The 121,896-nt window shown below is 35.7% G+C and overlaps 4 protein-coding genes across 5 annotated transcripts; 3 read left to right on the forward strand and 1 right to left on the reverse strand.

Annotated features, from left to right (window-relative positions):
• The first annotated feature begins 24,298 nt into the window (after nucleotides 1–24,298).
• LOC117931368 (probable DNA helicase MCM9) lies at nucleotides 24,299–92,083 on the forward strand. Of its 2 annotated transcripts, XM_034852340.1 has the most exons (20): nucleotides 24,301–24,584; nucleotides 24,697–24,799; nucleotides 24,932–25,028; nucleotides 25,955–26,093; nucleotides 28,652–28,718; nucleotides 29,108–29,273; nucleotides 33,519–33,618; nucleotides 48,804–48,901; nucleotides 49,096–49,161; nucleotides 49,371–49,463; nucleotides 62,999–63,115; nucleotides 68,991–69,063; nucleotides 69,825–69,891; nucleotides 78,486–78,567; nucleotides 85,243–85,364; nucleotides 85,504–85,574; nucleotides 91,051–91,160; nucleotides 91,260–91,307; nucleotides 91,385–91,537; nucleotides 91,666–92,083. In XM_034852340.1, the coding sequence occupies exons 1-20, from the start codon at nucleotides 24,451–24,453 to the stop codon at nucleotides 91,755–91,757; spliced, it is 1,998 nt and encodes a 665-aa protein (XP_034708231.1). In that variant the 5' UTR covers nucleotides 24,301–24,450; the 3' UTR covers nucleotides 91,758–92,083. The 2 variants fall into 2 exon arrangements, with proteins under 2 accessions (XP_034708239.1, XP_034708231.1); XM_034852348.1 differs by lacking the exons at nucleotides 91,051–91,160; nucleotides 91,260–91,307; nucleotides 91,385–91,537; nucleotides 91,666–92,083 and adding an exon at nucleotides 87,912–88,150 and having other exon boundaries at nucleotides 24,299–24,584.
• A 1,973-nt stretch (nucleotides 92,084–94,056) lies between these two features.
• LOC117906801 (scopoletin glucosyltransferase-like) lies at nucleotides 94,057–95,885 on the reverse strand. Its single transcript, XM_034820008.1, has one exon. The coding sequence runs from the start codon at nucleotides 95,712–95,714 to the stop codon at nucleotides 94,185–94,187; it is 1,530 nt and encodes a 509-aa protein (XP_034675899.1). The 5' UTR covers nucleotides 95,715–95,885; the 3' UTR covers nucleotides 94,057–94,184.
• A 5,166-nt stretch (nucleotides 95,886–101,051) lies between these two features.
• On the forward strand, nucleotides 101,052–102,278 carry LOC117905959 (protein PIN-LIKES 3-like). Its single transcript, XM_034818859.1, has 4 exons — nucleotides 101,052–101,391; nucleotides 101,601–101,680; nucleotides 101,789–101,913; nucleotides 102,100–102,278. Exons 1-4 carry the CDS (start codon nucleotides 101,365–101,367, stop codon nucleotides 102,261–102,263), a joined length of 396 nt encoding a protein of 131 aa, XP_034674750.1. The 5' UTR covers nucleotides 101,052–101,364; the 3' UTR covers nucleotides 102,264–102,278.
• Nucleotides 102,279–102,426: 148 nt separating this feature from the next.
• LOC117929756 (peroxidase 55-like) lies at nucleotides 102,427–102,875 on the forward strand. The gene is made up of 2 exons (XM_034850156.1): nucleotides 102,427–102,608; nucleotides 102,659–102,875. The coding sequence occupies exons 1-2, from the start codon at nucleotides 102,427–102,429 to the stop codon at nucleotides 102,873–102,875; spliced, it is 399 nt and encodes a 132-aa protein (XP_034706047.1).
• The last annotated feature ends 19,021 nt before the right edge of the window (nucleotides 102,876–121,896 follow it).

The following is a 121,896-nucleotide window of genomic DNA, read 5'->3' on the forward strand; positions in this document are numbered from 1 at the left end:
TAATAAATAGAATGAGAGATTTAGCAATATATATATATAGAATTTTATAATGAAATAAAATTGTAATTTAATTAAATTAGTAATGTGTTAATAGAAACAAATTGGGAATTTATTAATTATAATTGAATAAGGAATAGAGTAATTAAATTATTACTTTGTTAATCAGAAATATTAATCTTAACATTTAGAAATTTTAGGATTATCAGATTTATATTTTGAGGTAAATAGTAATAGTTGTCTTTTTATTGTGTTAGGTGAGGAGTAGACTTTTCAGGGTTATTTTTCCTTCAAGGTCTTTGCATATTTTGAGGTAAGGGAAGTTAATGCAATATTTATAAAATTAAATTATTTTATATGTTATTTTGAATTGTGGAAAAGAAAGTGATATTTTGTTACCATGCATGGATCAAACTGTTTTGCACTAAATATTATGTTGGAATATTTTGTTTTATTTATGACACAAAATATGGAGATATTATGTTGTGTAAATTTGAATACTTGAACAAAAACATCACTCTGGTTTATTTGGCCCTTGTCAACGGGATATAATAGTTGACTATTCGGCCCTGTCAACGGGATATAATAGTTGACCTTTACATTTCATGGTGGGAATGTAATTGATTTAGACCCCAGCCTCTAGGGGTTTGGTTAGAGGTTACTAGTACTAGTAGTGTTTGGTTCCTTCCACCAGGAACAATTTGAGGCTAGCCACCCATTTGAAAAGTCCCACCTAATTGGGCATTTGATATTTGATAACCAGAGTAATGAAAATTGAATGGATTTGATTGAATCTTATGTGAAAGTGTTTGAATTTGATATGAAAATGGTTGGTTGAATTTTGAATATATAGTATTTTTGAAACTCTGATATTTGATGAGAAAAAAAAATGATGTCTCCTATTTGAAATGAAAATATTTGATCCATGAACTGCATTAATATTCCTTATTGGGCTGTGAGCTCATTCCCAATTATTGAAAATTTTTCAGGTACTCTTAGTTCGGGTGAGGAGTGATGGCTAAGCTGAGGAATGGTCATCATTAGGATTTGACTTAGGATTTTATGTTGGATTTTGTTTAACTGTTAGTTATGTTCATTTGGATCCTTTGGTATTTAGAAGTTATTTGGATATTGATCCTTCAAATTTTATGTTAGATCAAAGTTAAGTTTTAGAGATTTTGAAATTTGTTCTAGTACTTGAATTGTTTAAGTTTGCAAATATTTGGACAATGAATTTTGGATAGTGGATGTTTTAGTCTCAAAATTGAATTTTGAGGATTTTAGATTTTGTTCCGCTACTCTGAACAGGTATTTGGTAATTGGTAACTTCCAATTACAAGATAATTGTTTTGGTCAGATTACACTGTAAGCCTTCGCGTTTAAAGTGTGAATTGACCGTCACGCCCTTGGAGTGGGTCCTGGGGCGTGACAAAAAATATAGATATGATATAGAAGTTAGAAATTGTGAAAATAAAAAATAAAAATTGAGAACTGTGATGTTTAGTCTTCTAGTACTAGATATTTATGCTATGTCTGACCTTAACAATGTTCAAAAGTATACTATCGGATACACTTAAAGTGTTCAAAAGTATACAATCGAACACCCTTAAGAGGATCTAAAGGTTTATGACCAAACACCCTTAATAGTGTCCGAAGAACCATAAAATGTTCAACCCTAAAACTCCAAATGATATTCACAACTCTTTCTCTCAACCCAAAAAATATGATAAAAAAAAAAAAAAATTGTATAAAAGTAGACTTACAACGTCATTGGATATGATTATTTGATTATCCTTGATGAGACGAACAAATTTCTTGCTAAATGTATGAGGATTACGAGGAGATTAGAAGAGTAAAAATGGGGAAAGGGGAGGGAAATTTTGTGTCGAAGGGTACTTTGGAGATTTCATCAACGGGCTATTATATTTTAAAAATTTTCATTAAAATGGTGAATGCAAAAAGAGTTGTGGATGCATTTGTAAACTCCCGACAAAAAAACTATTGTGTTTGTTAAAGGGGTGAAATCTAAACAAAACTGAACTTATAAAAAACCCTAAATTCTATTGAAAGCATCCTTTTTTTTCTTTTTTCTTTTTTTCCTTTGTTTTCGTTTGGATACTGAATTGAAGCCCTAAATTCAATTGTGTTCCCTATTGAAGCCGCAAACACACCATGATGGTATATTCGTATATTACTTGGATAAAATCTAATACTTGGTTAGTTGTTGATCAAAAAGTAGGAAATAAGACGTTTTTTTTTTTTTTAATTTTTTAATTATTTTTAGTCGTTTTTACTTAATTTTTAAGGCTATTTTAAAAATTAATGAATGACAAATATAAAAAATAATTGAAAATAAAGGATTATATATAAAATTTTTATTTTTAGAAAATATTTGAAAAAGATAAAAAAATAATTTGAAAATCCAATAGTTGGTTATTTGGTAAAAACAAAAATTAAGGTATTTTGTACGAATTTTTAATTGTTTTTACTTCTTTCACTTATTTAAAGGTTGTTTTAAAAAATATCGAATTATAAATACAAACAATGATTGAAAATAAAAGACTAAATATTAAATTTATTATTAAAATAATATTTGAAAAACATAGAAAATAAGTTGAAAATATTTTAAATTCCTAATTAAACAAATTTTTATTCCAGAATATAATACCTAGTACTAATAAATTAAATAGGCAATAATGATTATCTTAGTACTTAACTTTAAATGTATTTAATTAGATGTTAAAATTAGTTTAGTGTTAATCTTGTTTAATTATGAATTAAACCTTGATTAAGGTTAAGTAGGATTAGTTAATGACTTAAGCATGCTTATTAAGTTCTTAAGGGCTTATTAGAGTTATGAAAATCTAAAGGACTAATGGGCAGTTGTAGGTTTAATATTAGATAACTTGAAGGACTAAACAACAATTTTGGAAAGTTGAGATTGGTGGTAGCCTTATGGCCTGCCACCACTTGTTTGGCTGCTTGGGGACCCTTTATAAGGGCCTGCAGCCTCGTTTTGGAGCCTTGTCTCTGCAATAGCCTGGGTTAGAGAGAGAAAGTGAAGATTTGAGGTAAGGAAGTAGATTAGTTTAGTAATTTTGGTATATTTGAGTTCCTAATGATATTTTGAAACAAATTAACAATAAAGTTTGTGTAAAAGTTGAGTGTAATTAGTTATAAACATGTTTTAGTTATAAATCATAATTAATTAAAGTTTAAAGTGTTTTAACTTAAGCATTTTATTGATAGAAATATCACCATACATCTTTGTTTAATTTGGTTTGACTGAAAAATAGATTAGTAAAGCATGTGATTAATTAGCTTATTTGGACACTTGGGACTTGTTAATGGGTTAGGATTTTTAAGAAAATAAAAACAATTAGTGTTTGGTAATTAATTGGGAAATATTAATATGCATTGTAAAGATTGTTTAATTCAATTCAAATTTAATTTGAAAACTTGTGGGCATGTAGATTAGAGAATATGAGAATTAAAAAAATTAACAACAATAAGTTGTTAAAAATTAGTAAGAAAGGAAAATGTCATAAGTTTTAATTGTATAAATTTTCATGGTTAGGAAATCAAAATTACGTTATTTCATTTCAGTTCCTTGTAATAGGTAAAGATCGCCTACATAGAAGAATCACAAATGGGAAGTCGGTGCAAGGTAGGGAATTTTATGTCATTCCATGGTGTATCTAGGTTTTTTTCCTTGAAACATTTATTGAAATTTCATGTCATTTCTACGATTTTATGAAATGTTTTAATGTGTCATTGCATCTCAATTTATTGTGTTGAAATGTTACAATGATATTGGAACGTATATTCGTATGAAGATTCATGGTTCATGGTGTGGTTGCATGGCTAGAAGGATATGGAATAATGACAGATGATATCCAAAGAATTGATTGATATGTGTGAAGTGTTTATTCGAAGCTACAGGCACTATCCTTTGATAAATTGTTTATGTGGGACAGTGGATCCTTGGATGAAAGTCCCTAAATCCCTCGAGGAAGACACTATGATGAAGGTGTATGGGGTTGGTCCCGCCCATGGGATTTGGTCCCTAAAGACACAGGGTTGGTCCTGCCTTTGGATATGAGTCCCAAAAGACATGGGGTATGACTTAACCTTAGGTGATAGTCCCAAAATAGTCATTATTATATTGACCGAGTATCTTGTGGAGCATTGATATCTGATGTGTACATTGGTGGGGGTTACCGGTTTATTAGTTGTGAAAGGCTGGATGAGGAAAAGTAGAGATGAAACCAACAAACAAATGCATACATGTTTGACATATTGCATATTTTTTAATGGTTATAAAATGTTTATCATGCATGCTATAATACGTTTAATTCAAGGTTTTTAAAGGTATGCTTAGGATGGTTATAAACTTTCCTATTGAGTTGTGAACTTACCTTATCCCTTCCATTAGATGCAGGTCAAAAGACCTATGCTAGAAATAATGCTTGAGCATTGCTTTTCTGTCAATTGGATGATGTTTGCTCGCATTGAAAGTGTTTTAAGGCTTTACCTTTGTATCATACAAAGACTAAATCTTTTTGAAGGAATGATGTAATGTATATTTTTCATGTACACTTGAAGTATGGGCTACTTGTAGTGAACCATGGGGTTTTGGTATATGTAAAGTAACATAGTATAAGTTCTTTTTATGAAACATATCATATTTTGTTAACTAATAATTACAAAGTTTAATACAGGATGTATACCTCTTTATGATAGGTTTCCATATTCTCTTTTTGCACAAAATCAAGTAGGAACTCAACATTTAAATTTTTGTATCCCTAATTTTTTGAAAGCATTTATGTTGCATTTGAGTATCAATTGTTAAGTATGAAACCTAGGGTGTGACATAGAATTTGCTTAAATTTTAAGAATAATTTAAAATTTGTTTTTGAGAAAAAAAAAATTCAAAAACGTTTCAGAGAACCCTAAGTTATTGATCTTGATAGGTATTGCATATTTGATCTATTTAATGATGCATTAAAAATTACTTTAAAGCAATGAGTTGCACAAGGGTAATTGTGGACCATACCACATTATGGCGTTGGTTACACTAATTTATTTTGGTAAAAAATTATTTCCTTTATTTAAAAATAATAATTATTTATTTTTGAAAATTAACTTTTATTTTTTCTTTCCACCAAGAATTTTTATGTTTATTTAAAAAAAAAAAAGAAATAAAATCCTAAATCATAGCGAGTTGGCAAGATCTCAAATAACTCCCCACAAAAAGCCAATAGGTTGCAAGGTGAGGATGAATTTGAGGTTCATATTATTTAGTGAGGAAGGTATGAGGCATCCTAATGAGCTCAAAATACTTGACTTTTACTCATAAGATGTTTGGTAAATCAATTTAATGACTTAATAATTTAATTTAAATCATTGAGTAGACTAAACATTCTTGGTAATATAACTTAATATTACAACTTAAAATTACTTTTAACTTAAGTATTAAATTAAAATGGTTAACTTACTTTTAATCTCAAATCTTTTTACTTTATTTACCTATACTACTGAGAGTATGTTTTAGAATTATGATTTCATATCTATGATTCATTTTTATATTAAATATTTTATCATCGCCTTATGTATTTTTAATACTTTAAATATAGATATTTTATAAATAAATATATTATTTAAAATTAATATGAGTTAAATTTAATGAAATAAATATTAGTTAAATTAACAACGGTAAATGTGTCAATTCAATGATTTATAGTAAGGAAGACCTCTGAACTTGATCATCCTTTTCTTTTCCTCTTTATCTCTTTCTCATCTCACCATTGTTGGAGCTGAAAATTTCTTGAGTAGTTATCTTCTTCTCACTATGTGTTATTTTTTACCTGCCACACAAGGTTCACCCGGTGTTACCTCGGGATAACCTTCTCTGATGGTTAAGTTAGTTGGGGTTTTTCTAAAAAAAATATTAATTTTTTTTTTTGGTACCGTTGTTTCTTACCCCCTATGGCCTAGCCAATTGCATTCATACATCCTTCACCTAGTAATAGGCGTGGGATTGTGGGGGCACTTTCTTTGTCATTTCAAGCAATTACAACTGCGAGTGCTAACCGCCTCCACTACTTCTCGTGGATAGTTTTTCCACGTTTTTACTTTGCCACTTTTCTTGTTGGGCCATTCAAGCTCTTTGGGCTTTAATCCTAGCCCAAGTTGGCCCAATCAAAGGATAGTCTTAGATAGGCCCATTACCCTTATTTATAGAGGCACCCCCAATAGCCCCCAATTTTCTGTTGACCTTAGCATCAGGTCAAATAGAAAATTTCCTTTCACTTTAGGTGGGAACAGATTTTCCCTTATTTTTTGGACTTTCCAATTTTTTGCACTGGATGCATATATCGATGTACCCATTAGCCGCCTTTAGGGGTTTCTCTTGCCCCCTTGTGGTGATAAGCATTCTATGCTTTTTCAAATTCCAAAAGTTAAGATATACTTCCCTTTGGTGTCTCAACAACACCGTTACTGTACTACGATATTTTTGTTTTTGTTTTTCCATTTGTTCTTTCTTCTTTCATTTGCATCAAGCTGCTAATCCCACATTATTGACGTTCAAGTGAGGAAAACCCATCTTTTTTTATCATCCTTATATGCAAGTTTTGGTTTTTGTTCTACTTTTCTCGTTCACATTTTCATTTCCCTGGATAAGGGGTTTCTTTCTTTACTTGGCCCTCAATTTTTACACGAAAGTGCACTCAGAAACCCCTCTCTAGGGTTCCCTTATCCCTTTCTTTTCCTACTAGCTTTGTAAGTCCTTATAAAATGTTGAAGCAATTTGAAGGTTCTACGAAAAGGAAAATACCCTAAAAGGGCTCCTTTTCAGATACCACAACTCGCACTTCAGTTTGTATTGTGGATGATTTTTGCCATTGATGAATTCAAAAGGGATTTCAATATCCCTGCTAATATTGATATCCAACTACTATTCAACACAACACCTTTACCCATTGATACACATAGAAAACATGCCTTGTGTTTTACTAGGAAGCAGTTCCATGTCGAGTTACGTATACCTTTGCCTTTGTTAGTAAGACAATACTCAAATTTCGTCATCTTTTGTCCATCCGAACTTAATTCACATTCTCATGGGTTGCTCTATTTTAAACCAGTTGTTCAACCTCGAGTTATTTTTGCCTGAGATTCTATTCATTTACACCATTAAGTTGAACAAGTAGGGGAAATTCCTCTTTTCTACTTGCAGACGGTAGTTACAACTGGTCACAAACTTATTGGATTCTGGAAAAGGTTGTGTAGTCAGACATGTGATTGTTTCAAGGGAATATGAATTTTCAACTCCAGATCCCCGTAGTCCTTACCCTCCGAATCATACATTAAAACTCCCCAATAAGTGCTTCAATATAATTTATTCAAAACATGGCCTTGACTTCCTCTTATATATATATATATATATATATATCACTAGTCTTACTTTCGGACATGTGAAAATTGTCGAGGATGCCTAGTAGAGTTGGTGGAAAAACCTTCTCAGGAGTGGCTCACTAAGTTGTTCAATATTGACTTTAAGCAAAAAAGTTTTTCTCTTCTGCTAACTAAAAACAATCTTCAAAGTGTGCTCTCGAATTCAAACCCTTTTATTCCTCAAAATTTTCAAGGATTGCTCCTAGTGATTTAATCCTCGGAGTGCATTTTGTTTCGAAGGACTTTACAATAGACAAACCTTCTTACTCAATTGACACTAGCACGGAAGCTGTGGGTGAGAGTGAGCAATTTGTCTCACAAACAACTACTCGGCACACTACTGGCCTGGTCCTTTTGCCACAATCCCCCACTTTTTGCCCGAGCACACTCCTTCTACTTGGGGTTTAGCTTTTAACACTCCAACAGGTTTTCCACTATTAATATCGGATAGTGATTATGTTGAACAAATCGAGCCAACACCTTTAATTGTAGAAGAAATGGATGACGTAGAAGGCGAGGTCGCTGACATCTTTAGTCATGTTAAGGAAAGAAAAAAGATGAAGCGACTTGAAATCAACTCTAAGACCACACAACCACCTTCTGGCACACCTCAAGAGGCGCTCGCTACACACAGCGCTTTGCTGGCTACTAATCCATAAGTGACCTCTCACAGTAAGATAACAATTCTAGGCCTTCGTTTAGGGGGGAATTTGCAACCTCATAAGGCTTGATTCATTTCAATTGAGGAAGTAGGGGAAATCCTAAACCAATATCCCTCATTTACCAATGTTGATCCTCCTGTATCAGATATAGGTGTTCTTTTCCCTCATACTGAGCAGATCATTGTGGAGGTTACTGGTCGGCCAAATCTAAACTTTATTACCAATGTTCCAATCGGGGTTCTTGTCCAGGTTGCTAAGACGATTGTTGTCATATGAGGTTTGGATGAAAATCAAATCACCGAAATGGTACTATGGCAAACCAAGCACACTTTTAATACTCTTCTTTAAAGTTTTCCAATGCATTAAACACTACCATATTTATGTGCCAAGAGATTTGAAGTGTCGGCTTTAATCTGCTAATAAAAAGTTGGAGGCTACCAATAAGCTTAGGTAGTACGTTGTTGAATCCGTGGCTAAGCAGGGGAACCTTAAGGTTGAGTTGGCTTCAACTAAGTCGCGCATGGCTGAACTTGAGAATTCCAATAAAGTCCTCTAGGCTTCAATCCAAACTCTTCAAACTAAGTGCGAGGACTTGAAGAAGGATTAGAAAAGGAAGGTGAAGGAGATAGAACAACTCCATCTTCAAATTAACTAGTCTCAGTCCGCACTAAAAACTCAGCATGCAAAACTAACTGTCGAGTATACCTAGCAGGTGGAAAAGATGTATTGGTATGCATACAAGCACTGTAAACAGAAGCATGCTATCACTGAAGACTTCGATACTGATAAAGACTTTGTCATTGAAGACAAAGATATTGTCCTTGAAACTTCATCTCTAGGCACTAGTAAGGCTGACAAGAGAGTGAAGACGGTTGATACAGACAGAGGCGAATTCAATCCTACTAGTGTGTCAACTCTCTCGGACGTTTTTTTGCGAGAAGAAATTAGCCCCTATTTAGATGAGTTTTCTCCTTTATGTCATGTTGGTGATGCGCCTTTCAATGCTGTAGTGACAGGTGCTTAGGACAATCCAGAGAACACTCTAGGAATAACTGAAGAACTAGAGCCTTTGTTGGCTAACTTGGACCCCATTGCACATATTGATAATCTAGGAGAATGATTGAAGTCATAGTTTTTTTCTCTTTTTTGTAAAAAACTTAATAGTTACATTGATTCTTGACCTAGGCAGGTTTTATCGCATTTTTTTTGGTATTTTTTTTAAGTGTTTGTAGGATCTTTCCCTGACAATAGGCCCTTGAGCCCTATTTCTTTCACCCCTACTTTGTTCGAGGATTTCTTTGGAACTCTTTGCTTTCAACAATTACTTTTACCCTTACTTTGTTGGGGTTTTTATGATATTGCCTATCCTTTAATGCATTTTGTTAGTGCGTTGACATCCGTTACTTAGTCAGAGGATTTTTATTCATGGAAAATACCTTTTCATGTTTGAAATATTCCAAAGAGGAGGTAAATGTTCCCCGGTCAATTTTTCTAGGTGGTAGGCTCTCCCATGGCCTACTTTTATTACACAGTAGGGTCTTTTCTAGTTGGCTTGTAATTTGCTAGGTCCAGGGTCTGTTATATTTTCAAAATATTTCCTCAAGACTAAGTTCCCAATTTGTAGTTGTCGTAGTGTTGACCGCTTATTATAATATGCCATAGCTTGATGGTGATAAGCTTCCATTCGAATCAGAGTTGCTTCCCTTAACTCATCTGCCTAATCCAGATTAGCTTCGATCACTTGATTGCTTGCTGGTTCCTGGGTTGTTCGTAATGTTGGCATTCCTACTTCTGTTGGAATGAAATCCTCTAAGTTGTAAGCTAAAGAGAAAAAAAGTCTTCCTAGTTGGACGTTGTCGCGTGGTTCGATGTGCTCACAATACTTCAGGTAACTCTTCCACCCAGCATTCTCGGGCTCCTTGAAGCCTTCTTTGAGCGCATCAAGCAGGGACTTATTTGTTACTTCTGCTTACCTGTTAGCCTGTGGGTAACAAGGTGATGAGCACAGATTCCTAATTCCCAACTTAGCACAATTTTTTTTTTTTTTAATTTGAGCTATCAAATTATGGCCCATTATTAGAGATTATTATCCATGGTATCACAAAACGAAAAATGATGCTCTTCCATAAGAATCTTGATACGTTTTTATCTTTTATCATCGCAAAAGCCTCTGCCTCGACCCCTTTTTTAAAATAATCAATTGCTACCAAAAAGAATTTATTTTGGACAAGGGCTACTGGAAAAGGCCCCATTATATCTATTCCCCATTGGGCAAAGGACTAAGGGCTGACTAATTAGAGCCAAAATATGTGCTCTAGTGGCACATATTCAATATGATTTGTGCATCAAAGGACATTCAAATCACCCAACTTGACCTAAATAAATGCTAAGGCCCTAGCCATGAGTTTAATTTGTACTTTGGAGACTTTTCTTAGGTTCAAGGGAAGAAAATGGTGCAAGTTGAATCACTTTAGATTTTGAAAGATCAAGAAAGGGTTAAATGAGGAAATAAGTGAGTCAAGACTCATGGACTATGACAAAAGGTAAGACGAGGATATCATGAGTTTGAAAGATAAGAAATGACCATTATGGAGTAAGAAAAAAGGAAAGAAAACATGGGAAATGAGGCATGAAGCAAGATTCAGCTGCATGAAAATTTAGAACTCAAAAATCTTATGGTAATATACACTCTAATTTTGTGGACAAATTTGGAGCACTTCTTGAAGTCCATTTTTATACATATTATATATGGTTTCGAATCTCGGGAAGTCAGGATTCCAATGCTTCAAATGGTGTGCAAATTGGAGTTGAAATGAAGAAGTTTTGGCCATTTGAAAACAACTACACAAAGTTGAAGGGTCATTTCAAAATGATTTCAAAATTCAATTTATGAATTCGAAATCCACTTCGAAATTACACCAATTTCGAATTCACCCATTGCCACTTTGATGTTTTGCCTCCTCTACCTTGGGAATTGCATCCAGGACACTCCATCCGCCCTAAGTGGACCCCACACGATTAGAAATCACCATTTTATTATTTTTTTTAATCATTTTTAGGTAATTATTTTGTAATAATTGGCCAATGAGAGTATGCCACATGTTAGGTAATTGATGATATTATATAAACTCTCTTAGTTCTAGGTTTTAGGGATCTTGGATCCTTTTCCGGAGAGTTTGACATTGAAGGTGGAAAAAGACGAGAACTTTGGTTTGTTTTCTTATTTCTTCTTTATTAAATATATTGTTTTAGGTTATTTTGATTCAAATTATGGATTTTTACCCTATTATGGATTGTGAATGTGACATCACCCCCATGAGAGGCTAAAAGCCAACTTGGGGCTTGAAGCATGAAAACCTAAGGGCTAGGAAACCTATAAGGACAATGGGTAAATTATTATAACAATGAGATTAATTATTGGTTAGGTGACAATTTATCATTTTTTTTATCCTATCCTTGTGAGTTAGTTTAGGGAATGATACAATAGGTCATTACCATATACTAATGATTCTTGGTAATTCTTAATCATTAGTTATCCTCATTTTCTCTATCGTTATTTGCCCCAAAACAAAGCTATAAGGAGTAGGAATGGTTAAAAGGCCAAATCTTAAACTAGTAATCAATCTCATTCATTTGATGGTTTTAGGAATCTGTTTAAAAAAGGAAAAATTAGGTTTCAGATGCAATTTTGAGTTATAGAACTCAACTTGATCATGAGCGGCAAAGGATCCCAAAACCCTAAGATCATATTACTTAAAAGACCCTTGTTTTCTCTAATTTCAATAGCCTAGGTTGGATTGTGGAAAACCCCAAACTTGAATAAATCGAATTTAAAATTAATATTCATTTTGATATTAATTTAATTTCTTTTACTTTGTTTTACATTATTCACATATTGTTTTTCACTTAAGGATTTAAACAAAAGCAATTCATTTATTTTAGTATTGACAATTTTCATAAGCTAGTCCTTGAGGACGATACCCGAAGTACAACAAAAGTCGTAGTGACTTTTTCTCTAATTTTTCTTAATTAGAGTTGCTACGTAAAAAAGGCTAAGTATTTTGGTATAATAGAGAAGTTCGATCATTGACCAAGGGAGTAAGAGACTCCGAAGGTAGCGGGGGAATGTATGCATAGCGTTAACAATTGTCACACGTTCGCACTAACTCCTGGGCGTCCTTATGCATGGTGGGCTAGTAGTACCCTTGTGTGCGGGCGTGATGAGCAAGTGTCCAACTGCCCGGGTGGTTCCCGCACACTCTTTCGTGCAATTTTAGGATGACATATTTTGCTTCCTTTGGGTATAAACACCTTAAATATGGCCCACTATAAGATCTTCTGTATTATTAATTTTCGATCATGTTATACATTGTAGACTTAATCCTGATTCAATGCGCTTAAAGCTCATCCTCTAGGAGTTCCCCTATTTCCAGGTACTTAATGATTGGTTCCATCCAACTTCCATAGACATCATACACTTGACTCACTTATTCCTTTTCCAAAATGGATGGGTTGTCTTGATAATAAATAGGCAAATTTATTGTTTGCGTAACAACTAAGGAAGCTGCTACCCCGGCTAATGCATATGCTTTGACATTCTCCTCTTTAGTGATTTGAGTCATCTTCCACTCATTGAATTTCTGAAGTTGATTTTTCACTTTCTAAAGGTGCCTTACCATTCTTACATCCCTTGCTTCATACTCATCTTGCAATTGGTTTACCACTAGTTGTGAGTCACTTCGTATATAGGGATGGCTAGCCTAGACTAACAATGCCAGGCTTATACCATAGCAAGGTATATCAAACTAGCAATTTAATAACTTAGAATAGGTCTAGATTTTAACTAAAACAAAAATTTTAAATAACTTAATAATTATGGATTTTTGGCAAAAATTAAAATTATAGACAACCTTAACAATTGACAAGAATCAATCAAACTAATAAATTAATCCTAAAGACATCACCTGAATTTAAAAAATAAGACCATAAGATATTAAAGACATGAGACCAATTAAGAACATTAACAACTAAGGCAATTGTGAGGATTAAATTCAGAACAAAATAATATGAAACTCGGAGATTGAATAAAATTATCCAAACTAACAAAAAAAAAAAAAAACAATTGAGAATGGCATGGATTTTTATCTAAAACCAATAATTATAATTTAGTAATTAATAGGAACCAATCAGATCAACAATTCATCAATTTAATGACATGACAAGGATTTTACAAAAATGAAAATTTAAAATTCCAAAAATCTTAAGAATTAAATGGAAGCACCCAAAATAAAATTTATCAACATTCTAAAGAACACATGTACAAGAATAAGGCCAAAACTGAAACTAAACTAGACCCAAACTTTTTCGATTTAAACTCAAACCTCTCTAATTTAATCTAACAAATTCGAAATTGAAACTAAGTAAGCCAAACTCTATCAAATTGACACAATAAATCAAAGCCTCAACCCAATGACGATCAACACATTTTTTTAAGTAATAAATCAAGATTTAAATAAAACTCAATTCCAACTTACTTTTCCGAGCAATGGTGTGGATTGTGTCTTTCTCAAAGTGGAAGTTGTGCGGATGAAGACTGGATAAGTGGCAATCTAGGTGGACTGTTTGTGGTTGTGTAACATGGAGAATGAGAAACCTAGCAGCCTGAATTTCTTCCAAAACACGGATTGATTTCACCCTAAACACTAGCCTGAATCTCTTCCAAAACACAGACTGATTTCACCCCAAACAGCAGCCCGAATCTCTTTCAAAACATGGATTGATTTCACCCCAAACAGTAGCCTGAATCTCTTCCAAAACACGGACTGATTGCACCCCAAACACTAGCCTGAATCTCTTCTAAAACACAAACTAATTTCACCCCGAACAACAACCCGAATCTCTTACAAAACATGGACTGATTTCACTCCGAACAGCAACCCGAATCTCTTCCAAAACCTGGACTAATTTCATCCCGAACAACCTAAATCTCTTCCAAAACACGGATTGATTTCACCCATAACAGCAACCTGAATCTCTTCCAAAACACGGATTGATTTCACCCAGAATAGCAGCCTGAATCTCTTTCAAAACATAGACTAATTTCACCTTGAACACCAGCCTGAATCTCTTTCAAAACGCGGACTGATTTCACCCCGAACAACAGCCTGAATCTCTTCTAAAACACATACCAATCCCCTATTTGAAAATCATAGTCTAACCTCTTCCAAAACATGGATTGATTTCACCCCGAACAGCAGCCCGAATCTCTTCCAAAATATGAATTGATTTCACCTTGAACACTAGCCTGAATCTCTTCCAAAATATGGACTGATTTCACCTCAAAACAGCAGCCTGAATTCTTTCCAAAACTGGGATTGATTTTACCCTGAATAGCAACATGAATCTCTTTGAAACCTGGACCGATTCCTTCTGAAACAGCAACCCCAAAATGCCCTTTCAAACACCCGGACTAATCACCCTTACAGCAACCCTAAAATGCTTCTTCAAAAACCTGGACTAATCACCCTTACAACAACCCCAAAATGCTCTTTCAAAAACTTGGACTGATCACCCTTACAGCAGCCCCAAAATGCTCCTTTAAAAACCCGGACTAATTACCCTTACAGTAGCCCCAAAATGCTCTTTCAAAAACCCGGACTAATCACCCTTACAGCAACCCCAAAATGATCTTTCAGCACACGAACTAATTTCTCAAATTCTCACAAATGACAGTCTCACTTCTTCTCTGAAACGTGGATTGATTTCCTCCAAATAGCAGCCTAAAAAAAAAATCATTTCGAAACCTGGACTGATCACCTCCAATTCTATAGAAAAATCAATCTCACTTCTTCTCTAAAACGTGGACTCATATCCTCCAAACAACAGCCCTAAAAAAAATCCTTTCAAAACCCGGACTGATTCATCCAATTCTCCAGAAAAATTCATCTCACTTCTTCTCTAAAATGTGGACTCCTTTCCTCCAAACAACAACCTAAAAAAATCCTTTCAAAACCCGAACTGATTCCCCAAATTCTCAAAAAAAAAAAAAAAAAAAAAAAAAAAAATCAGCCTCACTTCTTCTCTAAAATGTGGACTCATTTCCTCCAAACAACAACCTAAAAAAAATCCTTTCAAAACCCGGAATAATTCCTCCAATTCTCCAGAAAAATCAACCTCACTTTTTCTCTAAAGTGTGGATTAATTTCCTCCAAACAGCAGCCTAAAAAAAATCATTTCAAAACCCGGACTGATTCCTCCAATTCTCCAAAAAAATCAGTCTCACTTCTTCTTTGAAACGTAGACTGATTTCCTCTAAATAGTAGCGTCAAAAAAATCCTTTCAAAACCCAGACTAATTCTTCCAATTCTCCAAAAAAATCAGCATCACTTCTTCTCTAAAATATCGACTGATTTCCTCCAAACAGCAGCCTAAAAAAAATTCTTTCAAAACCCAGATTGATTCCTCCCATTCTCTAGAAAAAATCAGCCTTACTATTTCTTTCTCCTCTGTACCTTCTCTCATCGTGCACCCTCACTTCCTAGAATTATGAGGTTGTCGCTCCCTCAATGGTACCTTTGTCATGCCAAGACTAGTGTAGTTGTTCTCATTTTCTGTCAATGGTGCAACTGTCTTTCTTTCACCCTCTCCCTATGGTGTAACTGCCATTTTTCTTCTTTCCTGAATCGTGTCTCTTCCTCTCTTCTATCACATTGAAAAATCCTTTTTCTTTTTTTCGTTTTGGTGTTCTTCCTTTTCAGACCACCTTCTTCCTTTTTTTTTTTTCTTGAACAAACCTCACTTCCTATCCACATACACGTTACACCATTTCCTTTCACTTGCTAAAACCCAACCTTCTTAATCTTCTTCCCATAATCATCCTGTTGACTCCACCAACCACTTTATCATGCTAATCTTCTTCCCATAATCATCCTTCCCATAATCATCATTTTCAATAATCTTTTTTTCCAATATGGAGTATGTAAAATCCCGGGCAACAAAACAAAAAATAAAAAAATAAAAGAAAAAGAAAAAATAAAGGTTGGAATAATAAATAAAAAAACATGTAACTAATAATTAAAAATCCAAATTACGTCATTTTAAAAGAAATTAAAAATTTAGATCACATGCATAACTAAAATGAATTATCGACTCAAGCAATTCCTTATCAAGAATTAGGGAAAATATCATAAACCTATCCATGATCTCACTATGTCCATGCAAGTTTGATAATTTCTTTCCACCTTTCCATTTTGCAATAGAGACCCTGATGCACATAACTGGGAAATAATCTCATACTCCAATGAAAAGAATCAAACTTACTAGATATATCACCTTGATCTAATCGAAGTGACTTGGTATGTATACCCAATAAGTTATCCAATCTCACCTTAAATTAAATGATTAATTAACCACTTGAGGTCATGTAATTAATCAATTAGCCCAATCTAGAGAACTTGTTCACTATCCCTTATGCATCCTTGTATAATTATTAAAACGCTCTTATGCATAAGAGTGAACATAGAGTTAATCCAATCCTCATAAACCGTGTCATCATGGTAAATGAGCTTAGAGCGGGGAGCACTAGAGTCCATAGGAGTACTAGCTCCCTCATAATTCAATTCCGAAAATGATTCAACATTCCACTAAAAAGAATCAACTGCACTCTAGTACCCTATGTAAATAACAACGAGACGAAGTTAGGGTCCATGACCTGCTATCTATTGCATGCAAACTTCACATGAATTGGTGTTCATAATATAACAAGATAGTGTTATCACCTATTAAAATTGTGTCTCCAATCCTTGAGTTATAAATCCTACTTATTATATAATCAATTGATATCTCGAATCCAAGGACCATATGTGAAATTCCCACTAAAGGAAATCTTATGATCATAGTCTTCTAAATCACATGTCTTTTGAATCACCTAAGGAAACACTCGATCTCAATCCCATGAGATATCATGGTGCCTCTATTGAGAATACCTATTGCCACCAATCTCCATCAATAATGAGCTAATTCATAGGGATATATGACGAGTACCTTAAGGTCTTACCCATAAGTCAAAGCCTTTTGTTGACTTTGACATAAGTTCAATATCCTCTCAAGATCGAGAGTCCATGTAGTATAGTAGCTTTATAAGTCATGACAATTGACAACCTTACGTCATGATCCACCCTAGGTTCTGCATCACATACACTAGTGCACTCACCATGGGAAAACCATCTCGATGGCTAAGATAAGTCATCCCTCTAATTAAAAGGCATTTAACTACACTTTTAGATGGATTGTCAAAATCTATGAACCAATTGTAAACTACTCATTAATTTGAAAGGAACCTATGACTTAGATCTTCTATGCAACTCCTAATGTACCCAAGTCATGTATAATGCAAGTGATTTGGGGCATGTATGGTCAAATAACCAATTAATGCAAATGAGAGATAAAGGGAAATCAAGAAACATAAGTAAATAAATTTATAAATGAATCTCTATAGGCTATATTATGTCATGCTTTCTATGGCTCAATCCCAACAACAATCACTATGATCGTATGTCCACTACTACATATCTTGTCTATCTTAGTGGCAATCCCATCTCTTGGTCCTCTCACAAGTAAAAATTGTGGTTTACTCTTCTATTGAAGCAGAATATAGGGTTGTTGCTTCCACTATAACTTAATTAGCTTGAATCTCCTCCATCATCTGTGAACTTAGTGTCCACCACTTATTTCCAACCATATATTGTGACAACATGAGCGCCACTTATCTATATGCATGCCACTCCTATTTTCCACTCTCATATGAAGCATGTTGTTATCTACTTCCACTTTGTAAGGGATAAGGTTGCAGCTAGTGATCTCAAAGTCTCTCATGCTTCAACCCATGACCCGCTAGTAGACTTTGTCACAAAACCTTTGCTTAAGCAACAATTTTACTTACTACAGTCTAAGATTGGTATCTCCAATGGGAGTACCATCTTGTAAGGGCATACAAAGGATAATATCAATCAATAATTCTTGACATACACCATGCCTACAATCATGGACCAAATTCTTTGACTGTAAAACTTCTAATTTGATTTTGTAAATAACTCCATTTATTTGGTCCTAATTATTTAACCTTCTTGTATCTATATCATTTGATTGTGTATATAAAGGAATTCTTTATTGTCAATAAAAATACATAGAAAAATTCTCCTCATTTCCAATACTTCATTACTTCCTTTCATTTCAATTTTTAATAAAAGTTATTTTAGGCATATTGAAAATTTTTATGTGAATGTATTAATAGGATTAATACTTTAAATTGAAAGTGTAAATAGGGTGGATATGTGGAGTCACTAGGTGAATAAAAAATATAATTTTGTTGGTTTTTTTTTTTTTTAAATTACTATAATAGGTGTAATATACCACCTTGATTTTAGAAATACCCATGATATCCCTCTCAAATGTCGATATTTTTTGGCACGTCAGATACCTATATAATTTTTCTTTCATTTTCATTATTTTCTCTTAAGCAATATTTTAAAAATTGGACCACATCGATCAATTCAACCATCGTATGGAACCTAATTCAATTCACTACCTTAGGGTGGAAATAAGTTGAATTGGCACTAAACTGGTATACCCAATGATTTAATCACTAATCATTAAGTCAACTCAATTGATTGATGAGTTATCATTTTTCAAATAGGCCAAAGTCCTTTTTTTTTCCACATTTTATCCCAAACTTGGCTATTCGTCCAAGTCAAATAGTCCAAGCTCTTTAACCAAGAGCATGATTATATTCACTACTAATTTATAGTAGATGATTAATTTATAGGGCACTTTGACTAATTTGTAGGGTACTTTGCTTCCTTTATTTCCAATGCAGGTGAGTGGCTTTTTTTTTTTTTTTTTTTTTTTCCCCAAGGCAAAGTGTCATTCAGTCCATGGGATTTGAACTAGGTCTTTGGTAGGCAAAATGAAGAGATGAGCCACCACACTATGCATATGTATTTGCAAAGAAAAACATTTAAACACTATATATACATTATTGAAAAATTTAAAGTGAATATAAATATTTATGATTTAACTATAATAAATATCAATAAATAAATAAATAAATAAACTAATAATTTTGAAGATGGTAAAATATATAGCTATTGAAATCCAAACAAATTTAAATAATAAAATCTTATTTTATTGTAATAATTAAAAATTACATATTTAATGAAATTAAAATTATTAATACTTTAATAAATCTGTGTTATCCTTAATATAATTTAAACTATCAATATTAATAATGATAAAATGATGAGATATGTTTAAATTTTTTATTTTTTTAATATATTTTATAGTTTAGTATAATTATTTTTAATTTTAATAATACATAAATTATATATTTACTATGTCATTTGTTCAACATAAGGATGATAATGGGATGGGTTGCCCCCATCCTAACCTCGTTCTGTTTATTCAAAATAATTTTCATCCTCATCCCATTAAAAAAACTAAACGGGATAGGATGGGTATGCGAATTTCCTATACTCGCCTTGTAGGCTCCTCACTACAAGGTCGTCCCCTCATCTGTCCACACTTACGGTCGTTTGAGAGGAAAACCTAAGGCTGAGTGGATAGTTTGTCTCTATCCAAAATGAAAATGGACGATCCTAAATGGAAACAGTGAGAGTGGCACTTGACTAATCTCCAAGCATTAAATCACCTTCAAGCTAGTCACTAGCCATAGAGGTGTCTAATGGGTTGGGCCACCCATTTTGGCCTGTGGCCTGGCATGCCAAAAGAGCAAGCTAGGCCGGCACGACCCAATACTGTAGCAGCCCGGGCCAGCACGACCTAAAGGAGCGAGTTGTGTGGGCCTAAGGAAACAACCCGTCAGCCCATCGTGTCAGTCCACTTGGCCCTTTTAAATTTCACTTTTTACTTTTTATTTTTTCCTTTTGATTACATGTCTGTAATACATCTCTCAACAACTATATAACAACTAGTTTGAGGGGTAAAAAAGTAAATCAATACCTATTTTTATTTTTTATGTCAAATGTTTATATTACCTCTCCCAACAACTATATAACGACTAGTTTTAGGGGTAAATAAGTAAATGACTCACCAATAATTCTCTATAAATACCCTTCATTTTAATTCTTTCTTACAAAATTATCTATTCTCTCTCTTTATATTGTTTACAATTCTCTCTAATTTCTCTTTCCACAATTCTCTAAGTTGAAATTCTCTACAAATGCTAAAGATATCTACTAAGTCTACAAGTGGTCATCATCACAAGGTTGAGGTATTTATATTTAATTATTTCATTTATTTATTTTAATTCTATATATTTCATTTAATTGTTCTCTTACTTTTACCTTATTTTCTTCCTCTAAAATTAAAAATGGATGATCATCATCACCTAGATGTTGAAAATCTTGACTTTGGTATTGATGAATATAATGAATTTAATCCTTTTGAAGATGATGAGACCCCCACCTCCTCTAGTGTCTCTCCCTCTAACCTTCCCCAACCCAATCCCACAGGCCAAAGACTTAGGGATATTAGACACACATTTATATTATAGAATCACTTCACTATAATAAATAGACAAAATATAAGAGGAGAGGTAGAAAATCTAGCATAATGTAAATATTGTAAAAAAAAAAAACATATAGTTGCAAAGCTAGTGGTGGCACAGGTCACCTTTAAAGACATGCTAAACAATGTACCAAAAAACATAGTGTATTAGACCTTAAACAATCCCAAATAAGTCAAAACGAAATAGGATCGAGTACATCTTCAATGTCTCTTTCTATATACCATTAACAATTCCTAAAAGAAGGGTTAGCTGGAATGGTAGCTAATATGGGGCTTCCATTGACATTTGGAGAAGATCCTAGATTTGTACATTTCATGCACAATTATATACAACCAGCCTATCATAGGATTCCTAGGACTATTTCTTGTAATGATGTAATTAAATGTTACAAAAATGAAAAATTATTAATAATTGAAGAATTTAAAAATCATAGTGGTATTGTATTTGTGACCTCAAATATATGGACTAATCAAAGTAATGAACCTTTTACATGTGTGACATCACATTATATAGATTCAAATATGAAATTACAAAAGAAAATATTAGGTTTTTGTAAAATATTACATCCTCATGATGGGCCTACCATATATGATTCTTTGACAAGTGTTTTTAGAGAATATGACATACAAAACAAATTTTTTAGTATTACCTTTGATAATGCTTCAAATAATAAAAGTGTCATAAATTTATTTGTAAGAACAATTAGAGAAGGTCCACTAAGTGAAATATTTCATGTGAGTTGTGTTTGTTATATAATTAATTTAATAGTGCAAGATGGTTTAAAATTAATATCACCCTCATTATAGATTATCTGGTCTACGATACTATTTCTTGATTCATCTAACAAATTACAAGAATTTTATACTTTATGTCAATCAGTAGGTTTGAAGAAGAGAAAATTATGTCATGATATCGGTCATTGTTGGAATTCTACCTACCTAATGTTAAAATCTTGTGTAGGGTATCATAACATACTATTAGATTATTCCAATAGTAAGACAAGTGAAATTATAATAACTTCAAATGATTGGGAGAAAAGTTTTTCTTTTTTAAAATTCTTGGAGGTTTTTTTATGATACTACTAACATGTGTTCTGCTGTATATACTCCTACATCTATAACACTTAGATGGTTTTGCAACATGAGCGATGTGTTTCAACAATATAGGGAACATCCCATTTTTAGTGAAATATGTGTAGAAATGGAAATAAAATAAAATAAAATATTGGAATACTATTCCACCACTTTATTATTTAGCTACTTGTATGGATCCAAGGGTTAAGGTTGAAGGTGTAAAAAACATTTTAAATTTCATAACTATTTGTATGAACCAACCATCCGAAACAGAGGGTAAGATATACGAACAATTAAACAACTTATATAAATATTATAAGAATAGATATTGTAGTGTCTCTTCAAGTACTATAACTTCATCTACATTTGGAAATAATCCATTCTTCATACAATTAGCTAAGGGAAAGCAACAAGTTTGTCCTTCAAGTTGTTGTGATCTTTCAAGTTATTTAGATACTGATTATCGTTCATACTTATCCCCTAATGAAGTACAAAATTTTGATATTATGAAGTGGTGGATATCTCATGAATTCACTTTTCCTCTACTATAAAAAATGACACGTGATCTACTAACCCTATCGGTGCCTACTGTAGCATCAGAATGTGTTGTTTCTATAGCTACAAATATAATAAGAGACAAGAGGACAACTCTTACAACAGAGATGCTAGAAGCTTTGACATGTTTGAAGGATTGACAAGATGGTTGCATAGGACTTCAAACTTTAGAAGATGAACTTAAAAAAGCCTTCAAGAAATTAGATCTCAATTCAAACAATGATGTTCAAGAGATTGATGACGATTGAAGATGAAAAAAGAAGAATGAAGATCGAATGAAAAAACAAATGTGAATATGATAATTGAAGAATTATATGTTGTTCGTTTCTTTTAAATCTATTAAATGTAGCTAATTTTTAAAGGTTGAGTAATGCATATGATTGATAGTTGGGTAGGTGTCAACCTAGTTGGGATGTACTTAAACTATAGTGATACAATTCTCACATTTTTTTTTTCTCCTTATTTTTTCATGTAATTTGTTGAAATATTGAATAAAATAATTATTTTTTTATATTTCATCTCCTTTTATATTCCATTATTTTAAATTTATTGTTATTTTGATAAAAAATAAACAAATTCAAATATAATTTTTTTTTACTATTTTTAAAAGCAAAAAACTAATATTTTTATAAATTTTACAATTACAAACTTGATAAATATAAATATAAAAAGTATAATTATTAGAAGTGTATACAAAATAAAAGTATAATTATTAGAGGTGTTTAAAGTAACAAAAAGAAATTTTATTTAATAATGAAAAAAACTTAAGACCAAATGACTTAAAAAAATTAAATTAAAAATTTTAACAAAGTAAGTGGTCCATGGGCCACATGGCCCGCCGGCACGACATGACCCCCAACACGAAACAACACGATTAGCCCACCACGACACAATTTTTAAGTGGGCCATGCTAGCCCAACATGTTGGCCCATAATGGCCCGGTAAACATCGAGTTGTGCCGGCCCAACCTGACCAATTGGACACCTCTAACTAGCCATGATTGCTGCATCATTACGAGGATAAATTCCAATATTTGCGACTTATCAAAGCAAGATAGCTGTTAGGCACCGACAATTAATGTCATAATAACACACAATTAAGCACAATTAAAGTGTTATTAAGACATCTGAAAATACGTTACACATGAGCAGGGATAAATAGTCATGCACAATCTAAGAAAGGTATGCTGCTTTCTTTCTTAAAAAAGCTCTTTACTTGCTCAAGCCAACTCTCTCACTTAAGCTTTGGGGGAGTATGAACATTCTTTTGTGCATGAGACTTATTCGTCTACGTCTAGAGTGGTCTAAATGGAAGGACATGGGAATTGATCCGCCTAGCTCTTGGGATCTAGATGGGCATCTCCTTTTGGATAGTGCACCAACATCGCTTCGTCTCGTCCCATCCTATTTTGTTTAACTTTCATTTTTGAAAATTTTTAATTTAAAAAAAAAATTATTTAATTTATTTAATTTATATTAAAATAAATATATTTTATAAATAATTAAAATATAACAATTTTTTATAACTTATTTTTTGAAAAGTATTTTATTATTATTATTATTATTATCATATATATTAAAAATAGGAAAATGAAAATTAAATTAAAATAATATTTTTATATAATTGGGGTGGATGGAGTAAGGCAAGGCAAGACAATACCTAAACCCATCTTGAACTTGTCTTAAATTTAAGAAAAAAAAAAATCTGAAATTGGCGTCAAATTCATTTACTTAAATTTCAAATTTGTCTTATTAAATGTGAGGTAGATACTAAAAAAACTTTTCTCCTTCTCATTCTAGTTTCAATTATGATTTAAGCATCCTATCATTGAGAACTTTTCCTTTCAAATGGAGCGTGACTTTGAAAATATTGCTCCGAAATTCCTCCCCCTCTTTGACTTGCGACTAACAAGGCTTCACAAAGGATCAGAGTGTTGGCGTGTACGTTTAAAAGAGGGTACAAAACCCGTCTCTAGTACTAAAAATTTTCACCAGTTTCTAGATGGACAAGGGCTCGAATTGAAAAAGAAAGAGCCAAAGGACTTCAAAAAGGAATTGAAGCTCGGCAGTTCCCTGTCTGGGTATAAAGCGCGTTGTTCCCGCCCACGGCCCCAAAAGGATGAGCGATGGCCTCAACAGAAGTAGACGACCCCGAGTCGTTGAAAGCCTTGGCAGTCTTTCTGCTTCGCCACCACTCCAGTGACCTCCGCTCCATTATCCTCGCCCGCGACTCTCTCCTTCATTACCCTCTCCATATCCAGTATCCATATTCCCATTTAATTAACACTCTCACAAACACACACAAAATCTCTCCTCTCTCTCTCTCTCTCATTTCTCACCTCATTTCTCATTACTTCTCTATTCTCATTCAGATTTGCAGAACTTATGAATGATGATCCTCCACGCGCTCACCTTCTCTTCTCCCAACCTCTACAATACCTCCGACTATTCGACTCCGCAGCATTCCTGGCTCAGGTGAATCCTCTTTCCTCTCTCCTCTCTCCTCTTTCCTCTCTCCTCTCTCCTCTTTCCTCTCTCTTTATATAGTCCTCATTCTCAGTGTAAACGTCTTCAATTGATCAATCTTTCATGTGTATATGCATATAGAGAGCCATATTGGAAGAATTTGGTTGGGTGAATGCTAGTGTAAAAGAATCCGTGCATGTTCGGATTAATATCTCCGGTTCTCCCCTTGAATTCCCTGGTTTGCACTTCTTCATCCTTCCATTGATATTTCACTTTGATCCTTTTAAATTTTATTTTTGTATTTTTAAGGCACCGTTTCAATGTAAATTGAAGGCATGAATGTGGAGAACGAAGAAGGGAAAAAAATCAAATTAATAATCCTTCTCAAATTACATTCCATACAATAAGGCATTTGAAATTGTATAAAGAAAAAGTAGAAAAAAATGAAAATAGTTTGAGTTCTATAAAATATTAATTTTCATTCCCTTTTGCTTAGATAATGAGGAATTTGAAGATGAATAAAAAAAGTGGGAGAAAAATAAAAATAAATTCAGTAAAGTTTTCTTGTATAATTCTCAAATTTTATTCCCTTCTACATTGATAATGAAGAATTTGAAGATTTAAGAAGAAAAGTGGGATAAAAGTTGATTTCAATAAATTTTTTTCTTTTGACATTCTTAAATTTTATTCTCCTTTTACATAGATGGTGAAAAGTTTGAAGATATATCAAGAAAAAGTAAAAAAGCAAATAAAAATAAAAATAAGTTTGAGCTTAATAAAATTTTCTTCCAATACTTTCAAATTGTATTCCCATTTTAAATAGATTATGAATAATTTGAAGATGTATAAAGAAAAAGTGAAAAGAAATAGAAATAAGTTTTGGTTGGGGATGTATAAAGAAGAAGTGAAAAAAAAAAATAATTTTTGAGCTCAATAAAAATTTTCTTCTATTAGTCTCAAAATATTCCTCTTTTTACACAGATATAATTTTTTACATAGTTCACTTTTCTTCAAATTTGTAGAGCAAACTAAATAAGTGAATTTGGGATTCCTTCTTGTTTCTCTCCTTTTTCTGGTACTTAATTAGATCCAAGCATAGCTTAATTTTATTCACCTCTCTTGTATTGAAGACAATTGCTCGTGTTTCTATTTCAATGTGTATAGAGACTTTTCCCAGCATTGGAAGAGTGAGAGTGAAGCATCATGGAATTCTTCTTACCCTGAAGGGGACAGTAATTCGATCCGGAGGGATCAAGATGATTGAAGGGGAGAGGAAATATGAGTGCCGGAAATGCAAGCACATGTAAGTTGTTGTCTAGAGTATTGCCAAGTTGGTTGTTATCAATAGTATTGCTACAGTGTGTTTATTTCTCCTATTGAATATTTTAGCATCTAATTTTCCTGCTAGAGTGGCATAATTATGAGTTGGTATTATGGACTGCTTTGTTAGATTAGAGTCTTGTGCACCTTGCAAAGGTATGCTGTAAATGATTTGAGATGTCCATGAATAACTTTGGCTTGTGTTGTTGACAATCGAGTCACAGTCTAAACTCTATATAACATTTGTTTCAATTTCTCATCAAGTCAATATTCAGCAACATTATGATTGGTTGAATTAAGCAAGGAACAGTGAGTCAAGTGTAGTATCGTAATAATAACACTAGATGTCATGAACTTATCCAATGAAATCATTTTAAATGAAATTTTGTGAATTGATAAAATGCTGGTAATGGCTAAGGAGTGTCAAAAGGTTGTTTGAGTGTGCATTGGAGAAGTATCTTTGCTATTGGAGAAATTTAATGAAAGCCTTATTTTTTAAGTATGTTTAAGAGCATCTTCAATAGGATGCTAAAAGGGCATACTCTTCTCGAAATATAGCATTTGCCTTTACTATCCTTGCTCTAATGGGCAATGCTATATTATGTGCTAAAATGGCTATGCCATTTTTGGTGCCAATTTTGAAATTGCTTTTGGCATTGCCATTTAATATGCCAAAATGACACTATAATCACATTTAGCATTATGCATTGGAGTGATGTGCTAATATTTTGCACTTTTATTTTAGCATTTTCATTAGAGAGTAATTGCCAATGCTAAAAAATAGCTTTGACAGTGCTATTTTGGCATTGAGTATTAGAGATGCTCTAAAAGTCTGTTATAGAGTTTATGCTCTAGAACTTTGTTATTTTTAGCATTAGCATTTCTCTGTTATAGAAATTATTGTCAATGCTAAAAAATAGCATTCAGCATTGTATCCTAAATTTTTCAAAATAAACTTTATGGTACATATTTATCTTGCATGTATATGACATTGACCTAGACCCAATATGAACTCATCTTCATTTTGGAACCTTTTATATATAACATGGATAAAATTTAAAAGCATTTGAAAAATAATGATTCGGACTTGGACCCCTGATATTGGACATGGTTTTAAATATTAACAAATACCACTACATAGAGTTAATATTGTATTTTGGGATATGAATGGATGGCTCTCGGCCAATATTTTGATGTATTTTTTCATATTTTTTAATACAACTCTGCATTGTTTGATACATCTAATTATGATTTTGTGCTTGGCAGACAACATTAGCCACATTGAATGCTCTTTTAAATTTTATATTTCCACATTTTTCTCCTAAGGCTTTGTCCTTGATGATTGGAAATATATGTTGTTGAACTTGAATTACTGTTTTTGGTGCCCTATGACCATAATCAAGCTTAAAATTTTTGGGTCAAGATCTCAAGGTTATGCAATTGTTTTTTGTGATTTTGTTTTATGTTGTTTTGGTTTTTGTTGCATAGAGTTCGGGGATTCACTTGCTTGTGGATCTAACATGGTTGAGGATATAGAAGAAGGTTTATGGGTGAAGTCTTAGACTATACAAGCACATGACAGTTTAGACTTTCTTTTAGCGATTTTGGAGAAATTGGCAATTATTTTATTAGGTTTATTTAATACTTTTAGCACATGACAGTTTCGCATTTGGAACAAATGGAGACAAATGTACATGGAAGAGTGAAGTCATTAGTCTTTCAAGATTCTCAATCTTCAAATCAGTTAGGTTTTGATAGAAAATAAGTTTCCAAGACAAAGAGATGCCATTACCCAAGATGACCGAAATGGATAGGTTTCTAGTTATGTTGACTCTAGAAAGTCTTGGAAATTGTGAACACAAAGGTTGATCCCCCATTCCAAATCTTCCCAAAAACGAATTTTGGTCCCATCATCCACAACAAAGTAAGTGTGTGTAGAAAAACCTAGAGAATAAGTGCAATGGCCTTCTAGGGGCAACACTATGACCATCTAACTATATTATTGACGTTCCATAGATATTCAAAATAATCTGATGCAAAAGGACAAAACTTTCCTTAGGATACCTTCAAAACCACTTCCCTAATAAAGCTTGATTCCTTAGAGATAGAAGCTGGTTGCTTAACACTAGTGGAATTGGACATTCATCATCCTGGATTGTTTGTAGCATTAAACCTTGAAATTAGCATCAACTTAGAGTCCGGATTTCAAGTAATTTAATTCCAACTTGAATCATTTTTTTGTATCTCAACAAATTCCAACTTTGCTACTTTCACAAGCCATGGTATTGTAATCTCTACTTATGCATTCAAATTCAATCCTAAAATTTTCTTGTAAAATTTTCAAAATTTCATTGGCCTTAACATTCTTCTTTCCAAAATTTCATTAGGCTTAACATTCTTTTGTTTTGAATTCATTCTATGTGAATATGATAAAAAAGTTCTTGTTATATAGTTTCTAGGAGATGTAATGTTCCATTCAAGTTGTTTACTGCATAAGATTTTCACCTGATCATCAATTGTGTTGATAATATTTGTTTATAGCTTCAAAGTTTATCCTGAGCTGGAAACTAGAAATGCCATACTACTCCCATCATCTTGCCCCTCCCAGGTTTGTTCTTTACTCTCATCATTTTATATCACTGTTTTTATTTCTCTCTTATATGTTTTCAAAAGTTTTAAGCTAACATAGACAAATCGGATAGTAGTTACCAAAACACCCTATGTGGTTATATGCACTCATTGTTTTTTGTTTTTACATTGAACTGTTTGAGTATTCATGTAATCTGTAGCTAACATCTTTATCCTAGGTAGGTTATGTTGAGGAATATAAGAGTTTGGTGATTCAATACTTTTCCTGGATAAGTTGTAATATTTATCTCCATCTTTTACCTTGATATCGTTCACATCTAAGCTAGGGGCTCTTTTGATCGTATTTCAGCTTCTTTTGCATATTTGTGTATTGGAGTTTGATAACTTCTCTGTCATCTGTGATAACAGAAGTGTGCTGGAACAAACTTTCAGCTTGTAGAGGACAGTGTAATACGCCATGATTATCAAGAAATTAAGATCCAAGAAAGCGTGCAGGTTTTGGGTGTTGGGGCTATTCCTCGTTCAATTCCTGTCATTCTGCAGGATGATCTTGTTGACATTGTTAAAGCAGGAGGTATGACAGTTTGAGATCCTATTTTCTTCTTTTTCAAAGAGATTTTTGGGTACATTCATATTAGATTATGTTCTCTAACAGAAATACCAAATCAACTTGGAAGTTGGAATCTCACGTGGTCTTACTAAAGCAAAACATAAATGATAAATGTTTAGATCATAGACATGTATGATATCTTTGATTTTATGTGCTTTGGGGAAACTTATGCTTCCCTCCCTTGTGGTTTTGCCTTATTATAGAGATTTCCCATTTATTTTCAAATCCTACAGCCAGTTTCTCTGAGCTCTTGCATTGAATACTACAGCCAGCTTTCAAATGTTCTTTTTAACCTTCACATGAACTTTTGAAGTGTTGCTGGCAAACAACCTAACCCATGAATAGTAGAAAGAAGAATATTCACAAGAGAAGATCAAATGAAACTTGAAGCGAGATGAGGGAGTTCATATATCAAGTTAACAAAAAGGTGGTTTTGTCTGAACAATTGGTGCCTGTCAGCACCATTGCCACCGTTGTTAACAGAGCTGTTTAGTATCACAGGATATTTTTGGGCATTTCTCATACAAGAGACATTATTGAGAAGGACCGTAGAGAGTGGGGATTTTGGGAGTGACACAATTGGCATGCCATGGGTGATTCAGTAGAAGCATTAGGACAAAGTTCAGGAGAATAAAATGTAAGGGATGCAAATTTGGTAAAAAGGATGGTACGGTATGTGCCTATCCATATACAACATGTCATCATAGATTCATTGGAATTAGAAGTTAAACATAGCATCAGCTGAGAATATATATGATTGCTATTTTTTGATTTTCATTTAGGGCATGTTTGGTTATGGGAAAGTTTTAGGGAAAATACAAGGGAAAGAAAATAGAGAGGAAAAGTAAAAAAAAAAAATGAAAAAGTGAAGGAAAATAAAAAATAAATTTAATATCATTAATTATTTTTATATCCTACTTTAAACTGATTTTACTTATTTAAGTCTTCTTCTATATAAAGATTAGATAATTTAAAAATATGTAAGTTTCTTCATAATTTTAATTATATTTGACTTTCTTTTGTATTTTCCACTATAAATTTGAATATGAGAAAATCATTTTTCTTATCATTTTTTTTTTCTTTGAACTTTCCGAGAACAAAACATAGCCTTAGGGTTCGGATTTGGGAATTTCATTCAGGGTTGCCTGTTGGATATTTGAGGATTTGGCTTTGGAGTGCTTGGCCACAGGTATGTGGAGTGTTTGAGGATTTTCCTTTATTTTGTCATCATATTATAAGCAATCCAAGCCTAAGGTAGGAAGGTGGACCTTAGTCCACCAATGAAAAAAAGGCAAAACTACAATTTACTAAAACTTTGTTTGGAGAATATATCCAGAGAGGAGACATTTCAATCTATAGAGGATAAGCTAGTTACTCTCTACAACAGATGATTTAACTACCCAAGTCAGGTTCATCTGATTTATATATGTGTGCGCACGTATTGTGTATATATATCTGTTGAATATAATGTATTTATAGTGTACAATCTTTCTTTCCTTTCTTAATATAGGTCACATATATGGTAGTTACTTCAACCTAGCCTTGTATATATATTTCTCTATGGTAAAAAGTTAAGCATATGAATGATAATTAAGGTTTTCTCTCTCTCTCTTTCAACATGGTATTAGAGCCAAGGGAGAAAACTTTATTCTTTTTGGTTTACCTGTGTAATTAATTTCGGAAATCCGTCCAGTGACCGTGTTTCATTCCGGTCACCTTTTCCATCTCCCAAAGCTTTTCGGTCAACTATATCGTGGTCAGAAAACCCTCATCACCGTCAACAGGGAGTGATCAGGAGGGTATCCAAAGACTAAAACAACACCTTTTCAACCACTTTCAAACCAAAGACTTGGGCAAACTCAAGTACTTTCTGGGACTTGAAATAGCTCAATCCAGTTCAGGTGTGGTTATGTCACAAAGGAAGCATGCCTTAGACATCTTGGAAGAAACAAATATGTTAGAATGTAAACCTGTTGACACTCCTATGGATCCAAATGTCAAACTTGTACCAGGATAGGGGGAGCCTCTAAGAGATCCTGGGAGATATCGATGACTTGTAGGCAAATTGAACTACCTCACCATCACTCGGCCAGACTTCTCTTTTCCTGTGAGTGTGGTTAGTCAATTTCTACAATCACCATGTGACAACCATTGGGATGCTGTGATCCGCATTCTTCGATATATTAAAGGAACACCAGACCAAGGTATGTTGTATGAAGACAGGCGCCATACCCAAATTGTTGGTTACACAGATGCAGACTGGGCTAGGTTACCCTCAGATAGGCGTTCCACCTTGGGGTATTGTGTTTTTATTGGAGGTAACTTAATATCCTGGAAGAGTAAGAAACAAGAAGTAGTGGCCAGATCAAGCGCCGAAGCTGAGTATCGAGCTATGGCTTTGGCAACATGTGAACTCATATGGTTGAGGCAACTCCTTCTGGAATTGAGATTTGGAAAAGATGAACAGATAAAGCTAGTCTGTGACAATCAGGCCGCATTACATATTGCATCCAATCCAGTCTTTCATGAAAGGACCAAACATATTGAAGTTGACTGTCACTTCATTAGAGAGAAGATCACATCAGGGTGTATTGTTACAAGTTTTGTTAATTCAAATGATCAACTAGCAGACATCTTCACTAAATCTCTTAGAGGTCCTAGGATTAAATACATTTGTAACAAGCTTGGTGCATATGACATATATGCTCCAGCTTGAGGGGGAGTGTTGAATATAATGTATTTATAGTGTACAATATTTATTTCCTTTCTTAATATAGGTCACATATATGGTAGTTAGTTCAATCTAACCTTGTATATATATTTCTCTATTGTAAGAAGTTAAGCATATGAATGAGAATTGAGGTTTTCTCTCTCTCTCTTTCAACAATATCTATATATCTATATATAGATATATAGATATATAACAACAAAAAGATGTTTGTGGACTTCTTGTTATTGTTATTGGTTGATAGTCTGTTAGTTGAACAGACTTGGAGGTTAAGAAGATCGCAAACTGAGAGTTGAGTGTAGAGATTATAAGAGGCTACCAAAAGGCTAAACAGGGTTATAGGAAGGTAACTAATATATTTAGAGACTTGTTGATCTATCGGCTACTGGCAAACTCTTAGCATGGCAAACTGTGATTTCAAAACTTGTTCTGGTTTGTTGAAACACCAGTAAAGTTTGGACATGAGAGTATTAAACAAGAAAGCAGATCCCTAAATTAACAATATGATGTTTGTGAACTTCTTGTTAATGTTATTTCTTGATAGTCTGTTAGTTGAACAGATTTGGAGGTAAGAAGATCGCAAACTGAGAGTTGTGTGTAGAGATTATAAGAGGCTACCAAAAGGCTAAACAGGTTTATAGGAAGTTAACTAATATATTTAGAGGCTTGTTGATCTATCATCTACTGGGAAACTCTTAGCATGGCAAACTGTGATTTCAAAACTTGTTCTGGTTTGTTAAAACACTAGTAAAGTTTCGACATGAGAGCATCAAACAAGAAAGTAGATTTCTATATTACTTTCCATAAACCATAGTCTTCCCTTTTAGATCCATACATATACACATAACATGGAAATCAGCAGACAAGTTGCTGTATACTAACTGATACTGGATGGTTCAAGAAAATCACTCTTTTATGGCAAGCAACTAAAGTTTTGACTTCTGAGAAAATAGTTACAGAATGTCCACCCTCTTATCTAAAGAACTCAAGTCCCTGGACAATGACATTCCAAAGTTACAGGGATTGAAAGATAAGAGTAGTGAAACCATGCTTGAAGGTCGCACTTAGGATATGTGCAATGCTTCTTAACAGAACTATTCAAACCTGGCATACCAGTTATCCTTATAGTCCAATTTCTTCTATAGATTTTGTGAATATTTTAATTGTTTAACTTATGCTACAAGGATATATACAGAAGCTTCTGTCTCATGCTTTCTATTGAATTGAAGGTTGTTGATTTAAGCTATTGAGAAGGCTTTATACTGTTTTGTGCAAATAATGCAAATCTGCCATTTTAACATTTATCTTTGGTCCTGCCCTTTTACTTCCTCCCGTGCTCAATACATTATGGAAAATGTTTCTTCTTCTTCTTCTTCTTTCTTTTTTTTTTTTTTTTTTTCTGAACATTAAACCTAGAATTCATGCATTGAATGCACATTTCTTATTCTTATGTTAGATTTGCTCTTACTTGTCTGGTGCAGATGACATAATTGTTACTGGGATTTTGACTGCAAAATGGTCTTCAGATTTGAAAGATGTGCGCTGTGACCTTGATCCAGTATTAATTGCTAATCATGTGAGGTAAATACAGTGAGTCCTCTTATTTGGGTCAACCATCCAGTGTTTTAGTATTCTAAAATGTGGTCCAGTAGGCATTTTCTCAGGAATTTTAATTGAAGAAATTTAAGAACCTTCAAAAGAATTGATGGTGAGATGTTGCCTTAAAGTGGATATTATTTTATATTGCAAGGAATTGAAATCAAACCTCTCTTGTAATTGATGACTGGAAAAGATGGCTTTTGGGCAAGTGGATAAGGTGGATAAAGTGGTGCGTGTCCACCGCCAGTTTTTCAGTTTTGGTCAATGGCATCCCCTCGGGCTTTTTTCAAAGCTCTAGGGGTCTAAGGCAGGGAGACCCTCTTTCGCCTTATCTGTTTGTGATAACAATGGAAACACTTAGCTGTCTCTTAAAGAGAGTTGTAAGTGGAGGCCTTTTGTCAGCCTGCCAGGTGCAGGGTAGAGGGGGATGAAGGGGTTAAGATCTCCCACTTGCTATTCACTGATGATACACTGTTTTTTGTGAGGCCAACGAGGACCATGTGACTTTTTTATGTTGGTTACTTATGTGGTTTGAGGCTATCTCAACTTTGAAAGTTAACATGGATAAAAGTGAGCTGATCCTGGTGGGAAGTGTGGAGAATGTGGAGGAGTTGGCTTCTGAGCTTGGTTGTAAGGTGGGAAGCTTACCCTCCACTTACTTAGGGATGCTGTTGGGTGCTCCTTTCAAGTTTGTGGTAACTTGGGATGGAGTTGAGGAGAGATTTCATAAGAGATTGGCTATTTGGAAATGTCGATACATCTTTAAGGGTGGGAGAATCACCTTGATTCGAAGCACATTGTCTAACTTGCCCATTTACTTTATGTTTATTCTCCATTGACCAAGGGTGGTTAGATTGAGGTTGGAGCAGATTCAGAGGGATTTTCTGTAGGGAGGTGGGGCTCTAGAGTGGAGACCTCATTTAGTAAGATGATTAGCAATTTGTCTTGACAAAAGAAAGGGGGGTTAACTACCTTTCTACGCTTAACAAGGCTCTCCTTTGCAAATGAAGCTGGCGCTTTGCGAATGAGAGAGAGGGCTTATGGAATCAAGTATGGGGAGGAATGGGGTGGTTGGTGTTCTCGGGATGTAAGAGAGGGGTATGGTGTAGGGTTGTGGAAAGCAGCTTTGGCACATCGTTAGTAGTAGACTTTCCTTTGTGGTGGGTAATGGCTAGAGGGTAAGTTTTTGGAAGGATAAGTGGTGTGGGTCAACACTTTTGTGTGTTTCTTTCCCCTCTTTATTTGCCTTAGTTGATCTTAAAGAGGCTTAAGGTGAAGGATGTTTGATTTGGTTTAGAAGGTGGGGGGAGTTGGAGTCCTCGCTTCATGAGGCCTTTTAATGATTGGGAGATGGATGAGGTGGAGGGCCTTCTTTTACGCTTGTGTGGGAAGAGAGTGATCTTGGAGGAGGAGGATAGGGTATGGTGGATGGAAACAAAGAATGGAAATTTTTCGGTAAAGTGTCTTTACAAAGCCTTAGAGTTGGACTTATCAGCTTTTTTCCCAATGAAGATCATTTGGAACTCTTGTGTGCAACCAAAAGTAAGTTTCTTTGCATGGGTGGCAATGTGGGGCATAACTTTAGACTAAATCCAGAAGAGGGGATGGGCTTTGGCACATAGATATAATTTTTGTCAAGCAGATGAGGAACCCATAAACCATCTACTTCTCCATTGTGAAAAGACAAGGGCTATGTGGGAGATGTTCTTCACTCTTTTTGGAGTGTCTTGGGTGTTTCCTTCTTTAGTTAAGGAAACCCTCTTGGGTTGGAATGGGTTCATTGTGGGTAAAAAGTGCAAGACAGTTTGGAGAGCGGACCCTTTATTCTTTTTTTGAACAGTTAGGAAGGCAAGAAATAAAATCGCCTTTGAAGATGATGTGCTGTCCATCCAAGGGCTGAAAGCTTCTTTTGTTTACTTACTATGGTCGAAGACTAAAATGTTTCTAAAAGACGGTCCTTCGACCTTAATTGATTTCATTGATTGGGTGGGATCCCATTGAGGGAGGGGTTGTTTTTTGTGTATCCTTTTGGACAGTCTTTTGTTATAATTATTAGGGGGTGAGTGTTTCCTTTTCTTTCCTGTACATCTTAGGTCCCTATTTTAGCGCCTCTTCGTAATACAATACTTTCCTTATCAAAAAAAAAAAAAAAAAAGATTATAGACCGGTCTAACTCTGTGCCTGTCTTGTGTTGGAACCCCATCTTATTTTGTCTATGCATTTGATGTAAAAAGGATTGAATATTGCACAATGTTGCGGTTGTAATGTAGTTTTGAAAAATTCAATCGTCTCTGTTTGCCTTCTCCTTGTCATCTTGTTGCCTCAAGAAGACAAGAAGATACTTAGTTCCATGTTGAATAAAAGGTAAAACTTTTGAGGTCTTATTGTCAATCTAACCTAAGCTACAGTGGAATTATGGGAGAATTCTCCTTCTGTGATCCTGTAGTTTCTTGGTGTTTTATATTGCCCGAACTCTTAGCTTCTGCAAAAGTGTCAACTCTTTAAGTAGATTTGCCTGCAATAATTAGTAGTCTTCTTTCTCTATCAAATAGATTTGAACTTCCTAGAGATATGTTGTTGCTTTGTAGAACTCAAGAGTAAGGAAGAATTGGCTAATTTTCTATCTTGTGATAGTATGTAGGCAATTTGAATCCAAACTCAAAGTCTAAGCTCCTACTTTCTTTCTGGCCCTTACTATGTTGAGGAACTGGTATGACTTGCAGAACTATGATGATGAATAGCTTCTCTTGGGAAGGTAAGTGGTGTGAGGTTGAGTGTCTTCTCAAATGTATATATTTTGGTTATGTTACATGGGTTTGGGTATGAGTGTTAGGTGTGGGTATGTGTTTAGTTGTCGGATCCTTTGCATCCCAAAATCTTAGGACGTGGGGGTTCGATTGAAAAAGATCTCAATCATGGGTGTGGGTACCTGATACAACACTCATTATCATATATTTTTATTTTAATTTAATGTTTAAACATTATTGAAAATTTTCTATTTATCTCTAAATTTTTAATATATTAATTTTGATATTTATTTTTGATTTGTTATTAATTATCATATTTTTTGTTTTAATTGAATGCTAAAATTATTGAAAATTTTCTTTAGTTGTAACTGTGAAATTATTTTAATAGGATGTTAAGAGAAGTTTTAGGAAATTAAATGGGGATATTTATTATTATATATAATTGATTTTGAGTGAACCTCTATTAGTTGAGAACTTTCAAAATTTATATTTTTAATTATTTAAACTAAAGCTAATTTATTTTCAAATTTTATATTAATTTATTTTTATTATTTTAATATTGATATAATTCAACTTAACTACAATTTCTATGTAAATATATTTTTTAAGTGGATAAAATTAGTTTGAATTTAATATATTATTTAAAAATAAAATTGATAATTCTTATGATTTATTATAATTTAAAAAGAAATTAGGAAAGAGATAAGAGTCAAATAACTTATGTTGGCATTATTTAAAAAAAATTAAAGAAATTTAAAAAAATTAAAGAAATTTTAAAAAGGAAAGAGATAAACCTATATCCAATGTAATCTAAATGTGTCAAACATGGATCTCATGCCTGCACCCATGTCATATTTTGTTAACATGAGCATTTTGGTTGAAATTGAAGTATCCATGTATCAAAGTATTTTGGCTTGATAAACAATTTGTAGTTGGAGTATGGGCGATTGAGCAAATGATATATCATTTCACGTTTGATTGATTTATTGGTCCCAAAGGATGATCAATTGATTAGTTGGCAGTGTCCTTTCACCTAGCTTAGGACAATCAACTGATCCTTGGCTTGATTGATTAGCCATCAAGCTTTTAATTTAAGAGTGGTTTTTTCTATTGGTCCAAGATTGAAATTGTTTAGAGAATTTGACTCAAATAGGATTTTGTTGTTTCTTGTAATACAAATACTCAATTAGAAAAACCTCAATGAGAGAAAGAGAGAGGGATAGAGAGAGAGAGAGAGAGAGAGCCATTCTTAGAGAAAGAGATCTTTTGCTGTTTGTTTGTTTGTCTTTTTTCTTAGAAACAAAAGATGCATTAATTATGAAAATAGTACATGAGAAGGATGAGAGGTTCTCCACACAAAATATAAGAAATTGATCAAAGTATGTCTAAACTCCTCCACTATACAAGAAGAACTATATGCACGGTTTAGTCCACTTAAGGATATACATAGGTGACATCTCCTCAATTCTAGACTTAGCTCCTCTCATTGTTATCCAACCTTTTTTATTTACAAACCGAATGCCAACTAAATTAAATAACATGGAGTGGAATGCCTTTAAAGACGTTGGAACAAGAGGCCCCAAAGGAGGAATAGAAGTGAGGTAGATCTCACAACATCTATTCTGTTTTGCACTTTTCCTTAAAGATTCTAGCATTCTCTCTCGCCACACAATCGAAGACATAGTAATGTAAGCAATTGCTAAAGGGTCTTGCCTTTGATGGAACTCCTTAAATCTTTATATGAGATGGTCATCATGTCACAGATATTCTTGGGAGAAACTTAATTCATCCTTGCTAGATTGAATAGCTTGTGCGAAAGCCCTAACGTTAACGGGCAATGTAGAAAGATATGGTTGATTGATTCTTCGCTCCTTGTGTAGAAGATGCACCAATCAGGATTAAGGAATTTGTAAGATCTTTTCAACTGTGGTCTGTCATTAGTGTTTACCTTCTTGTGTGCCCCTAATAAAGCAAAGACCTTGACCTTAGATGGGCCTTTTTATTTTAACAATTTAGTTGGAATGAAAGAAACTGGATCTGATAAATTATACAATGCCAAAAGAGTGATTTTATTGAGAATAAATTTGAAAAGGATAAAGGCCAAGCTCTTGTATTTCTGGTGGCTGGAGACAATTGTACAAGAGTGAGTGAGGACATAAGTCTTGTAAGGTTCTCAATTTTCAAATAAGTGGGGTTGTGACAAAAGTCAAGCTTTCAAAAAATTGAAGAAAAGTTACCAATGACATCTAATATGGTGAGATTTTTCACTTTATTAACTCTATAAAGACTTGAAAATTGTGATCACACTGGTTGATTTCCTTGCACAAAGTGACAGAGATTTTTTAGTGTGATAACTCTTTTGCTCTTTGTTTTTGGAATCAAGTTTTAAGGAGTGCATCTTGCCTTTCTTAATACCCAATCTTTCATGAATTTATTATGGCCACCTTTCATGAAAAAGGTAAGTCCTTCAAGGGTTCGAGGGAGCTAGTAGGTTGCATGAAGGAGGCTTGAAGTGGATCTTACTAAAAAGTGAGTGAGGATGATTATGTAAAGGATGTAAAAAAGGGTATGAGTGAAAAAAAGAGTAAGTGCTTAAGGAGCATTGAACGTCGTGGGTTGGGTGAAACTTTATAAATTTATTTAAATTAGTGAATAGATCTAAAGGCTTTGCCACAAATTAGTTTTTCATATTTATCTTTATTATTTATTGTACAAGGCATTTTTTTTTTTTTTGGTGATTCTCCTTTGTTCTCAAGGTTTTATGTTTGTATTTCCTTTTGGGTTAAGGGAATATTTTATTTTTTACGAGACTCTTTTATCTTCTTTTTTTGAATTAAGAGAACCCTATATATATAGTTGTGTTACTTGTGTACAAGTTTCAATATAAACAATGAAAATCAGTTCTTTCTTCTAACAATAATGTTAAATTACCTATTAGATTTAAAAGCTTAAGTTATAAGTTGAGCTAAGGATGTACATGAGGCTAATAGCCTCCCTCACATGTGACCTAATCTGCACATGGAAAGGCAAACCACAGATTATGGATCACAGATAAGCAGCTGAAGGAATAAGCAGATGTAAAAGTTTGAAATCAAGACTTCTAGTAAAATGGAGCTAACAATTAAACCTAAATATTTAAGCTATTAATTAATGAATCAACAATGTATAAGAGATTGGATCCTGACCTTAATAGCCAAACCCTCTCCAGTAGGCTTGGAAAAGACTCTTAAAATTGTACTACTAAGGTCTATGATCACTCCACCCATTTGAATGAGGCTAGGATTTGGATCTAGTTGGCCTATTAAAGCCTCCCTAGTGAACACTTTCGGACGATCCCCAATCCCCATTTGGCCTATATTCCACAATAAATATCTATCAAAATTTAATTTAATATCCTATAGATTGGGTTTTCCAACTGCACCAACCTTAACCTAAGTCCAGCTACTAACTCTACCACCAAATACCTCTTTGCAATCCAATATAATCAAACCAAGAATAAGAACTCTATAGAACTTAACCCCCTAACAAAGTAAAGTAGTAATGCCTCCTAGAAGGATTCTAGTGGCGTCCACTTGGCCTTGATAGAAGTTTTACCCAAGTTCATTTTTAAAATGTTAAATGTCAAACTTGAGTTTCCAACATAGCACGTTTAGTCTAGCATTGGAACCAGATCTAATGTTATCAATTTAAACATAAGTCGAACTATACTTTTGATTAAAGAAGGCTAGTAAAAATTTGTTGTAGCTTTCTGTCACCAGCTTTCTAAATGTTGCATTAATACCAAAATATTGCCATATCTTCTCTATTACTCGGATAAAATAGCAAGGAGATCCCCCAGAAGATTAACACTAGATTACAAATAAACTTTAGTTGATGAAGAAAAAGAAAATAAAGATCTGCACATTGATCTACATAAAATAAATCTATGATTTTGTTAATTATTATTTTTCTTCATTTTGATGTCGTAATTACTACTTTTGCACCAATAATTTCCATGGTACTCTTTAAATTCAAGGTAATTTTTGGTTTCCTAGATCTATCCCCACTTGAGGGTCCTTGTAGCATGGCATGAACCTAAGGCAAACATTTATCTTACAAATAATTGATCGAAAGTATATGGAGAACCACACTAATGATTTTTTATTCAATTTCCAGAAGAGCAAAGCAATATATAACTTAAAAAACAATTCAATAAAACTATTAGATTGACACTTCTACAACTGTACAACTGTAGAAAATAATATACAACTGTTATTCTAAATATTAGTTATTTAAGATTACATGGAATATACACAATCTATATAGGAAACTAGAAACGAAAAAAGCAAAAAAAGGGGAGAGCCTATTTCCATAGTTGTTAACTTGTAAAACATATCATGTATCATTTTTCTCTTTTTTTATCATGTATCATATCATGTGAAAGTTTGTAAATCTTGCTTATGGAATACCTGGTGGGGATGAATAGGTGTTTAGAACTTTTGGCACAAAAAAATAATTACTTTTTAATCCTGTAATAACCACTTTTCAATCTAGGAAAGCCTAACACCATTCAACACATGACAAAAAGGATTTTTTATGTGGAAAACTACCCACACAACATGTGGGTGTAGAAATGATGAGGTTAGAGACCTCGAATCAACAATCCACTATATGAGATAGTAGTACGCAAAATTACTTGGTAGATGCTACCCTTAGACTTGCTCTCCAAAACTTATGCTACAACCAATGTCTGCAATGCAGCACCTCGTGTGCTCTAATGTATCTTACCTCAGCGCCTGAGAGAATGTAGATCTCCTTCCCAACCCAACAAATGGAAAACCAAACATATTTGAGAGTTTTGGGTTAAGTGTAAAAAATAATGACTTAAAAGTTTGGGTGCATTTTCTCTAGAGAGAACTCTCCCAATAGGCATATATTAAAGAAAACCTAGTAGACTTGGAATCAGTTTAGAAATCATATTTTACCAAAATAATAATTTAGAAACTTAAGAATTTTAAAAAGATTTGGAAATATTTTATATTTTAAATTTAAAAATATTTGGAAAGATTTCCTTTTAAAATTCTTAATTTAAATTCTTTTCTAAATCTCCTTTCCAAATTCCTTAAAAGATTTGGAAAGATTGTCTTTTTAAAATTCTCAATTTAAAATTCATTCTTCAAATTAATTTTATTATTTGGAAAGATTTTTTTTTTTTTTTTTAATACTTAAGTTAAAATTCATTCCAAATTAATTTTATTTCTAATTTTCATATGTCCACTCTATATCTTTTATGTCATTATTTTCAAATAACTTAGACATACTTACTTGTTTCATCTAGACTTGATTTTGCACCAACCTTGAATCTTCAAAGGAGTGTAAATCATAGGAAAGTACACAAAATTATAAACTAGGATAAATGGAACAAAATTGCCAACTTATTCTAAATAACCTAATATGCTAACATCATGCATTATAAGTTTTTTATATATGAAAATTAAATAGAAAAAATATGCATACATGTACATTCATATTGGAAGCATAAAATATAGAATTATACATAACCAATTTCATGAAAGATGGATTTAAAAATTTTAAACTATATCATACCACATGAGAACATTGAATATTAGAGTTTTGAAATTCTAACTGAACAAAATATGAGTTTAATGTATAAGTTCATCACCAAATTCATAAAACCAAACTTCTTAAATTTTTAGTCTTAAATTTTATTAGGCATATGTACTTATATGTGTTGTTGATATATGTCTTTATATGTCATCTACAAGGCTCCAACTTTTTATATTTGCAAGAATAATATATTAAGTAAAGTCTTTATTCATCAATTACTATTGTTTTTAATATCAAAATCCAAATCATTCAAATGGAAATTCTCCAATATACATTGTAAGAATAAATTTACATAAGTTCCAACATGACCTTTGACAACTAGAATGTAACTTTTCATATAGGATTTTTTTTTCTCTCTCTTTTATAATTTATTGAACAACCAATTTTTCTAAAAGTTTAAGTTTGTAGGATTTTGGCCCACAATATATATCATACACTTTTAACACTTTCCCTCATGGGTATCCCCATACCCACACATGGAGAGACACATAAGCCATAGACAAACAACGACAATCGGCCTCTTTTAAGATTACTTAATAATTAGGGATATAAATAGTGTATTGTTGGTTTTTAACAACTATGCCTTTTTCTAGCCTAGAAAAACTCTTTAAAAAAAAAAAGAAAAAAAAATTAGTTAAATAAACTAATATGGAAAAAAATTAATTTACAACTATTAGCTGGAAAATCCTTATACAAGTTGTGCGTACATTTCAACACTCTCCATCAAGTTGGTAAATAAATGTTCTTTATTCCCAACTTGCTTATGATCTCCTGAGATGAATGGGATGCAATTCCTTTAGTCAATATATTGTCTATGGTTTTATCTAGAAATGTAAGGAGTGCAAGCTAGCTTACTATCCATTTTTATTTATTTATTTATATTTTTATTTTTATTACATTTGTTGAGCAATAGGGAAGACAATGAGGCAAGTTTCTTGTGGGACTTACCCTAACCTGCAATTATTAGGATGAGTTTTAAAAGAGGTAAGGGAGAAAGGGGCAAGTTTGGGTATTTTTAAAGAACCAGCTTTGACCACAATATTTTGCTGCCCTGGCCCCCAACCCAGTCCATAGAAATAGTAAATTTACTATATACTTTATTTAAATTACTAATGTGCCTTCATAAGAAGTTCCCCCAAACATTACAACTCTATCCTTCTTCATTGTCCTCCCTTACTGGCATTTTTTTTTAATCTCTATCTCTTGCTTCACAAATGTGATGCCATCTCCATAGTCCACCTTATGCTTCAAAAAGTGAAAGCCATCTCTTTTCTATTTGACATTTCTCAAATAGAATATTTGTACTTTTTCACAAATCTCTCCTTTTTGTTGATGGAAAACATGGGAAAAGAAAATATTAGCACCAATTGTAGAGACCTCTTTGGTGCTTGTTCACATCCTTTGCATTGTCTCACTTTTGTAATTGGAGACTAGGTTGGATACTTTTTTTATTCTTTCTTTTCATATTTTTTTGTTATTTGTTTGAGACTAAGGTTTTGGGCTTACACAAGTTGAAGATATCATTAATTTTTTTTCTTTTATCTTGTTTCAAAGTTGTAAAGATGAAACAAAGAGATCTCTTTTTTTTTTTTTTTTTTTTTTTTTTTTGAATTAGCATTGAATGGATTGATTTTTTTTTATTTTTATTTTTATTTTGTTGATTTATTTTTCATTTTTATCCGGAAACAAATAAGGTTGGTATTAATTATTATTTTTCTATTTACCCAACTTCCTAAGCCATGGGAAATCAATAGAATCCCCTGATTTTAAGGCCTGATCAACTCTAAAGGACCTATATATGGTATATATTAGTTGTTAATATTAGCTAGTAGAATTAGTCGATCAATGTACAAGTTAGGATAATTGTAACAGTCAACTATTGACTAGGATAACTGTAAATTAGTGATTAGAACAACTGTAAATTGGGTGTTTGCCTCTTAGACACTACTATATATGTGTACTATTCTTTAATCAAGTATCAGAGTTGTTTTTCAACCAATATGATATCAGAGCCACTTTAGTTCCTTATGCTCAATTTTTTTCTGGCGACTTAGCCTTGCCTTTCTTCCTTATTTTTTCTTGTTGTCTCTGCCCTTCCTTCTCTCAATTTTGGTGTTTGCTTCTTCTTTCACCCTTTCTAAAACTTTTTTCTCCATTTTTCAGTTCTCCTTATGCCTGAACAAACCTCCAATCAGACTTCCATAGGCCCTAAAGTCTCCAATCAACTTGATAATCCTACTCTCCAAATCACCACCCAAAAACTCAATGATCATAATTTTCTCGAGTGGTCTCAGTCAGCCAAACTCTTTCTATTAAGTTGAGGGAAGATGGGGTATCTACGTGGGACAATAACAAAGCCAGAAACTTCAGATCCTAACTTTGAATTGTGGGAAGCTGAAAACTCTTTAATAATGTCCTGGCTGCTGAATTCAATGCAACCAGAAATAGCTAAGCCTTTCTTATTTCTCTCTAAGGAGATGCTGCTAAAGTGTTTGAATTGATGAACAAGATTCCTATGACCAAACAAGGAGAATTGACATTCACAACATACTATAATACATTGAAGGTATTATGGCATGATGTTGACATTTACCAATACATTGAAATGGAATCACCAAAGAATGTTGCAAAGCTTGCTGATTTATTGGAAAGACAAAGGATCTTTGAATTCCTTGCTGGCTTGAATCTGGAGCTAGATCAGGTAAGGAGTCGAATCCTTGGAAAAGTTCCCCTTCCTTCATTGAATGAAGTGTGTTTCCCTTGTGCGTACTGAAGAATCCAGAATTCGTGTTATGATGAAAACACCATATCATGATAATTCTGCTCTCAATGTGATTGTGGAGAACAATCCAAACACAAACAAAGGAGGAGAAAAAGATACAAGATGGTGTGATTATTGCAAAAGTCCTAAACACACAAGAGAGACATGTTGGAGACTGAATGGAAGGCCACAATAAGGGAACAAGAATTGAAAATTTTCCAAGCCTAGCAAGAGTTTCCAAGTTGAAACAGCATCAGACCTCACCACTACTACTAATGAATCTGTATTAGCTAATGAGAATCTGCCTTTTACAAAGGAACAACTTGATCTTTTTTTGTATAAGATCATGGGAAAGTTAGAGGTTATTCCCACCTCCGATTCTTGTGCTTTTGCACAATCAGGTACACTCCATAAAGCTCTTACAACCACTGTTGTATCTAATTCTAACTCTTGGATCATTGATTCAGGAGTTAGTGATCATATGACCAAAGAACCCGATTTTTTCTTGTCATATATATCCTGTTTTGGCAAAGAAAAGGTGCAGGTTGCTGATGGAACTTTTACTCCAATTAGTGGTAAAGGAAATGTGTCTTTTTCACCAAAGATTACCCTTACTTCTGTATTGCATGTTCCAAAAATGTCTTGTAACCTTTTGTCAATCAGCAAACTTACAAAAACCTGCAACTGTTCAGGAACTTTTTTCCCAAATTATTGTGTTTTCAAGGACCTTACTTTGGGGAAGATGATTGGCAGTGCTAAGGAGAGAAATGGCCTATACTACCTAGACACCGAGGAAGGAGGAAAAGTTCAGGCTTATCAAATAAAGAGGACTGCTGAATGATTTTTTGAAATACAGGGGGCTGCTGAAGGACTTTTTGAAAGCTATTGGCTAATGCATGAGAGACAAGGACATCCAAGTTTCTCTTACCTACAACAGTTGTATCCTAAACTTTGTATCAACCTAAATAACTCTAAGCCCAGGTGTGAAGTGTGTGAATGCAAAACACCATCAGGTTCTCTACCCTATAAGTAATAAGAGAAGTGAAGTTAATTTCTCTATTATACATACAGATGTGTGGGGACCTTCACAGGTAACTTGTCTTTTTGGGGCTAGGTGGTTTATTAGTTTTATTGACGATTGCAACAGGACTACTTGGGCGCATCTATTAGAGGGGTAATATGAAACTATGCTCATCTTGCAAAACTTCTGCAAAATTATACAAACACAATTTGGCGTCCAAATATGAGTGATTAGATCTGATGATGGAATTGAGTACTTCAATGAAAGTCTAAGTACATTCTTCACTCAAAATGGTATTATTGACCAAACTACATGTGTGGATACCCCTCAACAAAATGGGGTGGCTGAACGAAAGAATAGACCTCTCCTTGAAGTAGCTCGGGCACTTACGTTTGCAAGGAATGTTCCAATGACTTTTTGGGGGGATGCTATCCTTATAGCAACCTAATTAATGAATCATATGCCTTCAAAAGCCCTTGACTTCAAAATTCCCATTAAAACCTTGAAAAATTATTTTTCCCATATATCATGGTTTGGGACTCTCTCCAAAAGGATTTGGATGCCTTATTTTTGTTCATATCCCAAGTAAAGGCAAATCTAAACTTGACCCTAGAGCTACTAAATGTATCTTCTTGGGCTACTCTCCCACTAAAAAATGCTACCATCCTCCTTCTCGAAAGAAATTGTTACAATGGATATTAAAATGGTATTATAGTCACTAGAGATGATCATGAGGAGATACAGAACTTGAAAGACAAATGAGCTAAGGAATTCGAAATTAAAGAGTTGGGAAGTCTTAGATATTTCCTTGGCATTGAAATTGCATGATCAAAAGAAGGAATATATGTCTCATAGAAAGTACATTCTTGATCTTCTAGAACAAATTGATGTTAGGGTGTAAGCCTTTGGATACACCTATAGATCATAATCATAAGTTGGGGATAAACTTAGACGGAGTATTGGTTGATAAAAGAAGATATCAAAGACTTGTTGGCAATTTGATATGCCTTTCTCATACTAGGCCAGACATTGCATATGTTGTTGTTGTTGTGAGTCAATTCATGCATGCTCCCTTAGAAGATCACTTGGAAGTTGTAATGAGGATATTGAGATATTTGAAGGCTACTCCAGACATGAGTTTGTTATTCTCTAAAAACAGTCACATGTAAGTAGAGGCTTACACTGATGCTAATTATGTTGGATCTATAACCAACGGGAGATTGATCATCTCTTCTTACATTATCCGATTACTTTGGGATTGTGGCACAAAATTTTTTCATAGGCTGGGATGGAGTGGGTTCAGCCTAGCAGTATTTGTGATATGTTGGTAATCTCCTTCAAGTGTTTTGAGAATTCTATTAGAGGCAAGACTCTTTGGAGAATTGCGTCTCTCTCTCTCTTATGGATTGTGTGGAGAGAGAGAAATGCTAGGATTTTCAAGGACATTTGGAAGACACCAGAGATGATGTGAGATCAACTTCATTTTTATGTTTCTTTTTGGGCTTACTGTACAGACATTTTTAAACCCTATCCTTTGAGTGTAATTCAACTTAGTTGGCTCCCGTTATGTACACCGTAGGTTTGGGTTTAGAGGGTTAGGATTCTTTTACTTGTATAGGCATTTTGTTCCTTTTGTATAGCCCTCCTTGGGTTAGAGGAGGTTTACTTAGTTCTTTAGATCACACGGCCTTTTGTACCTCTTGTATAGCCTTCCTTGGTTAGTGAAGGTTTACCTAGTTCTTTTGATTAGGTTTGTACTTCATGGGGAGGATTTCTCATCCTTTTCATGTCCCTTTTCTCTATTAATACATATATTTTGTTTCTAATAAAAAAATAAAAATAAAAATAATCAACAGGAGATCACTTCAGGGTATTGCTCCTTTGTAAGGGGCAACATGGTGACTTGGAGGAGTAAAAAACAACCAATAGCTGCTAGATCAAGTGTTGAGGCTGAATACCAAGCTATGACCCAAGGTATTTGTAAACTCAAGTGGATCAAAACTCTACTAAAAGAATTGCAAGTAGACATTGAAGAACCTATGAGGCTATATTGCAACAATAAGGCAGCCATAAGCATCACACATAACCCAGTTTAACACGATCGCACTAAACATGTTGAAGTGGATAGACACTTCATCAAAGAAAAGATTGATAATAGTCTTATTTGCACTTCTTTTGTTTCATATAAAATGCAGTTGGCTGATATATTCACTAAAGGAGTGTCTAATCCAAGCTTCAACTCAGTGACATGCAAGCTAGGAATGAAGAATATCTTCAAACCAGCTTAAGGGGAGTGTGGGAAATCAATAGAATCCCTTCATTTTAGGGCCTGATCAGCTCTAAAGGACCTGTATGTGGTATATATTAGCTGTTAATATTAGCTTGTAGAATTAGTCAATCAATGTACAAATTAGGATTATTGTAACAGTCAACTATTGACTAGGATAGCTGTAAATTAGTGATTAGAACAGCTGTAAATTGGGTGTTTGCCTCTTAGACACTACTATATGTGTACTATTCTTTAATCTAATATCAGAGTTGTTTTTCAACCAATATAAACCGACCTGGCCGATCCTGGAATGGGATTCATGGTCCTACCTTGTGTTGGTTTTGAGCTTGGACCAGGGTTGATGATTTATATCAATAGGAAGGGGTTTGGTGGGGGTGCACTCCAACCTGAACCCGCCCCTTTGCGATCCCTAATTGTATGATCTTGTATAGGCTCTTGGTATCCTAGAAGGTGTATATTTTGGTGCCCTTTTTCACTTTAAATTATGTCTTCTTGCCTTTCTGGCCTGTTTGAAATTCAGCAAGGGATAACAAATTCGGAATCTTATCATTTTTTAACCAGGTGAAAAAGAAGGGAAAACAGAATCCTTCAGATGTGTATTGCTCATTTTTTTTTTTTGGCTTATAGAACTTGAACAATGCTTGATGCTTTTGGAACCTAATGCTATCATATCATATATTAGTGAGCATGGTATTTTTTAACTTGCTCTTGTTTATTATTTTCTTTGCTTTTTGTTTTTAGGAGAACTAATGAGCTTAGATCAGACATGGATATCCCTGATGAGGTCATTATGAAATTCAAGCAGTTCTGGTCAGACTTCAAAGATACCCCATTAAAAGGTGAAAATTAGTTATTCATATCATTTTCATAATTTTTCTATATCAGCATATGAAGATTTGGGCTATATAAGGAATGCCTTGTTAAAAAAGTGTGTTCGCTATTCATTTTTATTCTTTTAGCATCCTTTACTTAGAGTTCCTCTGTGAATTTTGGTATCTTCTACTTTTAATTTCAAGCAGTTCAATTGCACCAGGGAGAAATGCCATTCTTAGGGGTATTTGCCCACAAGTTTTTGGACTCTTCACTGTGAAACTTGCAGGTATAGTCCTTTCCAATGTCAAGTTCCATTGTCACAGATTTTGAAGATTAAATTTCCATTATACTGTTTCACCTTTAAACTCCTATTTACAGAGGATATGCTAATGTGGTCCAAATTTGAGACAATATTTTTTTCTTTCTTTAAAATTATATAATCTTTATTGCTTCATACTTCACTCACCACATCCAACTTTTCTTCTTTTAATCTAGTTGCATTAACACTTATCGGAGGTGTGCAACATGTTGATGCCTCTGGGACTAAGGTTCGAGGAGAGTCTCATTTGCTTCTAGTCGGTGATCCTGGTAATTTCTTCTCTGGTTTTCCTTACTGACACCATCAGGCTTTGTTAGTCTTAGTATTAGCCTTTTCAAATTAGGTTAAGATGTATATTTTTGTTAAAATAATTTTTAATGGATAAATACATTTAGGCTTGAATCAGAAACACTCTGATTCAAGCTTGAATATGATTGGAAAACTTCCTCCTGTTGAATTGTGGAAGTTCATACTGATTTCCTGACTTGAGAAATTTAAGAGAATCTCAATCCATCAAGAATTCTAGGTTTTAAGTCACTTTGTAAGACTTACTATTTCCCAAGATTCACATGACACTACATGTCTAAGCTATGCCAATCCAATAGATCCTCATGATTTTAAGCTTTAATTTTGGATCCCTTCCAGCAATGCATCTGTGCAACTGAGTTGATGAATATGATTGGAAAACTTCCTCCTGTTGAATTGTGGAAGTTCATACTGATTTCCTGACTTGAGAAATTTAAGAGAATCTCAATCCATCAAGAATTCTAGGTTTTAAGTCACTTTGTAAGACTTACTATTTCCCAAGATTCACATGACACTACATGTCTAAGCTATGCCAATCCAATAGATCCTCATGATTTTAAGCTTTAATTTTGGATCCCTTCCAGCAATGCATCTGTGCAACTGAGTTGATGAGATCTGTATTTTAAAATAAGGACAGGCTTCTGTTTTATGTAAGACCACATAAATGCTAAAATTCCTAGGAATGTTGTATTGCAATTGCTAACCCTTGCTATCGAGCCTCTTTAGGGTAGTGAACTTGGATACTATTATATAGGAACATCTAGACAGTGTATTCTTTGATGCAAGGAAAGTGTTATGCATTTTTTTTTTGTCATAAAATTCCGCTTGGCTACTTTTAACATTTTATTTCAATAGGTGCATTATAAAAATTTGGAACTATGTTTGGGTAGAACTTTGGTGAATTGTGTTTGTTGAATATAATGTATTTATAGTGTACAATCTTTCTTTCCTTTCTTAATATAGGTCACATATATGGTAGTTACTTCAACCTAGCCTTGTATATATATTTCTCTATTGTAAGAAGTTAATCATATGAATGAGAATTAAAGTTTTCTCTCTCTCTCTTTCAACATGGTATCAGAGCCGATCCTTGACCCCGGTGTGGGGATTTGTTTGGCCCCATAAGGGGTGTTTGTCTGTTTGACCCCGTAATCCCATGGGACACAACAAGGATGTTGTGTTTGCATGGAGGGTGTTTGTGATGTCCCATCCCACATATTCCTGACCTTTATATATGTAGAGACCCCTCTTAACTAAGTAGACGCGTTTTAAAGCCGTGAGGGCCCCCTTGGGCTCAAAGAGGATAATATCTACATGGTTGGGTGCGGGTCGTTACAAATAGTATCAGAGTCAAGGGAGAAAACTTTATTCTTTCTGGTTTACCCGTGTAATTAATTCCAGGAATCCGTCCAGTGACCGTGTTTCATTCCGGCCACCTTTTCTATCTCCCTAAGCTTTCCGGTTAGCTATATCGTGGTCAGAAAACCCTCATCACCGTCAACATTTTTCCGGCGATATTTTCCGGCAACTTTTTTTTCGGTGATATTTTCCAACACCGACCACATCATCAGGAGCGCAAAGAGGAGATCTGCCATTTTTTAGAAAGCATCGGAGCCAAAAACCGATCCACTTGCCTCCCACGCGTCGTTTTTCTCCGGCGGCTTGAATCCTATTCGCCGGCGTGTGAGGGCGCGTGGCCCACTTTATGGTACCAAACTTCTACCAGTAGGCTCGTCCGACGCCGTCTTGCACTTCTAAGCCTCCGTCAGTCCTCTCCGAACACTGCTTCTCCATTTTTTTTGGCATTTCAGTCTCCGCGGGTCTTCTTTCAGCCTCCTCCGGCCTCCGACGGCAGCTCCCTTCCTTGGCCGAGACCTGTGTGTGCCTTGGGAAGCCCTCTTCTTGATCTCCAGTCACTTTTCTCCTTTGTTTGGGTCCCGACATACCAGGTTCTTCTTCCACAGTTGTGATCCGACCTCCTTTTAGGGCTTTCTTCGATCCAAATGTGATTCAATCTCAGGTGAAGTGGATATGGCGAGTAAAAATCTTATTTTTGCATCTGTCATCTCTGGATCTCCTACTATCACATCGGAAAAATTGATTGGTAGTGAGAATTATCTCTGCTTGTCAACGTCCGTGGAACTCTGGTTTATGGGACAAGGTTATGAGGATCATCTTGTTACACCTGAGGATGCTATACCTATGTTGCCAAAGTGCAATAGAAGAAAATCGATGCACAATTATGCAGCGTATTATGGCAATTTGTTGATCCCAAAATTTTACATCATCTTCGTGCCTACAAAACCTGCTTTAAATTTTGAACTCAGGCTAAAGGATTATACACGAATGATATTCAACGATTTTATAAGGTGGTTTATGATATTGTTCATGTGAGACAGTAGGACATGGATCTGTCTACTTATATTGGCAGGATTGCGTCTCTTAAGGAGGAGTTCTTAACTTTGATGCCCTTCACTAATGGTGCTGAAGCTCAACAAATACAGATTGACAAATTCTTTATGGTGTTAACCCTTATTGGGATCATCAGACTCACCCACATCAATCTAATAGAGCATTGTGAAAATGTTGCTAACCGATGTTTGGTTGTCACAAAAGATGTGGAATAACAAAGGGTGGGATTAGGCATGGTTGGTTAGTGAGAAAGTGAAGGAAAATGAAAGAAAATAGAATGTCTGCTAAGAAAGGAGGTAGACGTTGGTTTGCAGTAGAATCAAAGTCTTATGAAATCACGGCGGAGGTGGCTGGGGAGAGACTTAAGGGTATCATTGTGGAAAGAAGCAGAGGTTTTACCTCATGGATTAGATTTGGTAGCCTCAGTTTGTGTTGTTTACTGGAAGGAGTGGAGGCTTGCTGCAGGGGAGTGTTTATGCAAGGCATCGTTAAAAGATGGGAAGATGGAGGAAGAAGGTATAAGTTGGAGATTCGTGCAAATGAGGCTGGTAGGTATATTTTATGCTCTGTGGTTGACTCGGAATCAAAGAGATTTTGTTTAGTGTTTCCAGAAGGAAAAGGTGTTTTGGGAGGGTGGGTCTTGTTGGCCGAAAAACTTCGCTTTCTTGGAGTTATGTCTCGGGAGGGGTCCAAGGGAACTGTTGCATCTTATGGGACAGGGTGTTCAGATGGAGAATTTGTGAGGAAAGCCAATAAATCTTATGTTGAAGCGATAAAGACAAGAGGGAAAAAGTTAGGGGAGGCAGTGTGGCTACAACTAGGGGAGGAAGACGTGTCAAATGATATGAAATTCCTGGGACGGTGTTTGGTGGGAAGATGGGGACAATCCTCAATGCTGGACCAAGATATGCAAGCTCTAGAAAGTTGGGGGAGATCTGTGTGGAATACTAAAGGAGGGGTGAAGTTTTCGAGGTTGGGAGGCCCTCTGTTGTTAATCGAATTTGAGACTACAGAAGAGGCAGAAAAGGTGTTGTTAAGAGGACACCGGTGGATTAAGGAATCACTCCTGAACTTGGAAAGGTGGGACCCAAAGGTGGGGTGTTCTAATAATGGCGAGAGGGATAAGAGTGCCTGGGTGAGAGTTGTGGGAATGCCGTTGCATTTTTGGAACCAGGAGATACTCAGAAAAATCGGTGATTGTTGCGGGGGGTTCCTCGCAGTGGATGAAGACACCGCAAATTTTAAGGAATTAAAATGGGCCAGACTATTAGTGAGATCGGAAGGCTTAGAGTGGCCGAGCTCACTGCAAGTGGCAGTCGGGTCTGTCTGTTATTCAATACAGCTATGGTGGGAGGTGAAACCAGGGGTGACGGAGGTGGTTCTGGTGACCAGAAACGAGATGGGTAACGAGCGCGAGGTTAGGGATGAAGGAGAAGGAGACTCACGCGCTGGTTTCCAAATGGCGGATGTACGGACGCATGGAGAACCTACAAAAGTGGACGTGCCGTGTGGAAATGGTGAAGGGGGAAGCAGAAAGGCAGATGCGTCCTCTGAAGCGATGTCGGAAAAAGCAGCAGATGGTGTCGGGTCCACGTCTAACCAGCAAATGGCGTGGGAGAAGAAAATTAGCTGCGGGCCTGGGAAATCCTTTCCGTTGGGCCGGCAAATGGTGGTGGACTTGGGGCGAAGGCCCACGGAGAAGGGCCAGTTGACTGAAGACCAAAATAAATTAAAGGAATTGGGCCGGCCCAAATCTTCACCCTATAAAGGCCCTGAGGTAGTGATGGACCGATTCATTGAGGCTAGGGCTCCCGACAGGGGACTGGGCGTCAGTGGAGAGCTTGAGGGGGAGATGATAGGCTCTCAGATGGGGTCGCGATCACCGGCCGTCAATGTCACAGAGTTCACCAACGAAGCCTTGTTGGAGGAGGCGTCCAGGTACTCAGATCAATCTTTTCGGTCTTTGTCTTTTTTGGGGAAGCGGGAAATATCTCCTTCTTCTACTCTTTCTGGTCGAGATGGGGAAAGTGCAGCCATGGCTGGGGTCTTCATTCAGAGCAGTAGTTCGGCTGAAATTGGGGGAGCAGTTATGGGTCCCTTAAGGATGATATGGGCAGATGGGAGGGAGGCCGAGGCATTGGAAATTACGGGTAGGGAAGCAGGGGTTTTCGGAGAGAAACTAGAGGGGGGCACGGATAGGATCCTCCTTGAGGATATGGAGGAGAGGGAAGAAGAGGAGGAACCTGGTTGGCAATCTAGTAGTTTGGCTAAGTTTAGCCGTTATATTGGAATGCCGACGGAGGGATTCGAAAAGGAAATTTTGTTATTACTGAAAAGAATGAAAGAAAGGAAGATTCAGAGAGGACATTTGGATGGCAGAAAAAGGAAAAAATTGAAGTCGTCAAAATTTGAAAGAGAATTGAGGAAATTGGAATGGACAGTGAACTATATTGGAGAAGGAGGAGGAGAGGAAGGGGTAAACTCGTGCAGGTCTAAATGAAATTCCGTATGCTCACTTGGAATGTAAGAGGGGCCAACAATTGTGACAAGAGGAAGGTTATAAAAGCTTTGATAAGGAAGCATAAGGTGGATCTGGTTTGTCTCCAGGAAACTAAGATCCAAGACATGTCAGAGGGTATTATTCGCAGCCTAGGGGTGGGAAGATATCTTGATTGGGGGGCAGTGGACTCAAGAGGGGCAGCTGGTGGTATAGTTGTGTTTTGGGACAACAGAGTATTGGACTTGGTTGATATTCAAAAAGGATTGTTTTCCATTTCCTGTATCTTTAAAAACAGTGAGGACGACTTCATGTGGATGTTTACAGGGGTATATGGCCCGATATTGAGGAGAGAAAGGGAGAGTTTTTGGGAGGAGTTGGGGGCTATTAAGGGGCTCTGGAATGGGCCATGGTGTGTGGCAGGGGATTTTAATGCCATCCTAAGTCCTGAAGAGCGCAACAGAGGGGGGAGCCTGAATTCGAATATGAGAAGGTTCTTAGAAATCATAGAAGACCTAGAGTTAAAGGATATGCCTTTAGTCGGGGGCCCTTTTACTTGGAACGGAGGGGTGAATAATCAGACCTTCTCAAGGCTGGATAGGTTCTTGATTAATGAGGGTTGGGACATCCACTTTGGTGACGTGAGGCAGTGTGTCCTTCCAAGACTAGTCTCCGATCACTTCCCGATACTGTTGGATATAGGGGGTGTAAGAAGAGGCCCCTCCCCTTTTAGATTTGAAAACATGTGGTTGAAAGTGGAAGGTGTGAAAGAGCTTATGAAGTCTTGGTGGGAGGGGGTCAGAATCAATGGATCAGCAAGTTTCATTTTGGCTGAAAAAATAAAAGTTCTGAAGGCTAAGCTGAAGGAGTGGAATAGAGACTCATTTGGCAGGATTGAGCTTAGAAAAAATGCGGCGTTGGAGCAGGTGCAGTTGTGGGATGCAAAGGAGAAAATTAGAAGACTGAATTTGGAAGAGCTGGAAGCTAGGAAAGAAGCGAGGGAAGATTATAAAAAATGGGTTTTAATTGAAGAAATCAGTTGGAGGCAAAAATCTAGGGAAGTGTGGCTGAAAGAGGGGGACAGAAATACGGGTTATTTTCACAAGATGGCTAATGCCCACAAGAGGAGGAATAATGTGGACAGAATCAAGATTAATGGAGTTTGGTGCACAGAGGAGAACGGAATTAGGGAAGGGATCCTCAATGCTTTTAAGTTACTGCTGTCCAGTTCGGGGGACTGGCGTCCTTCTATATCCGGGCTGCAGTTAGAGACTCTGGATCAGATGGATGCTAGTACGTTGGAGAGCCCGTTCACGGAAGAGGAGGTGTTCAATGCATTGTTGAGTTGCAATGGGGATAAAGCTCCAGGGCCAGATGGACTCTCTATGGCTTTCTGGCAATTTGCTTGGGATTTTGTGAAGGCGAATGTGTTGTGTTTCTTCAAGGAATTCTTTGAAAATGGAAAATTTGTTAAAAGCCTAAATGCAACTTTTTTGGTCTTAATTCCAAAAAAAGTGGGAGCTGAAGATTTGGGGGACTTTAGGCCTATAAGCTTGGTGGGCAGCTTGTATAAGTGGTTGGCCAAGGTTTTAGCCAATAGGCTAAAAAAGGTGGTTGGAAAGGTGATTTCCAAGGCCCAAGGGGCGTTTGTGGAAGGAAGACAAATACTAGACGCAGTACTGATAGCCAATGAAGCCATTGATTCGACTCTGAAAAATAATGAGAGTGCCATCTTGTGCAAGTTGGACATAGAGAAGGCCTATGACAATGTGGATTGGACTTTTATTCTCACAGTTATGCAGAAAATGGGTTTTGGGGAGAAATGGATCAGGTGGATTAAATGGTGCATTTCGACTGCAAGTTTTTCTGTGTTGGTCAACGGAACCCCTACAGGTTTCTTCCAAAGTTCAAAAGGATTGAGGCAGGGTGATCCCCTCTCCCCCTATCTCTTTGTTATAGCAATGGAGGTTTTTAGCGCTTTTCTCAAAAGGGCTGTAGAGGGAGGCTATTTATCGGGGTGTAGAGTCAAGGGAAGAAGTGAAGAAGGGGTCCTTATATCCCATTTGTTGTTCGCCGATGATACTTTGGTGTTTTGTAAGCCGTCTCAAGACCACTTGACTTATCTTAGTTGGTTGCTTATGTGGTTCGAGGCCGCTTCGGGATTGAGAATAAATTTGGAAAAAAGTGAACTTATTCCTGTAGGAAGGGTAGAGAATATGGATGACCTTGCTTGGGAGTTTGGGTGCAAAGTGGGTAGTTTGTCGTCCACATATTTGGGGATGCCCTTGGGGGCTTCTTTCAAATCAACATCAGTTTGGGATGGAGTGGAAGATCGCTTTCGTAAGAGGCTAGGAATGTGGAAGAGGCAATACTTATCCAAAGGAGGGAGGACGACCTTAATTCGAAGCACGTTATCGAACTTACCAATCTATCTTATGTCTTTGTTGTGCCTACCAAGTGTAGTCAGACGGAGACTAGAAAAGATTCAAAGGGACTTCCTTTGGGGTGGGGGTAATTTGGAGCGAAAGCCTCATCTAGTGAGATGGGAGGTGGTGTGCCTGAGTAAGAAGAAAGGGGGCTTAGGGGTAAAAAACCTATATATTCTCAACAAGGCCCTTCTTGCTAAATGGAATTGGCGGTTTGCTAATGAGAGAGAAGCTCTATGGAATCAAGTGATTAGAGGGAAATATGGAGAAGAGAGAGGGGGTTGGTCCACTCGGGAAGTGAGAGAGGCTCATGGCTTAGGGTTGTGGAAAGGGATAAGGATGGATTGGGAATTAGTGAGCAATAGGTTGGCCTTCATTGTTGGTAATGGAAGGAGGGTGAGGTTTTGGAGGGATAAGTGGTGTGGGGATTCTCCTTTGTGTTCGTCCTTCCCGTCTCTATTTGCTCTGACTATTGAGAAGGAAGAAAGTGTGGTAGATGTTTGGGATTCCTTGGCGGAGGGGGGAAGGGGGGGTTGGAATCCATGCTTTCTAAGAGCTTTCAATGATTGGGAGGTAGAGGAAGCGTCAAGTTTCATGGAGCGGTTACATCGTCATAGAATTATTGAGGAGGTGGAGGACAGGGTATCTTGGAATGAAACTAAGAGTGGTAAATTCTCGGTTAACTCTCTATACTTGGCCCTTGAAGAGGGGGGTTCGGCTCGGTTTCCTTCAAGCCTTATTTGGAATGAGAATGTGCAGCCCAAAATGAGTTTTTTTACATGGGAGGCTACGTGGGGCAAAGCACTAACTTTGGACAAGGTGCAGAAAAGAGGATGGGCTTTGGCAAATAGATGTTTTTTGTGTCTTGAGAATGAGGAGACCATAGACCATCTCCTTCTTCATTGTTCAAGAACAAAGGTTTTATGGGATCTTCTCTTCACTGTTTTTGGGGTTTCTTGGGTGTTGCCTTCTTCTGTTAAAGAAACACTTCTAAGCTGGCATGGTTCTTTTGTGGGCAAAAAGCGTAAGAAGGTGTGGAGAGCGGCTCCTCTGCACATTTTTTGGACGGTTTGGAAGGCGAGGAATTGCTTGGCTTTCAAGGATGATATATTGTCAATTCAAAGATTGAAATACTCTTTTATTCTTTCTCTTTGGGCTGAAACAAAATTGTTCATAGTTGATTGCCCTCTAACTATAGCTAATTTCATAGATTGGATGGGCTCTAATTAGGGTTGTATTTTGGGGCCTTGTGTTTCTTTTAGCATTTTCTTGAAGGAGGGTGTATAGGTTTGTAATTCTTGAGCCGCCTTCTTGGTGTCTCTTTCTTTCTTTAATAGAATCTCTTTTACCGATCAAAAAAAAAAAAAAACCCTTATTGGCCTTCGTCTAGATCTTGAGTCTGTCCGAGATTAGATTCTTGCTAGTCCATCAACGCCATCATTGGATGATGTGTTCGCTCGTTTCTTACGCCTCTCCTCTACTCAGACCTTGTCGACTGATGGTCCTTCAGATTCATCTGTGTTAGCCTCTCAGACTAACTCTTGAGGAGGACGTAGTGGCAATTAGGGTCGAGGACAACGTCCTCAGTGCACTTATTGTAATAAGCTTGGTCACACTCGAGATTGTTGCTATCAATTACATGGACGGCCTTTGCGCACTGCCCACATTGCTCAGTCATCTGATCCTCTGCTATCTCGACCTGACTCCGCTACGAGCTCCACATCTCAGAGTATCACCCTTGCTGGTAGTGATTATGATGCCTATCTCAATATCAGGTAGCCACATCAACTTTTGTTGCTTCTGTTGCCCAGACCGGTAATGTCTCTGTCTGCTTTACTCAGTCTCCTTCTCTTGACCCATGGATTCTAGATTCTGGAACATCTAATCATATCTCTGGTAATAAACACCTTTTCTCCTCTATTACTTCTACCTCTACCATACCTACTGTTACTTTAGCTAATGGTTCCAAACTATGGCTAAAGGTATTGGTTTGGCTCATCCTCTCCCTTCCCTACCTCTCCATTCTGTCTTTTATGCCCCTGAGTGTCCTTTTAATCTTATTTCCATCAGCAAAATAACTCGCACTCTTAACTGTTCTATCACTTTTTCTGATAAATCTGTGATCTTGCAGGACTGGAGTACGAGGAAGACGATTGGCATGGGGCGTGAGTCTCAAGGCCTCTATCACCTCACCTCACCTTCATTTCCTGCAGCTTGCATTTCCACCGATGCTCCTCTTCTCACTCACAGTCGTCTAGGTCATCCTAGTCTCTCCAAGTTCCAGAAGATGGTCCCTCGTTTTTCCACTTGGTCGTCGCTTGTGTGTGACTCGTGTCAGCTTGGGAAACATACTCGTGTCTCATTCCCAAAGCGTTTGAATAATCGCGCAAAGTCTCCTTTTGAACTTGTCCACACTGATGTTTGGGGTCCGTGTCGGACCGCGTCTACTTTAGGATTTCAGTATTTTGTCACTTTCTTTGATGACTATACAAAATGTACTTGACTATTTTTAATGAAAAATCGAGTTGAGTTATTCTCTATTTTCCAGAAATTTTATGCTGAAATCCAAACACATTCAATGTTTCTATTCGAGTGTTACGCAGTGACAATGATCAGGAATATTTTTCTACACCCTTTACTTCTTTTATGTCCCAACATGGGATCCTCCATCAGTTATCATGTGCTCATACTCCTCAACAAAATGGGGTTGCTGAACGTAAAAATCGACATCTTGTTGAGACAACTCGTACTCTCCTTCTCCATAGTCATGTTCCTTTTCGTTTTTGGGGGGATGCTGTTCTTACAGTCTGTTACTTGATTAATCGTATGCCCTCATCTATATTACATAACCAAATCCCTCATTCCCTCATTTTCCTACCCAACCTCTTTATTTCCTTCCTCCTCGTGTCTTTGGTTGTACTTGTTTTGTTCATACTCTCACACCTAGATAGGACAAGCTCTCCGCCAAGGCTACGAAATGCATCTTCTTGGGATACTCTCGACTTTAGAAGGGCTATCGTTGTTAATCCCCTGACACTCATCGTTATTTTCTCTCCGCTGGTGTCACCTTCTTTGAGGACTCTCCATTCTTCTCATCCTCTGAATCTCTTCCCATTTTTGAAGTATTGCCACTTCCCTATATATCCCCCCCTTCAGATGCGCTCTCTCGTCCTCTTTAGGTTTATCATCGTCGACATCGTGTTGTTGCTCCTCCTCTCTCTTTAGCTGAGGTATCTGATGACTTACCTCCTGTCCCACCGATTTCTCCTACCCGACCCTGTCATCTATTGACCATTTGCCTATTACTCTTCGGAAAGGTAATCGATCTACTCGTAATCCTCATCCTATTTATAATTTTTTGAGCTACCATCGATTATCTTCATCCTATTCTGCCTTTGTCTCTACTTCATCCTATGTTTCTCTTCCTAAGAGCACTAGTGAGACACTTTCTCATCCTGGGTGGCGACAGGCAATGGTTGATGAAATGGCTGCTCTGCACTCCAATGGCACATGGGATCTTGTTTCTTTACCTCCTGGTAAATCTACAGTTGGATGTCGTTGGGTCTACACTGTTAAAGTTGGTCCTGATGGTCAGGTTGATCGCCTTAAGGCCCGCTTGGTTGCTAAAGGTTATACTCAGATTTATGGTTGTGACTATGGTGACACCTTATTTCTTGTTGCCAATATTGCTTCTGTTCGCTTATTTCTCTCCATGGCAGCTATGTGTCATTGGCCTATTTATCAGTTGGATATTAAGAATGCTTTCCTTCATGGTGAACTTCTCGAGGAAGTGTATATGGAGCAACCACTTGGTTTTGTTGCTTAGGGGGAGTTTGGTTAGTGTGCAAATTACGCCGCTCTCTATATGGCTTGAAACAGTCTCCTCGGGCATGGTTTGAGCGTTTTAGTTCAGTTGTTCAAGAGTTTGGAATGCTTCGGAGTGAAGCAAATCATTCAGTTTTCTATCATCATAACTCTTCGAGCCAGTGCATCTATTTGGTAGTTTATGTGGATGACATTGTCATTACAGGGAGTGATCAGGAGGGTATCCAAAGACTAAAGCAACACCTTTTCAACCACTTTCATACCAAAGACTTGGGCAAACTCAAGTACTTTATGGGACTTGAAATAACTCAATCCAGTTCAGGTGTGGTTATGTCACAAAGGAAGTATGCCTTAGACATCTTGGAAGAAACAGATATGTTACAATGTAAACCTGTTGACACTCCTATGGATCCAAATGTCAAACTTGTACCAAGATAGGGGGAGCCTCTAGGAGATCCTGGGAGATATCGACGGCTTGTAGGCAAACTGAACTACCTCACCATCACTCAGCCAGATATCTCTTTTCCTGTGAGTGTGGTTAGTCAATTTCTATAGTCACCATGTGACAACCATTGGGATGCTGTGATCCGCATTCTTCGATATATTAAAGGAACACCATGCCAAGGTATGTTGTATGAAGACAGGGCCATACCCAAATTGTTGGTTACACAGATGCAGATTGGGCTAGTTCACCCTTAGATAGGCATTCCACCTCAGGGTATCGTGTTTTTATTGGAGGTAACTTAATATCCTGGAAGAGTAAGAAACAAGATGTAGTGGCCAGATCAAGCGCCGAAGCTGAGTATCAAGCTATGACTTTGGCAACATGTGAACTCATATGGTTGAGGCAACTCCTTCAGGAATTGAGATTTGGAAAAGATGAACAGATAAAGCTAGTCTGTGACAATCAGGCCGCATTACATATTTCATCCAATCCAGTCTTTCATGAAAGGACTAAACATATTGAAGTTGACTGTCACTTCATTAGAGAGAAGATCGCATCAGGGTGTGTTGCTACAAGTTTTGTTAATTCAAATGATCAACTAGCAGACATCTTCACTAAATCTCTCAGAGGTCGGATTAAATACATTTGTAACAAGCTTGGTGCATATGACATATATGCTCCAGCTTGAGGGGGAGTGTTGAATATAATGTATTTATAGTGTACAATATTTCTTTCCTTTCTTAATATAGGTCACATATATGGTAGTTAGTTCAACCTAATCTTGTATATATATTTCTCTATTGTAAGAAGTTAATCATATGAATGAGAATTAAGGTTTTCTCTCTCTCTCTTTCAACAGTGTTGTATGCGAAGAGAGATGAGAAGTCCACCAAACATGTCTTAATACAACAGTTCTGTAACCTCTGGTCTATGGCTGATTCTTTTTGAGGTGGCTTGCATCTTGTCTAGACTGTTAAAGGAATATCTTTCTAGTTGGCTTTGTTGATCTGTGAAGAAAATGAAAATGTAGGTCACAACTTCATTGTACCAAGCCTGGTGTCTTCGGGGGAAGAGGAGTCACCAAGTTTTTGAGCCAAGTGGGCTTTCGGAGTTGAAACTGAAAGAAATTATTCTCAAGTTATTGTTTGTTTGGCCAGTGGACTTGTTGGGGAGCGTGTGTTTTTTGAATTTCATTGATAGGTTGGAAGGGCTTGAAGTCTCCATTTTTTTTTTCTTTTCCATCTTGTTTTGAGGGTGTTGCCTGTATTCCTTCTGCGTGCTTGCCACAGCCCATCCTGTTTTGTGTCCTTTTATATATATAACTCTCTTTCCAATGAAAGAAGCTCACAACCATTTCTTGATACATGCTAGTAGACATGTGCCTCTCAAACTCTTGGATATCTTACTCTTATTCCTATCAATAGTAAAATAGAAAATGATGGCAATGCATTAGTACATGTATTTTGCATGTCTTGTCAGGTGAATTAGATTTTCAAGGCATGCATGTGAGTTAAGAGAATGTAGTACTGTTTGTTTCACTTTTGGACCCAAGCACATGAATAATGAACTAGAGTTGAGTTGAGTGGACTCAAACATTGTCTACAGCTTGAGTTGAATCAACTTTGTTTGCTGTCTACTACTTGTCCAGAAAAAGAAATTAATTTACAATTTGTTTTCTTTTAATCTCAAATGACCCTACAATATGCCGGGGATTTTTACTTCTTACCTAAAATTGAGTGCACCCCTAACTTTTATTTTTTGGCTTCAATAGGCATCAACTTAAGGATTGTTTTGTGTTTCTTTTCTCATAATTTGATTAACAGAGGAGATTTCAGGGAGCAGATAAATTTTTTGAACTGCCAAAAACAGCATGGTAACTTCCTTGTCACACAGGTACTGGAAAATCTCAGTTCTTGAAGTTTGCTGCCAAGTTGAGCAACAGATCTGTTATTACTACTGGGTTTGGAAGCACTAGTGCTGGATTGACTGTTACTGCAGTCAAGGATGGAGGTAAATATTGTGCTTAGTACTTCAATTAATATGTTTGAACTTTAACTACCATTACAGTATGGCATGTTTTTTTTTCTCTTCTGTTCTCTTCTTTATGTACTTGCATCTTAAAACTTTTTTGGACATTTGTTTGTTGGTTACTATTGAATTTGGAAGAGAAACTGAATGATACTCTATTGAAAAAATTTGGTTTACATCGAGAACTTAAATAGACGAAGCAATCCCATCCTGCAAAATATCATCTAATAATCTTTCTAATTCTAACTAGAGATAAAAACAAATTTAAACACATTAGGACTTATCTAAACTAAACAATCCATAATAATAGGATTCAATCAAGCCTTATCTTCCGGTTTTATTTTAAATTCAAACTCCAAAAAATCTAGGACTTATCTAAACTAAATAGTCTAAAATAATAGGACTCAGTCAAGCCTTATCTTCTGGTTTTATTTTTAAATTCAAACTCCTAAAAATCAAACCTACGGTTTCAACACTCCTCCTCAAACTGAGGAATGGATATTGATCATTCCCAGTTTGCTTATAAGAGAATCGAAATGTTGTCTTGGTAGAGCTTTTGTAAGAATGTCTGCAGTTTGAAGTTTGGTAGGCGTGTACTGCAATAAAAACTCCCCATTCTCAACTTTTTCCTTGATGAAATATCGGTTTATTTCCACATGTTTGGTTCTGTCATGATGAACCAGATTATGGGAGATCCTGATGGCTGCTTGATTATCACATAACATTTTCATTGGAAACTTAGTTGAAATCTTCAACTCCTCCATTACATGTTTTAGCCATAGTCCTTCACATACACCAAGTGCAATAGCCCGAAACTCAGCTTCCGCACTACTCCGAGCCATTACAGACTGCTTCTTACTTCTCCAAGTAACCAAATTACTCCATACGTAGGTACAATAGCTTGAAGTGGACCTTCTATCCTTCATGGAATCTGCCCAATCTGCGTCAGAATATACTTCGATTATTCATTTGGTACTTTTACCAAAAAATAACACCTTTCCAAGGTGTCATTTTCAAGTATCGGAGAATTTTGTGAACTGCACTAAGATGTTCTTTAGTGGGAGCTTGCATGAATTGACTAACCACACTAACAGGAAAGGCTATGTTTGGCCTAGTATGGGATAAAAAGATCAACTTCCCAACAAGTCTTTGGTATTGACCTTTGTTAACCTTTGTTAACCGGAGGGCTTTCTTCTTCATCACTAAGCTTGCCATTCTGCTCCATAGGTGTGTCCGCTGGTCTACATCCAAGCACCAGTTTCCTTTCAAGATCAAGGACATATTTCCATTGAGAGACTGATATTCCACTTGAAGTTCGAGCCACCTCCATGCCAAGGAAGTACCTAAGAGCTCCCAAGTCCTTGATTTCGAATTCATGAGAGAGGGTGTTTTTCAGATTTATCATTTTTGCTTCATCACCTGTAAGAATTATGTTGTCCACATAGAGGATAAGAATAGCTATTTTCCCATTTGATGAATGTTTGAAAAACATTGTATGATCTAATTACCCTTGGCTGTACCCAACTTTCTTAATAGCTGAAGTGAAACCGTCAAATTAGGCCCTAAGTGATTGCGTTAAGCCATACAAAGATTTCTTTAACCTGCACACTCGATTCTTTTTTTCAGCATCTTTGAATCCTATTGGAATATCCATGTAGACTTCTTCATTGAGATCACCATTTAGGAATGCGTTTTTTACGTCTGGCTGATGAAGAGGTCAATCATTGTTGACTGCAATGGAGTGTAGAACTCGAACAGTGTTAAGTTTTGCAACTGGAGAAAAAGTTTCTTGATAATCCACTCCATATGTTTGCATAAATCCCTTAGCCACGAATCTTGCCTTATATATGTCAATGTTCCCATCAACTTTATATTTCACATTGAAAATCCACTTGCATCCCACGGTAGATTTTCCTAAAGGCAATTTGGTTAATTCCCAGGTTCCATTTTTTTCAAGAGCTTTAATCTCCTCATGCACAGCTGCCTTCCAATTTGGATGTTGTAATGCCTCATGAATGTCCCTGGGTATATCAACTTTAGAGAGATTAGCAGTAAATGCTTGAAACTGTGGAGATAATCTTTCATAGGAAACAAAATCAGCAATGGGATGTGTAGTAGACGATCTAACCCCTTTCCAAAATGCAATAGGAACATCCAAATCATTTAATACAGCTGGATTAGTATCAGTTACTGTGTTACTTGAATTCTGGTCATGAGGATCCGGATTAGGTTCAGTTAACCGGCCATGAGCTGAGGGCATGGAAGTTTGTATATCCTTGGCAACTTTTCTTCTGGAATAAACCCAAACCTTTGAGGTCAAATTTGCTGGAAGATTGGGTGCAGAACCTGGTTCTTTAGTTGAATCTGCTAGAAAATTGGGTGCAAAATCTGGTTCTGGGGTTGAATCTGCTGGAAGATTGGGTGCAGAATCTGGTTTGAAGGGAACAATAGTGGTTTCAGGGCCGGACTTACTTACTGTTACAGGGGTAGTGAGGTGGCAGATTCGAAAATTGGGGCTGGAAGAGCAATATCAGCTGGAATAGCAATATCCCAAAATTGATCTGAGCTGGAATTCCTTGAAATCACCCCCTGAAGCCGAGTTTTGGGAAAATAGGCTTGATTCTCAAGGAATGTTACATCCATAGAAACATAGAACCTTTTTGTGATAGGAGAGTAACATTTATAACCTTTTTGGGTTGAAGAATATCCCAAGAAAAGACATTTGGGGGCTCTTGGATCTAGTTTCGTTTTGTTTTGAGCACGAGTGTTGACAAAAACGCTGTAACCAAAATTTTTTGGTGGAAGGGATGACACTAGCCGAATGTGAGGGTAGCAATTTTTTAGGACTTCAATGGGAGTTTGGTACTGTAATACTCTAGTGAGCATTCTGTTTATCAAGTATGATGCAGTGAGAAAGGCTTCCCCCCAAAAATATTTAGGAACATTTGTTGTGAACATAAGGGATCAAGCAACTTCCAACAGATCACAATTTTTTCTTTCTGAAATTTTATTTTATTGTGGTGTAGCAATGCATGGGCTTTGATGAATAATGCCATGTTCAGGAAGATAGGGTCCAAGAATTGAATTAAAGTATTCAGTACCATTGTCAGTCTTTTGCTTCAAAATTTTCTTTTAACAAATACACCCAACATATTTGTGTATGATCGTCAATAAATGAAATGAACCACTTAGAGCCTGTTACGTTGCTATCCCCATAAATCACCATGTATGAGCGAAAAAGAATGAGATTTTTTATAAGGTTGTGAAACATAAGAATTTCAACAATGTTTAGACGATAGAACTCACAATGAAATGACTCTAAATTTTTATTTTTGAATAACGATGGAAGCAACTTTTTCAAATATGGAAAGCTTGGGTTGCCTAGCCTAAAGTGCCAAAACATTATTTCATGGTCACTGGAATTTGTAAAAGATGAAAGAACATTGCAGCTTGCCTTTTGAGTTTGCCCTTTTGAAGCTTTATTTCCAAAGATATATAAACCCTCATGCTCCCAGGAACAACCAATTATCTTCCCCGTCTCCATTTCTTGAAATTCACAATGGTTAGGAAAGAATTTAGTAACACAGTTCAGATCGTTAGTGACATTGCTTATAGAGAGCAGGTTACACGTAAGCTTAGGAACATGAAGAACAGAGAGCTATCTAAAGCTATTCGGAAGAATGACACTCCCTTTACCGGCCACCCATGAGTAAGAACCATCGGCTATTTTAATTTTATAACTCTCAGAACAATGTTGATAAGAGTGAAAAAAAGTTATATCACCGGTCATGTGATCGGATGTGCCGGAGTCGATAATCCATGAGTTTGACTTTGAAAAAGCATTCAAGGCTTTGGAACATATACTTTTCTGGCAATGGAACTTGATTCTATAGTGGAGGTACTCGAAGGATCACGTGTGAGGAGTTTCTGAAGTAGCTCCATCTATTCTCAACTTAAAGGCATTTTGTTGGCTGAGTTATTGGACTGTGGTGGTTCATCATTGGTGGCACAATAACCTTGAGGTTCATTTTCCTGAATTCTGTTACTTTTCCAATTGGATGGCTTCCTATGAATTTTCCAACAGGTTTCTCGAGTGTGACCAACTCGATTACAATGATCACACCATGGCCTATTGGATCTCCTTTGTGAATCAAAGTGTTGAGAATTCGGTCCCTTGGTGGCCAAGGCTGATCCGTCATTGCTCGAAAAGGACTGTGATGAGTTGTGATCCTTCATCATGACCTTCTTTCGACTCTCTTCTTGCCGGACCTCAGAACACGCCTCTCGAAGTGATGGGAGTGGCTTAGTGCTAAGAATCCTTCCTCGGACTTCATCAAGATTTTTGTTGAGTCCCGCCAAGAATGTGAAGATCCTTTCTTTTTCCAGTGTTTTGATATTTGATGTTGTCACTAGTGCAATCCCATTCCAATTCTTCGTACACATCCAATTTTTGCCAATATAGGGAGAGAATGCTGAAGTATTGGGTCCCACTGAGGTCCCCTTGCTGTAATTCTAGAAGCTGACTTTTGATTTCAAACACCTCTGTTGCATTTCCGCTGTCTGAAAACGTCTCCTTTGTTGCATCCCAGATTTCTTTTGTTGTCTTGTAGAATAGGAACGTCTAGCCTATGTTTGTCTCCATGGAATTAGTAAGCCAAGACATAATCATATTGTTATCAGAAAACTAGGTTTTGTAAGATGCATCATTCTTCGTAGGGGCTGTTTTCGCGCCTGTGATGTAGTCGTCTTTGCCTCTCCCACATATATGCATCGTTACCGATTAAGACCATTGGAGATAATTCTTGCCATTTAATTTGTGGACAATAATGTGGTGAATGGAATTTTCAGAACCACCATTACCATCGGAATTGACAAGAGAAGAATTGGAGATGACATTCGAAGACCTTGCTAAACGTTCGCCAGTCATTGTAGTTTTCACCGTGTTTATGTTCAGTTCTTGGGCTTTGATACCATATTGAATTTGGAAGAGAAACTGAATGATACTCTATTGAAAAAAATTTGGTTTACATTGAGAACTTAAATAGACGAAGCAATCCCATCTTGCAGAATATCATCCGATATTCTCTCTATTTCAAACTAGAGATAAAAACAAATTTAAATACACTAGGACTTATCTAAACCAAACAATCCAGAATAATAGGATTCAATCAAGCCTCATCTTCTGGTTTCATTTTAAATTCAAACTCCTAAAAATCTAGGACTTATCTAAATTAAACAGTCCAAAATAATAGGACTCAGTCAAGCCTTATCTTCTGATTTTATTTTTAAATTCAAACTCCTAAAAATCAAACCTACGGTTTCAACAGTTTCTTTATTGCCTTCTGCTTTCAGTTATACATCTTCTATCCAATGTTTACAGAAAAAAAATATTTCATGAAATGGGAGACATGTTATGGTGGCTAAATCAGTGTTACTGGAATATGAATTAGGTGGTTCATGGAATGGGATAATTGTTTCATGCAGCTAAATCATTTCCATAAAAGATCTTTTAGTATAATTTCTGGATGTATTACTTTAAGTTGAATGCCAATATCAGTTAATTCTTTATTTATCTCATTGAAGGAAATATGTTTACTCAATTTATCAATATTTAACCCAATAAAGTATAAGCCCAAAAAAAAATCGTGGATTGAAATTCTGCTTATGAAATGGATTTAGTTTGAAATTTTATCTATTGTTTTTTTAAGCCCTTTGTAGGTCATCATATAAGTATGTACAACATTTATTTTTAGAAATTTCATTGGGCATCCTTGAAATTTTCTTTGTAACATAATATCACCACATATGTGAAATTCAATTCAACTAAAAAGACTAACCGCTTCTAAGGAATTTTTAGGGGAATGGATGTTGGAAGCTGGGGCACTTGTTTTGGCAGATGGTGGGCTTTGTTGTATAGACGAATTCAATAGGTACTGCCATTTTGATTGAATGAAAAACCTATTTTTGTCCATCATGAACTTTAAATAGGGCAACCTTTCTCTTTGCTTTTGCAAATCGTGTATCAAACTCGACATGCATAATCTATTTTGTTTTCTGAACCCTATTTTGAGAAGGAAAAGGAAAAAAATATCAACCAGTTATGGTTCTTTCTTTGAGTCTTGTTATTCTTATCATTTTGGTAGTTGTGTTGTTCTCTTTTCCTTTTTTTTTAACCCCCTTAAAGAAATAACTCTGCTAATAACAGTGGTTGACATAATTAGGTGATTGAAATTTTCTAGCATGGAGGTTTGTGATAAAGTCATAGTTATCCACTATGAATTTGACTTGCTTCCCCCAAAATGATCTATTATTAGGTTGCTAGTTATTTGAATGAGATGGTTAATTATAGTTGCCAGTATTTTGGTGAATTGCCTGGTTTGAAAAAGAGAAAAAAAAGAAAAAAAGAAAGAGGAATAGAAGGAAACAATGAGAGTAAACAAACGTGAGGCAACTACCTATTACCCTTCTAACTAACATACATAAGGCATAAATATCCCTAATATTATATTTTAACAACCTGGTGTCAGGTTATATATATATATATATATAAAACCTCTATCTTTTATATAATTTTTTTTTTTTTTATTGTTTCTCCTATCATCTCTCATCTTGTTTTCAAGTTATTCCCCACCTTCCCATTTTGTCTTCCCCTTTCTTAATTCTTAATCTAAATCATGTTCTGTTTTGACAGTATGAGGGAACATGATAGGGCAACCATACATGAAGCAATGGAGCAACAGACTATAAGTATTGCTAAGGTAAATTACTTGTTCTGACTATATTTTGAAAATTTATTGAAAGATTCTATTTAGATTTGAACTTGACTTGTTCATAAGGTTTTGAGGGTTTTTAAGGCTGGATTTCTACCTAGCAGGACCCTCTTCATTTTTGCACATTAGAAATAATTTTGAAATACAAGATGCTGAAAACAACAGAGGAAAGTTAAATTTGTACTTGATATATCTTTACTACTTTGTGCTTGGTATATCTTTACTACAACTACTTGTGCTATATAGTCTGAATTGCCCTTAATTTAAGTCATCATCTGAGTGTGAAACGGTGAATTTGTTTCACCTTTCCAGATTCAACTTCTAAGTTGGGTAGATTATTAATGAAAATGGGTGACACAAATTTCTGAAAATTCATCAGCAATTCATATTCTTTGTAAAAATGTCCCTAAGGCCTAGGTGAAGGTGATCTCACTGACATCCATATAAATAGGCATGTGAAGTACAGAAAATTATTTGGTTCTAGTAGCTAAATAATGAGGACATCTTGCACATCAAATAATTGATTTCTTAAGAAAACACCATGCTTTTAAGCTTCTCTTGGTACTAGTATCTTGAACCCTAGGTTCTTAGTCTATTACTAGGTTTTGGTGCTTGGGGATGAGTCTTCTAGTCCTACCTTTTCTTCTCAGATTGCTTCTCCTATGGGGTTAGTGCAAAAGGATTTCTAGAAGGTGAGGGAGATAAGCTCTAGAGCTTGCTATGGTGGATGAGGTCCCTTGAGAATGATCTTGCAAGATGGCAGATCAATGGATTTTCCTGAGAATCTAGTTCAGGGCCATGTAATTCAAGGAAGCTGGTCCCTAAATGAGAAGCGTTCTCCTCCTTTCATCACGGTTTATTTCTCTCTTGTCTGAGTGACCCCTTGATTCTCCTAGGAGCAGTAGTTGTTAGAAGTTTGGTTGGAAATGGTTAAAAAGGTTCCTTGCTATAGTCTAATAGTAAATTTGTGGGATTCAATAGATTTGTGGGCACACCCTTTGATAGTTTTGAGAAAGAAATTATGACCTTGATTAGAAAAATAGGGGCAAAACACAGAAAGTCATTCTTAATATAAGCTAGAAAGTGAAAAGCAAGAAGCTTTAGGTGGAAACAGAGGGAATTGAAAAAATTAGTGTTTTGGGAATTACAAGGGCAATACATGGAAAGTAGATCAAAAGGAGATAGAGATGGATCTTCAACACCATGAAAATAATGATGTTGTCATTGACTATAGGAGGTCTAAATAATCGGTAGAAGATGAAAATTGTCAAGATTATCATCCAGTCTTAGAAGCTGGATTTGGTATGCTTTCAAGAGAGCAAAATAGATGATATGTTTGGGTGCAGGGATTTTTAGTTTGGGAAGCATTAAGGGCAAGGGGAGCTTTGGGGAAAGTGGGTATAATTGTTGAAGAAGTAATTTTCCTAAACACTTAAGTTAGTAGGATTTAAGCCACAATGTATGTCATGCTCCACCATCTCCCCTCCTTTGTGGCCTATACCCATTATGGGAGTCACAAACAATAGTAGATGTAGACAAATCACAAATTTCAGATCAAATAATAAGACAGATAAATAGATGGAGAGAGGATTCGAACTCATGACCTCCAATTAATTACAGCTTTGGTATATGTTGAACAACTAATTTTCCTAAAAGCTTAAGTTAGTAGGATTTGAACCCATAATGTATTTCATGCCCCAACAGTTTTTTTTTATTTTTTATCAGAGAGCTTTTGAGATGGTTGAGGTGGGAGTAGGAGCAATGGAGCATTTTTATTTTCCAACCGTTTTACCAGTTTTGAGGATAATTTGTGTGGGTTTTTAGGGGCACCTGGATTCGAAGTGGGACAAGGAGGATTTCTCGAAAACAACTAGTGGATATTATGGGGTTGTGGGAGGATCCTTGGTGTATTAGGAAAGACTTTTATATAGTGGGATTTCCTTAAGAAAAAGGACATTGCATCCATATTTTAGCAGCGATGAGGCACTTCATGAAGTTTTTCAGGGATTTTAGTCTAATAGATATGCCTTTTTCAGGAGGAGAGTTTGCATGGAGTGTAGGGGCAAGAAGGGATTCCCATTCTCTTGATATCTTTCTTGTGATTACAGATTGGGAGGGTCATTTCTTCAGTTTGGTCTAGAGCGTGTTGCCGAGGCCAATCTATGCTGATACATTGATTTCATTGGATAGTGATGGGGTTACAATCGATAAGACTGTGTTTAGTTTTAAGAATATGTGGCTAAAGGTGGATGGTTTAAGGGCTTCATGAAGAACTGGTGGAAAAGCTACAATATAACTGGATCATTGAGTTTTCTTTATCTGACTTAGCTGAAAGCTTTGAAAGAAGATATTAAAGCTTGGCATAAACGAGTCTTCAGTAACATGGCAGTTAGCATAGTAGCTACTTAGGAGCAGATTGGTTATTGGCAGTGTTGTCACGGGCGATCGCTTGATTCGCCTAGGCCACCAGGCGAAGTGAGAAAAATAAAAAACGCCTCTTGAAGACCTAAGCGGGGCAACCCCTAGGTTGTCGCTTAGGATAAAGTTTAAGGTGTAATAGCGATTGCCTTTATTCATAAGGCTGAAAACTTGAAAAATAAAATAAAATAAAATAAAATATTAAAAATAAAATTTGGAAAGTTGAGGTATGGAGAAGCTAAAAGGTTGATGACAAAGCCCTAATAAAAGGGCAAAAAAAAAAAGGAACAACAAGATTTAGGGCTTAAGAAAAAGATGAGGTAGAGGGAAGAAGAAAAGAAAGTTTTTTGTTACCTTTTAGCAAGAAGAAGACAAGGTGGAAGGAAGAAGATTTCAACAGCTTTGTGGTTCACTTTGACAAGGTTTTCTCCTTTTTCTCTTCTCTATAACTCTTCTTATGGCTTTTGTTTTTTGTTCTTCACGATTTGAAGTTTTGAACTATGAAGCCAACTTTTTTTAAAAGAAAAAAAGTATGTTATGACTACTGCACCTTTTAATTGACTTGTTTTTATTTTTATTTTATTCTTTGCAAAGAAAAATATTACGTTTGCTTGTGTTTTGAAGAATGAAGACTGCCTTCTTTTACACACTTCAAAGCTATTGATTGTTGTTTTTTTATTTTATTCTCTGCAAAGCAAAAACTTGTCTTTGCTTGTGATGTGAAGGCTCACATGGGCCCTTTTTATATATATTTTTTACTCTATGTTGTCACTGCAATACTGCACACTATAGAGCTGCCTGTAATAGTGTCACTACATAGAGAGATTTGACCATTTTCTACTGCCATTGCACATTGTAGAAACTCAATACCTTCCTGAAACCAATTTTTTTTAAGCCTGTCACAGTGCCACTACATAGTACACACACTGCAAAGATTTAACCATTTTCTACTGCCACTGCACATTGCAGAAAGCCATACTCCACCTTCCCGAGACTCATCATTTCAATGGTTCCCACCACTTTCACCACTTATAAGTTCTTATCATTGAAAATATATCATTCAACGGACCATGCTTCTCGCATGAGAATTTTATTATTTGTTATAAAAGTTTTTTGTATTTTATAACTTTTTTACATTGTTGACTTATTTTCCTTATATTTTAAATTTAATTTTTTTTTTTTCAACCAAATTTAGATTTTGGAAATGGTATTAGAAAATGGCACATCATCAAAAGGTTCAAACAAAAAAGATCTGGCTTGGAAATATAATTTTTTGAAAGATTAAAAAATACAAATTCAGTTACATGTTTATTTTGTGGGAATGAGACAAAGGTGGAATTTTTAGACCAAAGCAACATCAAATAGGAAAAAAGGGAAATGTTGCAAGGTGTTTAAAATGTCCAGAGGAAGTAAGAGAAGAGCTTGAGCAGTATATGACTAATAAAAAGAATGAAAAAGACAACTATAGTTCTTTTCTTGAATTTGATGGCTTAGAAAACATTGTTGATATTGATGAGGAAGGGGAACTTGAAGAAGTCAATTTGAATGGAAAAAATGTGATTGATAATAGAAGAAGTGGCATGGGAAGTAATAAGAAGATGAAGTCAACAACAAAAGGTCCCATTGATGCTTTTGTGTCTCAAAAGCTAGAAAAAGTAGTTCAACTTTGGAAAGAGGGAAAGATCAAACAAAGTTCTATAAATGATGTGTTTGATAAAAAGAAAAGAGAAAGTGTATGTCAATACATAGGTCGATTCTTTTATCAAGCAAAAATATCATTTAATTGTGCAAATTTAGATAGTTTTAAATGGATGGTTAAAGCTATTGGACAATATGGTCCACATATGAAACCTCCGAGTTATTATGAATTAAGAGTTCCAATCCTTCAGAAAGAAGTGGAGTGCACAAAAAATTTATTGAAAGATCATAATGTTGCATGGATGAAGTATGGAGTTTCTATTAGTCTAATGCGTGGACAAATAGAAGAATTCAAACCATGATGAATTTTTTGGTAAATTGCCCAATTGGAACAATGTTTATGGAGTCCATTGATGCTAGTTCATTCATGCAAACTGGGGAGAAGACATTTGAATTATTGGACAAGTTTGTGGTGTGCATTGGGGAGAAGAATGTTGTCCAAGTAATAACTGACAATGGATCTAACTATGTATTGGTAGGTAAGATTTTATTTGATGAAGTTCTTTAGGTTTTATTTGTGCCATTTGAATTGAAACATTATATCATGAATTTAAGATATTATTCATCATTTTTATTTATTATGGTTTTTATGATTTTAACTTTATATAGGAAAGTTCCTAGAGGCAAAATGACCACATTTGTATTGGACACCTTGTGCAGCTCATTGCATAGACCTCATTTTAGAAGATGTTAGGAAACTTCCTACAATTAGGAGGACTTTCACTAGAGCCATCACATTGAATGGGTTCATCTACAATCATAAGGGGTAGCTAAATATGATGAGAGAGTTCACCAAGCAAAGAGAATTGGTTAGGCCAGACATAACTCGATTTAATAGGTTTTCTTACCCTACAAATTATCCATATGCAAAAGCGTAATTTGAGATTGATGTTCACTTCTGACACGTGGTTAGCTAGTAAATGGGCAAAGGAAGCAAAGGGAAAACAAGTCTCAAAAGTGGTTTTGATGCCTTCATTTTGGAATCATGTTGTCTATATTCTTAAGGTGATGGGTCCTCTTGTTAAAGTTCTTCGACTTGTTGACAATGAAAGAAAACTGGCTATGGGGTACATATATGAAGCTATGGATAGATGTAAAGAGACTATCAAAAAGTCATTTAACGAGAATGAGGATAAATACAAGGAGATCTTCCCTATTATTGGTAAGAGATGGGAATGGCAACTCCATCGTCCCTTGCATGCAACAAGTTGCTTCTTAAACTTGGAATTTTTCTATGACAACCCTTGTGTGGAGTTTGATGAAGAAGTGACATCAAGATTATATTCTTGTGTAGATAGATTAGTTTCTGATATTGATGTGCAAGATAAGATCATTCGTGAGTTGTCAACTTATAAGAATGCAGAGGGTCTCTTTGGTATTCCAATAGCCATTAGATCAAGGAAGACGTTAACTCCAGGTATAAACTATAAAGTGCTTAAAGAAAGTTTATATTTCTAAATAAGATATTAAATTACTTATTTTGTTAGCTATTAGATCAAATATTACTTGCTAGTCTACTAATTTTTTGTTTCCATTTGAAACATTATAGCTGAATGGTGGAAACTATATGGCAACACAACCCCAAATTTACAACAACTAGCCGTAAAGATTCTTAGCTTGACTTGTAGTGCATCGGGTTGTGAATGTAATTGAAGTGTGTTTGAGCATGTAAGTATTTAATACTTTGTTCATTATATAATATATAAATTTATAAAATTAGAAATTCTATTAGTTAAGTAACTTAAGTTGTTATAACTAATATAGCTTGTGGTAACATTTACTAATAAATGTTTAAAGATTCATACCAAGAAGAGGAACAAATTAGAGCAAAAACGACTAAATGACTTGGTGTTTGTTAAATACAGCCAAGCTCTTAAAGCACGATATGATAGATGCAATGTCATTGACCCCATCTCACTAGTAAATATTGACGAAAGTAATGAGTGGTTGATTGGAAAAATAAGTGAAGAAGACACCACCATTCATGCGGAGGATGACTTGGTTTTTGTGGATGATAGCTTGACATGGGGTGCAGTGGCAAGTGCAGCAGGAGTGGGAGATGCAAATATTTCCACTAGACTTTGAGCAAGATCAAAGACAAGTTTAAAGGGGGATTTAGTGGCTGCTACTTCACAACCTGATTTTGAAGAGAAAGAGAGCAATTTAGAGGACATTGAAGAGGATGATAATGAGATGGAGGGATACCAATCTAGTCTTGATGGAAGTGATGACAATTTTAATTTCAATGATGACTACAACGATGATGCTTAAAGCTTCTTTAGGACGCTCATTATCTTATTTTGTTTCTTATTTTAATTTTTGGATGTTTGGAACATTAGAATATTCATATGGACATGATGAATTTCTCGAAATAGTATGACTTTTCTTATGATGTGGGGTATTATATTTAACACTTTGAATGGTTATTACTATTTCTTAATTTTATAAGGCATCATAGGGGATGAAAATTTAGTAGTATTGATTATTGAAGAATACTTACATTGGTTGAGTATAGAATAGGTAAAATGGTAAATATATTTATACTATTTATCACCTTATTATAGTTAGGCGATCACCTTAATTTTCGCCTTTCGCCTCAGGTTAAAAGGGGTCTCTTGTCTTTTGCCTTTGACAACACTGGTTATTAGTACAATAAGGAGAGAGTTGGGCCTTTGGAAGATGAGGATTTGGAGGCTAGAAAGGGTGCTATGGCGTATTATTATTATTGGGCAGACCTAAAGGTGACCTCTTGGAGACAGAAGTCTTAGGAGTCATGGCTAAAGGGGGGTGATAGAAACACTCAAATTTTCCATAGGATGGCTCAAAACCACTTTAGAAGGAATGATTTTGGAAAGTTAACGATAAATAGGGTTGGTTATTTGAGAAGGATGAATGAAAGATTGGGTTGCTAGTTTTTCCATCAGTTCTCAGATTTTGGGGATTGGAGGCCCAATATTAAAAGGTCTTCTTTAGAGCTTTAGAAAGGTTGGTTGTGGAGAAGTGAGATGAGGCTTTTTGGGAAGAAGAGTTCTTTTATGCTCTTAATGGTTTGGGAAGTGATATGGTCCCTGGGCTTGATGATTTCACAATGGCATTCTAGCAATGTAGTTGGTATGTAATTTAGCATGAGGTGGTGGGTCTTTTGTTTGGAAAATTTTCTAATAAATTCTTTCTTGTCTATTAAAAAATATTCGTGGGTTGAGGTCTAGGAGTAAGAGGGAAGCGATTTGAGATTTCCTTCGAAAGTGAGTCTTGGATATTGTTATTCTCTAACAAACCAAACTGGAACATATTGGTAGGAAAACTATTTGAATCCTATTAGAGGGTTGAAGTAAGGAATTGGGTGAATTGCCCTCCTATGAGGCTTGGATTATTTAGATATTTTACTTGCAAAAGACATGTGAGATGGTGTTAGTCTCTTACTCATTTTCTGTATATTTTCCTTGGATTGTTTAGAGGATTATTGGTTCAAGCACCTTATAATCCAAATAGCTTATCTCTAGGATTGAACATCTAGATCAAATTGGAAGACTTATTTGGTTTAACTTACTCTTTTGGGGAAGCTTGGATCCTCTTAGTTAACTTCATATGATGGGCTTTGAAAACATTGCCATTGCTTGTAGTTTTGTTGATCCTCCCCTCTTAAGGATGTCTTTGACTTCATCCAACTTGCATTGCTGAGGGCATCCCCATTTGTGAAAGATATTTTTATTTCCTACATTTGGAATTTAGAATTCCCCACATTGTACAAGAAGCAATGTGAAGCCCTGTTTCAAAGCACTGCCCTATTCTGGTGACTTCTAACCAAATTATTTGGAGTTTGGTTTCCTTCCATTTTCTAGGCATGCAGCTTCACTACCATAGGTTTGAAGATTGAGGGAGTTGAGAGAATCTTAGGTTAATTGGTGGAAAGGCTATAAATTCATAGGCAAACTGAAGTTTGTTGAAGCTAAGTTGAAGGTTCGGAATAAAGTCATTTTTAGGAATTTTTGGTGAGAGAGAAGCTTCATCCTTAGAGATATCAGAATGTGGATCCCTTAGAATACCTTCTAAGGGATGACCTTTAAGCCCTTAGAGGTTCTAGGAAAGTAGAGTTGAGAACTCTTGATGAGAGAGGAGGTATGTTAGAGGCAGGAATCCACAAATGAATGTATTAAGGGTTTGCTATTGAGAGTGTATGGATTTGTTTCACCTACACTATAGTTATATAAAATCCAATATATCTCCTCTAGTGTTCCAATTCCCCTTCAATGGTTTATAAGTTGGTGAGTTAATCAAAACCTTCTATTGTTATTTTTATCGTATGTTTACTTTGTTATTGTTCCATTTGTTTAAACTTTTTAAATAGAAATTCAACTGCTTTTTTCTTTGTTCACCATTACTTATTTTGTGCCCATGTTCTTTTTATGTATAGTGAAGCATAATTCATGAATGACATTCTCTTACTAATAATTTTCCTTTTTCAGGCTGGTCTTGTGACGACTCTTAATACCAGGACAATTGTCTTTGGTGCAACAAATCCTAAAGGACATTATGATCCTGGTCAATGTATCATTTTGATTTAGAATTTCTAGTTTTCTAATTTACGTCTTTAAATTATGGTTACTTGATTGTTTATATTATTTGGTTTCCTGTTGAATGTATGTTCTTGCATTTGTCTCACAGAAACTGTGGTACTCAACCTCTTTTACTTCACCTAGGTTCCTGTGGAAATATGGGATTATGATTTGTAATTAAGTGCCAAGATTAGAGGGATTGTGTTAGGATACTTTCTATTTTATGGATGAGAGAATCTCTCCTAATTAGAATCTCTCCTAATTAGTTATTGTTTCCTTAGAGATAGTGATTGTGCATATTATATGGCTTAGATTAGGAATCCCACTTGTATATATATAGGTCACTTTGTATTCAGTTTTGACATAGAAAAAAGAAGAATATTTTCTTCATGGTATCAGAGCATTCAGATCTGAACCACGTATATAAATAAAAAAAATCATCTTTTTCCATGGAGAGCAGAACAGAAGGATTAAACTCGAAGGTGACGTCCAGACCTGAAGCAGTTCACTCCGGCAGTGCCAGCACCACAGATGGCATCATTCTTCCCATAACAGGTCATAAACTCAATGGGCAGAATTTTATTCAATGGGCTCAGTCTGTTCGGATCTTCATCTGCGGGAAAGGTAAGGAAGAATACCTTACGGGAGCCATTGTTCAACCGAAGGAAGATGATCCAGGATGCCGAACCTGGAAGTTGGAAAATAGTATGGTGATGTCTTAATTAATTAACTCTATGACCAATGACATAGGAGAAAACTTCATGTATTATGGCACAGCAAAGGAGATATGGGATGCAACTAGAGAGACCTACTCCAACATCGATAATACCTCGGCGATTTTCGAAATCAAGAGTATTCTCCAAGATCTTCGACAAGGAGATTCAACTGTTACCGAATATTTTAATATCCTTACATGGTATTGGTAACAACTCGATATTTATGAAGAATTGGTTTGGAAGTGTCCCGAAGATGGACTCCTATACAAGAAGGTCATTGAAAAGGAACGCATCTACAAATTTTTTCTTGGCCTTAATAAGAATTTAGATGAGGTACGTGGAAGAGTTCTAAGTATTAAGCCATTACCTAGTGTTAGGGAAGTTTTTTCTGAAATTCGCAGAGAGGAAAGCAGACAAAAAGTGATGTTGGGAACCCAAAATTCCTTCAAAAATCTTGAGAACTCAGCCCTAGTTGCACGAGGAACCCAATCCAACAACAACAACCACCAAATGAAGAAGAATCGTCCATGGTGCGACCATTGTAGAAAACCTGGACACACGAAAGAGACTTGCTGGCATCTACACGGTAAACCTACTGATTGGAAACCTTCTCGGCCACAGCAAAACAAAGAAGGTCGGGGTTACACCGCTGCAGCCGAAGAAGACACATTTGGCACTAGCTCAAATCCTGGACCGTTTAGCAAAGAGCAATTGGAGGCACTACAGAAAATGTTCCAACAGACTCTTCAATCAATTGGAACAACTATTGGTACCGCATCTGTAGCCCAGAAAGGTATTTTTTCCCATGCCCTAAATGTTAGACAGGAAAATCACACTAGATGGATAGTGGACTCAGGAGCTTCAGATCACATGACTGCGAATCTCATGGTTTTTCATGAATATACTCCTTGCCATAACAATTCCTCTGTTCGAATTGCCGATGGAACCCTTTCTAGGGTATTCGGCACAGGTTCAGTTATTATTTCCAAGGATATTACTCTTCACTCCATGCTCTATGTTCCGAAATTGGATTGCAACCTATTGTCTATAAGTAGACTAACACAGGATCTTAATTGTGTTACTAAATTCCTTCCTCACATGTGTGAATTTCAGGCCTTGAACTCTGGGAAGAGGATTGGCAATGCTGAGGTGCGTGCTGGACTTTACCTTCTGAGAGCTGAGGAAATTCGAAGGCTACCAATGAAGACTGCTTGTGTAGTTTCCAACCCTAGTACCAAGACGGATAGTGTTGTTATGTTATGGTACTACCGATTAGGTCACCCAAAATTTTCCTATCTTGAAAAACTATATCCATCATTATTCAATAAAAATTCCAAAAATTTTCAATGCGAAATATGTCAATTGTCCAAACATACTCGCAACTCCTATTCCATTCAACCATACAAACCGTCTCATCCTTTTTCCTTGATTCATAGTGATGTTTGGGGGGCCTCTAGAATCAACAACATTACAGGTTCTAGATGGTTTGTCACCTTTGTTGATGACCACACTCGAGTGACTTGGGTATTCCTTATGAAGAAGAAATCAGAAGTGAGGGAAATATTTGACAACTTCAACAACATGGTTCAGACGCAGTTTCAGGCAAAAATTCAAGTCCTTTGGACAGATAATGCTTGAGAATACTATCACAACATTCTTGGGTCATATCTTCTGGAGAATGGCATCGTACATCACAGCTCGTGCATTGATACTCCACAGCAAAATGGAGTTGCAGAAAGGAAAAATAGACATTTGATGGAGGTTGCACGATCCCTCATGATAGCTTCAAACATGCCTAAACAATTATGGGGTGAAGCTGTACTCACAGGAACCTACTTGATCAACCGAATGCCTTCTAGGATTCTTCAATTTAAAACCCCGTGTCAAATCCTCCTCGCTGCATATCCATCCGCTCGAATAATCTCGTCTATCCCAATCAAAGTCTTTGGTTGTACTACTTTCGTTCACATCCATAAGTCCCAACGTAGTAAACTTGATCCGACAGCCACTAAATGCATCTTTCTCGGGTACTCACCAAACCAAAAAGGATACAAGTGCTACTCTCCAACAACCAAGAAATTCTACACTTCCATGGATGCAATGTTTTCAGAACCGGACCGGTGATCGAACCGGAAAAGTTACCGGTTCACGATTCACTGGTCGGACCGGCGGTCGAACCGTTATCGAACCGCTGTCGAACCGGTGACGTCATAAATATATAATTTATATATTATTAAAATTAAAAATAATTATAAAAATTTTAAAATATATATGAATAAATTAAAAATCAATAATATTATCAAATTAAATCATATTAATATTTTTAATTTTATTAAATGGAATATGTAAAATATTTAAATGTGAATATATTAAAAATGAAAATTTAAACTAATTTTATCATTTTTAAAAATATTATTTTATTTTTATTTAATATTATAAAAAAAATTAAAATCCAATATATATTATTTTGTTTGCATATAATATAACAAAAGTTGTGTAGCTGAGTGGTGTCTTGGGATGCCTATAGACCTTGGGGTCCAAGGTTCAAATCCTCCGGGTGGGGGGGACTTGCTTTTTTTTTTTTCATTGAATTAGGTTGGTTAGCAATCCCACATCGGATTCCAAGTGAAATGAGGAGGCAAAGGATGCCTATAAAAGCTATCCACATTGAGGGGGGCAATGCATTACCTCATCTGTTGGGCTCAAGACTAAGCCCATAATATGATAGAGTGGGGTGTGGGCTTTGTCATTATGAGACAAGGCCCAGCATGGGCTTTTGCCCAAGCCTTCATATAAGAAAGCCTTTAAAATGGTGATTAACTGGAACTGTTCGGTTCGATTAGAACCGTCCGGTTCCACCGGGTCACCGGTCCGACCGCTGGTTTAGGCGGTTCGTGACCGGTTTGATCGTTAAACGGTTCAATAGGGCAGACTGGACCGGAATTGTGACCGGTCGACGGTTGAACCGGTCCGACCAGCCGGTCCGGTCCGGTTTTTAAAACATTGCATGGATGTCACTTTCTTCGAAAATCAACCCTTCTACCCCAAAACTGCAATTCAGGGGGAGAATTGGTCCACAGATGAATTCCAATTTTGGGAAACCGAAATCAGCACTACTTCTCCTTTGAGTTCATCACTGCCTCCTCAAACAAATACTACTCTTTCTGTCCCCGAGAACAATTCCTTGGATGTCCCTTCTGTCACACCTGAGTCAACTACACAAGGTAGTAAAAAGGTAATAGTTTATTCTAGAAAAAATTTAAAGGAAAAGCTCGAGAAACCTCCTCAAAAGGAGCCGAGGACAACACTCCACCTGAGCAGAACCAAGAATTGGACTAGGATCCAAGCAACCCAAACTCACAATCAGGTAACACAATTTATGATCTAAATTCCAGTAATGACCTTGATGATCTTGCTCAACCCATTGCTTTAAGGAAAGGTGTAAGATCCTGCACTCAGCATCCAATCAGTAATCATGTGTCCTATGGAAAGCTTTCACAGAATTTCCAAGCATTCATCACTTCTCTTGAAGATGATCGTATCCCATCCAACATCCAAGAAGCACTTCAACAACCTGAATGGAAGACTGCTGTTCAGGAAGAAATACAAGCATTGGAGAAAAATGGGACATGGGAAATCTCAGAATTACCAGAGGGTAAGAGGCCTGTTGGATGCAAGTGGATATTTACCGTGAAGCACAATTCGGATGGAAGTATAAACGGGTTCAAGGCTCGACTAGTAGCTAAAGGATTTACTCAATCCTATGGCATTGATTATGAAGAGACATTTGCACCAGTAGCAAAGCTCAACTCCATCAGAGTGTTATTGTCAGTTGCAGTAAATTTGGACTGGAATTTGCACCAACTTGATGTCAAAAATGCATTTCTCAACGGAGAACTAGAAAAGGAAGTCTACATGAAGATTCCACCTAGTATGGAAACTCCAGAAAATTCAGGAAAAGTGTGTAAACTGAGAAAGTCCCTATACGGTCTAAAACAGTCACCTAGGGCCTGGTTTGATCGACTGACTAGAGTTGTGAAAAAACATGGGTTCATCCAATGTCAAGCAGATCACACACTGTTTATGAAGCACTCTAAGGAAGGTGAAATGACTTTGTTCATTGTCTATGTTGATGATATTATAATCACCGGAGACGATGAAGAAGGGATAGAGAATCTCAAGAAGCTGCTAGCAAGAGAATTTGAAATCAAAGATCTTGGACAACTCAGATACTTTCTTGGCATGGAAGTTGGCAGAACTAAGGAGGGAATTGTGGTCACGCAAAGGAAGTATGTCCTTGATCTACTTCAGGAGACTGGAATGCTAGGTTGTAAGCCAGTGGACACGCCTATGGATCCTATTGGTAAGATTGATAAAGATAATGACAGTCATCCAACTGACAAAGACAGGTACCAAAGGTTAGTAGGAGAGTTGATCTACTTAACTCACACAAGGCCCGATATTGGTTTCGCTGTGAGCATGATAAGTCGCTACATGAGCAATCCCACTGAAAGACACATGAAAGCCGTATACAGAATTTTACAGTACCTTAAAAAGAGCCAGGGTAGAGGACTCTACTTCAAGAAAACCTCAAGTAGGGAAGTTGAGGTATTCACAGATGCTGATTGGGCAGGATCCTTGACAGATCGGAGGTCAACTACTGGGTATTGTTCCTATGTGTGGGGAAACTTGGTGACTTGGAGAAGCAAGAAGCAGTCCGTAGTGGCGAGAAGCAGTGCAGAGGCAGAATTCAGGGCAATGGCTCATGGGATATGTGAAGGAATGTGGCTCCAAAGAATACTCAAGGAACTTGGAATTATATCAAACTCCACTATGACAGTTTTGTGTGATAACAAGGCTACCATAAGTATTGCAAAGAATCCAGTTTAACACGACAGAACCAAGCACGTGGAGATAGACCGTCACTTCATCAAGGAGAAACTTGAAGGGGGAACAATCAGACTTATGTATATTCCTTTAAGTCGTCAAACAACAGACATTCTGACAAAGGCACTTCCAAAGGCCACCTACGAAAACATGAAAAGCAAGTTGGGAATGCTAGACATCTACTATCCAACTTGAGGGGGAGTGTGGAAATATGGGATTATGATTTGTAATTAAGTGCCAAGATTAGAGGGATTGTGTTAGGATACTTTCTATTTTATGGATGAGAGAATCTCTCCTAATTAGTTATTGTTTCCTTAGAGATAGTGATTGTGCATATTATATGGCTTAGATTAGGAATCCCACTTGTATATATATAGGTCACTTTGTACTCAGTTTTGACACAGAAAAAAGAAGAATATTTTCTTCAGTTCCCATGTCAACATGGCATGAGATCCAGCTTGGATACTACTCTCCTGCTTACAAGGAAGTTTTTTCTTTTGTTCTCTAGAGATCATTACAACCTTGCCTTAAAAGGATTGCTGCTGCTTTTGAAGAGACTTGTTTTATGGGAACATGGAAATTAGAGAGGGAAATAAAATATGAGGACAAAAAGTTCACTTTAAACATAAAATTGATAGTAATGTAGAAAGTAGTAAAATCTGCTAATATAAACTTATTATTGGTACAGTAAACTTATAGCCGAGAAGATTGAAAGTCAAATAAAATATGCTTGAATGCGAGACTATTTTGGGATAAGACAGTTTGGCTTAATTGGGAAGTGTGCTTAGTAGTATTTCAATCATTATTATATCGTATCCATGTATCAGTAGTTGCTAATGGATCCTTTTTAGTAAAGTCTCCACATCCTAAAATTTTGGAATTTGAAGGATTGGGTGCCTACAAGCACACTAGCACCTGAATCCATGTAACATAACAAAAGAGGTAAATATGAAATATACTTTAGCTAGGTGTTCTTAAATCTATCTTTACCAAAAGTAGCCTCTCCTTCTAGTCGATGATTTTTGTTTCCTTGTGATATTGAAATATTTCTTAACCCAATTTAGCTCTCTCTGTCAATACAACACTGTCTGGACCCTTATTGAGCAGATTTGATATAGTTCTTGTCCTCTTGGATACAAAGAACCCAGAATGGGATGCAGTTGTTTCTTCTCACATTCTTGCTGAGGTAATATATCATTAAAATCGATACATTAGCTCCCTAATCTTCATAAGGCATTTGACAAATTGTTTTTTTTTTTTTTAAAATTAAATTAAATTTTAAATTTTGACTTTTATTGATTTATTTATTTTGTGAAATTGATTAGCCTGAAGAATCAGAGAAAGGCAAGCCTGATGAAAATCTAGCCAATATCTGGCCGCTTCCCTTACTTAGGAGGTAAAATCTTTTATAAGTGTTTTGCACTGTAGCATAACTAAAAGCTAGTTTGGCATGTTTGGTCTTTGTATAAACACATCTCCTTAACACCACTTTGAGAGGCCTGCTAGCATATCTGTATGGACTGCCCTATAATCTGGAATTATGTCTTTGCCCACTTGCGCTCATACCAATACTATGTCAGACTAAATATAGGCATGTATTATTTATGGTTTAACTTAATATAGTGGCATGTTTTGTTGTGGTTTAACTTAATATAGTTATTTCCCAAACCGGTATAGGTTTAACAATGAAGATTTAATCCATAAAAGTCAATAGAAATGGTAGTCAAGGTCCATTAATGGCTTTAGACACTATGGGTCTTCACCTTGAACCACTTTCCAATGGCTCGTACATGATAACTAATGGACTGATATGGATCTAGCAATAAGCATCCACAGAGACCTGAAGCTTACCATGTATTGGCCATTCAAAGTGATTCTAAGGGATTTAAAGCATAACTTTGGATTTAAAAGCCATTTATGAACTTCAACTACCTGTATTTAAGGCACGAGCTTTTTCCACCTTTGCATCTGGACTTTTCACCTAGCTTCCTTCACTCCAAGAAACCAAAAGTTTAGCCTCTCATCCTCTGAGAAAACATCCTCAGAGGTTGTTTGGCTTCCAAGAAAAAGAAAATAGTAGAGAGAAAAGGAAAAACGAGAAAGCTCTGTATATTTCTAAGTGTAAAACATAACACATATGATAGATGTCTTCGAGAGGTGATTTCCACCCCTTATATAGTCTTTACAAAAGCAAAGCTTGTGATTGGCTTGTTACAAGGATAAGAAAGGAAATTACATAAAAAAAATACATAAGAAAATATCTAAAGTGGAGTCGGCAAAAACAGAGGAAAATTCGCACCACGCGTGGGGTGTGTGAATTTGGAAGGGGGTGTGCGAGTTTCGCACACCATTCGCACAGCTGAGGGGGTGTGCGAGTTTCGCACACCATTCGCACAGCTGAGGGGGTGTGCGAATTTCGCCCAAGCCTGGAGCAGTTGCCTTCCGAAGGCCATATCTTCCTCGTTCAGCTCCAAATCGTACACGGTTTGAAGCATTGGATTCTTGACTTCCTGAGCTTTGAAATGGTATATAGCATGTAGAAAATGGGCTTCGGGAAGTGCTCCAAAAGTGCCAAAGAAGACTGCAGCTGCTGTCCTCTGTTTTCCTCTTTGTTTCTCTTTGCTTTTCTCCTTTGGTTGGCTTGTCTTAATGATCCAAAAAGCTGTCAAAACACTAAAACTAGCCACAAATATGATTAGAAGTCATTGCTAAGTCCTTAACATGCCAATTGGAATAAAGATGGAGAATTACTACACAAAAGTGCTTAAAACATAATGACTTAAAGGTGTAAAATAACACTTTTTGGGTAGTAATCAATATTTCCATAGTGCTATCATATATCACCTATCCATTTTATTAATGTATGATTCTCTTGATGGGTCCTTATGCCAGTCCTTTTGGAATTTGCCTTTGCTTTGTTCTCCTGTCTCACTTGTGAGCAGTGCTCTTGTCTCATCCTGATGTACCAATGGATTAGCTTTCAGTTTTGGAATTTTTAAGGGCACTGCATTTGTCAACAGTGAGCTTATTTCTACCATGTTCCTTGACTAGGGTAAGGTGGATAGCTCATTTCATCTATTAGTGTTGTTATGGTTATGTGCTATATGTTATATCTATGTATAAGATATTATTGAAGAACGCAAATTCTAGGTTTCCATTTACTTCTGTTTTATCTTCTCCCTTTGTGTTCCTTATTCTGTAAACCCTAACATCCTTTGACAGTGTAGTACAATGACATAGTACCAAAAGAATCAATTTGCACGCTGAGAATAACTATGAAAGAACAACAAACAAACAATAAAAGACCTATAGTGGCATCGACATCCATAAACATAGTTTTAGGAGGAGATGAACACTGGGTGCTATCTTAACATCTATCACTGTAGTTTATATGGACAAATGCTTGGATACTTGATTTGATGCTCCTCTAGCTTTGGATTACCTTGGTATTGGAATTATGGTTAATGAGAGGTCTCCAATTTGAATCTCTCCTCTTGTTTATTTCCCCATCTATTTGCTTGGAATCCGCAATGACTAATTTGTTTCTCCCTGTATGGGTACTTAGTTGTATGTGAGGGAGCATGCTAATCTAGTACACATTATGAGCCCATATTGTAATGCTTTAAGCTTTTAAGAAAGTTGGTAGCTTAATGTTCTTAGTATTTATTAATGGAGTAAACTCCAGATGACATGTATCTGATTAATAAGTACTGATTCATGGGGCGCATGGCAGCATTCAAACAAGGATTACATTGGTACTCTTATATTGTGACAAGTGGCAACATATGTTTTGACACTTGATAGCATACGAATGGTGGACCGATAGGTATGTATCACTGAGACTTTGTCATCATGTGTGGCAGAATATAGTGTAATAAAATACTGGGGGGAAGCAGGAGCTGACAGAGAAACTGTATGGCCACAAAAGCAAATAAGTTTTCAAAGAAGTTTGATTTTGTATATGATAAGGGGCTGCCATGATGGGTTCCTCCGCTGTGGGGAGACCTGGTGCAGAAGACTTCTGTTAGTTTTGTCCATTTTGTCTGGTTTTGTATAATTTTGATTATGTGGTGTTCACTGAGTCCTCTTTAGTACTATAATGATGGAGACTTCTTTAACCTTCTAATCAAGAAACAAGTAAAGAATCCATTACCATTATGTAACCCACAAATTAGATGGGTTTGATCTGAAAACCACCAGATATTAGTCAAACCAGAGGTAGCAACAAATGTTCTCGATAAAGGTAGGTGATACCTTTCTTGATAAGTCATTTATCACTTTATGTATGGACAATGCTGCAAAGAACTGGGCGGTGACAAGGGCAAATTCTTCTTGGACCTGAGGCTGGCAAAAACAGCATAAAGATTGATAAGAAAGGAGAAACAACAGTCATATAAGCATAGAATGATTGTGTGGTTCTGCTATAGCCTGCAACAATGGATGAGCAGGGCAAGGAACTTTCATTATTGTGTCAGGAGATTGCAACCTTACGACTCTCAAAACCCTAAGCCCTAATGATGTGCTTAGTATCTTTTTCCAAATCTCTTTATGCATTAGAATATCCCCTAAATAAGTAGCCCGAGCTCCCTCCCATACTTGGGATACAAGAGCATGAAAAAACTACCCAAAGCAAAGGAAGAAAGTTGGAGTTTCCAGTTTTAGTGCCCTCAAATTGATCCTGAAGTTTCTGGAATCAACACAAGGGACTTAATAGCCTAAAATCTATATTGACAATTCCAGGATTGATCTTAGGCACTTAATAGCTCAGTCCTGAAACACAATAATTTTGGAAAAAAGTTATACAACATTTTAGATCTTTGGTTAATTATTGATTGACACAAGGTTAACTAGAAGTTTAGGTGAATGTAACACATCTTGTAAAACAATAGACTGGATGAGAATAATTTTTCCTTGACCAACAACCGTGGTAAAGGAACCATCATCAATAGAAATCTTTTTGTTTCTAAGGTAAGGACTATATGAAGAGAAAACTTTATTCAATGACCCAACAGTCAATGAAGGACAAATTTGAGGCCCTTAAAAGTATGAGAAATGGAAGACTTACCTGTCTGTGGCAAAGAACACATACCCAACTGTTTACTAAGAGTACCCAAAAATTTTCTCAGCCTTTTTATCTCAGCCTTATTTAGTTCTCCAAATTTTTCTTCTCTGTTGGAACTAGTTTTTTCTTGAGGGCCTCCTCCACAATTTGCCATATTTGCTTTACTGTGTTGCTGTCATGCTTTATTTCCCCCATTCCGATTCAGGTTCTAAGGTTTTCCATGAAGTTTCCAACACTTCTCTTTGGTGTGTTGGGGCTTCTTACAATAGGCACACCAAAGTTCTTTACGGTTGAGATTCTTTAACCATTAGAATGCCCTGTTTTTCCAACAAGATTTGGGTTGAATTTGTTTGGCTTTCAGCAACCATAGCAAAACCATCAATAGAAGATTGTTGGAGCATCACACCTTTCCGACTTTTTTCAGCACAAATGATGGAGATGACTTCATTCATGGATGGAAGTTTCTTTTTTCCTAGAACTTGGACTCACACTTGATCTAACTCCTCATTGAGCCCAGTAAGAAATTCAAAAATTTGTTTTCTTTCGACGTTTTTTGAGCATTATTACATCTTCACTACATTTCATTTGAATGTTCTGTTAGTTGTCACTTTCCAGCCACAAAATCTTCATGATATTGGCATATTCGGTCACAGATTTGGTTCTTTGTTTTGTGGTGGAAATCTTCACCTTGATTTCAAAATTTTGAGTAGAATCTCATACCTTTGCTTTGGGTAGTATGATGGCTTCCCAAATCTCCTTAGTTGTTGTAAGAAATATACATGTTCTGCTTATTTCAGGGGTCATTGAATTCCATAACCAAGACATGATCATGGAATCCTCTTCATCCCAACTTTGAAATTTTGGATCTTCAGGCTTTGGTCTTGTGCTGATTAAATGACACAGTTTTCCTCTGCCCTTTAGAAAGGTTCACACCAATTGAAACTGTTGAAGATAATTCTTCTCAGTAAGGTGGCAAGCAGACTGGAGGTTTTGTAGTTCCCCCATGGTTTGGCTTAGCGACACTTTAAATGTCACCTCAGTAGAACTGGTGGTAGGAGTATGGTTTGACTTAAGACATAACAGTGATGAAAATAGACAGAACAAATAAGAAAGAAATCAACAATGAAGGTCGAGGAATCAAACATGGCAATGAAGGTTGAGGAATTAAAACACCACAGAAAAATAATCAAATAGGGACATGCGGCACTCAAAGTTTTCACCTAGCACACCAAGAACCTAGTGTTGGCTCTAATACCATGTGAAATTCTGAATTATTCGTATTCAGCCAAAATCAAGAGATACACCAGAATATATATCTAGCCTCCCCTATCCCAGGAAAGGAGACTTCCTGATATATACAGTAATTTAAATCAATTCAAATTTTCTAATAACTAATTTACTGCTGAACGAAAGGAGAAAAACCTAATTAATTTATAGTTTTACAAGAAGAATACTGAAAGGAGAAAAATTCCTAACTAATTTATAGCTGTACAAGAAGAGATTAAAAAGAGAAAAATCCTAAATTATAGGACAGTTTCAAGGGTTTCTTCCTTTGATCAATCCTTTAGTCTACTTGAACCCACCTTGGGTTTATCTAATGCAGATTTTCTTATGTAGTTTTTCTCTGATTTAAATAGTAATAATCTCTTAAAATAGTAAATTATAACTTACAGATGCTACCAAGAAATTGACGCTAGTACCATGGACAATGTATATAATATATACAAAATTCTTCATCTTCTTCTAGAGCATGCCAGATCCAAAGCAAGAATTTCAACCACGATTGTTTAATTCTGAGGGTGTGTTGCAGGTACATTCACTTTGTAAAAGGATACTTCAAACCTGTTCTGACAAAGGAAGCTGAGAAAGTAATTTCAAGTTATTATCAACTCCAAAGAAGATCAGCAACACATAATGCAGGTTTCACCTAACAACCCCATATGATTAGTTCAATGTTTTCATTTTGTTTTTTTTTTTTACCTGCTTAGATCATCCATTTTACTAATTCAAGTAATGCAGCAAGAACAACCGTGCGCATGCTAGAAAGCTTGATACGGTTAGCCCAAGGTATCTCTCCCTCCATGGACTTTCCAACACAACCTTCCTACTTATATGATGCTCTGGTAACTCTGGTAATGTTGCAGCACATGCAAGACTGATGTTCAGAAATGAGGTCACCAGACTAGATGCCATCACAGCCATTCTCTGCATTGAATCATCCATGACCACCTCGGCCATTGTGGACAGTGTCGGGAATGCCCTGCACTCCAATTTCACTGAGAATCCTGATCAGGAATGTATCCTCACAATCTGTGTCCATAGTTAAGCTAGATTGCTACTGGAGATATGATGTTCATATACATGGCCTACTTTAATTTTATTTCAATGAGATAGCGTGTGAAATCTTAACTACATTATAACATAGATGCCAAGCAAGAGAGGTTGATCCTGGAGAAGCTGAGTTCTATAGATGAATTTCCCGACATAATCAGCATACAGGGATCAATAACCGGATGAGAATGGAGGTCGAACAAGCTGTGGCTCATGAGCAGGTGGGTGTTTAACTTTTATGCCCTCACCAACCTCACAGTAAAATCCAAGTTGAATACATTACATCATAAGCTGCTTCTTAGTCTGGCTTTGTAGAATTCCATCGTAGAATGCTTTTTCAAACTCCCAAGTTGTTTTTCTTTGTGTTGGTGTCTTTGTTAAATGTCACTCCATATGGAGGGTTCGTTTGTAATTTACTTTTGGCTACTGTTTAGTAAAAGTAAATGAAAAATGATTCCAAGTAATCTAATGGATTTTGAAACAGGTGAAAGGCCATTTTTCAAAGGTCATCATGATTTATTTGTCTATCATGATTTTTTTTTGTTGTATAGTAATCCTTTTTTTTTTACGATTTTTTTTACATATTTTTTTTTTCATTATCTTTTATTTTAGGGAGTTTATAAATGCCCCTTAATGAAATCCCCCAAGCCAATAATGTCCGGTCCTAGCTTAGATGTCTAACACTCAAGGACCAAACATAGTTTGGAATTAAAGGATTGAATGTCTCAATTATGTTAGACCTTCTAAGACCGGATATCCTTCATTTACATTAGCCATTTATGATTTCTCACTTTTAAATTACACATACATCCTTCCAAATTGTTTTTCAACCATTTTAACAAGTTTTTTATTTTTTTTATTTTTTTTTTAATCAAAAGTTAGTTATGACCAAAGTTACAATAGGCTTCTGATATTAAATAAACTTCAAACATGATGATTTGTAACCAGGGTTTGTAGTTGAAGGATAAAGGAAGAAGAAGAAGATGGGTTTAGAGAGAATTATGGAAAGGGTATTTTGGGTTTTTTAAAATTGTAGGGTGGATGTATTTAGAAGTTTTTAAGTTTTTAAGTGAACGTGCCAATAGGGTAGATGTGAAAAGAGTTTAGGTGAATGTAGTTATAATTTCCCTTTATATATATGCTCATCATCAAAATATAAATTACAAAAAAATTATTATTATCATGTTTACTTGAATTTAGTTAAAGTATAAAAATATAAATGTTATATTTAAAAAAAATAGAAAGGAAACTACTATGAATTGGGTTTTAAATAAGATAGTAATTTGTTTAATTAAAGCTTGGTTGATATAGTGGAATAAAGAAATTGTTTAAATTTAAAATTTTGACATATCCATTTTGATAATTACATGTTACTTTTAATAATATTTGCAACTGACAGTATATTTAAATTTTTTCGATGATTATTTTTTATAACATTTCATATTTTTAGCATCAGAATTATATAATATAAAGTTGTATTGAATCTTTTTGTTGAATTTAAATTAATCTTTAATAATTTATCTTAATGATAAGATGTCGTATATTCTTTTATTTTAGTGGGTCCTGCTTGGAAATAAAAATAGAATTTAGGCCCTTCAAGGACTCTTTGTTTCATCCGCGGTTGCATGCTATTGTCATAAATTATTTGAGGGCTAACCATTAAGTTATCTTTTGCCCGTAAATCAATTTAATAACTTAAATAAATTAAGTATTTATGATAAAATAATTTAATGATATGATTTAAGATAAGAAATAAATTTAAATAATAAGTGAAAATAATTAATTTATTTTTAAATCTATATTTTCATTTTATGTTTTTACCCTATACTTTATAAAATATAACAAAGGCGTGCAAATATTTCCTCTAATCAAATGAAGATTGGCTCTCGAGTATAAAGGTAGAAGGGAGCTTAATTGCGAGACTCATTCTTCTAGCAGGGACAAAAGTTAGTCTTAGTGATTCTGATGATGTCAAATGGAAGGGTCATTGCTTATTAGATAAAAGTTTTTTAAGGATAACATACTAATATTTCTCCAATAGCTCACATCAATGAGAAGGTTTGACATATTGATGTCAGCTCTTTGCCATGTGGGGTTGTAGTATGTTCCAAGATTGGGATGTTTATCCATTAAAGTGGTACGTGAGTTGGATTCAAAACATTCCTTGTTATGTTCATGATTTTCTTTACTACTCCACGACCTTTATTGTTATTTTGATCCTATTTGCCTCAATTATAATTTATGAGAAACTAATATATCAATTTGATAATTTAGAATAAATTTTAAGTTAATTTTATCAAATAACTTTAGTATTTAAAATAAAAATTAAATAATAAGTTTTAACTTAATAATTCAAATATAATTTAAATTGAAATCACCTTAAATTATTAAATAATAAATATTAAGTTTTATATAAAAAAACTAAAAGATAAATTATCATTATTATTATTATACCGGGCCTCCTTTTAGTGATATCATCAAAGGGCAAAAATTGAGACTAAAGCTTATAAAATCGTAATGTTAATATGTTAGGCCTCCATGATACATGATATGTAAATACATTAAAAAAAAAAAAAAAGGTGTATGGATGGATGACACATTAATTATAAGTGCTTATGGAGCCCTTTGGTTGATAAAATCCCTAAAAGCATCCAAAGCAGCAGCCGAAGTCGCCGGAAACCCCTTCCCAAACTTACCACTTATCATCTCCGCCCTTTTCTTCATGTCTTTATCACTCATCACCTTCTCTATTCCGTCCACTATGGCCTCTTTTACGATGGTTTCAGAAGCATCTTTAGCAAACACCATGTACCCAATTTTGAGATGTTTCACCACTAGCATCGCATCGTAGTACTGGTCTCCACGGATTGGCCAAGCCAAAAAGGGCACTCCACGCCCTGTTGCCTCCACAGTGGAGTTCCATCCACAGTGTGAGAGAAATCCACCTGTCGATGGGTGACTCAGTATCAACAGTTGTGGTGCCCACCCACGTATTATCAGACCTCTTTTTCCTACTTTCTCCTCCAATCCATCTGGGTAGTATCCTCTGTCTTCGTTTGAGTCTGAACCCGGTGGTCGAGGTGGACCTGGCCGGCCTGAACCGGGTTGGATCACCCAGATGAATGGCCGGTTCGAGGCTTCTAATGCAAGCGCCAGTTGGGCGTAGCCCTCCATGGTAGGACCTACCTCGCTTCCGAATGACACGTAGAGGACGGATCCACGGGGCTTGGAGTCTAGCCACTGGATCACCTCCTCCTCAGTGCAGCTGGATTTCCTGTTGGGTCGGATGTCTCGATCGTGGAGGACCGAACCGGATGAGTTCCAGTACTGATCTGGCAAAAGCGGGCCCACACCCCAGACCGGGATTCCGGTTTCGTAGGCCACGTACTCGATGAACGGACGCTCCAGGTCGTCACACGTGTTGATCATAAGCGCGATCGAGCCCGCTGCCTCGACGACCCACGGTGGCTGGTGCCCCGGTTTGGGTGGCCCCCCGAACTTGGGACCCGACCGTGGTGGACCTCTTGCATCGGGTGGTCCAGGTGGGCGACCTGAACCGGGGGGTCCAGGCGGGCCGCCAGGAGGACCGTGAGGGCCGCGTTGAAGGTCGGAGTAAGTCAAGGCCATGTCTTCGGGTAGGCCGGGAAGGGGTAGGACTTCGCCGGGCTTGATGTTGAAGGCGCCGGCTTTCCAGGAGGCGTACTCCATGGCGGCGGAGCAGGCACCGGAGGTGAAGAAAGAAACGAGTGGGATGTTAAACTTATGAAAAATACCTTTGCTCCAGCTCATCATCACATCGATTATGGCACAGAGGGGTGGGACGTAGTCTGGGGATGTGGATCTGGAAGAGAGGAGGGATTCGATGGCCGTAGCCATCTGATGCTGGTGGCGATGATGGTGGCTCATGGGATCGGAATCCGGGGAGGGCGACGATGGCGGAGGAGGAGGAGGAAATGAGGATGAGATCTCAAAGATGTGGATGAGAGGAATACGGCGGAGATCGGAGGGGATGGAGGAGGAGAGATCGGAGGAGATGATGAGGGTAGTGTTGAAGGTGCGGGAGGCGAGGTGTTTGCAGAGCTCAAAGGAAGGGAGGAGATGGCCTTGCCCAAAACACGGGAACACTATGATATGGGCAGACATGATAGGTGGTATATTTGGATTTTGGAATGAGATTGAGACGTAGTGGGTTTTATAGGGGGAAAGGAGGAGGATTACTTAGGGGAGAAGCATGCGAGGTTTACTAGTAGGAGGGAATTTGACTGGTAAGTGTGATGCGAGTAAGAGGCGGTGAGGCATTTGGAAGAAGCATCTCCTTTCCAAAAACTTGTTGCTCCAAGTTCCTTCTTTCTAAACTCATTTGCCTGTTCCTGCCTCCATGCTCATTTGTCCGCGACTAAGATATGCTGGTTAACACAACAGGTAGAGAAGCACTAAGTTACATAGCCATTTGATTAATAATATGGTGTATATATATATATATATATATATATATATATATATATATATATATATATTAATTTTTATCATATAAGTGAAAATGTGATAGAATGTAACAACAAAACAACAACCCTGAAAAAAAATAAAAATAAATATGCTTAAGAGAACTTGATCCACTCATAAAAATCAACTGATCTTTATACTTCCTCACTAAGTCACTAAGGCTCTGTTTGGTTCTCGGAAAATGCGAGGGAAATAAAATTGGGAGGAAAGAAAAAGGTAAGGAAAGTAATATAATTTTTTTCACTTGTTTGGTTATCCATTAAAAATTCAAAGGAAAAAAAAAAAAAGAATTCATTTTCTTTTGTTTGGTTAACAACAAAAAAAAGTTAAGAAAAAATGGAAGGAAAATAAAATCAACAATTTGTCTTAAATGATTATTAATTTGTTGAATAATAAAATAAATTAATCCAATAAAAAAATTGTTGAAAAATGTGATTTTTTATACATAAAACATTGTTCATAAAAAGTCTCTGCTATTATTTTTTTATTAATAATTATAAGATTTATGTATAAAAAATAGTAACTTTTTATTTTTACATATTTCGATCTTACATTTGGCCAAAACTCACTAAGGAGCTCCTTCAAAATCTCCAAATATGGGCCCAAACCAACCCAACCAATCTAATCACTCAAGTTTCATTTTTCATAAAAGTGAATGTCGAAGCTACTGTTTAAAACAAGATATGTTTTTCTTCTTTTAATTTCTTTCACCTCTCATAAAAAATCCGTCAATTTTTTAAAATAATTATTGAGATTATATAATTTTTTTTTATCAAAAAAGAATAATAATATTTAAAAATTTTTAACGACGAAATTATCATGTTTAAAATTTTGCCTACATTATTAATTTACTTTAAATGTATAGTAAACTATTTAAAAAAAAAGCATTCAAACCTCGATTTAATTACATCAACCTAAATTAGGGAAAACATGACATGATCTTCAATTAGAGTAAATCAATTTAAATGAACAAAGACCTTATTTAATTATTTCAAAAGAAAGACAAGTTCAAAGCTCAATTTAATTATAGATTGATTAAATTAATTGGAATCAAAGAGACTGTAATCTCACTACCCTAGGCCTCCAGAATTAACAAAAATCCAAAGAAAATCACAAAACTTATTTATGATCTGATTAAACTGCTACAACATATCAAAAAACCCTTTAATTACTAAAAGAAGAATCACTAGAAAAGAAATTATCAAGTTCGCCACAGAAAAACAGAAACTACAAAAAGGCATCTCATTGTTCCAAGGCAACAGATCATCAAAATAAACAAATAAAACATGATCAAAAGTTTCCCAATTATCTATACAAAACATATCACCTTAAGCACCTGAGACAATCAAACTGAACTTTGTGCTCTGTTTGGTAGCCGCAAAAACGTAGATAATAAGAGAATTCAATGAAAGAAGAAGTTTAGAATTTGAAATTCAATTTGTAAATTATCGAAAACTCAAGAAACAACAAGCTAGTCTAAACCGAAAAAAGCATAATTTCCTCCATTTTTCAGCTAACCAAACAAAGGAATAATTGAATAACATGCTGAAAAGATTAATGAATAAAAAAAGTCTTCATAAGTCTAAAAATATAATAGATCAATTTCTAATAGTCAATTATCATCCATGAGTTTTAATATCAAAACTTCACGTATAGCCCCAAAACAAAAGTAAAACTAAAAATAAAAATAATCTCCATCTCAAATTAGGCATAAAAAAAAGTAGGTCCAAATTTAATTGACAACCAAATCTTACGCCTATCAATTGGACAAGCAAGGAAGGCTTGAGCTGCACTCACATCACCGGTAAGAGCTTGATATGCTTTCATATGAGATACATCACTCATGCCTCCAATCTTAGCAATCTCTTCAAACAATTGCTCTTCTGTATAATTTTGAAGGTTGCTTCTATCAAGAGCCACAACAACTGCATCCATTCCAACTCTAATTGACCTCAATTCTTCACTTACAATGTTAGCTTATTTTGCTTTTCGCTTTTTTGTTTCTTTGTTTGACTTTGGTGTAGAAACAGATGCATCTGGAAATGAGAAAGATGTCTCATTTGTTGCTTCATTTTCAACATAAGCAAATGTTTCATCTTTGATCCCATGTTGTGATGATCCTAATGGAATTGTGCCATCCAAATTTTGTTCCTAGGCCCAACGAAGTTGTCTTTCTTTTGCACCTGCAGCAAGACTTCTTGTTGCTCGATCTTTTCCAAGAAGAATGGACAACTTATCATAATTTCTAATAGGTTTGTATCTGAGCTGAGATGCTCATGGGTGTGCCTTTAAACATCAGAAAAAACAAATATTAACAAAACTCGAGTTCAATTGTGATAATGTCTATTAGAAATTTATAGCTCTACATTACATGCAAAATTTTTATTTCTAATAACTCAAAAATAATAATTAACTCACCTTAGTGTAAGTAGTCTATACTTCCGTGGTAGCTTCAATCATTTGAGTTGATTCATTGAAACCAAATCCACTACAATTTTGTAAAACTTCTTGAGCAGCATAAAAGTTTTTTTTTTTTTTTTTTTTAAGTTTTCATTCTATTTTTTATGTGCTCAGAGTTACAACTCAATTCAACATTTTCCCCAATTTCTTAGGCAACCATTGCATAAGCTGTCTTGGTGAAGACTCCTCCTATCTTTTGCCCTTTATGCATTTACTCCATTAATCGATCAACCAAAAAGTTGTCCATTTCATCAAGCCAAGTCAAGTTTCTTTTTTCACTTACACTTTTGTGTACTTCAAAGCCTTCACTATGTTCCATCTGAAATAATACATACATACATATATATATATATATATATATATATATATATATATATATATATATATATATATATATATATATGTTTAAAATGAAAAGTCAAGAGGAGGAGATATAATAATAACTTCATTGTAACTCATTCAAAGTGTGATTTTAACTAGAGGAGTTATAGTTCTAAATATAATCATCGTACTTAATATGAAACACAAAAAACTATACAAGAAAAGAACCATAAAATAAAAGGACTCATCAACGGTTTCTATTGTAATCTTTCCACATATCCATGGCTATTTTCTCCCTTAAGATTTCTCCTTCCTTGCCTTTTTTAGCTAAACTCAAGACCATTGATTCAAACTCTGCTTCTTGGCTAAAAAGCTCTCTATCGACCTCTGCTATTAATCTTTCATCTGGATCAATACCCATGAGATAGTTATGGAGGATACAACATGCTAGTATAATATCAGATTGTGTGTCAACAGGGTAATGTAGCTCTGTCCTGCTAGCTATTATTGGAAACCTTTTCTTCAAAACACCAAATGTTATTTCAATTGCATTTCTCAAGGACGAGTGTCGAAGGTTGAAAACCTCTCGAGCATTTTCTGGTTGATGAACACTATGCTCTTTTAAATGGTAACGAGTGCTTCTATATGGGGTAAGAAATCCAGTTTTTAGTTGAAAACCCGTATTAGCCAAATAATATTTACCTAAGAAGCATAGACAAAGGATCTTTGTTATTAGTAATAGTCACTTGAGCTAATAAATTATTATCTAATCACCAATAATCACCTTGTGGAACAATCAATTTATCAAAATCTCTCATTAATGCATTATCTAGGATTCTCGAGTCTGATGCAGATCCTTCCCAACCAGGTAAAACATATGTGAACTTCAAGTCAAAGGAACATGCTGCTAAAACATTTTGTGTTGGATAATACTTTCGCCCTCGATACCTTTGTACAATATCATTTGACACTTTTACACGAAAATATGACCCATCAATCGCCCCTATGCAATCCTATAAAGAAACAAAATTATTAGTTTATTTTGAAATATAAATAATATTCTAATGATGTTTATTAGATAAGTAAGTTTACCTTAAAGTAGGACCAAAATTTGGTATTGTCCTTAATTTCTTGAGGACGCTTTAATCCATCAGGCTGCTTTAAGAAGACATCATCTAAAGATATTATAGCTCTAAGAACTTGATGAAAGTGACGACTAACGGTTTATTCGAACGCTTAAAATAAAATTTCATAGTTCTATTCCTTAAATTATGACCAACAATGTGAAGGAATTTGACAACTTGTTCTTCTACATTACTATGTGCACTATTTCTAAGACGACATGTTCCCTGAAGAATGTTTACTAGTCTTGCGAATGCATCATTTCCCATTCGTAGTTGATTATAACAATCTTCATTATCCATTAATGTAAGTCTTTCCATCAAAGCATGTCGTTTATAATCTCCTTCATTAGAGATTGATCTCTCTAAATAGTTTGAGCAATGATAAATTGCAACAAGAATTGCTGCATATGTAGCATACATAGCTACACAAGTTGCAGCCCATCTTCTAAGTCTTTGCCACTCTTCATTATAACTCTACATGATAGCAAAGTAAGAGGAATGATTTAGTAAAGTAATTATTCAGTCTTGAAATGTGATAGTTAAATTAACTTAATCTAAGATTGATTATGACAATTTATGATAGTTAAATTAATGACAAGTTACCACTTCTTGAAATAGTAAAACAAACCTTACTAGAGTTGAAATGTCTAGTTTAATGCATGATAACAAAATGAAACTCTTTCTAAGTTCATTATTCAGTCTGAAATTTGTATGATTACTTAAGAATACTTGGTCCTCCACTTGGTTTTGGGATGAATGAAGGAGAGTAGAGTATTAAGAAGAAGATGATGAATGAATGACAAAGAAGTGAACTTACTTGAAATCGTTCAACTGCCAAAGGGTCACTCGGATTTTTATCAGGATGAATTTGCTTTGCCTACACAAATAATAGAAAAAGTTTTGAGAAAGTATTATTCCTGCTTTGAGTGAAAGAAAAAGTAATCTTAAGAAGATAGTATTATTAGTTTTTTTTAATTAATGCTATTGCTTGGACATCTCTGTTTGAAAATTTCAATTTGAATTTCAAGTCCCTCTCATCAGGCCCATTCTCAGATGAGGTCAATGCAATTTACTCACACAGACGAAGCAATTAAAGAGGGGAGTTTAATGAAGCAACAAAACAGTTCTTTTTCTAGTTTGAAGACTGTGGTCTTCTAGGTCTGCAGCAGAATACATTGCAATTCTAGAATCTAGTTATATGTATTCTGGGATGTAATACACACATTCGACTTTGGGTACTGGTGCATTCTCTGCAATTAAACTGAAAATCATGGAAATGGAACACCCAAAATAGGAATATTAGCTTTGTAAATTGTGTTGGCCGGAGGTTATTGCGTTCTTGGACATCACATGGACTACCCTTGCCATTTGAGCAGAATTTGAAGATGAAGAGTATGCATCTTCATACTCTTGTAAGCCATTTAGTTGACATTACACTGCTTTACAGCTTCAAACCTCTAGGAGATCCATGTTTGAAGTTTTCTTTTGGTTAATTTTTTAATTTTGTGCAGTGTATATGCTTGCTTGCTCATAAATGTTTTTTTTTCTTCTTGAATATATTCTTGTGTCCCACTCTCTCCATTCCTACCCATGACAACAAAATTTGATGTGTTCTGAGCAGCTTGTGTTCTATATATTCTATCCTGCACTGGTAGCTAGCAACCTGGCTGATACAGTTACAGCTAGTAGTTTGGCTACAATGTGAGTTCAGTTCTGTTCACTCTTAAGATACTTCCCATTCATCAACTGCTGCTTTAAGTTCATTTTATTCTCTATCTGTTTCACCTATAATTTTTGGTTAAATTATAGGTGGTTCATGCCGGTGAATATACTTCTGACTTTTATCATTGGCTCAGCACTTGGTTGGATACTCATAAAAATCACCAGACCACCCCAACATCTACATGCACTTATACTTGGTTGTTGTTCCGCAGGTAGGTGATTGTAACTATTTTCAAGTCATATGCATCACTAATACCATGCCTGACCAAACATTGGACAAACCAGTAAGATGGCAAGATGTCAAATTTACCATTCTGGATCATGACACCATCTTGTACACCATTTTCAATATAGCCAACAGCTGTCGATCATATATTTTGCTGGTATGTTATGCACAGGAAATATGGGGAACTTGTTTTTCATTATCATCCCGGCAATCTGTGAGGAGTCAGACAATCCTTTTGGCTCATGGATCTGTCTGGAACACACTACTTTAACCAGTGTTACATCCAAGGAAGCATTGACTTTATCTTTGGTGGGGCAAGATCAATCTATCAGGTAAAGGGGTTGATCTTGATCATTTTGATAATAGAAATTACTGTTATTGCTTCAATCCAAATGTTGGGTATTTCTGTATGATTCTGATACTTGAAGTTGTTGTGTTGAACTAGGGGTGTGTCATCGAATCAATAACGACAACTTTAGGAGCAATTGCATCTCATCGCATGGAATCACCTAACGATGGCACAAGATTCTCCTTTGTAAATTGCACAATCATTGGAACTGGAAAAATCTACCTAGGAGGAGCTTGGGGTGAATATTCAACAGCAGTTTACTCAAACTACAGGATTGCTGATATGATAACTCCTAGCGGATGGAGTGATTGGAACAAGCCAGAGAGGAGAAGGTATGTATATCAGAATCAATACAACTAAATTCTCAATGATTTTAACCAAGGTATTACCAGAATCTGGTGGCAGGAAAGGGTTTGTTCACTTCAGATGAGGCGCTCTTCAGTGACCCTTCATCTCAACCTACAGTCATTGATTTTGCCAACAGCCCAGGTGAGTTCAATGGAGCTTTCATCACCGCAATGAGGAAGCTTGGGAGAGTTGGCGTCAAAACTGGTGACCAAGGAGAGATTAGGAAGGATTGCACAGCCTTTAATTCATGAAGGCAATGTCTCAGCAACAAATTCTGTAAGGAATTCCTCATCATCCAGTTTGCCTTACCAATATGTTATCTACAGTTTGTCAATATAGTCAAGACAGTTCAATTTTTTTTTCCATAGCCCCCTGCATTTACTCTGTTTTATGATAGCCTCTGTATGTGAACTCTTTGTTTTTTCATCCTTGTAATGTTCATATTCTTTCATAATAAGACTTACAACAATGAAGATTTGCAATTTTTTTTTTTTTAATTTGGGCTGTAAATAGATTTCGAAGACAATATTTTACATGTTGTTTAGATTTTCACAACCTAGAGAGTCATAATGATCATAGCCTACCAGTTGATGCTTACTGTACAATTGATGCTTACTGTACAACTTAAGTTCTATAACTACTCTCATAATGTAAGCAAATCAAGAAATACAGAGAGTCATTTGGGAATCCCCTGGAATGATATCAATTGAGGTGATTTTTGTGCCAAGTCATATGTGGAATTTGATTCATTTGTAGACAATTGAACCAATTTGGCTATTAAAGAGAAACAAATGAAGAGTAATTCGAAAAACTAAGTATGATGATGAAAGAGGGTCTGGTGTGGCTGGTTAGTGATCAACTTACCATTGCCAGAAGAGCCACCCCTCTTCTCTCGTCAAATATACATTCACATGTCATTGAAAAAACCAAGTAATATGGATCAAATGAAGCATTTCCCGTGTGAACACTATGTCAAATTCCCAATTACAGCATATATGCAATAAACACAAGCCCAATTACAACATATATGCAATAAACCTTCCAAAAATTGATGCCACCAACAATGATACAAAACAATAACCAAGCACTCAGAGACAGCAACAAGATACACATATGCAATACACAACTGTAGACCCATTCCCCCAACCAAATTATGAAAAAACCATCAACCAGTAAACAATAGCAGAACATCAAGGGTAAAAATCATATCAAATCCAGAAAGCAACAAGCCAGGAAAGTTTAGAAAAATTATGGCGAAATTTAAGAAACAGGAAAAGCGAAAGCAACCTAGAAACCCAAACAGAGAACCCAAGAGAGAACGATTACCTTGGGTTCCGAGTTTTCACAGGATGAGGTGGATTGGAGTTCAATTCATACCTAATCTGAAGACATGGATCTGAATACATTCACTGGATTTAAAGAATTCATTTCATCCATGGGAACTTGATTTGAAGAGCGCACTTCATCCATAGGAACTCAGGTGCCTAAAAAGGGTAGGTTTTCGGCATTGGAAGGTGGTCGGAGTGATAGTGGTGGCCGTTGAAAGGGTCGACGACGGTGAGAAGCCATAGCCACCGATGAAGAGGAAGTGAGAGGTGAAGCCTCGGTGAACAAGAGCCCGATAAAATTTTCCCTCCATTTTTCCTTCTCTTTTTCTCTTATTTTCCTCGTTATTTTTTAAGGAAAATAATAGGGAAAATATTACAATATTTTCTTTAATACTTTCCTTTATATTTTTTTTCCATCATATTTTCCATGTCATCCAAACTAAAGAAAACCATTTTCCTCTACATTTTTTTTCCTTTTCTTAGCATTTTCTGGGAACCAAACATAGCCTAGTGTTGGCTTGTATACACATTTTGTTTTTTGTTTCTTAGAATAGAAGATTAAAAAAAATTTAAGGACATATGGTGAGTCTGTTATTTTTGTATAAGAGTTTTTACTTTTTTTATATAAAAGTTTCTAATTTCAAAAATAAAAAACAAATAATATATCCAACCAAAGCCCAATCTTTTACTTATCAAAGAATCGATAAGAAAAGTGAATGGGTTGAAAAATCAGAAGGCATAGGGTTAGGTGCCGGTTTTATGCCTAGTGTTGTTTGAAAGTATTGGAAGAATCCATAATCCACCAAAGAGAGGACCATTGTGCTTGCCTTCTTCTGCAATTTTTTTGGGATAGAATAGAGTCTCCCGGTGGCCCAAACTTTTGAGTATTTTCCTTGGGGTCTTCCCTATGGCTGGTAGCAATTAGCAAATGCTCCAGGGCATCACAAAGCTTGAGAGGGTTATAGGTTTTTAAAAGGAGATTATTAGATGTAGTGCTGGAAAGAAGTCGAGTGGGTTTCAAGATTGTATCCAAATTTTTGGGTAACCAGAAATATATGTGCAGCACAAGCTACATTAAAGCACCAAAAGGTTTCTTCCACCATATTCATGTAATCTAGACTGGAGTTTCAATGCCTTTACAAGTCCTTTCACAATGCTCCTTCCATAAGCACCAAATCAACTATAATGTGAAGTCTTCCACCTTTCCTCCTATCCTCACTACAAACTCATAATGCCGATTGGACTGCTCCTTGCTCATAAGTTGTGGGGAGCACCTGAAACTTCCAAAAAGGATCAAGATTGCAGATCATAAGTCTCAAGCCTCTGTGCCAGAGAAAGAGATGAATACAGTCGCCATCCTTCTTAACATACAACACTGATTAGCAATGATTCTTCCCCTGCTCACCAGCGTACTCATGAAGAGTGCCACTGTCGCATGTGCCAAAAAACCCCAAATCTCCTGGATAGTCAACATACCCAAGCAAAACCAAGAAATGCTTGAGGAAGCAAAGTTAGTTTAACTAAAATAAATATATTGCATTATTATGATAGGTCCTAAGTAACCATGGAAATGGTGAGTTATAAAACGTTTGAGAGGAGATCAAAAAGGGCTAAAAAGAGAGCAGATGGAGAAAGATGATAGTGCCCCAAGGACGGCTTAAGCTCGTACAGGAAATCTCAAGTACTCAAGATGGCTGAAGAGTACTCTTTGGATAAACAAAAATCCTTCTTCAATGAGCCATCTACAACCCTTTATGTTGAACAACCAATTATCCTAAAAGCATAAGGTTGTAGTAGGCCCACAATGTATATGTATATCATGCACTCTTAACACATTAGGCTTACACTTCGGGCGTACGTGTGAGCTTAATAAACTGAAGAAATAAAATAGCCTCATTTAGGCTTAATAAATTAAGGAAATAAATATATCATGAGGTTCAAAGACATGACCTCCCACCAAATGAGACTCTGATAGAATATTGGTGAATTAATTATCCTAAAAATTTAAATTTGTAAGATTTGAGCACATGATGTAGTCTACACCTTATTTAAGAGCCCATATTCATAGACTTAACCAATGAGAGGTCTATGATAGTTATTGACTTGGGAGGCCCATGCTAACCACAAGAACATGCTCAACCAATCAAAAATCTCCTGGGTATATTGAATCAAGGGCCATGACTAGGTTTGTCACAGAAATGGTGACACGCCCCTTGGACGTGGTACTCCCCTCTCTCAATTCAGTTGGAATGGGTACAATTCATGCATAGTCCATTACTCTCGAGGAGCGTCCAACTCTATAACCAAATCAAGATCCTTGAACCAATTTCAAGTAATCAATAATAGCATCTAACCAATGGATCAGCACTCGTTGCATCTTAGCACATGAAGCAAATTGTCACATGCTAATACAAAATTTGGATATGGTGATGTAATGTAGGACACTTGGGGCAGTTCAATGAGAATCCAGTGTATCAAATCAGAACATATGGCACATATGCATGGGTCCACAAGGAGAGTGTAAATTAGACTTAACAACCTGCGGTTAGTTATTTAAATAATTTATGGAAGCAATTAAGCATTTAATCTATTGAAGTATGCATGGATCCAGTTGAACAAAAATAATAGTAATAATAAAGAAGTAAATTAATATGACAAAACCTGATTACCACTGCAACTTCAAGCATGACTTTACATGCTTGCTAACCAATTTATTGTCCACCCAAACCACATTATGAAAGAAGTGCAAATGCACATGTGTGGCATCTTAGCTTAATTCTATACTTCTGAGGCATAAAAGATCTGCTAAGAAGTAATCAGCATGATCATCCAAATATAAATTATTGAGCACCGCCTGCAACAGTCCTGACATTCTATTTGAGCATCCTTCAAAAACCGGAAAATGTAGAAAGTACCTTGGGAACTGATGGGATGAGCTTCAGCCTGCTATTTCGGAACTCATCATAACCATCAACAAATCGTTGCAACAGGGATCCAGTTACTAATTCCTTAGTTACAAAATAAAATATCATACTGTAGTGTGTTGAACCGGGTACCTGTAAGATTACAACTCGCACTCCTCTTCCAGCATGCAGAAGCACCTAGTTAAAAACTAAAATGTTATGGAGAAAAGAAACTTACTTGCAGATTTATGACAATAGAGAAAAGTCCTTTCTCTGATGCAACCTACACAGACATTTATAAACAAGAACATAGTTATATTCTAGCAAACAAAGAAATAAAAAATACCTAGAATAAATATTTTTCAGTATATTTATATTAGATTAAGTGGTATAGATTCTAAGAAAATGAACAGATGATGGGACTCTGATCCTTTAAACAAGTTGTGTATGATTCAATGGAGAACCAACTTATTCAGTTTGGTCAAGTAAATTTTTTTATGATTAGGCCAATATGAGCCTAGCTTCCTAAGAGGAAAATCCAGGACAGATAATCCAGATTTGAAGAGCTTCTCCTTAGGCTGTAGAAAGAAAACATTCCTCAACGATACCCCCACCACAAACACAGATGAAAAAAAAAGGGGGGGGGGGGGGGGAAGAGTGATGTAGGACAACCCTAGGATGCTTACCTACACTCAAATAGATGGGCTAGGTTTTTTTTTTTTTTTTAATATTTTTAGGATTTAAGGAGAGGAACAAGGGATAAAGTTGATGGTAGAGAAAGAAGATAAGAAGAAGAAGGGATAGAAACCTTAAAGTCTCACTAAGACCTTGGCAGTCTCATGTAGAAGAAAATAAATAGAGTCTCACCAATGAAAATTGCAGAGTATGCTAGAAAACATGGTATTATTAATCATCAATCCATTACATTGATTTACTTCAATTAACCTTAATTATAGGCTTCTCTAAGAAATCCAAGTCTACTAGGATTCTAATAACCCATTATGACTATAATTCTTATTCTCCAATAACCTAATTAGCTACTCCTAATTTAACTCCAACAGATGCTAATCCTAATTTAAGTCCAAGTAATATTAATCCTACTTTAATTGCAATTGATACTAATTCATTTTCTTGATGTATATCTTGGAGATTCATCCTCATCACAGAGACAACCCCACAACTAGGTTCTTGATTGTCATCATTACTACAGATGCACTAATATTTATCCATGGATGCAACTGGTTATCACTTACCATGCATTGGGTGCATATCCATTACTATGAACTCAAATACACATAGCAATAAATTATCTTAAAAATGAACATTCCTGAGATAAGTGAGGCTACACCATTAAACATGAGAAGACTATTGGACTAGTAAAGCTTTCTAGGAAATTTTTATATTGTAACCAATTGAAACATTGAAATGATAGCTTAGGCTTACAACAAACATGCACAGGCTTGGACAACTGAACTTAGGCTAATGAGAATTTCTTTTCAAGGATTCTACTTTGCAGTAAAAAGTGCAACCAAAATACTTTACAGGAACTTCCTTATAACATAATTCTCATAAGAGGCACTAGGATTAAATTTGTAGGTTCTATTTAGTGGATAGCCTTGAAATCCATCTGGTCAAAATATCCTGGGCTAAAAGTAGTGGAAAACAAGAAATTGAGGAACTAGCTCGTCTAATGTTTTCTTTTGCCCATGTCTATTTGTCACCCACTTTTCCTAATTGGAAAGTTTGGTCTTTGACATCTTTAGGATAGTTCTCAGTTAGTTCCCTCTTTAAGGTTATCTCGATTTTTATCAATGTAGTCTCTTTTATTCCTGCAAATTTCATTTGGAAATTCAAAGTCTCACCAAAAGTCTTCACCTTTGCATGACTTGCGACAAATAAGAAGGCCAATACCAATGACTTGCTCCAATGGAGAAGACCATACAAAGCACTTAGCTTGGAATGGTGTGTATGAGCAGGGAGTCTCTAGATCATTTTTCTATTACATTGCCCTGTAGCATTGACATTATGATGTAGAATGTTTCAACTTGTAGGAATTGATTGGGCTCCACCTGAACAGGTGGAGGCAATGCTGATTATATTCTTCAAAGGTTTTGGAGGACTTCCTCGAGGCAGGAATCTTTGGCGTGTTGCTAACCTCACTTTGATTTGGACTACTTGGCAGGAAAGGAGTGCAAGAATTTTTAAGGATAGATAGAGGTCTCGAGAAACAATTAAGAACTTATTTTACTTCTCTTCTTCCTTGTGGGCTTCCACCAATGAAGGTTTTTTAAGCTTTATTCTACTAGAGTGGAACCTAGGTTGCAGAACCACAAGGTTGTAGAACAAAGGTTGACTAAGGAGACACTTTTTCAATGACTACCATCTTCAATGGGTTTTGCTTTATTTCATTTTTATAGATGTTCTTTGGGCAACCGAAGGTAGTTAGGAACAAAAAGGTCACTTAGGGATCACTTTCGCAAAGTGTTAAGAGTACCTCTAACCATGCAGGTCAAGATTAGCCATTAAGGCAAAAATTCTAGCCCTTTCAAAAGGTGATTCTACTATTGTCGTATTACGATAAAGAAGAGGATTCTGGAAGTTTCGTGGGTGGTTATGCCAAATTATTGATATTTCTTCAGAGTTAAGATGTACCCTTCAAGTTCCTCGCTTAGGCAATCATGCAGCAAATAAGTTAGCAAAACATGGAGGTAGACATATGTTTTCTTTTGTAGGAGATTTTATATCTCATGAACTATAGCTAGATTTGACTTATTGAATCGGTATACACAAATCCACCTTCTTGATCAAACTTTGTATAGAGAATTGTGTAATGAAGAATTTCTCATCCTTCTTTGTTCTTAATATGTTAATGCAATGAAATATTAAAAAAGAAAAAGAAAAAAACCTTGCAACTTAGCATTGTGATTAGTAGGATTTAAAACCTGAACTCATTCACTGAGATCCTACAAAATAAATGTGCTTATAGATTTTGTTATTTAATTGATTGAAAGAATCTTTGTTGTGTTCCAATATCAGTTTCATCTTACTTTTAGCTATCTTTAAAAAAAAAAGGAAAAAATGGGGTGTTTGTGGATGGGGAAGGGAGGGAAAGGGAAAAAAAAAATCAGTTTCTTCTTACCCTTCCTACACATTTTCTTTTCAGTCATAATTTGGACCAAGTTTCACAGGTAGTTTCTATATCATGCTTTGTTACCGATCAAGGGCCTTTAGGAGAAGCAACAATAGCATAGCAATTTGCTTAACTTGCAGGCACAAAGAATAGGGCATGAAGGAAGGAATCATTTTGTTTGGAATGACGAAATTGATAAAAACAATAAATCCAATAGTGATATTGAGAAGGTGTAGCTACTGACATACAAGAAATCTAAAATACAAGAATAAATAGGAGGTCATTAGCCTTAAGACAACCCAGAAGGCTACTGAAAGGAAAAGAAAATATTAACACCAAAATGAGTAATAAATGGTAGAGAGCTTACTAGGTCCATGCACAAGTGACTCATATAGATGGTGTGGAATTTAGAAGGAAAACTAATATTAAAGTTTAACATGCTTGAGTTAGCATAACTTAATCCATAAAAGGTCCAATGCTCATATAAATTGGATTGTAGTGATTACAAATACCTATAATACTTCTTCACACAATTCCAAAGCATTTAAACATATTACTAGTTAATTTGCACAGGAACCTTCAATTCATCTAGTACTAGCCCAATAAATGGCAGAAGTTTTTCATCCTTTCCTACACCACCTGGAAGCAAAAATGCACTAAGCTAGGACAAGCTAAAAAAATTTGATACAAACTGGGGTTTGATTGTGTATCCATATAAAATGCTCTACCACTAAGCTGGGACATATGCTATTTGATTAATATAAGTAATTATAATACTTAGATGAATCTCACATCAATGCTTTCTATTCCAATATTTGAAAAAAGATTACAAAAAAGGGAAAAAAAAATTTTAAAATAAGAATAGTTCCCAAAGCAATTCTATATTAACTTAATGTGGATGCTATTTATCTATTTTTTAATAAAAGAAATAATTTATATTCTTTAAATTTTTTATATAAGATTTCAAAAAAAATTAATATATATTTAAAATTAATTAGATACCTGAATGAAGATAAATCAGTAAATCCCATTAATGATAAATTATTGAGTATAAGCATAATCAACCTTTTGTATTATTATTAATTCTTTCATTTTTCTATTCGTATATTCTCAAAAGGGTGCCTTTGAATTAAATTTCTAGCTCCCCTTTGACTATGAATCCTTAAGCTTTAGTGACCTGAAAATTTTTCTCCTGCTTTTGTCCATGCAAAGTCTGAAATACACACCGATAAAGTATGTGTAGTATAAGAAAGGTTAAAATATAAAGAATTTGTCAAAAAAATAAAATGTTCCTGGACAAGACTTTATCATACCATCACATATCACATGCATCACCAGCCAAAAAAAATAGAAGTTCCATGTTCTCTCCTCTTTAGTATTTCCCTATCCCATATCCTTCTTGGCTAAACCCTGGACCTAAGATTTTATCACAACAGATAACATGGGATTGACAATTCCAAAGGATAGCAATACATGCATGAGAAGATAGATCAAAGGATCATGTTTGGTTTGAACTCATTCAAAACAATCAAAGTGGTCCTTAGGGCAACTACATAGGATGTCCAGTCCTCTGGTTGTCCTTATCAAGGTTCCATCACTAGAACCTTGTGCTGTTTTTCTTGACCACTTGGTTTCATGTACCTTTCTCTAACTTTGATCATGCTTGTCTTTGCACCCTTGGAGATATTTCACAAGTCTCACAGGTCAACAAAAGCATACGACAACCACCTCGAATGGTCTTAAAAGCATGGCTACTTTCCATAAGATGTTAAAAGTGGTTGACATATTCTCATATCACAAACTTGGAGAATGTTGATAATTTAAGGTCTAGCTATCACACACTACACTACACTATGAAACACTTCAAAAGTTGAAGGTTTTCCTCTCATACATTATACAATAGACATGTTGGAAGTTAAAGGCTTCGTGTCAACCACTAACTTTCATTCAAATTGACAAGTTAAAAGGGCTTCCTATCAAATGTTAGGTTCTGGGCATGCCAGCAACTGAGAGACATTTGAATGCTCATGGTATTTTATAGCAAGGGATAGTCAAAGCAATTGATGTCTTACAATGACCAATGACAACAAAAGACATTGTATATGTTACTCATATACAGTACTCATATGGTGCTACTTATATTGTGGCACTTATATAGGATGCTTTTGGCATGGAGATTAATCAAAGAGGTAGCACTATCTCTAATCCTGCTAAGTGCTAAAATTGTGCAACACCATGAAGGGATAGTCACACTTTACATGTGCAAGTACTACCCTCACATTTCATATACCTTATTTCTCTGCTTCTTTCCTGAAGTCGAGCACCCTTCTTTATTATCAACCGATCATACAACGTTTAGATTCTCTATCATATAATATTCTAGGGTACACATAATCATTTCCATTGTTATGAGTTACATTACTCTCAGTAGTGCCAAGTTGCTAATTTTACAGCCATATAAGTAGCCACATCAGATATGAGAGAAAGTTACTGAGGTTATATATGCATGGATTCCTCTTAACTAAGTAGACACATTTTAAAGCCATAAGGGTCCTTTGGGCCCAAAGCGGACAATATCTACACAGTTGAGTACGGGTCGTAACAAATCATACAAAGGCATTTTGGCAATCACACAATTCCTAAGCAATCATACCCTCAAAATAAGCATGATTGATGCTCAAAATAAAAAGTAAAAAAAAAAAAAAAATCATTAGTAATCACACATTGTGTGGTGTTATTTTATTTATTTATTTATTTATGTGAATTGGTAAATTGAGAGTATGACATTAATGAAAGTGCTTGAAATAACATGTAAAATCTAGAGCACTAGCTTCTTTTATATGAATTCTATGTTCCCCGAGGTCATCTCTACAGACACTTCTACTTCCTATTTATCCAAATTCTAAGGAAGACAGTCAAAATTCAAATTCACCAAAGCTAAAGAATCCAAGCTTGACATGTTAATAGTAACATAAGATAGGTTTATTTGGCCTAAGGTCACAATACATGTAATACCATAGTGATCATTGTTTGAATCACTATGCTAAATTTGGCGTTTTTGTGTCCTTAACTATTAAATTGAACAAACTCCAAATTTGCACATTTATTTCCCTTTTGAGCAATGAAATTATAAAAGACCATAATGAATTAAATTAAAAGTTTATGTAATAGGAAATTGAGAGGGAAAGAAGGGAAAGAGTCATTAAACACCAAAAGCCTAAGAAATGGATGCTTATAGAGCGATCTTAGTTATAGGAGTAGATTGGAAATGACAGGGAAGATGTGGTTGGGAAGAATGGCAGTAACCCTTTGAAGGGTCTCAATATAGAAAACAAAGATGATGGACTTTTGAGATGTAAAGAACTAATTTAGAGATCAAATTTCTGATCCTTCCAATTGGTTACCCCTTGGGGCTATTTATAGAGTTTTATGTAGTTACTAGAGATATCGTGTAACACCCCAAAATTAACTTTTGGGGCAAAACAATAAATTACAAGTTAATTAATTAATTAATTAATTAAACTCATTAAGGGTAAAAGAGTCCTTTTACAATTACTAATTATAGGTGTAAATGAGATTTCCCTCTTGTCTTCTCTATTCAAAAAACCCTATTAACCAAAAATCAAAGAATTAGAGAACGTGGGGCTAAAGGTTTGGAGGTCTAGAGTTTGAAGTTCAGATTTTTCCAGATAAGATTCTAACCCTAAATTAATATATTATATTTGTTAGTTAGTTTTGAACACATTAGATATTCTTTAGAAAATTTCAATTTAGATTAAGGTTAGTTTATTTAAATTTTTTAAGATCAAAATATTGGAAATTTAAGAATATGGATTGATTTATTGTTGGAAATTGGAAAATCTTAAGTTTTTAAATGAATAATAATAATAATAGTAATAATAATAGGATTCTTTGGAAGATTTCGATTAAGGTTAGGGTTAGTTTATTTTAAAAAAATTTACATGAAAAATATATTAGAATATTTCTTTTGTTTATAATAGAACATATGGAGATATTATGCTTTCGTAAGTTTGAATAAATAAAACAAGGAATTTGACTCTAGTTTGTTTGACTCTTGTCAACGGGATATAATAATTGACTTTTATACTTTTGTGGTGGGGAATGTAATTGATTTAGACCCCAACTTCTAGGGGTTTGGTTAGAGGTTACTAGTATTAGTAGTGTTTGGTTTCATCCACCTTAAAAGGAACAATTAAGGCCAGCCGCCCATTTGTAAAGTCCCACTTAACTAGGCACTATTTGTTATTTGATAACTAGAGTTAAAACAATTGAAATATATTTGATTTGAAATGGATGTAAAATGATTTTGATATATATGAAAATGTTTGGTTGAATAGTTTAAATGTATTAACATGTTTAACTCAAAAGTTTCATAAAAAAAGTATATGTTATATCTCCTATTTGTAAATATAATTGAAAATGTTTGACCCATGAAACTGTGTTAATGTTCCTTATTAGGCTTTGAGCTCATCTCCCTTTGTTGATAATTTTCCAGGTACCCTCAATTCGAATGAGGAGTGACGATTAGGAGGGGAAATTGACTTGTTAAGACATTTGTTAAAACTCTTTTTATTTTGAACATTGTTTAAATGTTAAAATTTATTTTCCGTTTGAATTATTTGAGTTTGAAGTTATTTGGACAATAACACTTGGGTTGATGTGTTAGTTTTTATATATTGATATCTGGAGATTTTAGAATTTATTTATTTTACTACTCTGAACAACAAGTTGGTAATTGGTAATTTCTATTTACAAGATGAAAGTTTGTGTCGTTTTCACTTTGAGCCTTCAAGTTTAAGGTGTGAAATGATTATCATGCCCTTGGAGTGGGTTTTAGGGCATGACATATCATTTTTTTTCTCCAATTTGTAAACAAGAGAATTTTATTGATAAAAAACACATACATGAGCAAACAAGAAAAATAAGGGGGAAAAGTCCAACATCTTATCTCATTTAAGAACTCAAAAGAATTATTGAGAAGGCTATACTCCCTTGCAGAACCTCCAAAGGAAATACTATTTGGATGGTTAACTTTTCAAGTTAAAAATGGGTAGCTCCACATTTTTCAAATTTTGGGTTTTCCCTTCTCCCAAATACACCAAAACCAATATGCAAGACACCTTTTCGAGGTTTTTTTTCTCATGTTATCTAACATAATGTTCCAAACAGTAACAAAAGAAAGATCCCTTCTAAAGATTAGAAATGTTATTCTAGTAAGGTGGAAATAAATAAGTGATTTTTACCCTTCAAGTCCACTTGGATTATAAAGTTGAGAAACATCTCATGTTAAAATGGAATTTGAGAAGTCTTTTTTCTTAGGAAAAACAAAATTGCCTTGTTTGGAACATTTTGTAGGTGGTAGGGTTTAAAATCCTACTATCTTAGGTTTCAAAACATGTGAATGGTGTTATTCTCAAAGCCTCATAGTTGAGTATGAGATGGGACAACTATCTCACGACTACTACCACCACCTTTGATCTACCACTGCTGCCACCATCACTACCACTATGCCACTAAGAATCAATATTTGGCCTGATAATTTCCCAAACCAACCCAATTCTCATCCAAAACCAAACCCCAACACAGTACAATTAACCAGCTCATGAGACCCCAACTTGTTTTTTTTCACCAATCTGATCAGCCCATACCTCCAATAAAGAGCAACCAAGTTTGGTTAAGATCCATTGTCCATATGTGCAATTGTTCCCTCAAATACTATCTAGTCAAGACTCTCATGGTATTAAGTGTTTTCTAGTTAGAAAATGCATTATAAGCAAGCCCTGGTTGATTACTACTCAAAAAGTGCTATTTGATAGCTTGTAATTAATCCTTTTAAACACTTTTGAGTAGTAGTTATTGCCTTTTAACTCAATTAACATGTTAAGGCCCCTTTGCAATCAATTCTAATCAAATTGTCTTAAGTTTTGGTGTTTTGATAGCTTTTTGATCACCAAAGCAATATGAGATTGAGGAGATTTATTTGGAATCCATGGAAAAGCAATGGGAAGCTCAGAGGCATGAAGGATCAAAGCTTTGAAGCCCTTTTGCCATAAGCAAATCCGGAATGCAAGGAGGGGAAGCAAAGAGAAATCTGCCATGAAGCATTCTTGATGACAGTCATGTCATCCACTTTTGGAGCACTTCCTGAAGTCCATTTTCTACATGCTATATACCATTTCAAAGCTCAGGAAGTCAACAATCTAACTCTTCAAACGGTGCACAATTCGGAGTTGAAATGAAGGAGTTATAGCCATTGGAAGCTGATCACTCCAAGCTGAAGGAAGAATTTTACACAGCATTGCGAAATCACCCTTTTGTTGCGGAATGATTTCACAGCCTTTTTGCACAGTGCTATGGAATTCCCCTGAAGTTTCACGACGCGATGGAAGCCAAACACCACAAGATGAAAGCCAACTTCGCAACGCTGCGGAATCAGCCTTTTGCTACGAAGTGATTTCGTAGCCCTTTTTGTTCATCTGCAAAATCTCGCAGACCTCATTTTTACCTGCGAAATGGTCCTTAGTGCTTCCCGATATTTGTAACCGACACTTGGAGATATTTTTCTTCAGATTTTTGTTGCCTAAATCCCCAAACTCTCCTTGCAAGCCACCAATTATAGGATTCCTTAGCTTTTAAGTTAGGAAAAAGGCTAAATATCCATGTAATAGCTATTAATGTAATTTTCATATAAATAGAGCCCGAAGAGCCTGTTTTGAGGGTGATGAACCTTTTGTAAAAAGTTTGAAAGAAAGTAAAATACAGAGCTTGAGCTCTACCTTACCTTCTCACTTTGATTGTATTTTTCATTTACTTAGTTATGCACTCTCTGAGGAATTTTCCCTAGAGAATGAGTAACTAAACCTTTTAGTTCCTTGAAGTGAAAGTTGTCGGGAAAGGTTCCAAGTGCAAGAATCAGAAGCCTTGTGGTTTCAGCTACGAATGAAGAGAAAGTGTGTCTCATGGATGGTTTCTATGTTTTTAGTTAACTTAAAACGCCTTGGAGTCACCTGGGCCAACACTTGGTAAGGCAAGTGATCTCTATCCATGGAGATGCACTAGTTTACCCCTTACGAGCCTCTGGGAGGTGACTTGAAGGTAGGATTTTCTAGAATTGCCAACACTTGGTAAGCTTTTGGACTCTAAGGAGACATCCATTAGTTATCTCTTGCGAGCTTGTGAAAGGAAGTCCAGGGTTAAAGATCACCTTGAATGGTAAAGGCTAAGTGAGAGGCTCGAACCATTGCAAGTTGCATCAGTGAGAGAATTAAAGCTGAAATCCAATTGAGGGATGCATTTGTACCAACACCGGTTAGAGAATTGACTTTATGTTAATTCTCTAATGAGAGGAAATAAACCAACTGACCGGAGTTATGCTTTTGCATGAGGAACCTCCCCTGTGAACCTGAATCTCCAAGGAATGTTTTTCTTCATAAGTAATTTCCAGTGCTTGTTGTGTCGTTAGTCTAAGTCTAAACCTTTTTCAACCAAAGTTTGTGTTTTACTTCTTAAACTAACCTTGCAAAGAAACAGCACCAATTCACTTTGAATTGGTATCATTTTCAGTTTGAAAACCCTTCCCAGTGAACGATCCTAGAGCCACTATGCTATAGTAGCTTTTTCTTTGCTACCCTAGTTCATGGTGTAATAGGTTATAAATATTGTTGATTACTCTCGCCATCAAGGAGCACCAGCTGGACATGAATCAGCTGAGACACCAATTAGGCACGAATCACTGGTTGAGATTCTTTTTTCCCCCTTGACGAGTAAAATTTTATATAATAAGTGCCAAAAGGTAGGGTGCAACCTATGTATAAGAGATGTATACAAAGATCAAAAGGCCAAATGAAGAGGGGAGAAGAGACTCTTTACGGCTGAGGTACTATTAAAAACATCAATTAGATATATCGAAAAACACTTCCACCTCATAAGGATCTTCCAACCCATTCAAACAAAGAATACATTAAGATTTTATTCTTTTTTCTAGTTTGAATTTTGTGATTCAAGAACAGTTTCTAGTCAATAATCATATATTTTTATGCTTTGTGGGTCACCTTGTATAAGTTATTTAAGCATCTTAACTAGAAGGAAAAAAGTAGCGTTGTCCAGAATCTTCTAAATTTTCCTCATCTCTGTGGAGATTTGGTTTAAAAGCTTCATGAACAAACTAATCAGGAGGCTTGGACATGCGGAGATACTCCTGGTCTACAGGTGCCAATTTGTCCCAAAGATACTCCCAGTCAATAGGTGTCAATCTGTTTCAACATGAACTTGAGTACAAGTGTTAGGTGTTGACCTGTGTCTATATCAGATTCTTTTAATCCCCAGAAATTGGGCAAGATAACCTAATTTTCATTTTCTTCCTACTTTGTCCCTTTTGCTAAAATTGAATGTAACTAAGAATATCTAACATGAGCCCAAGGTTGCTTACAATGAGTGAGGAATTTGTTCTTTTCCCCCGTTTGTTGTACACATCCATTGCATACATATCTAGTCCCCACCACCCAGGAGCTCTTATAACTGAAAACTAGTTTCAAGGGGTCAGTCCACAGTACTAAAAGCCAATGAATGGTGAGCAATGCCATGTGCAGATCTTGCGATAGAGGAGCACATGATGCAAAATTGTTAAGCAACATATCAAGTAATAGGGTATGAAAATGAGTGAAGTGGTGAGGTAAACAGCTTCCAAGGTTCTAGCCATGTGCTGCAACTTCCTCAATGAACCTATTAGAATTTGAGAATTTTCTAGATACTTTAAGAAATATTTTATATCTTTTGTTAACAATAGAATTAGTTGAAAAGGTGTGAAGATCTGTATTTTGTTGAATTTGCTTTTGAAAAAGCTAGATGTGTTAGTTGGGTTTGGTATTGACTTAATAGTAATGTGCCTTAAATTGTAATATTTATATGTCAGCATATGAATGAAATTGTGTGTTCGCATGGTATCAAAGGACCAAAAAAATCTTAATAGGACCTGTGAGTGACAAAAAATCACCAGCAAGGCTTCCTCTAAAAACCCTCATGGCTTCCAGCAATACGTTTACTCTTTCAACCCCAGTTTTCAATGGTGAAAACTATCAAGTTTGGGTTGTTAATATGAAAGCTTACCTAAGAGGTCTTGGTTTGTGGCAGTGGGTTGAAACTAAAAGGCAAATATAGCCTTTGGGAAACAATCCAACCCTCAATCAAATCAGGACTCATGAAAAAGAAGAATCTAATGCTCCAAGAACTTTATCTTACATCCATGCTGCTATCTCAGAACCAATTTTCACAAGGATTATAGCTTGCGAAACACCAAAAGAGGTGTGGGATAAGCTCAAGGAGATGTATTTGGGGAGTGACAGAACTAGGCAAATGCAGATTCTGAATCTGAAGAGGCAATTTGAAGTTTTGAGGATGAAAGACAATGAGTCCATCAAAGAATATGTAGACAGGCTCATGGAAGTTGTTAACAAAATCCGGCTTCTTGGTGAGGATGTAACAGACTAAAGGGTTGTAGAGAAAGTTCTAGTGAGCTTGCCTGAAAGATTTGAGTCCAAGATCTCTTCACTTGAAGACTCAAAGGATTTAACCAAAATTTCCTTGGCTAAGTTTGTTCATGCTTTTCAAGCTCAAGAACAAAGGAGATCAATGAGACAGAAAGATAACAATGAAGAGGCTTTTCTTGCAAAGCAAAAAGAAAAGCTTCTCAAGGCGGAAAGAGAAAGCAATTCGGTGAGAAGAAAGATAAAGAGAAGAATGAGGGCCAAGAAATGAAAAGTGGTGGCAAAAGAGATATCCTCCATGTCCTCATTGCAAGAGGCAGAGTCATTCAGAGAATTTTTGTTGGTATAGGCCAAGTGTGCAATGTAGATCATGCAAGCAATTTAGTCATATAGAGAAGATATGCAAGAATAAAAATGATCAACAAGGGAAGCAAACACAAATGGCTGAAAATCAATAGCAACAGGAGTAATTGTTTATTGTTACAAGTCATGCAACAAGCAGGTGTACAAAAATTTGGCTTATTGATAGTGGTTGTACAAACCACATGACTCTTGAATTGAGCTATTTCAGGGTTGGATCAGTCATATAAGTCGAAAGTGAAGATTGGAAATGGAGATTTGGTTAATGTAAAGGGCAAGCGAGTTGTTGCTGTTGAGACTCCAACAGGTATTAAATATATCTTAGATGTGTTGTTTGTGCCCGAAATTAGTCAAAGCTTATTAAGTGTGGGTCAAATGCTAGAGAAGAATTATTCTTTGCATTTTCAAAATATGTCCTGCATTATTGTTGATAATGTTGGTTGTAAGTTGATGACTATAAAAATGAGAGACAAAAGCTTTCCAATTAAGTGGAAAGAGACTAATTAGCATGCCTATACCACTGTTGTTGATGAGTCTTTGTTGTGGCACAAGAGATTTGGCCATTTTCATTATGTTGCACTTAAACACTTGCATCTGAAAGGCTTAACACAAGGCCTACCTATCATTTGTGATGAAAAAAATGTGTGTCAAGTCTGTCAATTTGGGAAGCAAAGTAGATTGTCGTTTCCTGTAAACAAGGCTTAGAGAGCTTAAAAAAGGTTGCAATTAATCCATACTGATGTGTGTGGACCAATGAAGACACCCTCGCTGAATGGAAGCAGGTATTTCATCTTGTTCATAGATGATAAAACAAGGATGTGTTGGGTTTTCTTTATGAAGCAAAAATTAGAAGTGGTTGGTGTGTTTCAAAATTTCAAGGCCTTGGTGGAAAATCAAGCAAATTGCAGCATTAAGGTAATAAGATCGAATAATGGGACTAAATATACATCTGACAAGTTTGACAAGTTTTGTGTTGAAGCTAGAATTGTACATCAGCTGATTGTCACTTACTCCTATCAACAAAATGGAGTGAGTGAGAGGAAGAATAGAGCCATTATGGAGATGACAAGGTGTCTGCTATTTGAAAAGAAAAAGCCAAAGTGTTTCTGGGCAGAAACTGTTAACACAACTGTGTATTTGTTGAACAAAATTCAACCAAAGCTGTGAAGAATAAAACTCCATTTGAGGCTTGGTATGGAGTTAAACTAGCTGTGGAGCACTTGAAAGTATTTGGGAGTTTGTGTTACACTCATATGCTAGATGTGAAATGAGACAAGTTGGACTACAAAGCTGAGATGGGAATCTTCCTGGGATATAGATCAACCTCCAAGGGCTATAGAGTTTTCAATTTGAAAATAAAAAAAGTAATGCTTAGCAGGGACATCAAAGTTGATGAAGCAACAGTATGGAATTGGGAGAAAAATGAGATAGAAGTTGAAGATGTTGATCAAATTGGGGTAACCGTACCCCAAGTTCCAGAAGAAAATGAAGATAAAGTTGGTGCGGATAACTTAGATAATGTTCCAGTAAGAGGAACAAGGTCACTTGATGAATATATGAGAGATGTGATGTAGCATTACAGGAGCCTACATGTTATGATGAAGCTGCTAAAGAAAATGGGTGGAGAATTGCAATGGAGGAGCTAAAAATGATAAATAAAAATGGAACTTGGGAGCTAGTTGATATGCCCAAAAATAAAAAAATAATTGGAGTTAAGTGGGTTTTCAGAAAATATAACTAAGATGGTTCTGTAAACAAACTTAAGGCTAGATTGGTTGTAAAGGGCTATTCTCAAGAGTATGGTGTTGATTTTTCAAATACTTTTTCTCCAGTGGCTAGGCATGATACTTTAAGGATTTTGGTGGCTTTAGTAGCAAAGATGGGATGGAAAATTCATCATCTTGATACTTGATGTGAAGTCAGCCTTTCTAAATGGTGTGCTTGAAGAAGATATTTATGTTGAGCAACCAGAAGGATTTCAAGTTTTAGATTGTGAAGACAAAGTTTACAAGCTCCACAAAGCTCTCTATGGCATGAAACAAGCACCA

Source organism: Vitis riparia, chromosome 2 (genome assembly GCF_004353265.1).
Source record: "Vitis riparia cultivar Riparia Gloire de Montpellier isolate 1030 chromosome 2, EGFV_Vit.rip_1.0, whole genome shotgun sequence".
NCBI classification, from domain to species: Eukaryota; Viridiplantae; Streptophyta; class Magnoliopsida; order Vitales; family Vitaceae; genus Vitis; species Vitis riparia.

Bases quoted from the DNA above. Each gene is read 5' to 3' on its own strand.
- LOC117931368 (XM_034852340.1), top strand. From the start codon at position 24,451: ATGGCCTCAACAGAAGTAGACGACCCCGAGTCGTTGAAAGCCTTGGCA. The intron at 26,094-28,651 runs GTAAGTTGTTGT...ATTTGTTTATAG, and splicing joins TGCCGGAAATGCAAGCACAT to CTTCAAAGTTTATCCTGAGC. The intron at 69,892-78,485 runs GTAAATTACTTG...TTCCTTTTTCAG, and splicing joins AGACTATAAGTATTGCTAAG to GCTGGTCTTGTGACGACTCT.
- LOC117906801 (XM_034820008.1), bottom strand. From the start codon at position 95,714: ATGTCTGCCCATATCATAGTGTTCCCGTGTTTTGGGCAAGGCCATCTC.
- LOC117905959 (XM_034818859.1), top strand. From the start codon at position 101,365: ATGAAGAGTATGCATCTTCATACTCTT. The intron at 101,392-101,600 runs GTAAGCCATTTA...TGTTCTGAGCAG, and splicing joins GTATGCATCTTCATACTCTT to CTTGTGTTCTATATATTCTA. The intron at 101,681-101,788 runs GTGAGTTCAGTT...GTTAAATTATAG, and splicing joins GCTAGTAGTTTGGCTACAAT to GTGGTTCATGCCGGTGAATA.
- LOC117929756 (XM_034850156.1), top strand. From the start codon at position 102,427: ATGGAATCACCTAACGATGGCACAAGATTCTCCTTTGTAAATTGCACA. The intron at 102,609-102,658 runs GTATGTATATCA...ATTTTAACCAAG, and splicing joins AACAAGCCAGAGAGGAGAAG to GTATTACCAGAATCTGGTGG.